This window comes from Temnothorax nylanderi, unplaced genomic scaffold, assembly GCF_030848795.1.
Source record: "Temnothorax nylanderi isolate EJ_2023f unplaced genomic scaffold, tnyl_v1.0 TNYL_tig0519_pilon, whole genome shotgun sequence".
NCBI classification, from domain to species: domain Eukaryota; kingdom Metazoa; phylum Arthropoda; class Insecta; order Hymenoptera; family Formicidae; genus Temnothorax; species Temnothorax nylanderi.
In genome coordinates, this window is record NW_027249581.1 from 1 (window position 1) to 123,815 (window position 123,815).

Genomic DNA, 123,815 nt, shown 5'->3' on the forward strand with positions numbered 1-123,815 from the left:
GCGATAAGCGTAACAAAATTGAAGCGAGAAATTGAAAAGAGACTGCAACCATGATTTACCGCTTCGAAAATAAAGGACTTGATCGAAAGATTATCCGGAGATCGATTCGACGCTCGAGTATACCTCTTATCCCTCTACCACCCTCCTACCCTCTCATTTCCGTAATAAGGAGTTTGCTGCGCCCTGTCAAGTGAATCTCGGTCCCGACGAGTCGCTGTCCCATCCGCTTCTCATCGCCCCTTCGCCAATAGTAGCGTGACAAAGAGAACTCTTTTACCGGATGATGAGTTTTCAGGGTTGAGAAGCGCCACGAGAAAAGCAGGTATCGATGATGATCCTGACATTTTCCGTGTCGCCGTCCGCCTTCACGGGAGATACACACGGGAGCAGGTACTCGTGTGTGCGACTCGAGACGCGAGAGAGATCCGATCTTCCCCTCGTGGGCCCTACCCAATACGCGTACGAAGCGAGTAAGGACTAATAACGGGGCCCCGGTAAGTCCCATTCTGATGCTTTGTGAAGGCGAGCTCTCTCTCCGCTCGGTAGCCGTCTCATGCCTCGTTTCCCTTCGACCCGCCACCTCGCCCCGACTGGTCCTTTCGCGTCTCTCCCTCGCTTCTTTTCTCTTCCTCCTTTCGACCAGCGCGGCGCGGCGACCTGCTCCTTCTACCTCGCCTCGCCTCCTCCCACCATATCATGGCTTCGGTACACGCCGCGGGCACCATCGTAGAGGGCTATTGAGGGCTTAAGCTGTCGGCGTGTGGCTCGCTACATCCTTTTCATCTCCGCCGCCACGACAAAGCCGCGCGAGCGCCTCGCGGCCCCGCGCGCAGCCTTTACCGGTTTTCGAGCACTTCGTCGTTTCAGAGAGTGTATATCGGTGCTCCGAATTCTATTACACCCAGAGATGAGGCCTAGTAATAGATGTAGCTTCTGCCGCTAACAGCGTTCTATTTCGGTAGCGGCGTTCGGCCTTTTAACAGTCGTCATTACGCGGAACGTACGGTAATTATAGCTCCCAGGAGTATGTTTACTGCCGCGTTACATGACGATATTTTACAATCTATGCATCTAGCCTCGCGTCCGCGCAATAATGATCACATCCAGCTAATAGCTCGAATCGTTAAGAGTTTACGAGAGTTCATTCCCGACTTAAATCCCGCGGTTCCTCATTCGCGATCGAAATACGTGATCTTTGAGAAACAAATGACGACCCGACCTTGAGAAACTTCGCGCGGGGTCTAATGAAATCAAGAAGAGCTTAATTATAATTAAGATCCCTTAATTAATCGTTTCCGCGCCATCGATCGTACGGGTTACAGCGCTGATCGGAATTGGCCTAATTGTTGAATCGGCCGTTGAGTCGCGGGTCAATTGCTTCGTTGACCGAATAGTTTTACGAGCAATAGCTCTCGATGTCACGACCATTTCCCGTTATTTCTCAGAATAATAGTTGGGACAACAAACTGCGAATTAGTTTGCTCAATGGCGGAAACGATGTTTTCGCAGAAGAAAATGCATCGCCGATAATGTAAGATAAAAATAGATTCCACCGTTTAATAAAAAAAATATATACATTTAATCGGCGTAATGCAATAAATAACATCATTACATAACTATTGTTGTATATATTAAAAATCTGCAATAATAATTATGTCATGATATTAATAACGTACTGATTTTACATAATAAAACTATCATATTATTAATAATATAACAATGGAACAACAAATTACTCAAATAAAACATAAAACAATTTTGTATATACATAACAACTTGTTTTCATAACACTTATAAATATTATTTCAATGTCAATGAATTACCTTTCAATAACATTTTGTCATTCGGCTAATTGATTTCTTAAAGAAAGCTAATACTCTTATATTCTTTCACCTTAACTCTTTTTTTTTGCCTACTATCTCCGTAAAGATTTCCTTTCCTGAGCGCGCAATCTCCAGGAATGGGGCAAGTCATTGATGGGATCTCAGTGATAGAGACGAGGGCGATAATAGCGGCGATGAAAGGAGGAAAAAATAAAGGAGAGCCGAGAAGCAAAAATATTGCAGGAAGAGTCGACAGCAGAAGAAGTCGTCTCGTGTGGTCATATCATAACCTGCGGCCCGAGCAGCGTGAGTGGTTTTAAGCAGCGATGAAAGAGAGGGGGGAATATATCTCGGAGTACGGTTCAAGGAGGGCAAGACGGGGAGAGGAGAAGTTCAGCGGGGGTCCGTATTACAGCTCATTTAGCAGCGGGGTCCTGTGCCCCTTTCTTCAGCGCCCCGAGAGATCCACTTGGTCCAGAACAGGTCCGCGGACCTACGGCAAAGATGAGCCCGTTTCGTTCCCATAGAATCGGACCTCCTGGCACTTATAACCTTCCGCCACTAAGTAGCACATCTCTTCGTATTTAGATACTTCATTCGTACGTGATATCTTACAACATCTAACTCGCTGAGACAAACATACAATTGTACGTTGAATTATGTAAATTTATCTAGAAGAAACCAGCCATATTCAGCTGTATGTGTGTGTGTATCAAAAAAGGGGTCAGTATAAAAAATAATTAACGGAAAGTATGCATCAATGTTGGTGGGACAACGAAACGTAACAATAAGTTCTTATTCGCGGATCCTAAGGTCTCCGCGTTCTCACACCTCACATCTGTCATTTACACGAAGGAGAAATTTTGAGTGACCAACCGCTGTACGAAGAAGTGTAGGAAGAGAAGAAAGGGAAGTTGGAACGTACCGGGGCGGGGAGGGTGGAACGGGTGTTACTGACTCGTGACCAACACAGACGCGAAATAGCCAGTAATTTATGGGTGAGACTAATTACCGGGGAATGCAGCTCCTTCGACTCTCCTCTGTTCCTAAGACCGCAACTGCACCAGACCAGTTTTCAGAGACGAGGAGAGCCACCTCTCTTATCCCGCCACCTTTTTCGTTCTCTTTCTCTATCATCCAAATTCGTCCGCCCCCCCCCCCTCTCGCACTCCCCCTGCGAGCGTTTATGCGCTTGAACTTGCATATTAATTCCGCGGTTTCCGATTAGAGTCCGTGCGTGCTAATTACATCAATAAGTTCTGCGAAACAATCCATCTGTTTCCATATATTTATGTACGTGGAAAAGAATGTAGCGTATACAATATGCATTATAAATTATATTAAAAATATGTGTGGTGTATCAGACTCATAAAATTTCAAACATCTGTTAATTAGTTAATCTAATAAAAATATCAATATTTTTAGGGTTTTTCATATACTATGATAATCCACTAATAATCCTAATAAAATAAAATTAATCAGCCCGTCTTTTTATCAGTTAAATTAATTAATTCAAGTTTAATAATTTTAATTACTGACCAATGCGAGAATCATTCGATAATTCGAATGATAACGTAAAGAATTAAAATGATAGAAGTAGGAACGATTCACGAAATTAGGGACCGATATCCAGCTAGGATAATGGAAGAAGGGTGGACGCGCGTTCTCACGGGGTAAAGTGCCTGGAAAGAAAGGTGTTAGAACAATACCCACGATCGTCATCGGGCGTCATTTGTACATTAGCCTGACCCGGCAATTTGAGCCGCGCTCGGTGCACCCGGTGCAACGATTCCTTCTCGTTAAATACCATTATCCGTTTCACCCGGACACCCGGTCGCCGCATGAGTCGTGAATTCCTGAGAACCTGCTCGAACATGCTGCCGTTGCTTGTCGAAACGGTAGAGGCGGAGCGGCGTTATAGAGGGAAGAACAGATTCTTTTATTATGACGAGAGTATAGAGGAAAGAAGAGAGGAAGAGAGAGGGAGAGGGAGAGGGAGAGGGAGAGAGAGAGAGAGAGAGAGAGAGAGAGAGAGAGAGAGAGAGAGAGAGAGAGAGAGAGAGAGAGAGAGAGAGAGAGAGAGAGAGAGAGAGAGAGAGAGAGAGAGAGAGAGAGAGAGAGAGAGACATGGAAAAAAGGGACGGGACACACTAATGTACACGCGCGATGAGCGTGCCTCGACAAAGTTGCAGAATGTTCTACGGCATGATTTTTTTCAGTCCCGGCTCTCGGTATCCTCGCTGTTCTGCATGCCATTCGGCCGATGGCACGCCTGGCATTCGTGGCAAGTAATAGGAACGGATCATTATAAGGATCGAAGTCACGGGTGTCTAGTAATCAATTCGGCTAATTGACTGCACGAGAATGGCAAGAGTTTTCGCCTAGCTATACTAATAACTTTACGGAATGGATTTCGTGGCAACCGATCTCGGACCTTAAATTCTCGAAAGACAGTATTGTATTTACTAGTGTTGATTCCAATGCATTAATTCTATATTGTTGGAATAAGTTTACAATGATTTGAATAATTCTAGTTTTAATATTTGCATTTAGAATTACAAATCCCATTTTTTAATTAAAAATGATGAAAATTAGATGACGAATAAAAAGGAGATGCTTTAATATGTAACAAATTTAAAGATAATAATTGAAACAGATTGTTGAAATATATTTTGGGTGTCTCTGAAGCGTTGCTGCAACAAAGATTTGCAAACTTTTCAAAAACTAATTTTAATAAATCTTAAAATGAAATTTAAATTGATAGCATTAATAGTATTAAAAAGTATTTATGTTGTCAAGAGAGGAAATAACTATATGTAAGTACTTTTTAACATATCTAATGTGTATGTGACTACTTTCTTCTTTCCTTATTAAGAAACTTCTGAAATGCATATTCTGCTAAAGAGATCACAGATCTTTTATATTAATTTCGCGTGTCACAACTCTGAGCAATCAAAGAGTCATCCGTGAAATCTTGGAAGCGCGGTCTTGATCCTAATCATGCGAATCTATGAGCGACGAGGCGAACGAGACGAAGCAGAACGAGGAGATGAGGAAGAGATGGTAAAGGGAGATCCGTAGACATTTTTTGCCAACGAATTTCGTAAGGCCACGTCGCGCAGACGGTCGAACTGGGGGCTCGTGACCGAGTATAGTGGACCCGGGAGCCGGGAGCTATACGGTTGGGACCGACGGCGTGTCATCGGTCCCACGACAAAGAGCGGGACGAAGTGAATCCGCCCGTTTTTCTGCATCGCGACGTCTCGCCGATTTATTGCGCTCCACTCTATCATCTACATTCCGGTATCCTTTCAAATCTTTGCACACTCGTCGATTCACGTTAAGACATACGATCTTGAGCTAACATTCTCCTCGGGAGGGAATCTTTTAAAATCTGGAAGGCAGCGAGCGCGATATTATGCTTGAAGTTACTTAACCCAGGTTGTCAACGCAATCAAGTATTACAGGTCTAATGCGGATGCATCTCGATGTTACCAGAGATAGATACTCTTTCCTCGCACGACGTCGTAGTTATTATCCGCCTCATCTAAGTTTTTTTCCTAATTACCGAAGGCCACCGGGGCGTGTAGTTGCGAAACAACGTTTATGTAGCGTTGTTAATACGCGGTAGATACCAATCGGCAGCCCATTTCTGCGGTTAATAAGCACGCTCTTACCAAGATGGAAACCGATTCGAGCGATCGCCAATGGGCGTTTATTACAGCTCGGCGCGTTTTGCGATCAAAGTGAGTAAACAGATGCCCGAGTAAACGCGCCGTAGCAATTATACGGCACTTACGCGTCTCTCAAGGCCCTGGTCTCTCTATACGCTACGAGGTAGGTTTCTCTTCCTCCGTTTCTTTCTACCTTCCCGTCGGAAGTCTCCTCCGCTACTTTCGTACCTCATCTCTCTATTTCTTATTTTCTCCAATGCGAGTTTCTACAATGGTAATTACGAGGCAGATTGTTCGTAAATTTCACTTAAACTGAACGCAATCGCGAACATCGTACGCCCGCTTTCTATTTCCCATAGAATCTACTGTCTAATGTGCACGAACAGATATATATTCGATCTGCGGTAAGAGTTCGAAGGCAACAGAGAAATGGAAGATAATCCGGCTAACCCGACCGAGTTAGATGACTTCGTGTGTGTAACATGTTCTCTACTTGTTCCGTGATCGATGACGCTTCGATCTTTGTCTCCTTTCTTCTTTTGCGCGATATTATTGTCGTGATCGAGTTCTCGATTCTTGTACATCTATAATATATGTTCCGACTGTCGTAAATAATTCACTGGCTTACGAGCGTGGAATTTTTATATTATTTATCTTTATATCAATGAAAACACACTCGCCTCTTTATATAAAATTAAATCAAAGTATAATTGTTTAATCATTTTATAAACATATTTTTTTAAACAATATCGTAAATTAAAAAGACAAATTGTATATTGATATAAAATGATACTTTTCCAAACTAGTGAGAACCGAACCATACAAAGGTTGATACATTAAAAAATGTTGATAAATTAAACTATAAGTAGAAAAAAAATGTTTATTCTTTAATTAAATTTTTTAATTTTAATTTTTGGTTCGTCAAATCAGAGAAGAACCTTCACGACACGTATAATGTTAGTAACAGCATCGCGTTTATAAGAGCGTGAGAATATTTTTAGATGTTGATACCCTTTTGTATCCTATACTGTATGCGCCACGCATACTAATCATCTTTATGCCAAGTATCTACGCGCCGCATCTACATCGAGACTATTTCGTCGAGACTATATGTTACGACTTCTCGAGCATAATAAATCCGAGGCGATCCACTCCGTCTGTATCCCCGTGTGATTTTTAATACCGAATGATGTCTTAGCGCGTTTAGTTTCTTTCATGGATGGTGATCTACGCGATACCGATCGCAATCGCAGCGTGTACCCACGCTCGCAACACGCGGCTCGTGCGAGTGACTCGCGCGCAACTGTTCTTACATAACTTGATGGATCGCCGATCGATATATGTATCGATGTTAACGACAAAGGGCGAACGTGTATCACAACGAGTCACGGAAAAGACGTAAAACGTACAACACTAAGACATATAAAGCTTTCGAGAGCTTCATATTTCATGAAATCAATAAGAATACCGCAATAATGTCATAATAATGAAAAAGAAATGTTGCGACTGCGCTTGAAAATACTACTCTTATGAAGTAGTTCAATATAGGTATTTGCGAAATATGAAAAAGATATAATTTTAAACAAATTTTTTAACAAGCATAAAAAAGAGCATGGACTAATTAGATGATAGAATTTGTGAGTTATCAACGGTCAAGAAAGTATGTATTGTTTTCATGCCATCAGTATCTCTATTATTTTGATTGATTGAGACAAAAGAATATAAATTGTAAAATCTAATATAAATAATTAATATAAGATCAAAGCATAAACTTTGAAAAATATTTTTCTGTTTTGTTTTCCTATCATGATTTTTCCAAACATCTAATTTAAAATAATCTGTATCATTTTTCCAGAGGTGACACGTATCATAACAATAGAATAAAGTATAATTCCTCCCATCCGGCCCAATGTTGAAAGAGCAAATATTCAATTACTGCCACATTTAATCGCCGCGCCCGTATCGCTTTAAAACATAATATTCTTTCTGAAAACAATTTCTTCGATGTAGCGTCTCCAACGTGTACGCTGCACTTGTCCGGGATTAGAGATATTTTCAAATCGGCTAATATTATAGAACGATTAACGCGGAACATGGAAATTCCTGTCATCCGCGTCCTGCGAAATCGAGGCTGAACCTGTTTGTGCCTCGCTAGAAGCTTAAAATGTGTCTCAAGCCCATCAAAAGCGGGCCTGGGCCCGAGCCGGCGTTATAATTTGAGGCGGTTTCAGGGAGGTCCTGGGCCCGAGGCCCAAGCGGGTCCAGTTCAATGAAGTCATCAGCTAGCTCGGCCTGTGTGCGGCGCTCTGTTATTATGCCGCGGTACCGCGGCACCATGCTCGCTCCTTCCTTCCTCCTTCGCAACAGCTTCGTCGATTTCTTTGAATATCCCACGTTTATGGATTTCGCGCGGATGCCGTTTTCAATCTTCGAGTTATCCGAAAATCGGAATTTATAATGGCAGAAGGCCTCAATCAATCAAACGTATATACTTTCGTAGAAGAACTTAAAACTATAAGGTAGCATATAAATTACGTAAAAAATTTATGGGTTATAAATCATATTAGAATAGAATATACGCAACTTTGTTAGAATTTATGTTGGCACTTATAGTATCTTTAATATATTCGTGGGTATCAATTTCGAATTTCGAAATTCGAAGCAGCAATAGAGCAAAAAGAAACAGGAATACCGTAAATTATGTAAATTACATTTGTTGAATCAAAAGATGTCAGAAATATCTTGAATGTTACTTTGCTTTACCAATTATATAGAATATACCATAAATACAAGACAGCGCAGATATCTAATCGTTAACAATACGTAAGAAATGCGCAAGCAATCGACCTAAGCGAGCTGGAAACGATTTCACGAGAGAGAAACGCGTATCTCCAAATGATCGGCTGCAGCGATAACCCACGTCGATATATTTGGCTTAAGTAACAGCGAGCTATTCTCTCGGGTGGTAAAGGAGACGTAGAGAGAAAAGAGAGACGCGATATATACGACAGCTAGGTAGTTCGTTATTAAAAATTCCTGCGGGGCAATAGTCACGGGTATTAGTCTCGATAACAGAGCCTCGATAACGACACGGCCAATAGCGAGCGACGAAGTATGCGGAAGCGACGATTAGGACCGTAAAGCGATTGGAAACCCGAGGGAAATGTGGGTAAATAGAGGCAGGTTCTCCAACAACAGGTTGGAGGCCGGCAATGGAAGAGAGATAAGCTCTCGAGAGAAGGGTAAATACATATAATACACGAACTATACGAATTTTAATCTCATAGCCGGCAGTAAGAGAGGCCCGACGAGGGTTTCTTTTACAATCGGGGGGTCGGGGTCCAATTAGATTCCAAGTTCTTAATCCGTTTATCAGCTGCGCCATGATGCACGACTCGCTTTCATCGGAACGGATAAAAGGGGCTCGGAACTCGGTGGCGAGAATAAGGTGGAACGGCGATTACCACCGGTTGTGCACTTGGCACTACCGAAGAAAATAAACTTTCAACTGTGAGCAATTTTACGTGGTACAGATAATGATTGATAATTTAAATAATTTGTGAGCAAAGTATTTTTATTTGTAAATTATACAGATGGGGCGTTAATATTTCATGATGCTTTTTTATGTATTTCTTCATTTTATTAACCACGTAAAGAAAAGAAATATAAAATTGAAACTAGCAAGCTCATCCTGTTTCTCAAATTACGCATATTATTTAGACGCGTGTTTAACTTTTATAAATCGATTACTAACCGTTCGCGATTAGTACATTTTCTGATAATTGTGAAAAATATATTTATAATGGTACAATATGTATGCAAATAGTCACTAAGGCCCAGTTTCACAAGTGTCGGTTAACTTTTAACTTTAGATTAACTCACTCTTCGTCTCTTTCTAAAGCCTTGTGTACACGATACTAGAAATCGGTCCGAGTTTCGGTTTAAGCCAATGAAACTGCTGCTTTTCTGTAAGAGCTGCAAGTTGATTGGCTTAAACCGAAACTTGGACCGATTTCTAGTATCGTGTACACAAGGCTTTAGGGAGACGTTAGAAGGAAACGAAGAGTGAGTTAATCTAAGGTTAAAAGTTAACCGACACTCGTGAAACTGAGGTTTAGTAGCCTACACAGACTTCTTTCACTGTCTAATCTAACAGCAAAAACAGTTACAAACTAATCCAGGGGTTACATCGCGTCGAACAAGAAAAAAAAGGTCCTCACGGGGGAGAGAAAAAAAACGCGGTCTGAAAGAAAAGGGCAAACAATTAAATGCTGGCGCAAACACCGTAACGATTGCGTTTATTCTCTCGCTGGGGGCTTTGTGGCGGGCGCGTTCGGTAAACCGAAACACGGGTCCCGTGGGCCCCATTACCCCTCTAAACGATTCCTTTTTTCTTTTCCCCCGGTCCGAGGACCGGCTAGCTGCCTAGCCACCTACTCGCTCGCTCGGAGAGCTCGCCTGCACGAACAAATCCACGAGGCGAATCGCTGAATGCCGACGTGAAGCGCGCGATGGTAGCGTTGAAGCTTCCACTAATGACGCGCCGCATCCCCGGACAATACGGACATAGTTGCGTCAGCAACAACGTGTTTTTACGCCGTAGGCCCGACGTAGGTCCCCCTCCCCCTCACGCAGGCGTCAAGAAAGGCTTCCACAGTACAACGTTATTAATGATCGGTAACGATAGGTATTAATCGCGAGCGATAACATATTGAACGGACACAAGGTTAACATGAAACATCGTGTCTTCGATATATTTATACGAATTTCAGCCACTGGCTTGTCATCGTAATTTCTTATGTAAGAATTTAATTAGCAAGTTGTTATCGTGTAAGACACACTGTCGTTTATAATTAAAAAGTAAATATATAGTCGCAATATGTGATCTATGAACATGAAATGATCTCTGAGACCATACCGCTAAATCTTACAATAAGAAAAAGATAAGTAAAAGAATCCTAAATATTATTACTTGTTGAAGAAAGGAACAAATTGCGTGATCCAAGTGATTGTTGAAAACACGCGAGTGTGGCTTACATTTCACCGCAAAGGATCGAAAACCCCCTCTCGGACCGGGGCTGGAAACATTTTCGTAAGCATTCACGATTTGTTTTGAAGTGGAAGCGCGTTAGTTTCCACAGAGAGACAGTCAAAACCCCAGCAACACTTGAAGACACGCGAAGTTAAAGGTAGAAAACGACGAAACAGAAAGAAAAGGGCGAGGGAAGAAGAAAGAACGGAAAGATCTCTTACTCATCGCGAGAGGACTCCGCTGCCTCCCTCATCGGCGGGCTCCGTTGCACCGTGGGGGCCTCCGGCACGGCATTCGTGTGGATATTAGGGCGATTGTCGTGCCTGATTCGGCACGGTCTTGAAATAAGGCCCCCGCGGGCTGACAGCGGCAAGGGGCCCCTCGTACAAAGCCGGGTAACGGGGCCCACCCTTCGACTCTTCTGCACGAGGAGAGCTCCTCACCCTCCCCTTCACTCTGACACCTCCGAGCAGCCTAATCTCTCTCTCTCTCTCTCTCTCTCTCTCTCTTTCGAGCTTCTTTTTCTTCGCTTTCGTTCAGATTCGCGACACGCACACGACCGCGATATTCTCGACAGATGTTAGAAACAGAGCGAGCGCATCGTTAAAGAACTATCATAATTTGTCTCGTTCTTGTCCGCGCGCCTTTAATTAGACAAATGTCCTTTTAACATCTTGAGTAGTGATCGCGTTATTATCGTTATGTACATATCATTATTAATCTTTGACAATAGGGCAAAAAATGTGTCTCATCGATGAAATTAACCAGCAAACGACTAAGAAACCAGAACACAGCCGACATCTTCCGGAAGACCGAACGATCAGAACGATCTGCAAGGAAGATCGGGGGAAGATCGGAGGTGATGGTAGCTTCTTCCGCGACTTCAGAACCTCTCTCGGAGGTCCACTCTCGTTTCATCTCTCTCCATCCCTCACGCGACTTCACCGGACTCTGTATCATCCTCCGGGCCGGTGTACCAGTCGGCATCGTGTGAAGTCCGGCCGAGCCATTATATCCCCCTTGACCGCCTTCGAAGTGTATATACTATCCAGGCATCTCCAGGCATCGCGAGAACGAAGAGAGCGAGGGAGAACCTCTTTCTCTCTTTCTTTCTCGCTCTCCTCTTCTCTCGCCGTTCATCTCTCGAGGCTCTTCTTCTTTCACACGTACCTGCTCGTACAGGCAAAAGAGAATAAGACAGAAGAGAGAGAGAGAGAGAGAGAGAGTGAGAGAGAGAGAGAGAGAGAGAGAGAGAGAGAGAGAGAGAGAGGAGAGAGAGAGATAGAGAGAGAGAGAGAGAGAGAGAGAGAGAGAGAGAGAGAGAGAGAGAGAGATGAGAGAAGAGAGAGAGAGAGAGAGAGAGGAGAGAAGAGAGAGAGAGAGAGAGAGAGAGAGAGAGAGAGAGAGAGGAGAGAGAGAGAGAGAGGGAAGTGCGTGCTGGATCGCAGAGCCGAGAGGTGTCGGGGCCCGCATTAAGGGGGCGGTACGCCTCGAAGGGGCCCCGAATTATGACGTCACGGACCGCACACGACGCGATCAGGTGAGCCGAATACAAAATGGATTGTTAATTACGGAATCCTCCTCCCCACCCCCCTCCCCACCGATCGCCACGGTGACCGTCACTTACTTCAGCCTATTTCAGCGAGTCTCTATATGCACCATATATAAACGTAATATCTGTTTTCCACTAAAGACCTAGAGGCATCTCAACGCGAGGATGTTACGAAGCGCAAATATCTATCTCGATATATTAAGTACTGGTCTACAACCTTGCTTTAAAGGATATTTAAGCTCTAAGCCGTAAGAAATTGACCAATCACAATAAAATGTGAAGAGAATACTCGACTGTGATTGGTTAATTTCTTACCAGCTTAGAGCTTAAATACCCTTTAAAGCAAGGTTGTAGACCAGCACTTAATCCCTCTCTCCAAACAAGTATTTATTATTAGAGAATTATCTTCAAGACTATTTTAATAATCATACAATTAACAGAAAAATATATCTTTAAATAATAACGTAAGATAATAATTTATATTTATCTATTATATTATACACATACAATCTTTTGAGTTAACGTAATATATGTATTGTTGACTTTATATTCACAATAACCTACGGTTTCCATAGAGAATATAAGCCGAATTTATTTGGTGCACAGGTGCTTATCGAAATGTAGTTGTTACCGGAAATGCAATTCTTTTGAACCTTTCGAGAAAACATTCATCTCGAGCAATTCGATTTATTGCCCGGGATCATAAAGATACCGTGCGTTACGTCGATACCGGAGAAACACGCTCCGGGCGAGGAGAAAGAGAAGAACGGGCGAAGAATGCTCGGTTGGGGAGGAGGCAAGATCAACGGAGAAAGGAGTCATCAAATTCATTAGATCCACTCTCACGGGCGAACATTAACGAACTCAAACGTGTGCTCAGCAGGCCATGCCATTCTGGTGGACGGCAGAATCATCCGGTCGATTATGAGATAATGCTGCTCCAAAAAATAAAGAGTGTCAGTCGAAGAGAGGAAAGAGAGACAAGAGTAGGAGGGGCACGAGAGGGTGGAGAAAGAAAGATCGCGAAGAGGGGAAGCTCGGAGGAGCACAGAAAGAGAAAATTAAGATACGACGTCTCCACCTCTCGGAACGATCACCAGGTATATATCGAAAGAGAACTGTAACGCGTGTGAAGGAAAAAAAGGGAGGATAGATATATATAGACGCGAGAAGAATCCCGAAAGTTAAAAGAGGGACTAAGAAAAATGGAAGGGCGGTTACGGCGGTAGGGATAGGGAGTTCACTTTCATTCATGAAATTCTTTATCTCGGCAGAATCTTACAAAAATCGGTTCCCACAAGATGGGAAATAATGCCGGACATCATTCATGAATGCTTACTTCGTAGGTGGTCGATATGTTATGGGCTTTAAAGACTGCATTACGTAGCGTATCACGTGATAAATTCACACGAAAGGAAATGTCACCATAAACATCGCGCTCGACCGTCGCATCGTGATAGAACATCTTAATTATACTATTTCATGAGAGAAATTTTAAATGTCGAACTAATTTATTCGGTAATATTGATTTTTTATTCCAACACTTATATTTTTATATTCGAAGGTGCAATGTTTTAATAACGTATTTTGAGAAAATGCTAATGCAAAAATGTCAGAGTTAATAATGCAATAATTTTCGAGTTATAAACAATCGGAATTAGCTAATGATACACGCATAAAATTTGTATAGACTCAATTTCGTAACTGCGTTTATACGCAAATGACGAGCTACCAATATTAGTTTTTATACTTTAAATGATACTGCTTTTTTATGACTTTATTATCTTTTATATAGATATCTATATAGATATTTTATAGCAATGAATTGATAATGGCATTACGAGTATAAACAGCAAATTTTTTTACTGTTGCATACAAACTATTTTATTTTATGTAAAACGTACACATCACAGATAAATTTTTTAAATCTTTTTTCATATCTTCTAAAATATACTCAAGAAATTTGAAATAAAAAAATAATTTCTATAAAAATTTTTTCTATTTCAACACAAAATAACTATATACGTTTATTGAATTTTACATTATTTTACTTTGTTTCTCAAATAATATTGCATCAAATGATTAATAAATATGGATCGACAGGCTAAAGGAAAATTAGGTTTGTAAATAAATGCAATTAATAAGCGCATTTTTTAAATAAATTAGTTGAAATATAGGTACTGTGATTATGAAATATTCCTTGTCTTTCTTTTATTTATATGATATATACATATCAAAAATATTTCATAAGTATTATTATTTTCTTGCATTATTTTACAAATAATATTTAACCCTAGAAGAATATAGGAGATAAGAATATAGAATACCCACGTAAACCTCTAATTCTATCTATATAGAAAAAAACAAGGGAAAATAAAGTAACACGTCTAACTATATATATATATATTTTTTTTTCTCAACTGTGTTTTATATAATTTTATTTTTATTTTCAATATAGAAGATATATAAACATCTTGTTTCAATTTTCACCATCTAAGAGATACAAATGTCATGAAAATAATAAAATTAAATAGTAATTTTATATCTCAAAAATATCAACTTTTTAAAAATTTAATTAATTATTATGCATGTTTGATATTAAAATATAGATATATAATATCCTCATGATAATATTTCCTGAAAATCTGTATATATGTAGAGTGTTGGGCAAAAAGTGTAAGAATTGATATGTTGGATTTATATCTTTACTTGATTTTAAGATAATTTCTCTTTCACAAAATTTATTTGTTCATATTGTTTATCGCTTTTTACCAAGCTGAAACACTTTCCTATCTTTTTTATTTTTAACGCAAGTTCAAATTTTGTATACTTTTAAATGACTCGTACACTTTGTAATTATTATTCTGTTGCATAACGAGATAATAAAATGTGTCAATAAATAACACAGGCACACAAAAAAAAAGTGTCTTGGCCGAGACACTACACTAGTGTATTCCCATGTACTTTTTCCCGCTGAATCCGAATCCGAAGTCAGAATTGTCAGATTGGCTAAAATTTATGAGATAACCACAAAAAAATGCTCAAAAACACGAATTAAAGGAAAAAAAAATTGTTTTTTTTGTGGTTATCTCATAAATTTTAGCCAATCTGACAATTCTGACTTCGGATTCGGATTCAGCGGGAAAAAGTACATGGGAATACACTAGTGTAGTGTCTCGGCCAAGACACTTTTTTTTTGTGTGCCTGTGTAATCTAACCGATCAATAATGTGTCGGTAATAATAATTCATTTCATGATATTATGTATCTGTATATGCATTCTTGCATGTATGTTCAATTGATCGACATATAGTTACGTGTATTCTAGGGTCAAATAATGTGCTAATCTATCTTCTCTCTAGTCTATTTTAAAACAATAGATCTGTGAGAGAGAGAGAGATATATATTATCTATAATATTCACAAATCCATTACTTTGAATTGCAATAAAAGATGATGTGACTCACCAATATGATGCGCAACAGCGGAGTTGTAAACTACATTGTAAATTACGTTAAACTGTAAAACATAAATAAGTTATTAAACGCTCAAAATAATTAATATTTTTTAAAATTACTCTGTTATAAATGTCGACTCGGTTTTTGGATACATGTTTAATAAAGTCTTTATAAGATTTAATTACATTATTTCCGAAAAATATGTTTTTCCTCTCGCTTTTTAGATACATACCTTCATAAAATTTTAGATAGAACAACGTTTTTGTCTCTAATTTTTATATAATTATATATTATTATAATTTATCTATAAATAAATATCTAAATAAACGAGAACAATAACTAATATTCTACAAAAGTATTAAATAATAAATAAGTAAATTACTTACCCCGGGGTTGTTCCGATGTGTGTGTTGTCGATGGCTGAACAGACCTCCTTTTCTTCTTAGGTTTTTGTTCCGTTTTTTTCATGGTACACTCACTCACTCGCGAAAACAATTAATTATTTCGCACGCACCAAAAATTAATCGCGCGATAATTTGCACAGCATTTCTAACGCTAATCTTATTCGTGAATTTAGCATATTTACTATTTTGCATTGTAGCATAAATACGAATAAATATATCAATTCAAATAAAAAATAAATATCCGCAGGATGTAATATCCTCAAAAATATAATCATCGCTTTGCTGACTGCCCGCGCGACCTATGTATCTTAATCAAATATTCGATCATAAGAACTCTCGAACGTAAAATCACTAATAGGGGAATGTTCACGTTTTCTAGCTTCTTTACCGCTGTACTTGTCGCGATCGCGTTTCGAGAGATAATAACGCTGCACACCAGCGGTTCATTCCACTACCTACTCGAGTCGCAATGTATGAATGATAGCACGTCACCTTGTATAAACATAACGCGCCAACACAACACAAACACCAAGGCCGCGTGCCAACCGACTTATTGAGAAATATGTAACGCTTTATAGAATAACATTTATTTTACATAATAATAAAATCACGCCAAATATCCTGTTCCTCACACATTTTCAAATTAGTTACTAATTGGTATTCTGAATTAATTTTAACAATCAGCTGTTATCAGTGTTATCGCACATCAAATTTTTTACATTTAAAGAATATGATTTTGGTAATACAAGTACCTACCTTTGTATAAATTATTTTATTACTTTCTACCAAACTTACTTTAATTTAGCAAAAATTTTGTGTAATTTTACTTTTTTTAGAACATAAAAATTTAGAGAAAGAATAACAGCAAATTACATAATTTCTATTTTCTAGCGAAATAACGAAATTAATCTTTATTCTTCAAACTTTGACTTCATTTGCATTCAATTTTATTCTTTTTCAGTGTTATAATAAATATAATTAATCAACCATTTTTATTTTTATTGAAAAAGATTAAATAACTTGCGTGTAAAATAATTAATATTTGCTATTTGTAATTCATTTATTCACACATTTACGTACGTTATAAATATAAATAGACCAATTTCTCTCTTACCTAAATAAATTTTATTTGCCTATGTAAACTTATTAAAACTATCATGAAACAAAAGAATAATTATTCATATCCGTTAAAATCACGTTAATCACGTGACAAATCGTCGATAACGTTAAATAATGATAGGATGAATGCACCGATTACTTCCTGATTGATCGTGAGTGAAGATGCGGTAGCGTGAGAAAGGGTCAAGCATTGTGTCTGAAACGAATCGCAGATTGGTCCGATCTACGTGTAACCTGCTACCGATGTATCTAGGAGCAGCGCAGTGTGAGGTACGTAACGATCCTTAATCGATTCGCGGATCAACGCGTTGGCTTCAAACACAGGTTTCTACTCCTCCTGACATTCTAACTTACACGCTGTAGAATCATCTTGGAATGTTATGCTGCCGTACGTGCTATTCTAGAATTTCTAACCCATCGGGATATTATTATCTCGATATAACGGCTTAGATTATGTATTGCTTCATCTATTTTGCTGTATCTTCTTCAGGATAACGCGAAGTCAATTACCAACGCGAAACGTATGATTATCTTTATTAGTATGTAAAGCGCGTAATCGACGATTTATTTCTATCTCGAAATTATAGAGAAAGAAATATTTCGTCATACATAAACTACATAAATCAATTACATAAAAAAATATAAATTGTTGAATTTATAGAAATAAAATAGATACAATTTATCGCGTAATTTATATTGAAAATAGCAATTGATTAAAATTGATACCACGTGGCAACAATACGCGATTGAGATGATTACAAGAAACGATTACCGAGCCATTATAGACGTAGAGCATCAACAAATTACCTTCGTCGCTACCGGTTGCACTTGTTGCTCCATTATCACGATTAAAGCATCATAGTGATTGCGCGCTATTTGAAGTATTACACATCTCGCCTTCTCGGCGATCGACGAAGTAAAGTGATATCACCTTAACTTAAAAGCTGCAATTGCTCCTTTATCATCGATAAAGGAGCAGCTTCCCCTATCATCGCTTTCACGACAATCTCGCGATGTTGCATCCATACTTGCGAAACGACCGTCGCAGCGCAATAAATATATAGCCGGCAGCTAATAGGCGACGGTTAATTATGTGCACAAATTCGCATATTCCATCCATATAAGCGTAACGAAGGCAACTTGGGCGGTGGAAATCCAGGGAGCGAAGTTGCCTCCGCACAAATGAGTATTTATGAGTCCGCCACGGCTCTATATTATGCCTCATTTCGCCGGAGGATCGATTAGCTCTAATCGCGACGTATAAACAAAACGTTAATAAACGCCGGTCTCGATCCACCGGGTTCTGCTCGCAAGCGAGAAAGAAAGAAAGGAGACAGAGGATCGTATGATAAATTTTCGCATGTACGTACGAATATAAACGCGTATAAAGAGCTTGGAATAATTTGTCTTCTCCTGTTCATATAGATATATAAATCGTCGTGTGTGACATGTGTTTCTCGCATATGAACACATATATACGCTCGTGCGCGCACATGCATATGTGAAATGTGAATTTTAATTAAATATCAATCAGTTCTCGTAATCATATTTTCTAAATTTAAATATTGTGTATATCTTTTATATACGCAGCAGCTAGGCTGCATAAAAAATTTAATCATAATATTTAAGAACACGTAAATGCAACTCTCGTAACACATTCCAAATCGTTTTAAGAACTGTTCATATCTTGCTCTAAAACAAATCAAAAAATTATAGCTAACAATATTGTTTGTTAATCTCCAATGGAATTTAACGAAATACGCAGTTATTACAAATCGTATACCCGGCGCATGTAAGATAATTTTCAGCAAACAATTGCTCGGTATCAACAATATTAGTTTATATTTCGTGACAGTAAAACAGCGTGACATAATTCAAGCCGATTGGAAGATAAATTGATCTGCGAGAAACACGAGAAGGAAAATTATTTCATGACTATTTATAGATAGGGCTATGCTAATAGGCGCATGCATCAAAGTATCGATTACTACCTCGATTTATGAGGGTTTAAATAAATAATTGAGAGACGCGAGAGTAATAACCTTCGCGACTGCATGGTCATCGTTTACTTTTCGTGATAGGACTGTGTAAGGTATACAAGTACTTTGTGATTGGAATGATTCAAGAGAGAAGTTATAGAGTATACAATTCAATACATTATTACTAACAAAAGTCTGTACATTAAATTATTCACTAACAGCAAAGACGCTAAAATCATTATTAAATGTTAAAATAAATTTAAATAGATTTTAAATTTTAATTAATTGAAAATTTTTCTAAAATTAATTTATGTCAAAATAATGATGTATATTAATCTATAAAAAATGATAATTAATAATTGATTATAATTTTAATAGACAGTTAAGTTACATTATATGTAAAATTCTATGTTAACAAACTTTCTCAACTGGGCATTTTTTGTCTATTTGCTATTCATAATTTGTAAACATTATGCACAGTTAAATTTTCCAACATTATTTTTTTTTATTATTGTATACATATTGCGTTTCAAAAATCTTGTCGGAAAAAATACTGAATTACTAGCCACATGACAGAAAAGGCAACTTATACAGAATCTATACATGAAAATGATTATACGTAAAATTTCGTTTACAATCTCAAAATGATGGATCTACCGAAATCGACGCATCAAAATGAGTCCCATGACTTCCTCAAGGCTTAAAGATCCGTCCACCGATGAAGGAATCGTAGATCGCGATCGACCTCCGGCGAGTTTCACGGAGAAACGCGTTATATCTCGAGAGAGAGAGGAGAGAGAGAGAGCGCGCACACGTGATTGCACGGGTGGTCTCTCCTCGATACAACGATCGAGATCTCCGTTTTAAATCGTTGTTGTAAGCCTAAGGTAGAACCTACGTAGAACCTTTTGACTTTGTAATGGGTTTTCTTGCCGCGTATCGCTCGCCATCAATTTTTGTCACCGCGCCGATACAACGGTAACGTTATGACAGACGAGATATTCGATTAACTTGTAAACGTCGCCACTGAATAAGATTGATCGATATTGTCGCCATAAATATGGAAGAGAAACAGTTCCGATTAAAAATGTATCATATACGATTAAAAATCTCTCCCTTTCATAATTTTAAATGTATAGATTTCATATAATGACATTTTATTATTACTTGCAACATTATGCATGCATTATTATACTATAAATTTATAATATTCCGGATATACGCCAAACTTTTCCAGAATTAATAATTATATAATATGTGATGCGCTCACACGCACTCAATAACAATTCACAAATCGTCTAATAGTAATAATATCCGCAAGACAAAAAAGACAAATTCTAAGAACGATTAGTGATTATTCGTACTTTCAAATTTTAATAGATTTAGGTATATAGATCTAGGTATTTATTCTAGGTATACGTCACCAGTTATAAAATCTAATTTGTGTCTGCATATGTGTGTGTGTGTGTGTGTGTGTGTGTGTGTGTGTGTGTGTGTGTGTGTGTGTGTGTCCTGCTGATAGTCATACGTTCTAAATAAAAATAGGAGGCAATTATCATATAAGTCGTTATTTATAGCGCTGTCGAAACAGAGATCATCGCGGATCACGTCGGGAGACCCACCGCGCAGCGGCGTAGGAAGTCTCGTCGATCTTTTCGTGGCACTCGATCGCGCGCGGGGGTGGGGAGGGGAAGGGGAGGAGATCGGAGATCGGCTCTCACCGATCGTTGCCATCGAGAGGATACTTGAATAATAGAGCCGCATCATCGTATTTAATAATCGTACAATGGACGACGTGACGCGATAAGATCGCGATCGTTTCGGTGGATGGACGAGCCCTCGATAAGCTAGCCGCTCATAATAACGCAATTAACACTTCTTTGTTCGATCAATTTTCGTCTCGCTCGCCTCGGTGAATCGTCGCGAATTACAGCAACGGTATACATAAAGAAAAATGGCCACAATACAACCTTGGAATATTCTCTTCTGAGGATGCTTGTAATTCAGACCCGACAAAACCATTTTTCTCGCTTTTTAGAAAATATGTTTTGTATTTATTGCTATCTTCTAAATCCCATCAGCTTTTATTGCCGTATATAACACACATCTGAAATATTTAACAATATAATTTTAATATATTTAGTCATAAGTGTGCGATATCTACATTATTCGTAAATCGACAAATATTTTTGTATTTTTAAATCAATTGGTTAATTTTTTGCTCTCCCAAAATGCAAAATTTCAAAAAATCGAATTACGTTGTGCGCGTATGAGACTTAATTTCCTACGTGCAAACCTTCGAATATCACTAAAACAACTTCATACGTACGAGTGTTCCGAAAGGAAGAGAGAAAGCGACACGGCGATGACAAATTCGTCCTGACAAACATACTAAGTTCTCGATAAGAATTGTACAAAGTGTGCTCAAAATATTGTCCTCGCGAAAAATGACGACGAAACACGCCGATAAAAAAGAGCCGGGCGATAAACGTGCTCGTATCGCAGGCTTATCATGCCGCAAACAGCTGCAAATCCTGTCGAACCGAGTGTCTCCTGTCAGGTGGAACGTAAAGGTACCCCTATATTATATTAGCTAATATATTTCTCCCCGTAATTCCCGAACACCCTAAAGTGCCTGATACACCGACGAGGCTCCGGCCCCGGTTGATTACGATCGTTTACGACCGCTAAATCATCCGGCGTCTCCCACCACCTTTTTCTCTTTATTTGCGAAACGTCATGATATTCCTAATCGCTGAAACCGGTAGTAAAACGATCGTTACTAGTCGCGACAAAGAAACCGCCACCTTCGAGAACAAACGAGCCAATAAAATCGCTTTACCGAGTCCCTTCCGTTTCGTCGTACACTCGGAAACGCGCGCATCGCTATACGCGTTGTTTTTTCACGGTGCACTTAAAATTCCAGAAAAGTATATGGGGAAGCGATTTCAGATACAGCGACGAGAATACAGCTGCCGACGGTCATACTAACGTGACGTTTAATATTTCGGGATTAACCGTCGCGCGAAATCTTCGAACGGGCAAATGTGAGGCCCCACCGCAGGTCACGTAAAGTTGCATCAATGCATTAACGCATATTCTGCTTTCCGATTGACATAACTGCTGCACGACCGAAATTTCCAATGTTTCATTCGTATTAAAAATTTGTTGAATATTTAAATAGGGAAAATACTCATGCGGTCTTTAATACTGTTACATTCAATATTATATATTGTTCTTATATATTTCTTGAGCATAAAACCTCTCGTTTTTAAAGGTTCTTAGAAAAATCTTAATAGATCTTTTTTTTTTTAAAGCTGTGGTTCTTTAAGAACTTTTCCCACGGGGTACAATAATCTCTTTTCTGCCTTTCTTCCATAAAAGAGAAAAGGTAGTCACAGCAAGAATTAAACTCCGCCTCTATTACTGAGAGGCGACAGAAACATTTGTCAAGTGTCAGTTTATTGTAATCATTTCGACCACCTAAAACCAATTGTCCTAACGGTTCATTACTCATCCCTGTTTTACCTCACTTAATACAGACACAATACTCTCCATTAGTAAAAAGCATTATTCAGTCTACTACCGGGTGCCTCAAGTATGCAACACACAGGCGACAAAACACATCTTCTTTCTTACTCTCGCTTCTATATCACGCTTCTCCCTCGAATAATTAGAGGCCACATCGTCTATTTGAACGTAAATTTAAAAGTTGACGTGACGTAGAGACAAACGCGTGTTCAAGAGCATCTTCTCAAGAGCGTGGGTGTTGAGATTCTAATCGGATCTCGCCGCGCAAGTTGAACAACGGCGATTAGGCTTCTCCGGGGCATACTTACTCGACCGGCTCTAATCTTCGCTCTCGTAGGTGGCTCCGAGGAAGATAGTCATCGCTAGTCGCAGCCGTAAGAGTCGCTCGGAAGGGACGCTTTATCAACTTCAACCCTTTACGCGATCTAGATCTCACGATGATCCTTCGTTCTCGCGTTTGCTATGCCGGACACGCGATAGAAATAAGAAAAAAGAAGAATTTAATGTCTTCCACGAATAAACAACTTTACATAATTCAAGATTAACGATACGAATTCTTATTGATATAACATAGCGTTTTAATAATTCTAAAGCTCACGATGTATTTCTGTTTGTCTCTTTATTTCGAATTGCCTGGATTGTTTATCTTCTCGTTTACAAATAAAATGTATTCTTAAATGTTTAATATATTACAGAGATTATTAAAATATTAAAATTAGATACGTAACATATGCAGATAAAATATAGAATATCAAATAATGTTAATATTTCTTATATAAAAAAGAGAAAAGGAAGTAAAATGTAAATTCCAATCGATGAAATCTAGGAATGTCTTAGAAATCGGATTGGAATACTATCCGGATGCTTCGACACGAAAACAAGCAAAAATTTGTTCGAGACACGAGATTACAAGGTACCAAAATGTCCGCCGATGATTCGAAAAATGTCTCGGAATAATCGCCGCGGAGGTAAAGAATCACAGTCGGGGATTCGAAGGTGTGGAAGCGGGGTATATACGGTCAAGCATGAATCCCCCGTACGCATACTAGTATAGCTATCGGCGAGTGCGAGATCCGACAGCTTCGGAGGTGGCAATGAGCCCGAGTCCCGCCTGCCGCCACACCCACACGCATATATCTTATTTTCCCTTTTTATTTATTCGGATTGCTGTTGGTCGAGGGCCACTCTTCGAATCCCCATGGCTCGGTTGCCATAATAGGCGAGCATGGTGGCCCGACGCAACGGCCCGCCAGCTTTCCTTCTCGCTCGCGGGCTACCATTCTTCACCTGCTGATGCATCTCACAGTGTACATCGCGTCTCTTTCTCGCGCGCCCGCGCACATCGTTGAAAATGTCTTCCAAAGATACAATATTTGACTTTTTTTTAAACAAACTATATGAATTGCCTATTTGTATATAAGCGAGCTAAAATGTTGATTGCAGTTGTGTCATTCATTGTTTTTCTTATCGATATATCCAACAAGATTGTGTCAGGAGAGTTATATTTGGAAACTTTATTACCTTATTCTGAAAACAGTTTTTTTTTATTAAAAATCCAAATTTATCTCTCTTTAAATGTTAAGTTGATAAAAATAGATTTCTCTTTTCCCTAAGCACTTTTTTGTCATAAGATCAACACTAATCCGTTCATGGACGACCCTAATTCGTACGATAACTTACTCGAGCTGTAAACCGATCATCCGATAATCGATGCGAGAAGAAAAGAACAAGAACATGATATCGATGTATATCCATTCTCCTTGCTTCGTTTTTCTCTCTGTCTCTTCCTCCCTCCTGTGAAAAAACATATGCACGTGTGCACGCACGTAGCACAATACCCTGCAATATATGAAGAGAAACTCGAAGCACACACACACGCGCGTAGGAAACATCATCTTTGTGAAACCTTTCAACCTCTTAAGTAGTTACAGCCAAGATCGACGAAAGAAAGGATTTCCCGCGTATCGAAGCGCCCATTGTGCGCGTGGCATTCCGAAAAAGAAAAAAAAAAGACATCGAGACCGGAGATCGTCATTGCTGCGAAGAGACTTTGTTCTTGTTTCCTTTCTGAAGTACTGTGTGTTTTCTCGGCTGTGATTTTTCTCGATTCTTCTATGGGCGCGCGTATACACGCGTGGATGCGTCCGAGGGGATGCGCGCCACGATGAAGCGGCGAGGTCCTTCCGTCCAGGAGCCGGGAGGGTGCTCCCTACGACGACGGGAGCTTGGTAAACGGGCGGAATCTCTATGATCTTCGAAAGCAGATTATTGGGGCTACTTTAACGAGCAGATCGATCACGCTCGGACGCACTCCAACAAGTGCCTTTTAACGAAAAAACGACGGCGATGATACGTTCGGTGTATCCGGCCTGTCGATCGTGCGATCGAGCGTTATACGTTGCAATGGATATCTTTCCCGACCGTTGCTGTTCATACCGCGCTCCGCTCAGCGAGACGCGAGACTTATAGTAATATGTACCTGAGCTACCGCACTTCCTCTCAAATAGAGAAAACCTTCGTCTCTTGAACGATTCGAAGTCGATATTCCATCAATGAAAACTTGACAGGCGATATTAGCATTAGGAAAAATTTCAATTGTAACGGAGTAGTACAATATATATTATTATAGAAAATTTCTCCGTTTAAATTCCATTGGTGGTAAAATAATGCGTGTACGTACACATGTTAATTAAATATAATGTAAAAATATAGTATATATAATAATTATAAATATAGTATAAAATATATAGGCTTTGTTATCAAGCGAGGGCACTCATGTGCGCGCAGCGATTTCACAGGATCAGCATTTCTATTCCTTTCCGGAACATTTATTATGTCGGGCGATTCTTTTAGCAGCGTGTTTTTGGTTGTAATCTCGCGTTGAAACGATCAAATGGGTACGTAACCGCGATACTGAAAGGATGGAGGCGTGACAACACATGTGCGTAGCTTTCTTCATTCATTCTTTCTTCCGGGATAGATATCGCACTTATTTAGGCCGCTTTATTTAGTCGATATAATAGTTAATGACAGAGCTCGCGATTTCATTGACTATCATAATAGAATTGTCAAAAAACTCCCTGTCAGCCTTCCGAGGTGAAACAAAAGCGAGACCTTGAAAGATCGAGTGCGGGAAATTCTGCGTTATAAAAGGAACGTTTCTCTTTTTTACACGATATAAATCAACGTTTTATTATAAATTTTATTCTCAGATTAAAAACTTTAGGTTTAAAATTAAATTAAAGAAAAAATGCGACATAATTATACTAACTCAAGTTAAACAGCCGAAAATACTAACGAACCGATTTAACTTGCCATATTTTTGTTGCCCATCTTGTTGCTATTCATATATATTTTTTTATAGGTTTTATCTGTATAATACCCAATAGAAAGTAAAACTGTTGCGTCTGGGAGAGAAAGATGAAAGCCAGGAAGAGTTCTTACAAAAACTCAATATTCGCACACGCGCAGAAACTTTCTTATTGATGTTATTTAAAAGGCTAGGCTCGTGATAAGAATCGATCTTCATCTCAAGAATATTTATTTTCCTGGTCCAGCTGTTCTTACACGAGAAAACATGGATCTTCAGAGATACAACACTGCTCTCCTTCTTCGGGTTGTCATTCCGACAACCACGATAAATGGATTTCCATAGAGTATAGCTGCCAGCTTCCTCGTTGTCATTAGAATTCTTGTGTGTTCTCTTACTCTGGCCTGAACTGCTTCGGGGTGCCAATGACGACGCCTGGAATCCTGATTTTAAATGTCGCGTCATTGTTTTCTTTCTCTCTTTCTCTCTCTCTCTCTCTCTGTCTTCCATTTCCCTTCTTCCGTACTTTCTCCCTGAAAATGACATTTCCGAATGTTCTTCTTCACAGCGATGACAAAGTCTTAAGTGATGTTTTTAGAGGGAAGGCGGGAACTCCTGTGGACCTAACGGGAAGACTCTCCAGGAGTCTTGCTCTGAATCCCAAGGAAAAACCACGAATGAAAGCGAGACATCTTTAGCGAGACACAATATAAACAATCTTGTCTTGTTCAAACTTGTCTGTCACCGTAGCAAATAGGCATCATCAATTATTATTAATAGCAAACTTAGTCTTTCTCACATCATTCAAACATTTCGTGTTTGTAAGCATTAGCTATGAAAGCATCACAGAAAACTCTAAAAAATTTTCTTAGTAGTGGACAAAACTCTTTCTTATAAAATATAAAAGAATATATTTTTCATTCTTCCTTAATTGATTCTGATGTTATAAATACGGAGAAGAATCAATCAATAATTATTGATCACACACAGAAAAAAACGAAGATTATATACACGTGCTACTTTCATATTTCTAGTAACGTTCCATACAATATCGTTCCATACAATATCGCTCAAAAAATTTTTAATATAACGTTATATGACAAATTATAAAAAAAAATATCCTAAATCTGAGTGTTGCGTTAATATAATGAATAGAACTATATTGGCTGCAAGCAAGTCACGAAGTGCTGAGTAATAAACGATGCTTTTCCCAATGCCTCCGTATATACAAATCGTATGTAATATAATTTAAACAAAATCATTTATTTCTTCATCCGATCGATACATTAAAATAGACTGAAAAATAGAAAAGTAAAATTTATCTGATGCGCCCTTAATTATCCGACTATTAATCGAATAATATCGTTAATAATTTGTTGTCTCTCTAACTTTAGATCTATTTAATAATTCATTTAGCGACGCGAACTTTTTTAGATCGCTAACGATGAAATTATGTAAAGTGCTTACTGGCAGACGCATTATTGGTCTATCTGCATATTGTCCCCTTGACAAGACACAAGTATCCCCCGAGCGTATACATAGTAACGATCGAGAAATTTATTACGCACAAGTCTGAGGCTTATATCCTGCCGCTCGCGCGGATTACTGTAAATTATCTTATCTATCTCACTTATCTCAAACACGTCGTCATTCCTGTCAGCCCGCACGCAATAGGTGAAAGTCTATAATTACGGGGAGCTGCTCACCCCGCGAGTAAACGAGTTTTAATATCGCCCGCGAAAAACCTGAGTAAACTTTACGCGCGCGCAGCTTCGAGGCCCATTATCATTATAGAGTGTACCGCGGATCGACGTATGTTCATCCCCTGTCGGCCCTTCTCCTATCCCCGGAACTTCAAAAGTTCGTCTCTGCTGGAATGCATATTATTAAAACATTCCAGAGTGCTCCCTATCGACCTCAACGTGCCTCGCAGGGACGCCGGTGGGTTCATAATTTCTAGCGTATGCACGGCGAGCGAATCTTTCAAATTGTTGGCTATCGTACGGAAATCTCAGCATCTTTCTCGATAAATGTTAAAAGAAAGGGCAAGTGACAAAGTTTTTTTTAACTTAACATTTTTTATATTTTTTCGATTTTTTTATTATGCATGATTGCAAATAAACGATGAAACTTGTGAGCTTACTTGTAGTTTTTGGATCATTGAGAAATAAGAGTAAATAACGCTTGCAAAATTAAATATATCCTAGATGCATTACTAAAATCATGTGTTTTAGATTTCTGATTAGAGTACCTATATTAATAGTCCTTAATAATCAGAATATCAAAAAGTATGTATTTCATCGTAATCTGCAAAAGAAAATTCTTTTTTGAACATTTACTCTTTTTTTTCAACGCGGTAAGTTTTTTCTGCAATGTAAAATAAATGAGAATGCATGTACAAAAGCTTTTGTAACGAGATATTCGTCCTTTGTGGAACAGGATATAAGCAGAATACATAAAAATTCAAATAAACCGCTTTTTGCTCCTGACTTTTGTTGTAGGTAGGATATTACGCGAAGAAACGATAGCGCGTCTATTATCGTTTCTTCACTACCTTCCTGTAGTTAACTTCTTGCTAACGGGCGGATGTCTCAATTAAGATCGAAGACGATCGACTGCAATTACTGACGATTTTCACACCGCCATTCTACCGCGTCCCCCGTTCTTGCGATCTTTTGCTTCCTCTTCCCTTTGAAGACACAATAATGGCTACCTTGCGAAAACAAAACTACGCTTTGCACGCGCATCAATCAATTATTGTGCTAGAAGGTACGCAGTTTCATTCAACGGAAGTTGCATGCATTGTTAAGTACATCGCAAATGGATAACTTGAGTAATTCCTGTACGTTTTAATTTAAAATAATATTTACTTAGAAAAATAATAAAAATCATAATTATAAATTAATCATTATATATTATGCATCACTCAAATTTTACGAGTAAATTAATTGCAGCTAAAAAATTGAATATACAGGTAAGGTAATAAAAAATTTCACGATGCTTTAACAAATAATCTCGTAAAATGATATGAACAAAAATTCTGTACAATGTTTCGATTTTTTGTCGTGCGATTTATAACCATAAATAGACATCCACGGGCGTAACAGAGAGGTCGCATACTCGTTAGAAACCATATGCCGCTGTTTAAGGCTATAATTCCAGATCACGAGAGACATTTGCTCTTTCCCAAGATAGCTCAAGTGAAAAACTTAAGCTACTCGCGTACGTACGAGTTTAAAATAGGAGAGTGGACGCGGCGGGATACCTCTTTCATTGCGCGCCATTCGAGAAAACGGTCATTAGCATTGAATCGTGCAATAAATTACGGCCATGATACGGCAATCGCGAACCCTAAAGTAATCTCCCTCCTTCGCCGTGGCGTAAATCAGTCCCTGGCTAATGCGGCGTCGCAATAACGTACGGATACGTGAGTACGCGAATATTTACGGGAACATTTAATTAAACAGCCATCCCTGCTTGGCCAAAATGCCGGATGTTCACAAGATCTCGAGAGGATCTTGTGAGAATCCTACATGCAAATATTGGTAACGCGCACGACATCATCTTCTCCCTCGTTCTCCCATATCTCTTCTCCCTCTCTTTTTCTTTTACATTTCGCCCTTCATGGAAGGATTTCGTATCTTTTTTTTTCCAAGCCGGCCAATTAGGTTGCCGAGCGACGGTGCATTGCGCGGCGATAGGATGATCGAGCGGCCCGATCGTATCAGCGCTCGCGTGCCAGGATCACGGTCAGGACACTCGATAGCTCGATAAGTAATGCACCTTGATAGGATGACAGAGGATACACGCTCTAAAAGAGCGAGACGGGGGGAAAGAGAGAGAAGGCGAGAAACGAGATCGAGTAGAAGAAGCGCGCTACCAGTTGGTTCCTCTGGAAGTATGGACGATGCTATCGGGACGAGGTATCGAGACCGGCAATGAGTGTTCCTCTACGAAACGAATGGAACGTGGCTCATCCGCGAGGCAAAAGGAACCACGTGTCCAGCGGCGTATGCGCCGCGGTAAATGGTCGATAAATCGCCGCTCGATCTGCCTATAATTCCGTGGCATGCGAGATAACGGTGAGCGCCATAAGGTACAGACACCGCTGCTCGTTAGTTTCGGAACATGCGATAACAAGGTTGCGCCGATTCGCATTTACGGTCGAACCCGCGACAAGCCATGGAGCTGCTTGCACCGGAGTGAGATTAAGACTAAGCCTAATTAGGCAAATTTGGTACCATCTCTTTTTACGTTTCTGCGATAACTATTAAGAGATTGAATAACTGATAACATGAAATTAATTCAATCAAGCTGTTTGTATTGGTATTCCAATTAAATAATTTTTTCATAAAGCATGGTATAAAGACACATTATTATTATTATTATTCAAGCCTTATTATTGTTATACAAATGATATTTAAACTAATTTGACTTTCTTAGTTATTTCTTGTCATCAAAAATTGGTCTTCGTCCTTCCATTTATTTGACCTGACGGTTTCCGCTAATTGTACACGATTGCCGAATTACACACCTGTTTTCGCCTGCATGTAGATCCTAATTAAGCGTAGGTCAAAGGTCGCGAGCGAGGGTGACCAAACGAACCACCACAGATTCACCGGCGTCCATGTGACCGGCGTCGCTACCGATTACCGAGAGAGAATCCAGCTGGCTGCGCTTTGTGCCAGGATGTCGTTTGATCTTCGACCACGTGGCACGGTGGGGTGACTACGAAGCGCGGTGTACGAGCCGGGGTCGTTGCGGCTAATTGCCAGCTCAGCGACCACGTCAATGAAATCTGCACTTCCACATCGCGTCGACGAGAAATCGAAGGCAGCCCGAAGGGAGCAAGGGGAAAAGTGGAGACAGGGAGCTCTGCTCCCTCGCTACACGGCTCTCATGATCGCAACACCGACCGAGATCTTCGTACGGCGGATATTATATTGGATGCACTGCTAATTGGCTTTAAAGAGAACGAGTCAGCGAGGAGACAACCTGATAATCAATGCCATAAATATTTCGATTCAAGAATCCGTCTATGTCCGTTTCATTTTTTGCCTATATTTGAATGGTGGAAAGGAGCTGCGTGTATATGTAGATGAGTAATAGATTTTAAAGATATGAATGCACATGAAAGCTATCTTGCTTGAAGGAACAAGCACATCGTACTATAATTGAAGAAATATTGAAAAAATGAAGATTGTCGAGCTCTCTTAGCATTTTAATATCGATATTCACATTTATTTTCGCGTGAAAAGGAATAATTTACAAAATTTTATCTTATAATTGATAACGTGCAAAAAGGTGATATTCATCTCTTCATCTTGCTAGCAACGGTTATCGTCAATGAAATAATATCAATGGCATCCTTTACACTACCTGTGCAAGTCAGAATCCGTGGAAAGATGTAAAGAAGAGAGGGGATGAGAGTAGGCGGACGGCAGTTTGTGTAAGGGTGGAAGATAAGCCTCAATTATGCCGATTGACTCCTCCAAGTGATGTTAGGTAGGGGAATTTCGCTCCTCCTACTTGTCCCGTCACGTGATCTCAGACAACCTTCCTTCCTTCCTGCCTGTTTTCCTTCCTTTCGATCTAGACCTAGAGGGTAAGATCCTTCGGGAGTAGGAAAATGCGCGCCGAGGTATCTTGAGACGCGAAAGTGATTCGTCTGTTCGTACGATAATGAAGCGAGATATGCACGTCAAGACATTCGAATGTACGGGAAATTGCATTCGTTTCGATTAATCATAAAGATGCTAAAGATGCGAGGAGAATATTTAAATGAATATCATATCTTCCATTCAACAATTGAACGAAATTCAATAGCAATAGGCTATGTACTAAATAATTCAAAATTTAATACTAATTAAAAGATGCCGACTATATAAAAATAATGTTTACTCAATTGGGCAACTCAAGTAAAAACAAACTTTTTTTTTATTCGCTGTCTTTCTATTTTTCTGTAATTGATTTTCTTATAATTTGAAGTAAAAGATTCTTCCATTTGCCAATGAAAAATGTTATAAAATGCAGCTAATGATAGAAAATAATAAATAATAGTCAACACAATACAGTCGTGTATTTATAACTATAAATCGGGATGTAGAACTATGTAAAAGACCAAATAGAGAAAATAAATATCTCGCGCTACACACGATAAACATCCTAAGCAAAAAAAATTTAAGCTGTGAATGCCAATATACCTGTTGGCTCAAGGGGAAGCATTTTCGAACTGTTCGGACTATCTGTTGAGAGAGTAAGACGAAGTCACACCGAAAGTGAGAAAAAGATGGAAGTGGAAGAAAAAGGGGAAAAGAGAAATGCAGGTGCGGTCTATGGTCAACGCATTTTTCCATCTTCCTCCTTCTCGCGCGCATTCTACCTCCATTATTTCCTCTCTTTCCATCGCGGCCTCTCATCGTCAGGTCGTCCTTGTCTAGGTGGTTCTGTTCGTCTCCTCGTCCCTCGCACCGAATCTCGGGGTGGTGGCCGATGGTGGTGGTGGTCGTGTCCGGATGGTGGTGGCTATGGTGGGGAGGGTAGTTGGTTCCTTCGTGCCTATACTACTCCCTATCTTTCCTTTCTCTCCCTATGGGAGGGCGAGGAGGGCCCCCGTAGCCGCGCACTGCGCACCGAGTTCATCATAGACAGAGCGATCTCCCTGACAGCTCCTCGTCGGTCTTGAACAGAGGCGGAATCATCCAGATTCTGTCTATCTCTCCGGCTCTACGGTAGCGCGGTGTCGGTGTCGGCGAACGTAGGAGAGAGAAAAGTACGGGGATAACGAAAAGTGCGTGACCTTCTCTGCGTTCCTCCGATCGGGCAACTCGTCACTCGATCGCCACACTCGTTTCTCAATTCATTGTGCACTCAGACGCTCGCGAAACTTCTTTACTATTTTCCCTCTGTCTCATCTGCGGCTTTTCGCACAAACGGCCCTCTCTTTGATCGTACCCTTCCCTCGTACGTGAATCTTTTCACCCCGCAAACGCGAGCCGATCAAACGCATTAACACCTCTACTCCTTGGAGTCTCTCACAAAACGGATTCTCCTCTTTTCCTCCCCTCCCATCCGACCCTCCACGTTTTCCTCTTCCGCAATCCTCAAAGCCTCGCCTCGGCTCTGTCGTCACCGTCGTCGCACTGTGCGTGACGATCGCGGGAAGTTTGCTATTTGACTGTTTGCACGAGCGAAGCGAGAGATAGGCGCGGTTACGAGGGAGAGAGGCAGAGGAAACCACGGTGGAAGAAGAAGAGGCGGTGATTGAAGAGAAAGAGGAAGAAGGACCTGTAGCCGGGAGACGGGGAAGGGGAGGGAGAGATGGTCCGCGTGTGGGAGGAGTAGGAGGATCCAGAGGGCAACTTTTCTTTTATTTGAGCTTGACACTTCGCCGCGAGCGCACATACACCGGAAGTACCGAGTAAGTCATCACAAGCCCTTCTCTCTCTCCTTCTGCCCAACACATCGAAAGATCGACTGATTTGCCTGGATCTCGTATTACCGACGGAAGAGAGCGAAAGAAGAGGAGGAATTAACATATTCGGAGGGTGAAAGAACGACACGATGTTACCGGATCTTCGGATAGATTTTGCCGAGAAGGGTATCGTGATCTACGACTTCGGGGTGCAAATCGGATGAAGCGATTGTCCAAAGGCGAGCTATGTTGACGTACTCATTCAGCGCCGAAGAGAATGCCAAAGACAAGAATAAAGCCGGTGCAACGACGACTGTAGTGATAGTGACCTCACCGTATACCTCGACGAAACTTGGAGAACGCTAAGTTACGCTAAGATTTTTCGTTCTCGGAGGTATTTTTCACCTCGATAGTATTTTTCCTCCAAAGATAAGTGTATCAAACAAAATTCAACGAAGTCGCCTCAAAGATTTCACGTCGTTCTCGACGACAAACGCAACGGAGACGCGTAAGTGGTTCATCAAAGGATAGCGAAGCGTGATTACACGTCGAGAAACGAACCTCGTCATTCAGCGAGCAAGCGAGCCGACGCAATAAGCTGCTACGAGAGCACAGAATCGAGACACGTATACGCTCGATGATTCGCCCGATCGCCGCGGAATATTATTGTCCCGGGGTAGTTTTCAAAACGCACCCTCGAAGCAGCAAAACTGGGAGCACTCGAATCGTACGGAACGTCAAAGGAGAAGCGCCGGTGCCCGGGGCGAGGAGGAGTTCTCGACGCGTGCCAGGCTGCTGATCACAGGCACCGCGGCGAAAAGAGTAGGAGAGGGACCGGAGAGTACAGGGAGAGAGAGAAAGAAAGAGAAAGGCGAACGCGGAGAGAGCGAGGGAGAAAGAGCGAGGAAAGAGGAGAAAGAGAAAGGGAGATAAAGAACGGGAGCAGCCTCAGCATCATCTCGAACGAAGGGGTCCTTCCGTTCGGGTGCTAGGGGTGTGCAACCCTGGACGAAGGGTCGCACTCAATTCTTTTAAAGTGGGCAAACCGCGCAAAGAAGAGAAGACGTCCTCGGGGCGATGACAGGATGCCTCCGTCTCGTACAGGACGTGCATACGAGGGACCGCCGTCCAGGATCGCCACCAGGATCGGCCCCACCGTCGCTCTGCTGCTGATTCTCCTCGAGCATCGCCGGTGAGCATCTCTATGATCTAATGATTGAGGAAACCTCCTCAATTTATTCTAATGTCTTCAAAATGTTTGTAAAAACATCAATGCTAGCGAAAACAAAATCATAGCATGTATAAGTATTTTTCGGTTTCATATTTTTTAGAAATTTACATTTCTATTTCAGTTCTTTTATTTGTTATATTTTATTTCATATAAGTTATATTTCTCACAAGTTGTCAGTTAATAGTATAGAAAAAATTTCGTGTTTTTTAATCATGTTCGTTCTAATTATAATTATAATTACCAGAGTAATGTATCACACATTTACTAAATCTATCGGCGTTATAAAAATCAATGTGATAAAAATCATCTTATCATGTCTAGTATAGAGATAGAAAAAATAGTTTTTAGCAGATGTCTTCCATTTTTAACTAAAAAATATCTTGCCGTAATATATTTGCGCCTTCAGATATAAAATTTGAAATATAATTTATCTGATTTTATCTGTGTGATTAAAATACAGCATCGCGCACAGGACGTCTCTTGCACATATCAAATTTGCAAAATAACTATCGAAGTATATGCCATTCTAAACGCCACTCTTAAATTATGCAACTACGTGTTCATTACATGTTCGTTGTTCGCTGTACCATAGCTAATCTGTTTTCGCCTAAGCATCTTATCCGCCTTTCGTGATTGACTAACAATTCACGTCTCTACAATCCTTGAAGTATCCTTCTCTCATTCTCCTCGTCTTCCTTCTCCCCCCTCACTTCGCACTTCAGCGTTGCTGTGAAAACACTCTTCCGGAGAGCTCGTTCTCTCCCCCCCCCCCCCGTATTTCGATCCACACGATACTCCGATGCGCTGCGATGCACCATAATGCAGACGTCAAAACGTCACTCTCGCACCGCTTTGTCCGTCCGCTGCGACGGAGCGCTACAAATCGCGAACTCGCTCACGAAATGCACGTTGTCCACCCCGCGATGGAAAGTACACGACAATGTCACAGGACAACCGAGGAGAAGCTGCAGCCGGGCAACGGGCTCGCCGTGTCTAATCTCGCCGAGAAAAATTTACGAGCGCGGTAGCACGACCGGCTTCTTCGCCCTCTTTTTTTCACGGTGCATCTCCTGCACTTCTGACGCATCTCTTCTCTTGACTCTCTCTCTCTCTCTCTCTCTCTCTCTCTCTCTCTCTCTCTTTCTGTCTCTGCGGAAAGAATCCGTCAGTAGGGTGTGCTTCTTCGACCCGGCGGTCGTATCGACGGTTCCATGGACGGTGCACAATGACGAAGTGCAAATAGACCGTTCCAACCGAGCTCCGCATCACGAAGAATGAATCCCGCTGCGATCTTTATTATATAGCTCTCCATAATACTAATCACGCCTTGTGCACCAGGATCGTCCTGAACGAATCTTTTTTTTCGCGAAAAGCATACCGGTGAGGCGACGATTCTCCAAACAATGCGAACTCGCAAATTGAAAAATATATTGCTTTAATACGGCTTCGAAAGAGATGTGCAAATGCACATACAAAATATTGAAGAAAATTGCTTAGTTTATTTATTAAGAAATTCTGCAACTCATCGTTGCAAGAATGGTAGGTAATCTCAAGTGTCAAACGGCAAGTGCACAAAGGTTTAGATAAAATTATCAGCTGAGAAACGCTGCTTGTTTTTAAGAACTCCTCGGTGCGCATATTTTATATTAATAACATTATCATAGTAATATTTTCTCTCATTAATTTATACAACACTCAAGATTCTCATCATGAAGTCGTTACGTTGATAAACAACAAGATTGCCGCTTGGTAAACCTTATAAAGCTTTCAATCACAAACGCTATAATCATAAAATCCAGTATCGCGCGTATAAAAGTGCCAAGTAATTAATTTTATAATCGCGGAGTTTCGTGATACTACGTTCCCCGCGTTTGTTCGACGTCCCGTGTAGTATCGTACCCGATAATCGCCGGTGATTCGCCGCAGGTTCTCGAAAATATATACACACGAACGATACTTCGTCAACGGTGACGGCTTCAATAGGCCTCTTCTCTGAGAGACCCACATGCGGCTTCTTGTAAATAATTACGCCTAGCATCCGGGAACAGAACGTGAGGCTCGCTCGTGTGAGTAGATCCACGTGTATATCTACGTGCACTTATGCGAGCCGGACTTGCAGGAAGGCATTGAATTACGGTTCTGATGATATAATAGTCAATAAACTGGTTCGCGCGCGTCATTAACGTCTTGACACTCGTGCAAGCGGCTTTCCCTGATATACGCCGCACATTTTTCACGTAACGCGAATAAATCGTGACGAGAAAATACGTGATAACAGAATTTGATATGCTATTTCAAATCTTATAGTACTGATAGAATTCATTGAAGATTCAGCTTTAAACTTTAAAATATTTTTCTATAATCTAATAAGATTTTTTTTTTCAATGACAGGGACTCGACAAACACAATTCACGTAGTTAATTAGATAATTAACATAACGTAAAACGTGAACATACGTATTGACAGCTTCCAAGATTGAAAGTTTTATTTCAGATGAGACTGGAGCTAATTGTTAGTTGTTACATTTAACATATTTCTAGAATAAAAAATAACTGTATGAGAAATATGATATTGTCTCGGAAATATTACATCAGTAATTCAGTAATTGTTTTTGGAATGCGTAACATATTTTTCAAAATAAATAATTTTTATCATTTTTTATATAACAAACAACAAATAAAATATATCATCTATGATACAATATTTCTAAATCTATTCGTTATACATTGCAGTTTGTAATATTTCTTTAAAATTTTTACTTCGTAACATAAAATTTTCATTTATAATCTCTCTTAAAAGATTTCTTCTTAATTATAATCTTAATTACAATATGTGACAGAGCGGAACCAATTATGACAGCTTCTCAGTTGTAAGGAAAAGTTTATTGCATTTATGTTTATTATATTTTATATTTCTAATAAAGATATATATAAAAAATAGAAATTATGTTTCTCCAGTCTTTGTTAATAAATCAATGTTTTTTAATATGTTTTATTTTTTTTTATTTTGTATAATTTTGTATAATTTTGTATAATTAATAAAAAATTAAAAAGTTGATCACATTTATGTTTATCATATATAATGTTTATGATATATGTAAGTATATATTTCCATTATTCGAGAGTTTAAAAAATGTTTATTTAAGCCATTAATAAAAGTAGGTATTACCTTTACATATCTTTTTTATTTATTTAAAAGAACTTACAACTGTTATAACTTATGTCATAGATAAAGTAGGTTATTACAAGTGTCGTGTCTTCTAATATTTTTATTAATATGAGATAAATAAATTATAACTTTACATTTAAGAAATATTTGTAATGTAGTATAAAATACAGCTTTTGATAAAAAATAAATCTCTTTGCAATATTTCCAATTCATAGGTTGACTACAAAAAATTACTTAAAAAGTGTAGCCCTGGTTTCCTCGACACTGATTTAAATTTAAATAATGTAATTTACAAGATCAATTATGACCAAATATTAGTTTTAGATGAGATATATGATTGAAAATTGAAGAAATCCTTCTAAGATAATATGCGACAGTTTGAATAATATTATAATTCGCGATTATACATGTGTGTGTACCACTCGTGGTTTCAAATGATATCATTTTCAAGGAATTCATATTATCGAAGAGAAGATAGCGGAATCCCAAATGTTTATTAACAAATGAACAAATCATAACGCGAGTGCCCTATGAGATCGCAAGTAATTGACGAACTAGATGAGAATACAGTTTTATCGTCAAGTTACAGACCCATTATTTACGCGCTAGATATACCATTTACAGAACGTAATTCGCGGCCTATCGCATTCCCGACAATGTACTCGCCGCGAAATCGATTTACTCTCATAAGATCGAGGGAAGAGCGAGGCACCACGATATCTACCGCAGGTGTTCTCGCGGGTCGGATCGTGAAAAAAAAAGCGACTTCTCTCTTCCCACTGGGTATATCCCATTAGACGCGAAATTCCGTGCCGTGTTCCTCTCTCATCTCCGCGAGCAGGACGATGGGGGGAGGGGGAGGAATTAAATAAAACACGTGCATCCCCGCGTTGTCGCCATCTTGGATTCTTCTGCGACCCCTTAGATTATTGCAAAAATGCGAGACACGCGCTCGCGTATCTCGTCTCCGATTTGCCCATCGGATTCCCGTGAGATCGGGCACCCGAAGCGAAGCGAAACTATAACGGTCGCTGGTAAAAGCGCAACGTCGATCATTTGTGCAATAAACCGATCTTACTGATGCGTTGTAATTATTACTTTAGCCTTTAAATACAACTTTGAATGCACGTAACTCTTAATCGAGAGCTTGGTATTTCTCATAAAATAAAGAATCTTTAATTTATTTAATCGATGCTGTGTGCGTAAATAAACGATTATCAATATTTGTTAACACTTCACAATTATGATCGACGATTTCGTATAAAAGTATTCAATCTTTTACTGCAAGTAGAATTTTTTGTGGTCTTATTCGCTTGAAAAATATTATCTAAAATTTGTTTCATATCTATAAACGCAGGTAGAAGGAATTATCACAAGAGCCTCACTAACGAGCGACATCACTCATTTTTATCACTTATTTTTATCACTCATTTTTATCACTTATTTTTATCACACACATTCGAGGGTCGATATGAAAGTAATTTGCCTCCTATTTTTTTTTCTTTCGAATCTAACGCAATAAAAAATTTTGTGTTTCACTGAATTGTTACTTGAAGTCTCTAGTTGCATTATGTTCTTCTTCTTCTTCTTAAGCTTGTTGGCTCACATTCCCTTCTGGGATAGAATCGGCCATTATTCCATTCGGTGATAATTTATACAAAATCGGCCCGATAAATAAAAAACGGTTGGTTCTTGGAAACATGCAAAGGCGGTTGATTGCATCAGCAATCAATCCTCAAAAATTTTTTTCAGGATAAACACGTTTACGGTCTCGACGAGACTCTTGTTGCATTATGTTGAGTGACGTTGTGATCAGTTACATGACTGTGTCACACGAGCAGTTCAAACTGGTGTGTGTTTTAGATATGCGTACCAAACAAGAGCAGTGATTAAATTTCTTATCTTTCCGTAAAAGAAATAAGTTCCAATGGCTACGTTCAGCGGAGAAACCAGCTCAATGAGCGTACAAGATTCTTTATTACGATTGGTTTCTACACATGGATCCAGGGAAGAACTAAAGGCAAGGAATTTTAAAAGTCATTTTAAAAAATCACTGATTGCACTGAGTTGTTTTTTTTTGCTGAACGCAGCCATTGAAATCCGTTCGCATCTCAGAAATGTTCATGATAACACCATTTCTGAAATGTAAATGGATTTCAATAGGACTCATTTCTTCCACAGCAAGAAATTCAATCACTGCTCTTGTCTGTTATGCATCGTACATTTGAAACACACACAGTTTGAACTGCTCGTGTGACACACTCACGTAACTGATCACAACTCAATATAGCGCAATCAGAGACTTCAAGTAACAACTCAGTGAAAAGCAAAATTTTCTATAACACCAGATTCGAAAGAAAAAAATTAGGAGGCATTACTTTCGTACCGACCCTCGTATACGTAAGAGACGTATTCGAAGAGATGATTTTCTCGATAGATAAAAAAATCTGTGCAATAACTATAAACTATATTGTAATAATTGCACCGATTAGTAAACAAAGTTTTGCAGTTTCAACGAAACGATCGCTTTGAGAAATTCAATGGAATAATTGCCTTACGTACTCGGCTCGTTTCTTATTCGCGAAGTGAGACGCATACTCGAGCGCCGGCGAAGCCGAGAGGTAGCGAAAGGAATCCCTTGATACAATCCAACTTCCTCCGCAGGTACGCAGTGTCTTCCGTAATTTGTTGGAGGAGTTAAGATCATTAATCTGCTTTCGGTAGATCATCAATAGCGCGAAAGATAGCAGCGGTGCAACGGTGTACCGGTAATGGGAGCTCTCAATAACCTCCACGACCCTAAAATCCCGCGCCCCCTCCCCCTTCTCTACGTCCTTCTTTCCCACACTACGTAGCGTCGCGCCTTTTTTACCTTTTCTTCTTATTACTGCCCATTCTCCCCTCGTCCTCTCCTTCCTCCATCCTCCGCCGAGTTTGCTGTCGCCGACTTCTTCGTCTTACTCCTCTTTCTTCGTTCACACGGGTGCTATACACAGCTTTTACTTTAGAAGAAGCTCGTCCGCTAATTTGTACCCGCAGATAACCGAGCGACCCACGAAGAGCCTTGCACCCGCCCATGACATCCTGCAGGACCCTACGACTCCACCGAGAACCCCCTCCGAGGAAAAAATAAACCGCTCCGAGACGCTGCGAGCAGATTAATGATCGTGAGGAAGGCTATGGCGATTTTTTTCGCGCTGTTGGGCCAATCTTGCGAGTCCCAATGATCGTTGATAGGAAACTTTGACCATATGTTCACGTTTTAATGACCTACGTTAATTGTTTCCAAGTTATTCTGCACTGATATCAGTTGTTCTATTATACGTGTTACGAAAAAATTTTAACACACATTTGCCGCATTTAATTTTTATCATTTTAAATAATTCTAACAACAGATTACTACATAAGGAAATGGACTAATTTTATAGTAAAGTAATAATCTTTGCTTCAGTATAACATGAAAGTTACAAAAATGAAGATGCACATTCTACTGTTATTCTTTTTATAAGAATGATAATTTATCAAAGATTTTAAAGTATATTTACGTTTCCGAAACTTAAAAATTTCGAAAAGTCAACGATAAAGTAGACCGGGGCACGTTGTCACACGGGGCACGTTGTCACATCGGCTTTATTTAAAAAACTAATAACCAGAGGGCAGCACCCGTCATTCCCAAAACGTGTTAGTGTATGCCCATCTTTGGTGTGTTTACAGTGTTGAGATTGCTCCAGCCGTGTTGACGTAAAATCAACTTGAAAGTTTTTTGCGACCGTAAGTAAAATTTTATTGTCTAATATTCAACGTACTGGACATGAAGCTTATGTTTTTTCAGAATAGACCTTTATATTATCTTAAAGTAGGGGAGACCGGGGCTAAAAGGTTAGTTTTTTTTCGGTGCCGATTTTTAACAACAAAATAAATAATTTTAGTTAATTGTGGTATACCACTGTAAAGAGTGAACCTTTAGCTACAAAATTTATATAGGAAATTTTTGTCTACGTCGCTTTGTTTAACCGGTATAGAGCAAAAACGACAACGGTGGAAAAATTGAAATCTCAAAAATGCCGGGGTTTAAACGTCACACTGCATTTTCAATACATATACGTACATCTAATCCTGAAAAATAATAGGATACATTTTAATAATTGTTTTTTAAGAGAAAAATATAAAAATTTATTTAAAATTTTTATGCGAAACATTATTAAAAAATAGTTACGAGGGTTCCTCTTTCCGCAGAAGTCACTCGCCCGACTTGTTTTACTCCTCGACGTCCGATGACTCTATTTGGTGTCTGAACGGTTGTAATTCCCGTCTCATCCATATTCCATATGCAATGAGCCTGGAAATGCCCGGAAATGCCTTGGAAAAGCATCTGGACTGCTTACTGACCGATTAGCCCCAAACACAAGTTTCAAGTTTGATCGCCCACGAAATATTAGACATCAACGATAATGAAAAAACTACACTGGATTCGTGTTCAGCATGCATTACTCTTTATAATCACGTACCTCGAGATTTGGAGAGCAAATATTATTGCAGATATTACAAAATTTCCATGCGCAGAAAATGTAACTTTCACCTTCCGAAAACACGTTTGCCCTCGTAAAAATCATAATACGGCAGGTAACCTGCCGAAACTCCGTTGGTCACATGGGTACCATAAGCAGCGTTTACAATGTTAATAGCGAGTTCACACAATATACAGGTTCCGAGATATTTGATTTGACGCTTCAACCCCGTTGACCTTTTAGCCACGGTCTCCCCTATGTACTTTTACCTACCGCGTGCAATACCTAACCTTATGAATATCTCAAACGTGTCGGCCATGAGGCTGTTTGGAGTAAAAAAATGCCCTCGGGGCACGTTGTCACGAATTTTAATGTCATAGGTGCAATTGGGATATGATGCGCTCCTACAAACGGAAAACTGCGAGAGCCGCAGTAGTCGATCTAGAAGTAATTCGTCTTGCTGTTAACGATCAATAAGTTGCGCATTCGAGTGGAATTCTTGTATTTAGATTAAGACGAAAACTTCGTGCTTTTTGTACTTTTTTGAAATAAAATAAATGTTTCTGTGAAGGATTTTACTTTTTTACATTGCAGCGCACTATAATATATTGATATTTACGTTGAATACAGTTTGGATAACATTTTGCATGCAATTACATTTGATGTGACAACGTGCCCCGGTCACGGGGCACGTTGTCACAAGCGACCTGTCGTTATTTATTGTTATGTAACAACTGTAGAGTAACAATCACACAAAATTCGATACTGTCCAATTGAAGCTGAGGGTTCACTCGAAATTTTGGCATATTACAGTACTCTCAAATATTGAATGTAAAAAATACAAAAAATATTGAAAAAAATGTGTGACAACGTGCCCCGGTCTACCCTAATCTAAAAAAAATGCAGCCCGAAATAATAGTAGGTTAATCCAATGGAATTTAATAAAACAAATTCATTTTATGACTTACTATTTACTAACTGTAAATACGTCTGACAGGCAATAAAAAAGCTGTAAAAAAAGTTTTAACGATTTGTCTAGCCTTTTGATAGAGCACGTGGTAACAGAAAACGACTCTCGCAGCGACAAACGGAGCAAACGAAACAACCCTCCTTTCTCTCTCTCTCTCTCTCTCTCTCTCTCTCTCTCTCTCTCTCTCTCTCTCTCTCTCTCTCTCTCTCTCTCTCTCTCTCTCTCTCTCTCTCTCTCTCTCTCTCTCTTTCTCTCTCTCTCTCTCAACGGATCGACGCACGCTTTCGAATACACGCGACCCAGACTGTGTATGGAACACGCACGCATGTGCACGTTTGGCTTCTGCCGTTCCTTTTTTTCACCTCGAAATTAATTAACACCCGGTACGCCGTAATACGCGGCCATTAGGCAGCAGCCGTCGCTTAAGATAGCGCTTTAAGAGCTCCTCTTCCAAGAGATGGATGCCGTTATCGCGACCGAACGGTGGATGAGAACAGGACAGGACGGAGGGTAAACCGGGGGGGGGGGGAGGGAGTGGAAGGGAACCGAACGCGCGGACCCTTTTCCTCTGCCGTCTCTCCTTCGTACGGGGCGCGCGATGGCAGAAACAGACGACAAGATAGAAACGGTTTTTATCGGCTCTTTGAGAACGTTCGCACCTCTTGACCTCGGCCTCGTAAAACCGAAGGAAAGCGGACGCTCGCGTGCGGTGCACGCGTGCGCAAAAGTGCCCGCTGTGCAGCCGCGCGCGACCGTAAAACCGGTGCTCCAGACCGCCGCGATTAGTGCTGGGACCGTACAGATTCGAAGATGCAAGCCGGCCTCTCGATATTCAATGCCCTCGCACAAGCATTTCCATTAACATTCCGTGTGTGAAATTTAGAAATCGCCGCTTAAAACAAACATCGGTACTGCTGTCCATTTAAACGTCAATTAAATGGATAGTTTTGCTAAAAGCTATCGCTATTAAGTAATACACAAATAGGATATTAAATAGAAATAAACAGTTAAAAAAGTACCGTGATAATTTTTAAAAATTCTTTGCAGGCGAAGATAAAATTCCGTAAGTAATCAAAAAGATCAAATATCGAATAGTTCGTTTCAGAAATGAGTCTACCTTCTATTCATGCTGATCATACAATAAAACATCGATTTATTTTCTAGTATCTCAATACCGATGATTATCCATAGTGCAATTGCTTGCACACCGTTATCAGCAAAGAACTCAACGATAATCAGTTTCGCGAGTTTAACCAGGTGGCGAGCTTGACCGGCTGCTTCCCTGCTTCCGCACGTCGTCACTAATTACACTCGACACATGCTAAACTAATATGTACGTTCGCAACTGAGAAGAGAAGTAACGGCGATGAAAAGACTGTGATGCGAGTTCTAATCTGGCAGTAAATACTTATATAGCTTATCAAGTATCACACACTTTCGTTTTTGTCAATTTCTACAAAGATATTATAATTTTCACCAAGATTTAACGATATTGAAACGCTACATTCAACTTCAACTTAATTAACGAATCATTAAAATTAAGATCGAAGATTTCGCAAAAATCTGTGACAAATTGGATCATAATTTATGATCCAACGTACAAAGCACTTTCTTCCGCGATATATTCCAGGAAAGACACGAAGTCCGTGTTCTTAATTGATAGTCGGAAGAACGAAGTTGCCAGAGATTAAAAAAATATGATAACGTTTCTTTAATTGATAACTGATCCATGAACGGTCCATGTTCACGATCGGGAATTCGATAATTGAGAACAGGGGAAGATAAATAGGGTGAGAGTACCAAGAGAACGATGAAAGAAAATCATGATACCATGAGCACGAAGAATGCCTTTTAGTTTTAATTGTATTTTTTCTTTATTTCAAGATTATTCAAATTAATCAAACTCATAATGAAAAAATTATATGCCTCACTATATATATATATATATATATATATATATATATATATATAATTGAATTGAATTTGATAGAAACTGCTAAGATTTTAGATGTTATTTGCATACTTTCCTATTTTTTAAAGTGGTTTGAGCGATATTTTGGTCATACTGCCCCACCCTTGAATGTAAATGAAAATCGCCATACGGCATCCAAAAATTGAGTTTTCGACGGAAATTTTGAGATCTCGCAAAGCATTTTATCTTCAAAAATAAAATGTGCAGAGGGGTGGCTATTTTGAGAAAGAATGCCCCATATATATATAATATATTATATACATATATAAAAACATGGCATAATTAATTTCGGATTACGCGCGAAATCCGTAATCCGAAATTAATTATGCCATGTTTTTAAATAGATAACTTTAAAATAACGTAGACACATTATGCACAATGTGCGATTTTTGCATTAAGCATAAAGACGGAAAAAGATCGTATTTATTTCGTCATATGTTTTCCAGCTCATCTAATCTCGATTAAAAAGAAGAAACCTGCTCTAATTTTACGTATTTAATCATCGCATGATCTAGTATCTTAACGATAATTGCTTATGGCAATCGAAGAAATTAATCACGCGTCAATTATCATTTTGCTACCTTTTTCCAGCGCAACTTGCTTAATGAGCAATTCCGTGGACAATTGGGTAAGTGGCAGCACTGTCATCTGCAACGGCATTCCAGGATTGACGAAAGAGCAACGCGAGCTTTGCCACAGAAATCCCGATGTTACTGTAGCCGCGATGAAGGGACTGCAACTGGCCATATCCGAGTGTCAACATCAGTTCACGTGGCACAGGTGGAACTGCTCGTCTCTCACACCCAGCAGCAGAACTCAACAGAGCAGCGTTCTTCTTCAACGAGGTACTAATTGTAAGAATACTTAACGAGCGAGATTATCTGATCAGATCTGAATCTCGTGATTAATAATCTACCTGCTCGCTAATGGCGTATTAATGTTTCCTGGATCATTAAATTCGTCTCGGTTCGCGCTATAAATACAAATGAACGAAATATAAGACTCCATTAAGAAACTAAAATGGCTGTTAAAATTATGTGAAAAATAGTGCGCAGCTGAAAGTTTTTATGCCGCGAATACTGTAGTTTCCTCGAAACAATGTAATTTCACAGACAAATTTCTTAGATAATTTTTAGAGTATATAAAAGAAGTTAAACCATTCTGTACCTATAATAAATAATTATTACAAACAAATGTAAATTCGTTTTGCTTATTAATGGAGAGACAAAGAATAAACTATTACAAATTCAACCATCAACGACACTTGTTATAATAAAACATTTTGTTATTTTTAAAATATGAAATATAGATATTATTATCATCTGTTGCAAACATAACAGCTATAAAAAGTATAACCTTTACACGCGTATATTCGAGACGTACAGTACGTAAATTGTACAGAACATTGCACGCTAAATAACCGAATATAAACCGGAAAATTCCACGGTGGTATTTCGCATCTACCAACAAAAGTTTTGGGCGATTTCTCATCGTGTAATCGCTGCATACGGGTTTCTCGGACAAAGTGGAATCTTTTACGACGTCGTTGACGGGACGGCGTAAGCGAGGCGAGGCAAGACGACGACGTTTCCTTAAATCAAAGCGCACGGCGCGTAACCTACCCGCGGCAGAAGACCCCGAAAACCTGTCCCAATTCCATAAGAAGAACCCTGCCCCCACGGTCGGCCTATTCCGGTGTGACATATAAATTCGTCGTGGCGCGTACGTGCGCCGCAAGAGGAAACATATATCGTGTCGGACGAATGCGCGAGAGCGCGACATCGGGCGCACCTGACCTGAAAGCTTAAGCTCGTCCGCGGACCCGGGGGCCCCCGCTTCTCCCATCTCCGGCCCCTCGTTATCTGCCTCCGTGGATCGGTATACGCCTTTTCTTGCTCGCGAGACAGAAGAAGGTGTCGATTCCACGACTTTTTCGGGAGTTATGTAAAGCGGGGCCCGTCCGACCGATCGTAGAATTCTAACAAGATCTTCGAAGCTTACTCTTTTACGAATGTAATTCCCTTTTTCGCGGTTCGCGCAATAGCTCAGCAAATCGTCTTTGTTCCCATCACGTTAATTCTGTACGGTTTTGTCGCAACGTGTTTAATACGTAACACGTTTTACGTCGTGGAAGACACACGTTGTTTTTCATTAAATTCTACAAAGCTGCGTCACTCGCACAAGTCGCACAAATGTGTTCACACACAACAAGAACTTCCTCGTCTTACTGTGAGGCCAAGCGTGGGTAAGAGATTCGCGATTCGCCGGATTATCCGTAACATTGGCAACAACCGTTCTACCATTATTAGATTTTGGTTTTCCAGTCAGAAGGCAATAGCTTCCGAGAAGACTTGGTACCTTACCCAGGCGCGACTAACAACCACTGTCCCTTTTTAAGATATCGATGGCCAGGTGGAGAGATGGTCTGCGATCATTTGAGAAATCCACCGTGTCAAATTTGGGCCTCGGGTCCGGGCATCTCGAGAAGAGCCGTTCATAGCTCAAGTCACTCAGACACGGTTCTTTTGCCCTCTCTCGTTGCTCTCAACGCTACCCTGGCTTCCCCCCTATCCCGGCTTCTCTCACCTATCGTCACGATTTCGTCGGACTTCAGCAAAACGACTTAATGTATTATGAAAAGTACACGGAACCGATCTTCGACCGCTCCGGCCCACACAAGAAGACCGGACCGGCTGTCGCGTTGCCCATACCGACACGATGCTCCACAACGACTGGATTTATAGATATAAATATGAAAACGTCAAAATGAAGGCTCTTTTTTTCTATATTTTTAAGACCATTGATTTAGATTACTCTTTTTGAACAATAAATTCTAATGTCGAGGAATTTCATAAAAATAAGTACGTGATCAATGTGGAACTCATTAAATTTTCGTTATAAAAAACAAAGATAAAGATCAGTCTAGATATTACCTATAAAACAACCGACTGATTCTCCTTCTATATTAATTAAAAAGTCACTGAGCATCCGCAGAAGTAATAAATACTTCTTACCCGAAACGAAGAAAAATGATCTCATTAATTACACAAACTCGTTGCATTTTGATTTATATTTTAGAGGCATAAAGGACACTAGTATTCTTACACGAATCTGTCGAGCGTACTTCTATTAATGTTTATTTCTACCAACGTAGATTAGCTTTAATCTTGACTTAACTTACTTTTTATCTTTTCTTAGTTCTGAAAATTAAAAGAAGATAAAAAGTATGTTAAACCGAGTTTAAAGTTAATTTACGTTGGTAGAAACATGAATCATCTAAATAGCGATTCAATTACATAAAGGCTTCGACAACGCAGTGGAATTGTTAATAGTTTACAATTAATAATTATGCAATAATTTACAAAATAACAATTTTTGTATTAATCGTCTTGTCTTGGTGAAATATTAACGAATTACAGTAGCAAAGTAATAACGGCTTTCAATTAATTAATTATCTTATATTTTGTCAAGTGCACAACAATAACAAGCTTAATAAATAGAGACTTTAATGTTTCATATCAATATTTGTAAAATATTTATTATATTTGTGGATATTTTACTTATATTTAAAATCTAGATCGTAATATTTACATTGGCAATAGCCAAGTTAAAATTAGAGTGAAGATAAAACGGAAAAATAAAAGAGAAGTTTTTCGTTAATTGAACGAACTCGTTGAACTCTATTTAATTTGATATGTCTTCGAATGAGCTGTTCGCAAAGGACACGTGTGTCCTCGCGGGGACCTCCCCCAAGCACTATCTATTGAGTTATCTAAGTAGCGATTTGAACCTGACACGCGGGAGTAAGCGGGCAAGGTCTGCGTACCATTCGTCACTACGTGCCGCACCAAGGCTGCCGCGACGAGAAGGGAGCAGAAATCGCTGCGCGCGTTCCTCGAGATTCTTCCCTATCTTCCACTCCGGGTTCTCCACTGTCCGGTGAGAGGAGAGACGTACAACTACCCGCGGAGGATTTATTACGCGCTCCCTCCGTCCCTCTCGCTGTCGAGAAACAACGACGGTCTTGCGGCACGGTAGCTATCTGCATTATAAAACAGTTGCTGCCAATAGCCGTATATAGCGAAAGAGCTTCTAACTATCTCTCCCACTGTAAGACCACATAAAGGGCCCTCTCGTTCCGTCTCATTCCACCGCGACGAGCGACGTGCGCTTCTCGGCGTCGAAACTAGCATTCTGGGCGTCGCGGCGCGTCGGGTCGTGATCTATATGCGCGCCGAAAACTAGTTGATCCATTCTGGTTCTCATCCCCAACGTTTCTATCGACTTGGAAAATCTCAAAGAAACGCTTTGATCCGTGACGACCTTCAGGATTCACGGTGAAGTCTCTTTAACATCGTGGGATGCGGTCAACGAATAGCGACGTAATCAGCTGCCAGCTGTCCGATTGCCTTCTACGACGAGCAACGATCAAATGGATCCATTTTGTCAAGTGATCTAGTAACAGTTGTCATTGATATTCATAGCTTATAGGTTATTATAATGGAACAATTTAATTCATTACTATTTCTCACTTTTCTAATTTTCTAATTTTCTAATTTTTCATGACTATTGTAAAATTGTTCAGATAAGTCCCGAATAGATTTTTCAACGCGATGAAGAAAGATAATGTAAGCATGAGAAAAAGAAAGAGAATCATTCTATCTTGTATTTCAAGCTCAAAGACAGGTATGCGTCGTATCATTTATAAGTTGACAACAGTTTCGAACGGCTGTCCGTCAATCGAGTCTGAACGATGTCTTGGAGATTCTGGGAGACCTTGAAGGCCCACAGAAAAACTGCATTTGACATTAATTATCACAGTGAACCAATAACTAACTCTTTGAAATACTGTCATCTAACTTTCATTTTGTATTCGTTCGTATTTTCTATTTCTCTAAATACTATGAGAATACGCGCAATATAATTTTTGTAGTATAATGTTTTATTTCGATCTCTCGAATTTACACCTGCTTATAACATAATATATATTTCAAAATATTTCACTAAAAGGTCGAAAAGTTAAAAATTATAAAAATTATGTTATAATTAAAAATATGTTATTGAAAATTAAACCATTATTAAATTATTACTGAAAATTGAATTATTATTAAAAGTTAGACATCTCCAAGCTATCATGTTGTTGCTATTAAAGTTAAAAGATATCTCTCGCGGCGTTTCGCGATTTCCGCGTGGAATCGGGCGAGAAATCGCGATTTGTCCGCAGATCTCTCTCGCGAGAACGGAGTTTGGCATCGCATTGCTTCAGGCACCCCGTCGCGAGATCGTTTATACATGCGGACAGTGGATGCCCGCCGGCCGCCGCTGCTGATGGCCGCACTTTGTTTTGACGGACGGCTGAATAATCTACCTCTGAACTGCGCCTGATGGCTGTCTGTCTGTCGGCCCATCGTTTCGTTCTGTCCCGAACTCGCTACCGAAGTTCCTTCTACGGAAACTCGGCTTCCCCGGTGTCCCGCTGTTTCATGATCTCTGCCTTTTATCCCTCGAGAGGAGAGGAGAGGCCAAACGCGATATCGCAGCTCTGTGTGTATATTGTCCACGTCGTGTTCGTCGGTGTCATTGACGACGATCAGCAATTTGCTAACGGAGACAACTGAGATACGGGTATCTTCCCGATGCCTCGATGCATCCTATCTCAACTACTTACCTAATAATCTCGATTTCTATTGTATCACCACGTTAGTTCTACCATTTATATCGAAAGATCAACGCAACATATAATGTACGATAAACTAAATAAACCTATTGTACATTTGCGGTCGTAAAATTTAATCACAATGAAAACATAAACCTCCACATTTTTATCTAGAAAACATACCAAAAGAGACAAGAACCTTAAAAGATAGAACACCTTGTATATTAATTCAACGGATAAATCACAGAAGGATTGATTAGCTTTTTGACATCTTCGACAAAACAGGAAATGGAATAAAAAGCAATGGCCGCCTATCGATCACATCCTGTTACAGGCTATAGAGAGACGGCGTTCGCCTACGCGATTTCGGCAGCTGGCGTGGCTCATAACGTGGCTCGTGCCTGCAGCATGGGCCGCTTGCTTCCCTGCAGCTGCGATCCTTCGAGCTACAGGGATAAAACGTCGACGAATACCGGGGACGTCCAATGGAAGTGGGGTGGTTGCTCTCACAACCTCGAATACGGCATGGAGTTCTCGAGACAGTTCCTAGACACGCGGGAGAAAGCTGGCGACATACAGTCTACGGTGAATCTACACAACAATCAAGCCGGTCGTCTGGTAAGCACTGCTTTCGCAACTTGGACATTAAACTCTGGATATGAGCATATTCATATCAACGAGGAAATAGAGAGAAAGAAGAAATATTACGCGTCTCACAGTTTCTTTTTATAATCTAAATATTTTTATCTTATACATTTCGATATTGCACATGTTAAAATGTATTAGAGAGAAAAGCATGGCGTGAATAAAATATATTTTAATTTGAGGAACGTATGACGAATTGGTGTTCTTACATAATCTTTAGCTTTGAAAAAATACGAAATTTTAAAATTTGAAATGTATGTACATACAACTCATATGTACTTGTGAATTTAAGATACACTTATGTATATGCATCTTCTGTGATTAATGCAGCTTACATAATTAAATTAGAGGAAATTGCTAATTATTCAACTATTCAGTTCTTTGGTTGCTTTAACTTTTCATTCATGTCTTTCGCTCTTGTAAAATTTCTTCTGGCGATATTTTACTTAATATACCACTCGTTTTATAGATAAGCTACATGTGCGCAAACATTAAACGATCCTACTGACAGAGAAAGCTTGAGCTACATTTTAACATAAGTTATTACAACGAGATTATCGTCTTCTTATAGCAGTCTCTCCGTGTATCCCACGATAAACGATGCGCCATCTTAAAGCAGGCGCGCGCAAGAAATGTACCGTTAAATCGGTCGGTGGGGAATCCCAGAGAGGAAGCGAATTCGCAATCGCGTGCCTCGTCCGTCCGCGAATAATGTAGCGCGCACGCCGTCGTGGTCGTGCGTGGGTCCGTGAGAGAGCTTCAAATTATCCTGCGCGTGATTCGCCTCTCTTCGTCCTTTCTTCATTGTTCTGTCTTTCCTCCGACTTTTACTTTTTACCGATGCGCGGTCGTCTTCCTTCTCTCCCATCGCTGCGATAAAAGAGCGAAAAAGAAGCCAGAGAGAAAGATGAACGGAGAGAGGCGGATTGTAAAAGAGAAAGCGAGAGAGAGAGAGAGAGAGAGAGAGAGGGAGGGGGGAAAAGGAGGTGAGAGGCCGATTCTTCTCCTCTCCTTCATGAACCTCTCCACGCTCGCTCTCTCGCCTCGACGTTATTAAGACGAAGCCCCGGGCTGGACCACCCAGCCGTAGACTCATTAACTGTTTTGTATGCGACACCTCTTTGTTTAAAAGAAACTGGGCCCTCCTCTCGCCCCCCTCTCCGCCTCTCTTACCCTCTTGACCGCTCTGCGCACCCCGCTTGTCCGAACAACTCGTACCTGTTTGTACAGCGTGTTAGAACCGGCGTTTTTCAGCCGACGTCACAACGGCGGCATCGCGGATATCGCAATCGCGAGGGAAGGATTCGATTCCACCCGCCTTGTCCGCTGGACCGAAGGTCCCCGCACGAAAAAGAGATCCCGACCGTGGCAGGCGCAAATGAAAAAGTCGATCGACCGTTTTGTACAAAGTCAACCGACGTGAAAGCGAACTTTTTAGCGCAACTTTTGTCGCTCAGAACAATCGATATACAAAGTGTTCTTCAAGTTGAGTGCGGTTGACCGCGGTTTCTTTTCGTAGATTCTTAAACCAATTTGGAATTGATTTAGATTTTATTCAACAAACATGTGGAGTTTCTGAATAATAAGCGATGTATATAAAAAATGTAGAAGTTTTCAGGGAAGTTCATTTGATGAGATATTAAAACCATTATTTTTCTTTCGTAAATTTAATAACGACAGTAAATAATAATCTTTTTGGAAAAAATTTGAACTTATATATCTAAAAAGAAGTATTTTACATAATTAATATTTTATGTAATTAATGTTATTTTATTTGTGACGCGAAATAAAGCGAAAGACCGACTATCATATTCTTAATCCTGATTTTATTTTGTATGACTAATCATTCCGACATAATTACAGGCGTTGGCGAACAACATGCAGATACGCTGCAAGTGCCACGGCATGTCCGGGTCGTGTGAAGTGAAAACCTGCTGGAAAATCGTCCCGGATTTCCGGGTGATCGGCAAAACCCTGAAGGACCGTTTCAGGAACGCCGTATTGGTGACGCAGAGCAATCTGGGCGAAGTGATACCGTCGAACAGGATTCGCGGATCGCGTCGGAAGCAAAAGCAAAAGAAGCATCGCGGGGGCGGCGGCCGCAAGCGAAAACTCCGGGATCTTCCCAAACAGCTCTACTACTACCAGAAATCGCCGAATTTCTGCGAGCGGGACCCAACGATCGATATCGCTGGCACCGCGGGTCGTAGATGCAACAAGACCAGCACCGGCGGCGACGGATGCGCTAGTCTGTGTTGCGGCAGAGGCTACAACGTGGTGCGACAGCGGCGAACGGAGCGGTGCAGATGCAAGTTTCACTGGTGCTGCTACGTACAATGTCAGAATTGCACGGTGGAGGAGTGGATCACGGTTTGCAAATGAGGTGGAATGTGGAATGAGGAAACGAAAAACAAAATATGAAAGTCCAAGACTGACGGAAAGCGAATTTCTTTTCTTCCCTTCCGCGATCGAGTCGACGAGAAAGATAAAGTGACACATCGTTGGTTCGATAAGAGAAGAAATTCGCTCCGGACATGCGTCGAAGATGCGCGCGCGACGAGGCTATTTGGTCACAAAAATCAATCAAGAGACACATAAGGAAGATTAATAATACGATTCTTATTGGAACCAGGATTATCAGGCACAAATTTCTCCTGGACTATTACGATATCGGAGTACTTATCTGCTAACCTTGAATCTCTGCGAATCTCTGCGAATGTACTAGGAAGGTAATAATCTTTGTTAGCAAAATTAAATCGATTTCTACGAAGACCAAAGAGTCTTTAAACGCGATGATAATTATTGTAATTATAATTGAACAATGCAATTTTTTACTCGTCAACATATTCGTCCTGTTTAAAAATAGTCTTTATGATAGAGCAGTGTATTGATTGCACTTTTTCGAAAATTTATCTTAATTCTCATTGAGAAAGTAAATTTTTATGCGGGATTTCTATGTTATCGAAAAGTCCAATCTTGGATTATGCGTAAGTAATTCTTGATGTAGCAAAAAGTCACGCGAAACTGACTGACATAAATCGTGTTCTACTAAACGTCGATTACGGAAATTATACTTCGACTTACCAATCAGCTACGAACGATTGGATTGAGTAACGAAGAAACATGAATCAATCGCAAAGGTCCAATCGCATTAGAAGAGATCTTGCGCAAGCAAAAACTATTCCGTAATGGCGTGAGTAATATAAAATGATCCATAGGCTAAGTAAACTTATAATTTATTTATAACAACGCTCTATTTAATTCATATTTAATTTTATAACTTCTATGTGAACTGTAAAACCTCCAGCACAGTATTATTAGACGAAAGACGTGTCCTGTTTGACGGACACAATTGTACACAATTTAATAATGCGCGTACAATAAAGAGAGTTCCTTCAAACAATACCCCCTATTGTATCCATTTTCAGGTGTCTCGTCGAATTATTATGGCAGTTCATCCGAATAACATTTTTATCTTTAGAAACATCTTTAGTTACTTCTTTCTGATTGCCTCCGAATCAGCGAAATGTCTTTTGTTTTAAGACTATTAGGTATAACTAAATGCGCATTAGAATCTTGAAAAGATCTATGCCAATTCCATCTTTAAACGGAAAAAAGCGCACTTAACTTAAGCCGCGGAATTAACAATCAAGGCTAATCGTCTTACCACGTCATTTCTAATCATACTTCTGTCTGACAACACGCTCGCACTACTACTGCCATCAACACTGCACTTACTGCACGATGTCATCTAATTACTAGATGTAAATATCATACATATAAAGACATGCTATTAAAGTGATGGAAAAAAACAAAGGAGTGTTAACGTTAAAAAACATGCCATTTTATTGACTGACTCTACCAATGAATCTTAATCAATGAATCTTTTTGTATTAGTAAAGAAATATTGAAACAATTACCTTGATAATGTGTACATCTCATATCTAATTATGTCAATGCTTTTAATAGTTAATTATTTTGCATAAGAATATAATTACTACACCATTTTTTCGTTGCACAGAAAATCCTTATAATTGCCCCAATCATATTCTGACTAGATTCAAATTTCTAACCATTCAATTTCGTGACTATATAGTCACTATAAGTCAAATCACAATATAGATACGTCGATGTCGTACGGATATTGTTTTTTTATCCTGATCGCTAATAAATCAAAATGTGAACAGTACAAGTTTTTTCATGAACCGGCAATCGGTCTTTCGCAATAACTGATAGAACCGCGCAAAAAAAATGCTAACGTAAAAGAGCGGCAAACCGATGTAAGTATCCAAACTAAAGGATATCTAATGGTTAAAAAGGTAAAAAGAAAGAACATATTGATTTTATATAAGACACAATAAACAGCGTGAGCGAAATAGAGCGAAAAAGTTCCATGATTCACGTAACTCGTACGTGATCGGTATAGAGATGACTCACAAGAATCAAGCTAATTGCTCCAAGATAAATTGCTCCAAGATGAATACTCACGATAATTAATTTCCGCAATATAGATACAACTTCATCTTCATTTTATTACTATATAATAATAATAATATATATTCAATTACCTATTTTAGTTTATTATTATTTTATTACTCAATTTCTTGCATTATCATATATTTCTACAATTTAATTTATTCCTTGAAAGATTCACAATAAATCTTTGGATTAATTCAATCATCCTCTGATATTCAAACATCATGAATTGACACAAACTACACAGATTATCGAGTTATTTTTGTCCTCAGCAAAAGAAAAGGTTAATTACTTTTTTATAAGCTCCCGCGAATAACAAACTGCTAACTTAACGAGTATTAAGCAAAGTGACAGTTATACGCATCCGCGATAAAACGTCGAAATCCAAGGAAACAATCGCGAAGCAAGAAGGAGTGGTAAGGCGCGCATCCGCATTAACCACTCAGTCCCGCGAACGGCGAGCGGCTCCCTTTGACGGCGACAGCGACCAGGACGATCCTGAAGAAGCCGCGATAAAGCGCATTAATCGCGCGCGCGCCGCCCTGAGAGATCTTTTTCCAGAGTACATCGAGATCCGAAGAATGAGACTAGAAGCAAACGTGCGCACGTACGACGCAATCGTTTCTCTTACTTATTTGTCTTATTTATTTCCTTTTTCACTTACCTACTTCATTATCGACTTGTAGTAATTATGCGCTTCCGCTACGCATCCCTTACGAAAAAGTAGTACTAGCAATCAGTACTCAGTACTGAGTGATCAGTACTCGTAGTATTGAGAGTATTAGTATGTTAATACTCATGAATACTGCAGAATGGTCAGTACTGTGTCTGTCAGTGCTTACAGTACTGGCAGTACTACAAGCAATAATTCTCATTAGTACTTCAAAGTATTGAAGTGGTCAGTACTTTATCAGATTAATATTCGGAGTACTATCATGATAGTACTGCCAGTACTGTAAGAACTAATAGGCACAGTACTGACCATTATGCAATATTCATGAGTATTAACATACTAATACTGTCAATACTACGAGTACTGATCACTCAGTACTGAGCACTGATTGCTAGTACCACTTTTTCGTAACGTATCTTGGAAATACTAAATTAATAAAATACTAAATTAACACACCAAACTATCAATATGACGTTATTTTGATATCATCTTGACTTTTTGTTCTACTTGGATAGTACTGCGCAAGTACTGCGCCTGTACCACACGTTAGTATCCCACGAGTATTCGATAAGTACTAAAAGAGTACTGGAGGGAGTACTGGAGGGAGTACTGGTGGGAGTACTGGAGGGAGTACTGGAGGGAGTACTGGGGGGAGTACTGGGGGGGAGTACTGGGAGGAGTACTGGGGGGAGTACTGGAGAAAGTACTGGAGGGAGTACTGGAAGGCGTACTAGAGGAAGTACTGAAGGGAGTACTGAATGAGTATTGGATGAGTACTGGGAAGGAGTACTGACGAAGTCAGTATGGTCGAATTTAGTAGTACTTTGAGTACTTATGTCTCTAGTACTTTCACCAATACTTTTTCTAGTATTAAAACCAGTACTACTTTTTCATAAGGGATAATAGACGCGTTTCATGCGCGACGAAAAGTACAACACTGTTGAAAAATTTTTATAGTTTTTTGTTAAAAAAGGTCCTTGTTAAAATTTTTGTGTAAAGTAATCAACACATACATGTGTAGATTTAACATATGCCTGCTATGTTAATTGAACTTAACAAATTTAAAATGTTAATGTGTTCAAATTTACAGAAAAAGAGTGTTGATTTTACTTTATAACAGAAGTGGTAATAAAAATTTACAGAAAAAGAGTGTTGATTTTATCTTGCAATCTTAACTTCAACATAAAAGTTATGTTCATGCGCATTGTACACATAATTAACCTCAAATTACGATCAGAATTACATTTTCTTTCTGTTGAAATATTTTAACATAGTATCGGTGTTATCATTTATTAACACATCCATATTATGTTAAATTAACACAAAAATTTGAGTGGACCGTTTGGGATATGTAATTTATGATATATTTAACACAAATTTTCCAACTGTGTATAATTCTTCAAAATACAAAGTATTTTAGGCATTTCTCTGGTAAGAATTATTAAATTTCTATTTTTACAAAATTACACTACTTGTATTTATTTTATTATCAATGTAATAGAAAAATAATCTAATAAATATTAACTTTTTTTATATTAAAAAAAAAATAATGAAAAATGATTTTACGGCGCATATATAATGACAAAAATGTATGATATTTATTGTTCTCTTATTTTCTTACTGTCAATAAGTGCTATATAAATAAATAAAAAAATTATGATTTCAGAGAGTATTATTCTAATTTTTCGCGTGACGATAAATGTAATATTACCTAAGTATTAAACAATTATTTCTTCTCACGTGAATATTCTATGAATATAAAGATTAAGATGTCTGCGAAAGATTAAGCGAAAGCGCTGGAAAGCACGCGGCGAATTTATTAAGTATCTCGACCCAATGAGCAATTTGAAAAGCCTGTGAGAAAGATGAGGGCGAGAGAAGGGGAGAGGACCAAAGATCATCCATGCAGCCCAGACGCTTCTCGATAGAACTTAGAACGATCCTTATAACGATGAATGAAAGATAATATGGATTTCCAAGGGTGGTGTAGATGAGATAGTGAAATGGTTGGACGGCAGTCTCGCAGTCTAGCGAGTGAAATCAATGAGCTAACAGGCTTGCTCGGAGTTAGACAGTTAGCTAATTAAGTCGGTATTATTGGATCATGGAAGCCAAGCATCGCGCTCGCATCCCTCGCGCACTGCCACCCCATAACGAATACGTCGTAGTACACTTAGTCGCGGCTGGCACTGCAAGGGTGAACGCCGCGGGGGCCTGTACGACCTGCTAGACGCGTTTTAATTAGAGGTGAATTCTGTCGCACGGGACGACTTGAGAGAGCGGCGTCTCTTACGTAAGTAAGTACAATTTTCGCGCACCCTCTTCTCGTCGTCACCACGCCTACCGTATCGCGGACGCGAGGGCCGTGAAGAAAAGTCACGCATACACGAAAAATGATGAAGTCGAGGAGTGGCGGGTGTGACGGCGAAGAGTAACGTGCGGCTAGTGTAATCGGTACTTGGAATACTAAATAAAATGTGTCGCGATTGATCTTATTTAAGTTATTTACGACACATGCAGGTAAACATTTTTATTCTTTCTACTAGAAAGAAGAAATTATGTAAAAGATCTCCTCTCTTTAATATTATGTAAGATGAATGAAGTAAATATATTAACCATATTCCAACATGTATAACAACGTATTGTAGTTTCTATTCTCTAATTTTTTAAGTATATAGAAAACGTATAAAGAAAGTATTTTAATAACTATAACGAGTAAAACAACAAGTATAACATCATTCGTAAAATGCATTCAATAGCAAGTGCTATTGAAGCAAAGTTGTCATATTTTGCTACGAAAATGGTAGGTTATATATTAAGAGAAAAAAATTATTCATACAACTTTCGTGTGGCAATACACGAAAGTATTCATCTCTCATTTATAGGTTTCATAACAGGTTGTTTCCAAGCGAAGCAACACCAAATCGCACGTCGTATTGGCATTTCTGACATCGACATTGTTGAAACGAAAGAATGAAGCAAAGGAGAAAAAACCGAAGATTGGCCGAGATGGAGCCTCTCGCGACTCGCGCGAACCCAAAAAATACACCGGGAGGTTAAATGTTACATGAGCTTCGGCGAAGAGAAGACCAAGTGACCAGGTTCATGGTACCAATTAGCCCGCTGACGGAAATAGCGTACAATCGCCACAATTTTTCGAGACGAGAACGCGAGAATTGCAACATCTCAGGCTTGGACTCTACGAACAGGCTCTGACACTTTATCTGCCGAAAGCATCGATCGCTGGGAGTCTATAAAAGGAACAAGACGCGAAGCAAGAAAGGACTGCGTAAGACGTCCCGCCTTCGAGATGTACGCGTTTCTACGCCGCGAGTAGTTCGAACCGCAGCATGCGAAAAGACTTGACTCGTGTGCGCGGCGATTGCCTCATTGCGGATGCCTGCACCAAAAACGAAAGATAAGTACAATCTAAACTACAGGGAGAATTTTAGAAAGACGGAGAAAAAGCGACTTGGAAAATAAAACAAAGGACCAACTCACGCTAACTTCGCGATACCTTAAAGAATTGCTACGTCACTCGAGACCTGTGTGAAATTAGCACACCATTTTTGAAATTTTGAAATTCTTAAAGTTGTTCCGGATTGTTCTAGACTTGTTCTAAATTGTTCCAGAAAATCAAATTTTTAAAATAAAAATATTCGAGGAAAATTAATAAAAACTATTTTCTGACCTGGCACCCCATTTTTCGAAAATCGAACTTTTCAAGGTTGTTCTAGGTTGTTCTAGTTGTTCTAAACATTGTTCCAAAATATTAGTTTGATTGGTCAAAAACTTTAAGAGATATTAAAAAAAGAAAAATGTTGGAAATAACAGTTTTTGACCATTTATTCGTAAACAAAATGACTTACAAAACTGTCGATTAGAACTTATTTATAACTGCGTAGAACAACTCAGAACAAAAAATTTTCAAGACCAGAACAAGAACTTAAAAGGCACTTTACTCTTCATCGGAAAAATTTGTTTTTCGAACTTCTTGGTTAAAAATCTTGTTCCAGGCTTCCCGCGTTAAAACTATCGTGTTCTCCACTGGAACAACTCAGAACAAAATTTTTAACCAAGAAATTCGAAAAATAAATTTTTCCGATAAAGAGTAAAGTGCCCTTTAGATTTTTGTTCTGGTCTTAAAAATTTTGCGGGAAGCTTATGGCCAGTCTACAATGAGTCGTTAGTCAGATGTCGGAAGAAATAGTTATAAGCGTATCGTAAGGCAATCGGAAGTCTGTAATCGGTGATCGTAAGAGATGGCATTTGACCAATCGCTTACGATTGCCGATTACAGACTTCCGATCGCCTTATAACACGTTATGACTTTTTCCGACTCTCTTCCGACATCTGACTAACGACTAACGACTCATTGTAGACTGGCCATTAGAACAAGATTTTTAACCAAGAAATTCGAAAAATAAATTTTTCCGATGAAGAGTAAAGTGCGGTTTAGGCTCTTGTTCTGGTCTAAAAAATTTTGTTCTGACTTGTTCCAGTGGAGAACACGATAGTTTTAACGCGGAAAGCCTGGAACAAGATTTTTAACCGAGAAATTCAAAAAACAAATTTTTCCGATGAAGAGTAAAGTGCCCTTTAGATTCTTGTTCTGGTCTTAAAAATTTTGTTCTGAGTTGTTCGCGATTATAAATATGTTCTAAATCAACAGTTTTGTAAGTCATTTTATTTACGAATAAATGGCCAAAAATTGTTATTTCCAAAAATTTTTTTTTCAATATCTCTTAAAATTTTTGACCAATCAAACTAATATTTTGGAACAATGTTTAGAACAACTAGAACAACCTGGAACAACCTTGAAAAGTTCGATTTTCGAAAAATAGGGTGCCAGGTCAGAAAATTGTTTTTATTTTTCCACAAACATTTTTATTTTAAAAATTTGATTTTCTGGAACAATTTAAAACAAGTCTAGAACAACCCGGAACAACTTTTAGAATCTCAAAAATAGGGTGCTAACTTCACACAGGTTCACTCGAGCAGTGGATTTACCATATCCAAGATCCATTACGAAAATAAGCGAAAACTCTCTGGGTATTTCAATCGCGATGATAATAATTGGTCACGAGAAAAAGGAAGAGGAATAAACGATTATACCGACGCTACGCAGCAAGTGCGCGGTTCTTGCACGAGCACGGGAGAGAAGCGAGCGGGCTACTTGTCACAGCGGTTCACCAGCGGTGCTTTCCAGCGGGAGGAGTGCCGAACCCTTTTCAACTGGTCCCCGAGTCTGGTCGGACCCGAGTGACGACGCTCGTTTTCGATCCCCTGTCCCCCTCCCTCCTCTTTTTTCTTCTGCCACTCTACTACCGTTGCCGTTTCTTCCCAGGGATTCGCGGTGCTAACATTCCGCTGTGGCAGGCGACCGTCCTCGAGGCCCAGCAGATATCAACTTTCCCACACAGCTGCTTTTTGGAGAAGCGAATGTACGAATTTCGCAGAAACGCAGAAACGAATGTCGGGAAGCCTATTGATCTCTATACGTTGCATGAGTCAATCAGTCAATTGATCACGTGGGAAATGCAAATGGAGGTTGCAACAGATCAGCGGTTGCCTTGCGGCAATTACACCTTGCGCGTACCGATATATACTAATCAATAGTTACTCAACACGATTGTGCGATTAGATTCAATTTCTGGAATGCTATGGATTGGGTTTGGCTTTACCAATTGCCATCATCTTTAAAAAAAATACATAATCAGCACTATGGTAATACCTTCTTAGCAATAGCGACGCTGGAAACTTGCGGAGAATCGAGAACAGCATTTATCTAATGATAGCAATAATAACACTTCTCAAGAAGCAGCGATTATTCAAATCGGTTTTCCATGGAAGCAACGTAAACGGAGAACAAGTATCAATTTCTCAGAAAGGAGCCAAGTCAGAAAAGATCAGAGAGATTGTGAACTCATCCCTATTAACACATACCTCGCAATGGTTCCTCATACATATCGCGCGAAACTTTCTCACAATGTGCGTTTCGTTGTCCCACAGTTCTTCCTTCCTTTTAAAGAGCACGGGCTCTCGAGTTCACCTCGCTTGTTTAATACGCAGAAGAGGACGAGCCGAAGGCAGCGAGAAGCGAGCGGCGGGAAGACCGGTGACGGGCCGAGTGACGCGGAAAACTTTTTTCTGAAATCACAGGATACGTCCACGGTCCACCTCCTCCTTTCCTTCTTCGTTGTCTCGCGGCGTGCAGTCGGGCATCAATAATTTAGCGCCCCACCGTATCAATAAACTTGCACCGGCATCGGTGCAAAGCGGAAAGAAAGGCGACGCAGGATCAGCTCAGGACGAAGAGGAAAGGTGGCAAAGACAGAGAGACAGAGGCAGGAAGATCCTGCAGGGCGCCGGGAGTTAACAGAAGAAGGAGGAGGAGGAGGAGGAGGAGATGGAGGATGGAACTGTGAACGTTCTCCGGATCGAGTGGCTTTTCTTACGGCCGTTCACATATAGTCAGTGACGCGCCGTCCTCTCGCTCGAGTCGCTCTCCTTTCCTCCGACTCGATTACAAGCAGCAAGAAGCGGCATTACACGGGACACGCCGTGCCGACAAATCGACGGATTATGCCGGACGGGCGCCGACCTACCGGGAATAAATGAATTGGCTAACGACGTGACTCCTCTCTTTTCTCGCCCTGCATACTCGGTGGTTTTCTCGCCGACCTGTGCATAGCTAGGGATTTACACGAGTTCGCGAAGATCCGAGGATACGTGTCGAGGAATAGCAGATTAATTTTTTATAGGAACTCGAAGGTGTGACGCTTAATTCGCGATAATGAACGAAGCAGAATTAAATTAACTGAAATGATCGCATCCTCGAAGATGCACAATTACTAAAAGACAAAAATTATAAAGAAATATCCTATAAAAAACGCGTTCTTCTATATTAAAAAGTTAAAATTAAACTTTTAAGGAAGAGAAAATAAGAAAGAAAAAATAAGAAAATATCTTTTTATTTATTTATAAAATCTTTTTTTTATTTATAAAATCTTGATTATACGTTTTGTTGTAATAGTATTTGAAATTGAATGATAATCCGATTAGAAACGGCACGCTTTCATGAAGCTTATCAACTGCGTCCTTAGAGAGAAGAGAAATGAAAACAATCGGAGTAACTCGTAAATGGATTATACATGCTAAAGCGTAATCTAAGCATGCACGCTAAAGCGTAATCTAAGAAAATAACATCTTAACATTAATTATAAAGAAAAATAACTCTTGGCTATCTACTATCCCAGATTCTTTGCTATTTTAATATATAGATATACGAAAAATATTTATTGCGTGATTTTGCTGTCACACGTTTAACACATACACCATTATGACTGGTGAATGGTTACTGGTGACTGACACTGAGTTTTTTGTTAATCATCAGTGATTGTCATGGAGTGATTGTCAAATAAATTTCATATATCATATTTTTGTGCAACTTAAATTCTACTATAACTTCAACACTATAAATTAAGTATTTTATTGTTCTTCTACAAAATCATTTAATCCGGCGTAAATGGAAAATAAACTAAAATACGCTTGGCGGTGAATGTTAAAATATTTTTATGTAAACCGTAATATATGTGTGCGATAAATAGACTAGATATCCATCCTGTAAATTTTTTTGTACAGGAAACAGTCACAAAATAGCCATACAAGCTTTACAATTAGTATTGATGACTAAATGGTAAGTTTATGAATTAATTTGTCGAAATTGTTTTTAGAAGAAGCGCCTCTATTTATACAAGGATATTTGCAAAATATTATATTTTGTTTTATTCCATCTTATCGGTAAATTGCAAACATTTATTGACACAAAAGTGATAAATTTACCGTGGAAGTTTTATAATTATTCCATATCTCGCGAATTAAGAAAAATAATCTTCTGAGAGAAATTTTGATGGACGCGTCTTAATTTGTTTATGTAAGAAGAATTCGATTAAATCTCAACGAGCAAGCTTTGTATAATTCGATTAAAACATACGATCGATAAACAGACAGAGATGCGAGTCAGGTTCGCGGCCAACGACGCCTTTCCGATCCTTTCTTCGCCCCATCCTTCTTCGGCAACGCCCGCCGAAGCTTTCAGGAAGCAAGGTACTAATTAGCGATTACCACTCGTTCACGGGGCACTCGAGAGAGAATATAATTAGCACTCACCTTTGTGGTCCGAGAAAGGGGGGGGGGGAAGGCTGTTAAAACACTCGACCGACCCAATCTTGACGTCTCTTAAAATATTCCAAGAGCGTTCGAAGAGTCATCCTCGATCCTGCGACTTGATCACAAGAAGAAGATATCGATCCTGATTTCTTTGAGGATGTAAAGGAGCATTTCATTATTATCGACGTACACATCCATAAGTATCAGTTTTCTGAAAAAAGAAACAATACGTAAATCCATATGACACAATCTGTATTATTTACTACAATATGTATTACTATAATATGTACTACAAAAGCTACACGTTGGTTGATAAAGTAATTCATCGAAGCTTTAATATAATATGTTGTCGTTCTTATTAAATGATATTGTTTATTGCGAACTAAAATTAATGCATTTAATTATTTAATTATCCCACGAAATAAATATTTTATTTACTTTAAAGGAATTTATATATTCATATTGTCTCAAATTTTTGAATCGCTAATTGCATAAAAATAACTATTACTCGCAGAATAATAGTTATTTTTCAAAGTACTTTTTTCCGCATATGCATATGTTTTAATCATTGTTAATTTTTTAGAATGATTTATAGATATTTCGGTTTCTATTCCAGCACATTTCAAGTGATAGACACTATCTACCTGCAAAATGATCGATTACGGTTACGGAAAACAACGAGAAAGTAACGATTGGCACGATAATGTCCGAAATGAGCAGGGGAAAATGGAAAATCGGGGTAAGAACCGGGACACAGGATCTATGACTCTTAAACGATTGAATAGTATTCAGGATCCAGGAAAGAGATATGAACTGAAGGATCGTATTGGTACTGGCATATGCGGCGATGTTTACGAAGGGATTGATCAGCAAGCTGGTACGTAACGAAAGGATATACATTCATGTAGACGAAATTCATGTAAAACCATGAAAATATAAATCGCAAGATACAGAAGCATAGGAAAACTGCATACTTGCTGCAGCAGAATAATCACACGCAAAGATAAATATACATATCGATTGTTTCAGGAAATAAAAAAGTTGCCATTAAGATTCAAAAGCTCACGCCGGAAACGCAGTTCATAATTGTGGAAGAGTATCATATTCTTCGTGATTTCGCCGGTCATTCAAATCTACCGGATTTCTACGGAATATATCGCAGACGATCAACGAAGAAAGCCGAATACGACGAAATATGGTTCGTCATGGAGGTAAGCTTTAGATAATAAAATTATAAAGATAATTATGTAAAAAAATCTAAAAATTTATGATTATATAAAGCACGAAATATGAAAGTATAACTTACATGCTATAAAAGTGATTAATATTGCAAATTTAATATTAGACTAGAGTCAAGCTCAACAGGGTCTTCTTTCCCCGCTAATTTTTCCAAGCCCGTTCCCTTGGCAGTGGTTTAAAGGCACCAACTAACATTTTCACAATTCCCCTTTCTTAAACTCATTATTTTTATCTCATTGTTTATTAAAGTACATAACATAAAAATAGAGGTAGGGTCAACGATATTTATTTCGTTTTCTTTAATTTCCTCAAAAAATGATTATATTACATTAATGTCCCCAATATATTTTGCAATACGCATATTTTTAAAATACGATATTATAAAGACGTATAGAGACGTAAATGGGCATTTATGGACTCGATCGGTTCGAAGACGGTTATTATTGTTGTAATCAGTTTTATTACTGTACCAAAGATCGAAATTGCAATGAAGTCCCTATCGATGCCGCGCAAAATACCCGTAATGCGTTTCCTTTAACATTGTAATTCTTCAACGAGAAGACAGAGGAAAAAAAAGGAGAATACGGGACAAAGATGCAGAACGAAAGATGAAGGCGGTTTGAGGAAGACAATGGAAGAGAGGGAGAGAAAGAGGGGGTTGCCGTCTGTATACCCGTGCTCAGAACCCGGAGGCAATTTCAAGCATTTGAGACCGTCGAATATACGGATAATTTACGACACACGCGCCCCCATTAAACAATCATTAAACTCGTTCGTGTACGCAGGTGAGGCTCGGCACGTCGCGGCTTTAATTTACGGACGGACCTCCGCGGTATGTGCCCGAAACATTATTACTTATCTCGGATAAAGCGACGATAGAGTTGACGTAATACGTGCACTCGAAAATCCGCCGAGTTGTTTCGGGAATCGGGACCTTTTCGGCCACGCCTTTGTCGTTCAGAACACGTTAATAAACAGAAATATTTTTAAAGGAAATCGTTTCATTAACTTTCTAAAGTTACATGATATACTTTTTTTTTACGTAAACTCTGAAAGTTATGCTGTCACGAAAAAATGTGAAATATATTTTTAATAACGTAAAATTTAAAAATAATTATAAATATGGAAGAAAATATTATTCTTTATCAGTTCAAGTTTTTTTTATTAATCAGAGTTAATTTGATAAAAGAAAGAGAGGAAGAAAGAAAGAAGAGAGAGATATACACAATACTTTTCTTTTAAAATAATTTTGAATAGTTTAATTTACGTAAACTATAATTATATGAACACTGATTTAAGCATGAAAGCATATTCCAAAACCTAGAAAGTGCTTAATTACGTAAATATTTAATCATGCATACACGTAATTTCGATTAAGCTACCATTATAATATTATGATATCTATATTGAGAATATCTCTTTATCGAGATATTTGACATCTTTATTTGCTCACGAAGCAGCTTCTTATACATTTTTAACTTCGACCACCCACATTCTCGATCAATCCTCTCTCTCTCCTTCACGTCTCGCACAGATTCAAAGGCGACGCGTGAACACGCCAAAAACGACGAGATTCGCCTGAATCTCACGATTCACTTCGGCAAGCGAATTCGCGTGCGAGCCTCGGAGACGGGCTAAGTATGCGCAACGAAGAAACGTAATGAGTCGCCGGTCGCTACGTTAAGCTCGCTGATTGCTCGTTGCCGGAGATTACAAGCAATAAAGGCGCAACGGGCCGCGGAGGCCTGTTGTAGCGGTAGAAAGGAGACGCATCTCGTCGACGGTGCAGCGCGGACCGAATAGCAGTTTTGTAAGTCAATCGGCTTTAAGTCGGCTCAGGCAGAAACGAGCGCCGAGATCTCGAAGAGGAAAAGAGAGAGAAAGAGAAAGAGACATGCAACGACAATGTGGCAAGGATTTATCGCCGGTGGTATTTCATATCGAGCGAGTTTTATTGGCGCGAATGTAAGGCCCCGATAAAGCCTTGCGCGACTCTACTTCTGCTGGCAAAATTCGAGAAAGAAGTTTTTCATCGTCACATATATACGAATAAGATGTTATTTAATTGCGATTTAACTTTAGCAAAACTGAACGCAGAACCGTTCAGTTTTGCTAAAGTTAAATCGCAATTAAATAACATCTGGGTTGAATATAATGTTCGAGCGAACATTTTATAAAAATACAATCCTACGAAAACAATCAAACTTTTAATTTAACGAAGGAAGCATGAGGCTTGGAAAAATCTGTATTAAATCTGTGTGAAAGAGAAGGGTTGAATCTGTTACGATCCGTGATTCACATGAGAGTCTAGGATAATGTATATGAAGCGTTAAATCACGTTTACTCATAATTACCGCACGCTTCGTGTAATTGTAGACATATGCGCGAAGTTTATTACACTTTTTGATTATAAGTTCTTCAGATGCTTAATTTCATAGAGAAATGGATTACGAAAGTCTTTTTCTGCCTGAATTAACTTTCGTAAAATCTATAATTAAATAAAAAATCATTCAGAAATTACCAGAGTGGAAGTTTTCGTACAGATATTTTACCCCAAGGCTTGTGGAAGACAAACACACACACATGAAACTTAATTCTAACCCCCCGTCCACCGACTCAAATTACTTCCGCAATTAGAATGGCATTTCGATTAACGTATATCAATCTCATGTTACACAATTACATCATAAGTAAAAAAAAAGTTAACAATTGTTACACAACAGTTATCGTATAAGCGGTGAATCGCTCATAACATTTATGACGAGTTTAAGCTCGAATTCAATAAATGAGCACAATTTTGCTGCTAACTCTTTTCATCTAACTTAGGTTTTTTTAGCTCAAATGTATGATTATAATTATAACTAACAACATGGCATTATATGTTATAGCTCTGCGAAGGTGGGACAGTCATGGATCTCGTTCGTGGGATGATCGCAAGTGACAAAAGAATACGAGAGGAACATATTGCCTTCATCTTAAGGGAAGTGATCAGGGTAAGTTTCCTGTTACGTAATATATATATATATATATATATATATATATTATGATATATACTTTTTTACATGACATATACATCATATTGTTGAATGGTATATTCCGCAATATTTTCTTATAATGCAATTTTTCTCAATTTGTATCATTTACATTATTATTTTGCCATGTCTTTTACGTAAAAGACTCACTCGTAGGCAGTATAGCTAAAACGACATTATATAAATTAAAGTATAACACTGTAGATAGTCACCGAAATATCCTTTAGGAAAACATAATACAACAGGAACCAAATTAATTAACGAAGATAAATGATCGAAAGATCCTAGGCACGTTTTGCATAAGACATAAGATTAATAATAAATCATTGATGTTATAACGCGAATATATCTGACTAACCGAAAAGGGGTAAGCCCGAGCAAGGTAATTAGTTTTTGCTCGGGTACGAGAAGGTATATGAGTCGGTAGCTGACAAAGGTGGCCGTCGCGGAATGTCCAGCAAAATTGTGCCGCAATCTACCCCTCACCGTACCCCTCGCTATCCCTCGTCATTCTGTTTCCTTCCTCCCTTTCTTGATACAGAGAGCGTAATAAATATTACTTGCATGACAGAGCGCGCACCGGTGAACCGACAGAACTGATAATAATAGTAGATGTATAGCCACGGCAATAGTCGCGTTATTACGATATAATTATGTTCGATGGTATGTCCCGACGATGCTTTTATCTTGCGGCAGGTTATCCCTCTGATTACAGAAAACGCATTGGCGCCGAAGTATGTTCGTGCTGTGCAATTACAAGACACAGAAAAAGCGGGGTATTTCGCGACTTTACAAAAATACGACTCATAATTAGGATAACTATGCGATAAATGACTGAACTTCCAAAGGGGGGATGTTGCAGAACTATTTACAGAAATAAAAATTTACACAACGATTATACGCGAATAATTATATAGAATAATTACACGCGATTATATACACACATATAAAAATATTGTAAACTATGTGAATTTGACAAAATATTTTAATTCTATTGTTGTATTACAAATTTTCTTGATATAGACAGTACAAAGATATATTTAATTTTTCTTTCAGAATTAATTTATATATATTTTACTATAAAAATGAAATAATTAATTCAATATTTTTATCAAAATGTTATAACACATATAGGTATATATGCATTTTGTTAAAAATATCGGACTAATTATTTCAGTCTTATAACAATGAATTCTGAAGGAAAAAGAAAGAAATATATCTTTGTACTGTCTATGTAACTAAATTAGTAATTAACTTAATAAAAAATAAATTAACTATCTCATTTACAATAACAAGGCAATAACCTAATGAATTCGCGTAATTCATAACCAGCGTACAAATATTTATTTTTGTTTTGATCATTATTAATATTAATGAGTAATACAGTTAACATCGCAATAAATTTAAACCGCCGCATTAATTGAAAATTACCCTTGTTTACGACAATCATAAAACGTAAGCCGTACGTGCTGTTAATTTTTCCATAAGTTTCGAGAAAGAAACAAGCAAAAACTGATGTGGTGGACGACGAAACGAGTCGGAATGACGCAGATAAAGCACAAACTGAAATTCGAATAACACCCGAATAAAGAAAAACAAAAGCAGAGGAGACAAAGAGAAAGAAAACGGGAAAAAAGATGAAGGAGAAATGGGATACGAAGAGCTGAACACCCTTCGGTTTCATAAATTGCTATGATTTTGCTTAATATAGTTAATGGTCACGGAAAACGGATTCGCTTATTTACAATGATACTACCTTCCATGATTCCGGTTTCTCCTAGGAGGTCGGATAATTGGTGAGGATATCGTGCTCATTTCTCAACGAACTTAAGAAGCCATATGTATATATAGACGGAAAAATAAAGACGAGAATCGAAAAAAGCGAATGGCCGATGCACGCCACAGGATGGAACTTAAGTGACCATTTCCGTTTTGTTCGTGTGTCACTGATTTTTCCTTGCTCATTACGTCTCTGCATTTGATTATTTATTTGTTTATTTACCATTTATGCGCGCGCAGAATAAAATTAGCTGTAATAAAGACGTCAGGTGTTTCAAATGCTTGGAAGAACGAAATAATTAAACTAATCAGCAAACGATATTATTTATTACTATATTATCGATAATATTTTATTTGATTAACAGAATAATACAGTTATTTAATATTTCTTTTATTTTATTATTTCGATATTGTAAAAAATCACCAGAAGAAAAATTTTATTTAAAAATAAAGCATTAGGTAATAACGAAGAAGTAATTAGAAACGAAGATTTTTATATAGTTAAATATAAAAAACTGATTTGTTTTTGTTTGTTAATATAATATGATAATTTCTATCTATCCACACAGATTTGTCTATTGACTGTACCTCTGTTCCATAATATATTATGATTATTCAACTACAACATCGTAACTATAGACCAATACAGCATAGTGTCATGACTAATACAGCATAAGTGTCACGAGCCGTTAAACAGTAAACGCTTAAAACATATCATTACTGTCGTTTATTCCGTAGTCCGTACACCGGTACAAGATAAACGGGTAGTAGTACAGGAATAACAAGACTATACATACAGCACCGTTTGCACTCTCTTCAACGTATAGAAAACATATACATATATTCCCGTTTACATTAAAAAATTTTCATACATTAATGGCAAACGTATTAAATTCAAATTGATTATTCCCTTGTATGCAGGTAAGCTAAAATAAATCGACAAGCGTTGATTTTCAGTTAATTGACGCTTTTGTAACACGTTCTAGAAATAGATAATAATAGTTTTATATATTTAACAGGAAGAAGTGCAGTGTAGTTAATTATTAAATCTTGAAAGGATATCATGGAATAAAAAAGGAAAAAAATATTATTTTTGATATTAACAAAATAAAATTGTAAAGAAAAGGTAACGGGTTTATATTTGATAACTAATAAAATAAATGATAACACAGAAGGCATATGTAATTGTAGGTATACGTAAATATGTGTAAAAATTTTTCTGATTCTAAAGTTTATAATAATATAATTATAACGATCGAAAATGTCATGCAGTATCATTGATTGACGAAGGTTTTCTCATCAAATGAGAAAAAGATATTTCTCTCGAAAGCCACTTCTTCCCCCATAAGTTCACCGAGGAAGCGCGGCGAAAGGGCACAACGTGTAATGGGCCCAGTATTCTTTCTCTCGCGAGTGGCTCATGGCTCACGGCGGTAATATTTACGATCCAAGCAGTTTGTCACTAAATCATTATGTGGGTCTACCTTTCGGGTATGCCCCGTGCACGCACAATCCGATGCCCTTCGCCACTGGGTGCTCCCCGCCCTTTCTCCTCACCTCCCCGATTGCCCCGACGTCGTTCCTTCTCCACCTTGGAAACTGCACGCAACCCTCCCGTCTCCCTCTTTCTTTTTCCTCCTCCCGTTCTCTCCTCTATGCTCTTTCCTCGCAGATACGTGTTCCATGGGCCCGGTAGCGATTCGTCCACGGTCACTCGTGCGGTAAATCAGACCACGCTGACGTTTAATGCCGGCAAATTACACGCGAAATAAATGCCCGCGAAGAGAAGTGCGCAGCAAGCGCGCACAGTGCTCGAAACAGAAACACAAAGAGAGCACGGGAAATGGATAAAGAACGAGAGACGAATGGAGACTACCAGTATGCTTCTTCTGCACGATCGTTATATCCCGTTTAATTTTTATCCGCCAATTAACAATTCGTTCGTCCTTTGAAAGTTCCCTCCTTACCCTTGTAACTATTTCTTATGTACTGCCCGGTCAACGAACATTCATTAGCGGTATTTCCTATTTTTCTGTCTTATTCGTCGAAACATGGTCGAATCCAGTGAAATATAAATTTCATACAAGTAATAATTTGTTACATAAATTCACTTAAAAAAAATTAATATAAATAATTCAAATTTATTATTATTATTGTCTGATATTGACATCAATAAGCCTGATATACGAAGAACTCAAATAGAAATTTACAGAGACAAAAATAATTGTATTCTTTGATTAATTAAAACTAATTAATAAAAGATTTATCAAATATATACGTAAAAATAAATTAAAAATAAATTGTAGATCCGCGGGAAATAAATGAAAAATTTCGCGTTTATAATGAGCAACTTCGCAAGGTAGCTTAGCTTTAGCTTCGGAGTGTGGCTTTGAAGTGACTTGCTGATGAACCAGGTATTAATGATTTCATGCCCATGCCACGTCGGAACTGCTCACTGACCCGCGCTTGTTACGCGCTGCGAGCACGGCCGGCCACAAATTATAGATTGTTCAATTTGCAGTAAATCTATAAAGATGATTCTCGCAAGACGCTGAAGGTGCCGAGTTGCCAACTTCTCTTCCGCATCGCCGTATCTCGAAGATATTACGTTCGTGTTGTTCTTAAATTCGAGTCTGCGATCTCAGAACATTGCACGAAGTGCTATATAATATTTATGGCACTTTGCAGTTTTCAATTTAAAAAAAAGCCAATTAGCACCACCAAATATTCTCTCTATTGCTAAATTAATAACACGTATAACAAATTTTCCCTCTGAGAATATAATTCAACTGTTCTAACAATCTATCTATGTGCTTCTAAATCTTATTAATAATAATTTCTCAACTTCATAAAATAGATCTTGTACGCATCGACAATACTAAAACCAGATATTACACATTGTGTTTTCTTTCTCAGGCTTTGATCCACTTGCACGAGCACAACGTGATCCACAGAGACGTCCGTGGCAGCAATATCGTTCTGACGAAGGAAGGCGAAGTGAAATTAGTGGATTTTGGACTTTCGAGAACGATGAAAAGCGAACTCGAAAAAAGGCGCACCTACATAGGCTCACCGTCCTGGATGGCGCCGGAAATGATTGGCAGGAAAGACAGCGGAGCCGACAGTGGATACGGCAGCCGAGTCGACGTATGGGCGATCGGCATCACGGCGATAGAACTGGCCGACGGCAAAGCACCGTTCGAGGACATGCATCCGACCCGCGCGCTCTTCCAGATCGTCCGGAATCCACCGCCGACTCTCTACCGACCCGCCAACTGGTCGAAGAATTTCAATGACTTCATTTCGGAGTACGTGACCCCCGGATAGATATGAAAATCTCTTTATTACAAACGAACATCGCGAACTCGCGAACGAAATAACGTGAGAGCTACACGTCCGTTTCAGATGCCTCGAAAAGAATCCCGAGAACAGGCCGTACATTATGGAGATCATCGAGCATCCCTTTCTGTCGGAGCTACCCGAAAACGATTATCCTGTAATATATGATTTTAATACAATATAGACTATGAATTGGAAAAGGCAGATTATAGGTACAGCGCATGATTATAAAGTTGTCAATAAGCCATCAAAATTCCTAAATGCATAAATTCGGTTTTTTATGTTTTAAAACTCGATTGATTAATTATTAAAGATAATAGAAATTGCAATAATAAAATTGATTTTTCATTAAGAGTAATTAACATCTTTTATAAAATATTTTTTTATTTTAAACTTTCCATAACTTTTCATAACATCTTATAAATAAGGCACATCGTTCCGATCTGTCTTTTCTTTTTTAGAGTCTGCAAATATCCGATGTAATAATCAACTGATGTAAATTGCTATGAAAATCAAAAGATTAAATATACACGACATGATTTTTCAGCTGACGCAAGAGATCAAAGCGCTGTCAATGGATCTCTCGGAGAAGGGCAGACAACAAAGAAAAGCGGAATCGATAGTTCGTAAAGGTTTCTTGAAGGTAACGACTCGCGCAAAAAAACACAAGCTAAACTGCGAATGATGGACTTATATGTGTTAAAAGAAAATCTTAATTGGCTGGATAGATTCATCAGGATGAGCCACCGGAACAAATGCTCATGGAGGACTTAGCGTCACTGGATATCCTGACTGAAGACGTCATCTTGGACGAACTTCGCGAGAAATTGCGGCGAGGTGAATATCACACGTTTATCGGCGACATTTTATTGATACTCAACCCGAACGAGGAGCACGATATTTACGGTGTTCACGTAAGTCTGATGTTAGAACATCGATTTTCTGACAAATAATTTTCACAAGTTTAACCGTTAACAAAAATGACATCGTTGCGCTTATCTCTTTCTCGAAATCAATATTAAAACTTTCATCATTAAAGAATAACAGATAGAAAAAATATTAATGTAATAAAAAAATGTTGAAAAAACAAGAATAATTATTACATAAAAATTTACAAGCAATATTTTTGTGTCTATAATCAATTAGCAAGAAATAACAAATGCAGCTGTATTTTTTAATTTATATATATCTTCAGATTTTATTTATAATTTCACGTGCATATCAAATATTGCTATTTCATGATAAAAAAGCGGAAACTTATCAATCATGTGTGTTCAATAATAAGATTGCAAACTACATATATCATTATAAATTGTATAACATAAACATGAATAATTTTATTTGCAGCATCACAAATTATTATCAATGCAATATTTTTGTGTCTATAATCAGTTTGCAGAAATTACACCTATATACTTTTTGATTTATCTTCAGATTTTATTTGTAATTTCACGTGCACATTAAATAGTGCTATTTTATAATAAAAGAGCGGAAACTTGTCAATCATGTGTGTTCAATAATAAGATTGCAAACTATATATATCATTATAAATTGTATAACAAAAACATGAGTAATTTTATTTGCAGCATCACGCAAAATATCAATGCAAATCACGATCGGATAATGCTCCCCATATCTATTCCGTGGCGGATAGCGCGTTTCAAGATGTCATGCTTAACGAAGAAGCTCAGCACATTTTGCTAGCCGGTGAAAGTAACTCCGGGAAAACGACGAATATGCTACATCTATTGGAGCACCTTATGTTCCTCGGAAAAGTGAGCTCGATGCGACCGTATTAACGATATATAAACGAAATTACAAGGAAAGTTATTTACATCTTTTTACTTTCAGGGTCTGCACGATACCGGAGCGAGAGTGCTGCGAGCTATAAAAATTATTCATGCTTTTGCAAACGCGGCGACACCGCTGAATGCTAATTCAACCAGATGCATATTGCAAATACAGACGACTTTCGGGTCAACCGGCAAAGCATCAGGGGCAATATTCTGGCTGTATCAGTTGGAAAAGTGGCGCGTTTCGACTCGCGACAGGTATAATTTACTTCGTTCGAAAGAAATTATTTTTTTTTTTTTTCAACATAATATGCTACGCGGACTTTTTAGCTGAAGATCTCTAATCTTTTAGAGATTTTCAGTTTTACAAAGTATAACACAAATTGAAGTATGAAGCACCAAAGAATATATTGCATTCTATATTCCTATGTATAACGGGTTACCATTATACAGGCATATACGGCCGAAATAAGCAATACTTCTTATAATTTTTTTACACAATTCGAGATAATACAGAAATAATGTAATAAAATAATAAAATTATATATTATAAAAATAAATAATAAAAATAATAAAATAAATTAGAATATAATCGAATTAAAACAAAATTCACATAGAAATATTATTATTAGACTAGCAAGATCCAGTCCGACCGAAAATGACATCTTCTCTAATTAACTGTAATAATCTAATTAATATTAAAAATGATAAAACAAGAAATAGAAAATAATACTTCGCAAAAGTATGTGCTAACATTTCATAACAAAAAGGTATTTTTTCAGAAATCAATCAAACTTTCATATTTTTTACTACTTTTACGACGGTCTCGAGGCATCAGAAAATTTGAAAACGTATTTCTTACCAAGTGGTAGAAAACTTCGATACCTCAGAATAACCGATAAAACCACCGAAAAGAAACGAGCGTTCAAAGTGAGAAATGATCCGCAAAACAACGCGGTTAAACTCGAGGAACTTAGGGATTGTTTTAAGTTTATGGACATGGAGGAGCATTGCGAGACTATTTGGAAAATTCTCGCAGCCATTCTGATGCTCGGAGAGATTCGATTCGTTGAAGGCAATAACGGAGAGGCTGAGTTGGACAACAGCGAAATTGCTAACAGAGGTAAAAACTTGAATTCGTAAACTTCAATTCGTCAATGCGAGAGATTTATTTTGGTACATTAAATCCCGTTAAAATATTTACTTGTTCATGAGATGTAAAAACTAATCAGCTGTTTCGAATCGCAGTGGCAGAACTTCTTGGCTTGGACTCGAAGAAATTTATTTGGGCTCTCGTTAATTACTGCTTGATCGTGAAAGGATCAGCGATACGTAGGAAGCACACTTGCGAAGAAGCGAAAGAGGCACGAGATGTCTTAGCGAACACTCTTTATCAGCGTTTAGTAGATTGGATAATCAACATCATTAACTATAAACTTTCAATGACTCGTAGCCTTTAGTAAGTTACGCGAAGATTTCATGGAAATGCAGACCACAAGAATAAAAATATCGATAAGGATTTTGTATCGATTTTTTAATTTCTATTTTGATTCTTCAGTGGCGATAAATATTCCATCAGCATCCTTGATCACTTTGGACTCGAATGTTTCTCAGTAAATCGGCTGGAACAGCTATTGGTGAATACGTTAAACGAACAAATGCAATATTATTATAATCAAAGAGTATTCGCTTGGGAAATGGTAAATTTCTAATAAATAATCTGTTAAAACATATAAGCTCATAACAAATTTATAAGATTTTGTTTTAGTCTCTGTCTGTTGAATCCCATATAGGATTTTATGACCGGCCCAGTACTAAGCCATTACTGTTTCCCAGAGTTGGTGTACTGGCACAGTACTGGTAACCCTACCGAAACAATACTGGTGCAACCATGGATGATAACTCCGGTCCAATACTGGCAGACAGTACTGGCCAGCCGTTGTCTACTTGTGCTGCCCCAGTATAGGATTTACTATCGGCTCAGTACTGCGCCAGTACTGGTTGCCAGATTTCAGACTGGTTGATAATTAATTAAGAAACGAGTTTTGTTATAAAATACATATATATATGTTTTGTTTATTTAATTATTATCAATCTTCAAAAATAAGGTTACATTAACGTTAACATCAATCCAAAAGTGTGTCACATTTTATTATAAAAGTGGACTCCACGATACAACTGATATAAGTTGTGCAGTTCCGTCATTTATACATCGTTCTTATAACATCGTTGGTCGTATTTTAAATAAGAGAAACGGATCCTATCAAATGCCATCTATCGGATGATTCGACATTTGCATAGTCATTTGGTAGTGATGGTTCAGTACTGTCTGACAGAATATTGGCCGATGTGCGGGTGCCAACCATTGGCCAACCGTAGGGCTTCGTCACAACGCCTGGCTATTCTATAGGTAGGCAGTCAGTTATTTACCACTGTTGGTCGAGTACTGGCTGACAGAACTCTGGCCGACAGTTGACTGCTTTACGTTGGCCAAGCATAGGGCTTTGTCACAACGCCTGGCTATTCTATATAAGTAGGCAGTCAGTTATTTGCCACTATTGGTCGAGTACTGGCTGACAGAACTCTGGCCGACAGTTGACTGCCCTACGTCGGCCTTCGTTGTAACGCCTGACTATTCAACAACCAGTAAATTGCCAACGATGGCCCAGTATTGGCTGATAGATTCTTGGCCAATGATTGAGCGCCATAGCTTCGGCCAAGCCTTGGCTTCCTTGCCACTACGGGCAATTCCTATATGGGATATATGCTATTACATTAAAATCCATTCGCGTCTTTTAGGATTAATTAAGTTATGATCATAAAAACTTTCTGCATAGCTGTAAATCATATCAGCAATAAGCTAACAAAATTTATTAACAATTACATACTAAATGAAAAAATGTAAAAGTATCGAGTACTCTCTTTTACGATTTCAGCAAGAACAAGAAGAGGAGGATATACCCATGCAACGATTACGCTTTTACGATAATAAGGAAGCGGTTGATCAACTAATGAGCAAAGAAGATGGCCTCTTTCACATTATCGATGACGCTTCACGGCAAATGCAAGACGCTCAGTATATTCTCGAGAGGATTAAAGAACATAAACGTGGCGTCCACGTGAAACCGGTGAGTTCGCACGAGTTCACGGTCGCACATTACACCGGTAAGCTGATATACGACGCCAGCGAAATTGCCACGAAAAATCGAAACTTTATACCGCCGGAGATGATCGGCATGATGAGATTCTCTTCGCACGATGCAGTCAAGCAGATGTTCACCAACAAGCTAACCAAGTCGGGAAACCTGACGATCGTTCACGAACATTGTCTCGCGGCGAATAAGACGTCGAAAAAGAAATGGAGTGCTCTTATGCAGGAGTCTTCTATGTTACGAGTAGGTGAAATGATTGCAAATAGACATATCTCTTGTTATATCTCAAGATATATATTTAATATCCCTATCTTTTAATTTCAATGACAGATATTATTTGATCTATTCGATTTCCAACTAATTCGAAGCAGTCTTTATTTTAAAACGTTAATTTTAACGTTAAAAGCACTTGAAGACGAAACACTTTCCACGAAAATTAATCCTTTAGTTTACAGCATAACAAAACCTTTTTTTTTTTAATTCAACAGAAATATAACACTGCGTCCAGAGGACAGTACTCACAGTCGCGCAAGATGCGAACATGCTCGTCAACGTTCAGAGCGACGAGTCTCGAAATTTTGAAAAATCTCGCGATAGGCGTGGGCGGTACACATTTTGTCAGATGCATATGCTCCGATCTCGAGGATGCTCCTCGCAGCTTTTACCGCGAAATCGTCAGACAACAAATCAGGGCGTTAGCAGTTCTTGATACCGCGAAAGCCAGACGACGCGGGTATCCATACAGAGTACCATTCCAAGAATTTCTTCGAAGGTAATTCAATTATCTTATAAAAATAATATTTTCGATTAAATACAGTAAGCTGCAGAGAAATAATGTGTTTATTGACTTGAATATAATAAGCTAAATGAATAAGAACTCGTTGAAATAATATGATACTCAACCAGCAACAATCAATACTTTTCTATTACATGTATGTACGTTTTCGTTTTATGAAATGCAAAGACCGCTGTTTTTAATTACAGATACAAGTTTCTAGCCTTCGACTTTGACGAAACGGTAGAGATGACGAAAGATAACTGCAGATTACTTTTGATCAGATTAAAAATGGAAGGCTGGATTATCGGCAAGACCAAGGTTTTCTTAAAGTACTACAATGAGGAATATTTATCGCGCTTATATGAAACTCAAGTGAAAAAAATCATAAAGGTGCAATGCATGATGCGTGCCTTTCTAGCGCGTAAAAATATTGCCTCGAAAATGTGTAATATCAAGAAAGAAATTGGTAAGTAAGTTTCCGATCGAATAAATCGCGATTTGTCAACTATTTACTCTCTAAATTTACTCTCTAAATCCAAGAAATTTAGAGAGTATAGTTTAATAAATGTATATTACACATATATGTATAAAAAAAATATATATATATATATTAGAGGAAAGTACCCTATTATGAGATAGGATCCTAATATGAGATGGCGGGGTTTTTTCATGATGGGATCAACAGATGGGGCCTATATAGGGTCTTTTAGCTTAACATATCTCATATTAGGATCCTGTCTCATAATAGGGGACTTTCCTCTACATATATATTTGTTTTTCAAATATTTTTATAAATTTTTTAATGTTTCAATCGATAACGTGCATTGTTTTAGTGAAGAAAGCGTCAATCAAGAGAAATAACTCACTCACTGAAGAAAAAGCGGCATTGATGATACAGAAAAGTAGGTATTGAAAAATATAGAAAGTAACATTGATCCTTGATTATGTAAAATGTGATTCACGTACTTTACATATTTTTCACGACAATATGTTCCCAAATGAACAAATCCTGGCGCTCATATTTTAATAATATATTTTTACAATTTCGAAATTATCTTCTTTTAGAATCTTATATGTGATAATTAAAAAAATGTTTTTATTTTTTTGTAAATTCAAAATGTGCAAGATATAGCAAGATTTATGATGCAATCAGAAGAAATTTTATAAGAGCTTAAATGTGTGTTATTTAAACGGCCAATGCACATAAATTGTAATTTGTATATAAAACGTTTAACAACCCGTCGCAAAAAGTTTATAAATATTTATGTAATATATTTATTTTATAATCATTTGTATAAATCAGTTGCTTATACTTCATTATTATACTTGTTCAGCATACAGAGGACATATTGTAAGAAGAGAAATGGGGCCCTTACTCAAGGAAGAAATGAGTCAAGAGACGAAGGATTTCATCAAATTCTATTGCAGCAAATGGAGATCGAAAAGCGTGTTCCAAGTCCTCCTACGGTACCGTGCAGCCCGATATCAAGATTTTGTGCAATTATCGCAACAGGTATTATCTCTTTTTCAAATAAAATTCATAGATTAATTTCTTTCAGTCTGTTATTTCTTCTAATACAAAACAAATATGTTATCAAGAATTTCAAGCAATATTTTCGAAAAATTATTTAAAAACAAATTAAAATATAAATTAATGATTAATAATATTTACCGATTTACATTTTATTATACCAAATTTCTTAATTTTTTTGTTCAATAAAATAAAGCAATATACGATTTTTATAAAACCTCACACCCAAGAGTATAAATAAATTATCAAGTGTTTGTGTAACAGGTTCATCTGTACAATCAATCGATAGTGGCAGTTTTGGAAAAAATGAATGAACATGTTGTATCCCTTGAAAAGATCGATCCGAGTGCCAAAATAGATGCCTACGTAAATGAGGTAAAACCACCTCAAGTCTACAAACTGCCTTTCAATATGCAACAAGAGCTTCCGTATTTCGACACGAATTACATGAACGATCCTTCGAACGTAAACATTAAACGTGCAGGGTAAGTTACTTAAAACATCTTTTAAACAGCCCGTAACAAGAGCCTAAATGAGAAAAATGTACCAGAGATACGCATAAAATGTTGATAACTATAACATAAGTTTACCATATACATGAATAGATATTTGAAAGAGAGATAATAATAATCAATTAAGATATAACCATACAAGAATCTTCATATTAAGATAACGATAATTTGCAATAATTTTTTAACACAATAATCTTATCGAATGCTTAAAAATTTTAACACTTAAGATTACATGTAAAGTAATTTATAAACGAGATATTGTTTAATGTATCCGGAGGAAATTTTTATTTTATAGTAAAATCATTTCGAACCCGAAAAAATTGCGCTTTAAAAGTCATAAAGTCTTTAATGAACATACGCAATAAAAATTTGTAAAATCGGTTAGACATACAAGCAAAGTGACGAAATTTACTTACCAACTGTTATCCCGCCGTTACCCCGTCTCGATGCTGCAACGCCAAAGAAAAGTCAAATGTCGTAAAAAGCAGGAAAGACGCTGCCTACGCTCGAATCGGAACGCTACGACGATTTCCCAATGCTCGTTCGATATGTCCATCTTTCTTTACAGACGAGAATCACTTTTAATACGCACGAAAAACGGTATTCGACGGAGTTCGACTCCATACAACGCGACGCGACGCGAACTTGCCGCAAATATGGCGGATCCGCGTTCGACCTGTGCGCATATGCCCAGGTAGCAATTAATGTCTAAAAGACATCATAAAGACATCTTTAAGATTTCTGGCATCTTAAAGACATCTTTATGATGTCTTTTAGACATTAATGCTACCTGGGTGCCGGCCACAAAACGCCGTAACCTTCGCAACTCCAGAGCGAAATCGAATATCGCGAACCACAGAAACAGCAGTGCGTTCACGTGAATTAGTATAATTATCCAATACTTGCCCGATATCTCCTGCAGTTCTTCGCGAGCAACTGACACTGTTAACGAGTAACAGACATGAAAAACGCGGGTGAGACGGTACCGGAGTTCGACCTCTTACAACGCGACGCGGCGCGAACTTGTTGCTAATATGGCGGATGCGCGTTTGACCTGTACGCATACACTGATTACAAGACGCGCGTAAAATTTAAACTATTTTAACTTTTTGCTATCTTGAGAAAAAATTTTTCATATAGATATTTATATATAATATAGTATGAAATATATATACATATATATATATATATAGGTTTTCTTTCTTTTGTACAATTTCTGTTCATCTATGCAAGAAAAATAATAAGAAAAAGAATTAAAAAATAATTAAAGATAACTTTTGGATTATTTTTTTTGCAAAAAATAAAGATGAGAAAATGAGAAAAAATTGCTTATGTATAGTCATATATAAATATAATAATCGTATAAAAAATATGATTATATAGAATATTGTATAATTTAATCGCAATTTACTTTCTGTAAAAAACAAGATAAATGTTTTTTTTCATTATTTTTAAATTATTGTTCTTATTATTCTTCTTATATATACGAACAGACATTATACAAGAGAAAGAAAAATATATATATAATATATATATATATATATATATATACGGACATATTTTATATGTAATTATAAATAAAAAAATTTTCCTGTGGATATATGCTTTAATTTAACTTGCAAATGTGCAGACGCAAATACCATAATATATTTAATAAAGGTAAAACAATAGAAATAAAATTAATGAAAATTATAAGAAATAGAATTAAATCAATTCTGCGTAAGACATAATATAGTCGATTTTTAAGAATACGAAATCGACGAAAAGAAAATATTACACGAGAGTCATTTGACGAAACTTGGAAAAATATGCAGAAAATGACTTAATTCACTCTTACAGAAATTGTTATTAAATTAATTTCATAATTAAGATTGTTGGTGCTTTATGTACATTTCTGGATATTCTGTTCAGTACTATTTGTCTTCTTTTTTCATATGCTGGTCTTCGGCCTTGTGCATACATACATTCTTCATATCGCGTGGTTTCTATTAAAAAAGTCAGAATTTTAAAAGCAATTCGACAATTTAACTGAGATAAACTGAAAAAGACATTTTTGCAGGTCTATATCATCCACATTAAGCGACGACGAGCACGAGTCCTGGGATGCACCGTTACGTAGACAAACCGTACCCTGGGCCAACAAAAATGTTCACACCAGAGGTACCTAAATTCGCTACAAAGAAATTCTGAAGAGTTCTAAAAACCCAAATTAATAAATTTTATAAATTTGTTTTGTCATATATTAGCTTATCATATATTATTTGTGAGATTATATCATCTTCTCTTTTCTAACATGATACATTCTTTTAGATATCGAGGTACAAACAACAAACTCGCCACATCGCGTGCCCCTTCATCGTTCGTCGATCAGCGATGAACAAAGTTTAATCAACACTCTATTCACCAGGGATCCGAATGTTCCGATTCAGTGTCCACCGGAGGAGCCACCCCGCCGTAACATTTCTGGCTTTCAATCTGCGAATAAACGTAACTCCACACACTCTTCCGAATCTTATACTCCTTACTGCGCAAAATTGCAACAAAATGTGAGTTATTACACGACTATATAATATATATGTATATACCTTGGACGACTAAAAATTACGATACTTCCATTAATAGTATATTGTGCAACAAGTGCTGGAAGATGAAAATTCACGGGTGCGGAGTTGACGCACGAGCCGAAGGCGAGTGCGGTCACCGCACACGGGAATTTTCAACTTCACGCACGTGTTGCACACCCTATTTTATGTTGCAAGTGCGTGGAAAGTGGTAAATCCCGCACGCGTCGCGTGCGGAATGTGTCACTTTCCATGCACGTGTGACATAAAAATATTTCCTTAGAGATATCGATTTCTCTTCCTTGAAAATTCTTTTATTATTTCAAGTTTCGTTTTATGTCGAAAATTTTCAACGTTAAATAAATAAAAAATTTTTCTGTAAAGCAAATTCCACGTAAAATTAATTGAAAGATGAAAATTTTATTTGTTTAGATATTTAATGTGCAATTTAAGATAATTTTTCAATTTGCAATTACAGCTTGTTTATAAATCAAAGCTTATAGTACGATATTCTTCTTCAAGATAATAAGCGATGCTTTAGAAAATACTGAGATGTTATGTTACAGTACATAATTACAATAATTTTCCAATTTTAATTACACATATATAAAGACTTATAATTTATATATAGAGCAACATCAACGCCGGATACACTAGGAAGAAAGTATCATCGCCACCAGTACCAGTCAATCGAACGCAACCCTCAGCAATGCGCAATTTCAACAATTATGAATCAAATATTCAAAACAAAAATAGTACAGAATGGGAGTTTGAGAACAGAAATAATCGCAATATTAACAGTGATATTCGGTACATTCATCGTTAATATGAAAATTTCTAGCAATATTAATAAATTCTCTCTTCGTAACATAATTTTTTTCCATTACAGTGTAAATGCTATCAAAGAATTGGAAATGATCGGACGCAGGAACAACAATGATGAAAATGACGATGCACCACCATTCAACTTTCAAGTAATATCTCAGTTTACTTGTTTTATTCTTTTAATCACGGTTTTTTATATACGTGTATATATATTTTTTTCTAAACATGTTTTAAAAATGAGAATATTACATCACAAACTTCAGAGAAATCTACATATTGTAAAAGCAGTCTTCAAAACAGGTTGTTATTCTAGGCGATGCTGCGGAAAACGTCTCATCAGCGTGCTTCGATGAAACGTAACCCCGTATACGAGAGCGTCACGTCATCAGAATCAGTACCAAAATCTTATCACCGCAATAACGATTTAGACGAATCGAATACTGTCTACAAGAGTAGCGATAGTCGTAAAGATTCGCCAGAGTGGAGTCCGAACGAAATGATCCTCATGTCAGAGGAATACGCGAAAGAGAATACGGAAGCATTGAATAAAGAAGACGCAAAAAACAGTGTTACTACAGAGATAGCACCGGGCATTGTTGTCAAAGGCTACGTGGCTGACCTCTAAAAAATCACAAGCAGAGATTAGTTGCATCAAAATCAATTAATTGCATTTATGTTTAAGCAAATTATTTCTCTTTGTGTATTAATCATATCTAGGACTATAATTTGTAAAAGAAGAAAGAGAGAGAGAGAGAGAGAGAGAGAGAGATCGCTAATTAAAATTTAGTAGAGATAAAAAATTAATGCAACCAATTTCTCATATTTAGATTGCGTCTAATAAAAACATAAATCTATAACAAATAACGCAATGAAATCACTGATGTCGTGACAAATTGTTGATTAAACAAATCAATAATTACAACTAAAAGAATTAAGGACATATGTATTTGCGATTTATTTATTGTAGAAAGTTAAATATTATTTCTCTATTAATATAAATTATAAACAATAACCATTTCTATAAATCAATATCAATATAACTTAGAATAAATAATTTAAATTATAAATAGCGTATTATGCATTTATAATAGTACTGATTAATGCGCATGTGTTCATAAAAAATATATACGTGGGTAGTCTGAAAAGTTTTGAGCCTCAAACATTATTTTTTCGGTCAAATTTTTCAACATAGTCTCCTTTTAAGTCGATGTTAGGCTCAAAACTTTTCAGACTACCCTCGTATATAAGTACTTAACAAATTATAAAAAGTAATGACAACATCATTCTTCTATATTAATACAAAAAAAAAACAAATATTCTAAAAATGTTCTACTTTGTCCATTATTGTTAAATATAATACAAGTAAAAGTCCAATAGAGTTAATTATAAAATAGTCTGATTGCTAAGAAATTACAGTAATAAGTGTGTACAAGTTAATTCATAAAAATCTGCTTCAATCAATATAAATATCATAGATTCTCTTTGTAAAATTTCTGAAATTATTATAATTGTTATCATAAATTATAATTTTCAATAAATAACAAAGTACACACAATACGAGAAACCATATTTTATTCATAAGTCATTATATTGTAAAATTTAAATTTAATATATGTAGATATGCATACTGGCCATACATAACATTTCTTAAATATATAACGTCTAAAATACAAAAAAGGCAGACATTATGTTACTAAACATTTTCAAACAATCTTTAAAAATGTTTGGTAACGTGTGTATTTATCCATCACAGTAGTTCATATTATATTAGGGCCATGGCACACAAAAAACTTAAGCAATAAACAAATCAGTCAAGAATTTAAGGCAATAAAACAATCACAGTCAAGAACTTAAGGCAATAACGTAGCAAATCCAAACTGTTGATTTTCTTACTGCTAACGTTTTACTGCTTAAGTTTTTCTATGTGCCAAGGCTCTTATTTCGCCTTATTTTTATACATTCAATCTTATAAACAATATTCAAATTATTATTTTTGATGAAGTTGCTGAAGACAAGTTGCTGAGACAGCCCGATACAAAACATAATAAATAATATAATTTACATCTTATTCATAATCATAGATAAAATATATTAACATCTCAAATTAACATATATATTTTTTTATGTTATAATATGTATAATATTCATATATTTAAAATTTATTTCATATATTTATTTAACCATTTACAATTTTTAAATATAAAAAAATAATTTGCATTTGTTTTGAACACAACGGTGTCATCAAGAGTGTCATCAACAATATAAATTTTATTAAAAGATTAGGTGTGTAGATAACGCCTTGATATATAAAACTGTAACTAATAACTATTACCTAATCTTTATCTGGTTGAGTGCCATCATGACCACAGTTTTGCTGCGAACTTTGCTTAATTATGTTAACCAATGTATCCAATCTGGTAGGACGCGCTATTTGTAGGACCATATGCGCTTCTTCCAAAATTAAAAGACCATTGTGTGCATCACTGGCTGATAGATTATGAGCTGATATCACATGCCGTCTCCAAGCTGCGTGTGTAGGGAGAACCTACGTGTATAGAATGATTGTAAAAATAAAATAATTACCCGTTATATAAATAACAAACATATAATTTAATTAATTTGCTTTTTATCTCGAAACAGATCAAAGAACTTCACGCACTCACTTGTAAACACCATTTGCAATTAAGAGACGATGAAATAGTATGAACAGCTTTTATGTGCCTTCTGCGGAAGCCCCAACTCGTATATGCCCTGTCGCAAAAAGGGCAAGGAAACGGTGGATATGCTGCTGGGCCACCTTTTATAGTCTCGTCCGATAAATCTGTACTGTAAGACTCGACGAACGCGGGAAAACTAGGTTGCGAAACTCCAGGATTGTACCTCAGGAAATTCGAGGACTCCGGTTGCTCTAACATTTGTTCGGCACGAGAATAATTTGGTAAGTCAGGTGATGAGTCCTCCAATATTTTCGAGATATTCCACAAGGAGCTCCGTTCAACTGCGAGGGAATCTCTCCTGTGCGTTTGGGGATCTGGAGAAGTATGGCGAGCTTCGGCTATTACTGTCACAATCGGGTTTGACGATCCTGTAAAAAATTCCAGTCTACCATTGAATTGCTTCTTCATAAGTGGAATTTGATGCGTAAATTAAAAGTTGGACACAATAATCAATGATATAATAGTATAATCCCCCCCCCTTCCTTCAATAATTTCTTGACTTCATGCTTTTCTACTTACAATACAAAAATAGAAAAATAGTATTTATATAACGCATGATCTATTTTTTCCACTTTGAATAATATCATTTATTTGCATTAATTATATTATGTTATTCTACTTTATTTATAGTAAAATAATATTTATAATGTAAAATATATGGGAAATATTTAAGTTTATTTGCAAAAAGATCCAAAAAGTTACTTTATAAGTAGGTACCTACTGTATGTAAAAAACAACGTTCGTAGATTTTCGTACATATAGATATGCAATGAGCAAAGAAATACGATAAATAATATATCAGAAATAAAGAGACAATTAAAAATGTAAAATATGTTTATTTGCGACCAGTCGTTTGTCTTGTCTACAATAATATTGATTTAAATAATATCGCTTCGAAGCTGTCGGTATGCTCCAATGATCAACGCTCGTACCGCGCAAACGAGAGAAAAAAAAAATCGACACGACTTTACAAGTAAACGGAGATCAAAGAACACTTTCGCGCGGGTCTCGAGAATGGGACGCGCGATAGAAATCGCACGTTGATTCGCAACGTATACCCTAATAGTTCATGGCGCATGCTGAGCGACCCTCTGCTGTGATTTAAATACTCTACAAGCAAGTGTCTTAAATCACTATTCCTGTCGTAAGAACTACGGATTTCCTTTTCTTCTTTAAGTGTACATAGAGCTGCCGTGGTCGTGCAGCACGTTCACGCACGCATGTGATCAACACGACCGAAACGTATCCTCGTACACATATGTACATACATATATCATACGTATACCTCTAACTGGATACGCGTACCGCATACGCACGCCCGTGTATATACCGCACATTTCCGCATAACGAACGCATATATATATATATATATATATATATATATACATATACACGCGCATCTTGTCCGTGTGTTAATAATGTGTGTGAGCGAGTACGTGATGTGTATATTCGAGTGCGAAAGAGAAAGAGAGGCTCGCGTGTCTCTCTGATATACGCCAACTTTTTAATAATATCGTACCGCGTTTTACCGTAAAAGCGAATTCTTGCATGAGCCGTAACTAAAGAGTAAGAAGGAATGTTATTTCAAGGTGCTATACGTGAAACAAAGGTACATAGGCGAATGAATGATCGACCTTACACGTGAACGCGTCGTGAAAGAGAAGCGGGGGAGATTCTGTAAACACGCGGGGTGCGAGTGTGAAGAGAGGATGGGAAGAGAGATCAAACGAATTACCTCGGAATTTTCCTTAATAAAGGTGAAAATTAGAAAGAAACTACGAGGAAGGCTTAGAATTATTCGATCGTTCGCCACTCATCACGCCGAGCGGCGAACCTGAAGCGTATAAATAATTCGATCGCGTCTACAATGCTCTTCCTAATCACCCTGTCACCCCGAAATCTACAGCCTAGAAACGTCACCGCGGATCGGAAAGCGCACGTTCCAAACCTATTGCACGTTAACTCCACGATTTTAATCACGCCGACTGATCATCTCTTCTTCCCCTGGCTACATGCTACGCGCGTGAATCTTACTGTCTACTTACATCAATTGTTTTTTTTTTACAATGTCCTAAATATAAAGCGCGAAAGCTCATACCAAAGAGGAACAAGCGAGGAACGAGTCGTCCTACGACGCTTGTGTGGGAACCGGGGTGACGGGCTTAAAAGAACGATCCTATTCCAGCCAGTGGAAACGTTTCCGTTTGACCCCTGACCTAAAACGCCCTAGTCATTGGGTGTAGACCGAGCGTCTCTGAAACAAATACCTTTTCAAGCCCCTATTACTAGTGTCAATTTTGGTTACGCAATTCTTCCAAGCCTCCTCCCACTCGATGCTGTTAGGCGCTATGCCGCTAAAGTGCAACAGGACCTCCCGAATTAAGTGTATCTTGTTGCTATCGAACTGCTGCTTGCCCATCTTGCCATTGACGTTGCAGAGAATCCTCTCTTCCGGCGTAAAGAGGATCTTCATGAGGTCGCAGGCCAAGTGATCCATCGGCCGGGACGACGCCCAGGTCGAGATTATGTCCGGGCTTGGCAGGAGATCGGCGTAAGGTAGATGCTGATACGAGTAAAGCAGCGGTTTGACGTCCGAGAATCCACTTAGCCCGGACAAGCCAGATAAACCGGAAATGTCTTCAGCAGGGCTGTTCCCAGACCCTGCCACACATATCAGCACAGCGCGCTTTAGACACGGGCTGCCCCACACACGTGAATTACGCGCACAATAAAGAAAATGCGAGCGAGGGTACATTAAAGGCTATAATGAAGGACCGATCACGCATCTTCCATCTCACGTATGCACTGCTCACGCATGCACGCACATACGCTTGTGCACCGCCGATCGAAGCGTGACGCCAAACCGGCTTCATTCTCATAAAATCTTTCCGAATTGCAGAAATTAAAGTCGCGATGATTTTACTGTCAGTTTTTTTTGCACGAATTACAGTTATTACAAATCAATCGCGCTTCGGGATGAAGATAACGATATACTTCCGTATGAAATATTCCGCGAAATACTTTTGCTATAACGCAACAAACCACGGGGACATTTACCATTTTGCACCAATTACGTCGCTCTCATTGTCTTTTCGATAGAGTTCTCTTTACTCGTGCACGCAATCTTTGTCTCTACCTCTCACACACAGAGCCCTTGCAGCACAGCAAATAAAGAAAACGTGGCGCGCCAAAACGAGCAGAACAGAATATATGCGGTGAAAGCGAACAGAATATTCGAAAAAGCTATGATCTGCGGTACCAAAGAAAAAGCTTTGATACTACAGACTACAGTAGCCGCCGGCATACGCAAAGACAGCGAATTTGTGTACACAATTGTATACAGCATTTGTGCAATATTGTGGTAATATTAATTATATACGATAATGAAAACAACATTTTAAAGAACAATATATGCTAGTGTTATCTGATATCCGGTTCCCGTAAAAGCAAATTGTATCCACATTAAAATAAAATTTATTACTTTAACAAAACTATTTTGCAAATAGATTAATAATCATAATAGCTCGTATATTTGTCAAACTTAATACGTTCAATTACTAATGAAAATGACAATCTACGTATTAAATGTGCTAATAATTTGCAAATTCAAGAAATTATTAAGAACAAGTTACTTTCTTTCAATAATGGAATATTCAAATTTGATATTTTTAGTGTTAATATTATAAGAAGATACTGGAGTGTAATTTACAAAATTAATGTTGGAAATTCAAATGTTGCAACGAATAATAATCTATGATTATTGATTAAATTATAAGTAAAAGAAGTCATTTTCAAATACAATTAAGAATCTGTAAAAATACTTAAAAAACTACAAGGTATGGTGTCTAGTAAATACATATATGTTTTTATGTGTTTAAGTCATATCTCTAAATAGCTAATTAAATGGATTTGTACTTAATATAAAACCAAGACATTAGCAACAATATAGCAGTGAAAATGCAAAAAGAGAAGACTCGGTGTGTCATTTAGTGTAATACATGATTTTCTAACATAGAAAAACATAAAATATAATGTACAAGAGCTGGCTATTTATACATCTGCCATGTAATGTGTACTAAATTGCATAAAATAAGAAAGATTTGATCGGTATGTATGATACTAACCTTGGTTCCCATCCGCTTGTCCTGTGTCTAGCCTCTCTGCTGGATCCTTATCTATAGGAGATCGTTTCTGGAGATCGTCTACCGTCATTTCCAATGGTTCTATCTGAAATGCATTTGGATTGAATGCTGTATTTCATATACCTCATTGTATGTGACACGCAATTATTTTATCATTCCTATTACAATTTTCTATCTTCTGAACTAACTTTCATCTCCAAACGATGATATACTGGATTAGGTAATGTTTCAGGCAACATGTACTCTCCATCTTTCCCGCTTTGATCGCTGGCAGCGGATTCGTTTGTATTTTCCGACTGCGATATTCTAGGTGTTAGCGCTTTCTCCAAAATCGAGTTGTTCTGTTGTTTGCTAACTTTCTGTTTCTTTTTAGGTGTCTCCTCCTTGCTCAGCGGCGCATCTTCGGCCACAGCCTGTTCTAATTCAGCCAGTCGTTTGTAGGACTCCTTTGCAAAGATGTCTCCGCCAGACAAGCCTCGAATTTGTAATGTCTCTGCTGCTTTTAAGAGCGCTGGTAAATTCTTTTGCTCAATATTTACCTCCCCTTTGTAAATAAATATTAATAGTGCCTCCAACTCGCTGAAGTGTACATCTTGAAGTATTATAACCGGATGCTGACACGGGTTTGTCTAGAAAATGAAAGAGAATAAAACTGTCAGGCTATATTATTCAAATCATTAATCTATATCAGTAATTAATTGATCGTATTCGCGCATATCAAATTTGTCACTTATTCTTTAAACATTTTAACCAATGAGCCATCTGCTTCTCTTCTTACTTTCAATTTCATTAACTATTTTAATTTTATTATAAGCAATTTTCCGAGATAAATGTGTTGTTTTAGAAATGTATAGTATTATTTATAGTGACAGCAAATAATAATAAAGGAGGAATACTAATCAAATTTCTAATATAAGTAAAGTATAAAAACTCATAATTTTATATTGAATAAATTACAGTTAGTAAATACTCAAGAATCATTCGTTTTTATCGTACATACAATAATTGATTAGTTCTTTATTTAGAGCTACTTTTATCATTAATTATCATCATTTCCAAGGAAAAACGAAATATAAATAAAACTCATGCTTAAATGCTAAAATTAGCATTTTGTGTTGCAGCGAGTTTAAATCAACTATCGACAGCCTGTCAGAGAACGATCTATCATCTGAGAAATGGAAAAGGAAGAGACATATTACCGACAAAAATCGAGATAAGCGAGAAAATCATCCCAATTAAAGACCTGAAGAGCCAAACAACTAGTAGCCCCGTGCAGTCAACAATCGTTAGGATTTTCTCGATAATCGTCGCGATGATCCTCTAACCTCGATGCGAGAGCGCTCCGGAGGCTACGCGACAGCTGTCAAACGCAATCGTTTCGCCCGCCTGCCGTCGAGGTGCATGACAAGACGCGTGCGACGCGAGAACGGGCCTCGGACGAGCGACGTGGACGCGTCCGACTAGTGACCGAGGATCTCGTCGTACGCGGGATTCGTGGGGTCGATCACGCGGACGACCTTGACTGAGAAGCTTACCTGGAAGACCTTCTTGAAGAAGGGACTGCTGGCCGAGAGTATCACCTTGTGCGCCGTGAGGCACTGGCCGTCACTCGCGAGTGTCACGTCCACCAGGCCCTCTTCCTCCCACAGGCTCTCGAAGCTGGTCGCGATATTGCTGAGAAAACTGTTCCACTTTAGACATATTTGACTTGACATGTCGCGCGGCACGATCGGACGGGGCACGCTCTCTCTCGTATTGTCGGGACGCTTTCGCACCGTGCGGTGGTGTCCGCGGGCCTTCTCACGCGACAACGGAGACGGCAAGCGCGACAGTGGGACCGCCGCAATCGTGCCAGGCACGCACAAACATCGCCGGAGTCGGGAGAGCAACCACGAGCAGCATGGCCGTCCGTGGAGTATAAGCGCGCCAAATTCAAACGCTTCAGCGTTCCATAATCCAGCAACGTCACGTCTTGTCGTAACGGAATAAATATAATAGTAGCAGTAGTAGATTTTTTTATCCTCTTGAGGTTACAATTTTTTCTATTTACATTTTTTACAAAACTTAAAACCTAACCTTACTCTACTTAACTTAACTTAAATCTATTTTTATGCGTGGATGTGGGCCTCATGTCTCCACACACTCGCCCCACATCCACAGTCGCTCTATTTACATCGTAACGGAATAAATAATTATATGCATCTCGACCAGTAGAACATTCGTATGCAATACGAATCTTACTACCTTGAATATTATCGTCGCAATACGTATATCTAACTCGATAAAATCGCAGGGTATTTTGATATAAGTACATGCCATGCACAATAATCTTCGAGTATTTATTAATTATGATTTATCTAATATAAAATTATATGAGTTTTAGTATTTTAAATATATTACAAATTTTATGAGTATTTCTTGTGATTTACTTTATCGTATATTATTTTGATATATATTTTATATATGCGTGTTTCCTCGAATGCTTTTTTTCACGTTACATGGCATGTATTACATGAAGATATAAATAAAATTCGATTATAAATTCTGACACGAATCCTAGATTCTAGTCTAAAATAGCTTTGGAATAGATCCGTAAGAGTTCAACTGTATTTCCTGCATTGAAAATAAAATAGACGTTTCAGCAGAATGGTTGAAACTACTTTTTGTTTCTATTTTATTCACACGTAAATTATAATAATTATCAAAATGTTCAATGAACTCATCCTCTCATCACAACACAGGAATATTATAATTATTAATTCTAATATTATCTTCGACGATTAATTTATACAACGATATATACTATATGATATTTACGCTTTAACGTTCGCGAAAGCGAAAGGGATATTACTGCGTAACTAAGACGGATAATAACGTCTCCAAAATGTAATTTACGCCATTCTTATAATTAAAGAATTTTTCTCGCGATAAAGGCAAATAATCATGAAAATTTCTTCAAAAAGGAGCAAAATCTGGAAAGTTTTAAATACTCCGGATTCGTAATGAGAGCTCCATCGTTATCATCGTTATACGTTTATTTTCACAATCTAGTCTACGAGACGTTATTTCTTGTGTAAGAAAGCAGCGCGGGTAGCGTTGGATCGAAAGGCAAAGTCGTTCCGCGGCACGGTAGGCTCGCATTAAAGCGAAGCTGAATGTGCATGCGTGCATGTGCTTACGTGCGTGCTCGCGTGCATATATTCAACTGCTGTACGGGCCGACGCGACCCGACAATTCCCGCGTGCGTGGTCGCGTGCGTGCCGTGCGTGCGTGCATGCGTGCGTGCGTGCGTGCCCGCTCGCGTGCATGCATGCTTGCGTGCGTTCGTGCCTATAACAAAGTTTCATGATCGTTAAAGTTCCACCGGGTTCTACCCTGCCTGCTTCACGACCGAGCCCAGCGCACGAAAATACGGAACGAAAATCTAGCAGCATTTCGACGCGTTTGTTTTCTCAAGAAAAAATAACTAATTGTGTGACTGAGTCATCTTTTTTATGATTTTTTTTTCTAACAAATGCGACAGGACATTGCCTGAATCTTATTACATAGTTGTAAAATCGACGCGACATTATAGCTTTATAAGAACGAATGTACGAGAAAGCAAACAAGAAAATAATTTATATTTGCTCTGTCGGTATACACTGAGAAAAAGAATTTGTTAATCCGAAAAAATATTTAGTCCGATATGTGCAACTAAACATTAGTTAATTGTTTCAACAATTATTAAGTTGCACTAAAAAAAGGTATAGTGCATTCTTGTCAACCGTCAAAATTTTTTAATCAAGAATTAATTAATTCAACTAATGTTTAGTTAAACTAACTAAATAAATGTTTAGTTGCACGTATCGGACTAAATATTTTTTCGGATTAACAAATTTCTTTTCTCAGTGTAGGGCTTCAAGTGTTTTGTCGCAATTCTCTTGACTAATTCTTAGCAAACATATTATATGAAAAGTAGACGCCGCAGTAGGTAATAAACAAAGTATAATTTTATTTTATATCACTTTCCGCAGACGAATTATAATTTCAAATAAATTCCCGTCCATTGTCCCATTCAAATGTAGCCTTTATCGCGTGTTTATGATTTCTAATTAGGAAATATCGTTGAAGCACAATTTCATTCCGTACACGTTCTACATATGTGATATATCTTCATGCAGAAATGATTACAGCTAGACGGAACATGATACTTCAAAGATTACCTCGCTTGGAATATTATTCCGATTTTTACGGAATAATGTTGCATGAGAAGAAAATCTTCCGAATAAAAGTCACGCGATAACCTCCAATTTTCGAGTACCGCATTTAGAATCGTCGCTACTTCCTGTCACGGTAGAATTTCCGCGATGCTTCTTATCGCATAATGTACTGTTTAAAAAACTATGTACCTATCAAATCAACAAATGGTTCGATTTATACATGATTTGACATAAATATCCATTCATTTCAGGATTTACAAATTTAACAAAAACTTTAAAATAGTTTTATAATCATATGTGAAATATATTTTTATATTTGGAATAAGAATGTTTATATAATATATATTCCCAATCAATGTTTCTTCGCATAAATAAATGAGTTTTTTTTTAGCATTTATACTCATTCGCTTTTACGATATGCCAGTTGGATGTTCTTTAGCATAAATGGAAAGTTGATATCTTCAAACAATTCAAGCAGATTATTTGTTAGCCCTTTGAATTAATAAAAAAAATAAAGAATAAAATTCAAAAATTGGAGGAGGCAAATATCAATTTACAAAAAACCATTGGCGAATATAAAGATTTTGTCAACATTTTCGAGGAAAAAATTTATAACCTATTAAAAGGAAAGGAACAAGTAAGTATCGACATTGTGTTGCAAGATATTTTCATTTTTAAAAATATTTAATTATCTGCTGTAATTCCATTTGTTTAGAATAAGGCAGCGATTGCGGATCAAGCAAGATTTCGCATGCGAGTTGTTAGAGCAATTTACAGTTTAGATGTTTAGAAGTTTATCCTTAGCGACATCCTCGGGATCTTTTACTACTCTCACACTATCACTTCCTCATAAAAAGCTACCTCATTCGCAAATGATTTGCGAGGAACCTTAATTCGCAATCGTATTATTTCTTCGATTTTATCAGTCGATTTAGAAATAGTCTGCTTGATATGTTCCATCCTATAATGCTTTAGAATTTAGACTTCCACGATTACGATCGACCGATCCTTTACAGCATGCGAGTCAAAAATAGACTACGCATTGGAGATTAAGATTAAAGATTGAAGATTGAAGATTAAAGATTGTTCAATCACACTAGCAAGGCAACGCATTGGAGATGAGATTAAAGATTGTTCTATCACACTAGATTCTGACGTGCGATTGACAATATGGTTATAGGAATTAATAAACATGTCTCATAAAGCTGAACGTATAAATATTATTAGGAGAAGAAATTTAGCCATTTCTCTTCTCTTAGCAATTGCTATAGAGGAAGAAGAAGAAAATAAGCGTTCAATATGGACAAATCTTTATTTATTAAAAAGAAAAAGAAGAGGTATGCGTCATAATCTTTTTACGGAATTGGCTTTCGAAGATCCAGAAAGATTTAGAAGGTAAAAAATGCTAACCATATAGATTTCCACCTGTATCCTAGGTCGGATTTGTATGGTTTTCAACATGGTTATCCACATGTATAACCAGCTGCATTTTTTGGATGGCACTTTATATGGTTTTTCACATGGTTTCCATATAATTTCTCATATAATTTTCCACATTGTTTTCTATATCGTTTTTTGACAAAACAATTCACTATTATCAACGTTTTTTAAAAATAAAATCCAGGTTATTACATAAATATTGTCAAAATCCACATGGATTGTTACAAAAAGTAAATAATTATCTACAATTCTTTTACAAAATCCAGATAGACTTCCTTGTAGATTTTGACAAAATTGTGATTGATATCCTGGTGGATTTTATAAAAGTTTTATATAAAACTTCAGGTGAATTTTGATAAAAGCTAGCTATATGAACTTTTTAATCTATTTATATAATATTTATTTAATATTACCTATATAAATATTTATATAATATAAAATTATCAGAGAAGACGTACATTCTTAAAGTTTTATGCTGGATTTATAGAGGCCGTAAAGTGTTAACTTGTGCCGAAAATGTAAAGTTTCGACCAAACACGTCATTCGATTCCGTTGTGCGTAACCACGCATTGGTCGAAATTGTACGCTTTCGGCATAAATTAATGGTTTACGGCCTCTATAAATCCGGCTTCATAGAACATACGTTTTTCTTTCTGATTTGTGTTTTATTGGATAATAAAGTGAAATAATAAAAACTTGTAAAATATTGATAAGTACGTTTGTTTATTTGAAACAAGAGCTTAAAAAACATAAATAAAATAAATATAAATTTTTGTCAATAAATTTTTTAATAAAAAAAGTATATTAAATTATAGTATCACGCAAGGTACTTGTGTTTAATATATATATATATATATATATGTATTAAATATACTAATTTTTCTTATTCTGGATTTGCTAACGCTTTCCTTTTTTTTTTAATTTCTTTTCTTGCGATACCTTTTACTTGATTTATAACCTCCGTTAAGGCAGGATTTTTTTCTCTCTTAACCCATTCATCCAGTTCAATTTTGCGGATGTTCTTATTCCTCTTTTTTTTAATGTAATACCGCATGCATACTAAAATAAACATAATATTTTATTACATTTTTATAAGTACATTTTTATAAGTACAGCATTAAGGGGATGCTGGAGACAGCTCTGTTTTACCGCGAAATTTTCAGACACACTAATCTTTTGATTGATTTCACCGAATTAAAAATTTTTTGTCCAGAATTAAAGTATGGACGATAACGAATACCGCAGACACCATTTGCGTATGAAAAACGAAAAAAAATTAGAAAATTACAGTTTTATTTTCGATTCTGCGGTCGACTCATGACAACATTTGCTGCACATAAAAGTTTTAGACTGTGTACGTATACAAAAACCTGGCAGCGGTCTCGGAAATACAATAAAGAAGAATCCTGCGCTTGCAGAAATGAGCTGCGAGCTTTAGTATAAGAGAAAAGTGTGTTTGAAAATTTCATATGCACATGTTACGCGTCTCCCCGAATTCAGCCAAAAACATACGGATCAGTATAACGGGTAGCCCTAGAGCAGGCGCTCTGTAGGTATGTGTAAGAATCGGTGAGCACTTCTTTATCGACGCTGATCGAGTTCGCCTGCGTTCTGTATGTATGTGTAAGAATCGGTGAGCACTTCTTTATCGACGCTGATCGAGTTCGTCTGCGGCTCCAGCATCCCCTTAAGGTGGCTTCAGAGACTTTTAAATACAAGATTTTTAAATGAATTAAAGAACGTTTGTATTATTGATAGAAATAAGTACTCAAAATTTCAAGGAAGGTCAACGACCAAAATTCTGCGAAAATAAATTATAAATTTCGATTATTTTCTATAGGTTGTTATAAGACACTCGATTATTTTACAATAATTAAATTAGATTTTAATGTATACAAAAAATAAAACTGAAAAAAGTTGGAAGTGTAAATTATAAGTTACGAGAAATGTAATAGAACATTGAAAATAAAGTTAAGGAGCAAGTGAAAAAATTATATGCGTGATATAATATGCGGGAATATCCAGTACATGCATAATAATTATTATTATACATATAAAAAGATTTTTATTTAAATTTAACATTAACTATTGTTACTACTAGAAGCACCAGACGTTGGAGCCACCTTAAGAATTACTATTATTATACAAAATTTTACATTCTTACCATCTATAACTTTATCTTTTGCAGGGCTAATCGATGTACAGGGTGTTTCATGACGATACAGAGCGGTACGGCGGGTTGCCCATTCGAGCAGGCGCGCATGGTCGTTCACAATTGCGTTGACTTCGGTGCATCACCTATAACCACTCGCATATTTTTTTTACAATAAAATGGACTTTGTAGCGCCCGAAGTTGCAATACAATTGTGACGGATTTCCGTAGCAGTAACGTTAAAACAGAAGTCGAGATGACAATACAGGTTATGAAATAAATTTTATTAAGAAAACGAAAGACATATTCTCTCTTACGAAAAAAGCTCGTACCATAGTCCATCATAATCATTATATATTATAATTTTATTACTTAAATTATTTTTTGCACACAATGTTTATGCACAGGACAAAAGTCAGCAATTAGTATATGTGTGCAAATTTAAATTATAAGTCGGCTAATAAATTTCATTCAATGTAAGTTTAAATAATGGCAGAAATCACCATTAACAAATCTTACAATATTCATTTTGTTTAATTAATAAATAATTTATCATTAAATTGATAATCAATTTAATATATCAATACTAATGAGCATTATATAATTCTTTATATAAATGATGCTGCTGCATCTTAAAAATCTTAATCTTAATCTCATAAACAAGAGGTTTATTAGTATAAAATATACATTTTAAATATGATGCTAATAAATAGTTTATATAAGGCAAATTATCATAATATTTAATGAATACTTTTCAGTAATAAATTCCTTGTAGATTTAAATGAGATTCAGTAGCATTATTTACATAAAGATGCTTATTAGCATCAGTATATTGAATTAATTATTAATGTTAATGATGAAATATTAATAATCTGAAATAAATGTTGTTAGACATAAGATCCGCTGATAATCGTTTTTATCGTTATAAATAACGATGGAAACGGTTATCAACGGATCTCGTGCCTAATAACATTTATTTCAGATTATTAATATATATATATATATATATATATATATATATATATATATATTGTCACGTCTTTTTCACTCCCGGAGCGGTCCGGGCCGTGTGACGGATCAAAAGGGGAAGGAGAGAAGGATGATAGGCCTCTCCGGCAGTTCTCTCGCACCTCCGACACTCCACTAACCGAATTTTATTGTTGGGCGCCAGACGCGTGAATTCGCGTCCGCGAAATCGCGAGAAACTAAAGAGAGAGACGCAAGGCGAAATAAGTCGGTGTGCGAGGAATCGGCTAGCTCGACTTAATAGCAGGGCGCGCCCTCAGAAAAGATTTCTAATAACGAGACAAAAAATATTCTTGACATGTTTAATCTCATCACAACCTGAAATAGTATAAAAATAAAACAATATTGAGATTAAATCAATAATTCCTATTCTCTTCTCTCGAATAAAATAACATTGACTTAATATCTTGAGACAAGAATATATAAATTTAAGCTTATATATTCTTGCGTTTAGACTAATCTTCACGCGACGTTATAACTCTTCTCTCGAATAAAATAAGATTGACTTAATATCTTGAGACAAGAATATATAAATTGTCTCAAGATATTAAGTCAATCTTATTTTATTCGAGAGAAGAGAATAGGAATTATCGATTTAATCTCAATATTGTTTCATAACGCGCGATGTTAGAGCCATAATATTAGGCGCGATCCGCGAGACGGCCGCGCGCCGCGAAACGCCTGAGATGCATCTAAATATCCATTATCCAGATATTATTCCTGAAATAGGTCCTCTTGAGCTATTATCATGTATTAGAATGGAAGCTAAACATAGAGAAGGAAAACAAATAGCCTATTCGTCTGCCAACAGAATCAATTGATCTTATTCTATAGCTATAAAAGACACCAACTTAAATTTTGCTGTCGGTTACTGGCTGGGAGAGGTTTATCCTTGAAAATATCATTTTCATCCGTTCAGACTGTCCATATAGGACTGAGGTAAAAGAATTTTCTAGTTTTCGTTATATATTACCTGAAGTTATATGTTTCGCAAAATGGAATATTGTTAAATGGATTAAAATTAATGACTCTCATTATGAGAATGGCATATTGGTTGTTGTAGATTGGGAAAGAAGTAAAAATCCTCAATTTGGTTATATTTATACAATATCTGTATCCAGAGATAATATTGTATATTTTTTACTTAAGAAACTTACCACAGTAAATTTTAATACTCATTTCCATGCTTATAAAATTGATTTCACTGATCAATGGCATTACTTAAAATTTCAAGATTTGGCTATCCATACAGCAACCAACATCAGAATTATTGCTAATGATCAACGATTGGTTCCGTTCCGTTTTATTCTCCATTGATTTCTCTATGAAAGATAAATCAATGGAGAATAAAACGGCTTTCTATCAAATACGTTTTGTATGATCATAAGTGTAAAATCATAAATCATAAAAATAATCGAAAATCATACGTTTTGTATAAAAACGTAATAATAAAACGTTACAAAATAATAGCTGTTTTTGTTCATAAATACCTTTATTTCATTCTATCACAAAAAGGATCTTGAAAAAATAATATAATAGATTCCTAACAATCTACAAATTTTCTTTTTGCAAGAATAGAATAAGATTTTTTTTCAGATTCGTCTATTATTGAATCAAGAATATTATAGGATTGTCACAAAGTTCTATCTGCATCTTTCTAAGAAAGTTAGAGGGATAGTATCAAGAATATTTTATTCTAAACTTAAGAAATTTTCTATTTAAGATTAAAATATTGTTGTTTCAATAATAAATATGATTGGCCCTATTTCGATCCTATTTTATGATTAGATTTAAGAGTAATAGCATTGTATCTAGAAATCTTTTCTGAGGGTGGCGGGGTTGATTAAGGGCAGCGCGATGTTCGGCGGGGTGACACGCAAATCATTAACTCAGTCAGCTAACAAATGAAAAGGAACATTTATTGTAGAATAACTTTCGGAAAACAATGCGGCCATTTCGGCTTTCATTAATCAGAAAAAGCAAATAGATAGCTGATTACACGGGCGTCAAGTTTTGAACAATAAGAATGGCAGTAACGCGGACGCCAGAAATAAGCGGAGAATTACGTTAATTTAGTAAACGCGCGGAAGGCGTCGTTGATGAGCAAGATAATACTGGTAGAAAACTAAACTCACAAATACTTCGAAATCATAGCAGTCACGCAGATAATAATAGTAGAGTATTAAACTAACAAATAATATAGAATATCTACAGAAGTTACGACCGAATGCGACATAACTGGAGTAAACGCGAAATAATCGTGCGTCACGCTCGGAGCGCGTGAACTCAAGGTCCCAAGCGGCGCAAGGATTCTTTCGCCAAATTGCCTTAATCTAACGCAGATAGGGAACGTAACACAAGTGACATCCCAACGTAATAATGGTCGAACGCAACGCGTAATATCGCCAAGGGTATCCTGACGCGAAGAATAAGGCGCTGAGGCGCTTGGCATAACACGAAATACTAAAACTAACGCGGGGAAAGGTACGGAATTACCGCGAGTAATAACGGGACGCAATATTAGGTCAACGCAAGTAATATCTTAATGCAAATAATATCCTAACGCAAATAATATCCTAACGAGAATAATCAGTCGGTGTGAATAACGCGAATGACACCCCGACTCGAGAAATCAATCGGCACGATCAATATTCTAACGCGAATAATATGTCGGCACGAACGACATTCCGACGCAAATATGATTCTAACGCAAAGGCTTGCACGCAGTTAACATCGGAGCACAATCACACCAACGCGAATAATATCTCGGCGCAACCAATATCGCGTGGATAATCTAGGTGTCCTAACGCGAATCACACCTCCCTGGCGAAAATGAGAAGTTTTATAAACGTTTGTTTGATGTTTACGTGAGCGTTTGCGGAAGTTCGTTGAGAGTTTAGAAACGGTCAGTAGAGAGTTCGTAGAGCGGAAATTGCAACGCTGCAGCGTTTGAAAGGCGTTTGTATATAGCGTTTTTGAGAGTTTGCACAGCGTTTACATGACGTATGACGTTTGCTGAGAGTTCTTTAAAACATTTAGAGATCCTCTGTTAAGCGTTTAGGCTGCGTTCGGAAACGTCACCTGGGTACACGCGGGTATACTCCCTTCTCCTAACTCGCTGAGATAGAAAGAGAAGGGAGTATACTCGTGTGCACTCGGGTGACGTTTTCGAACGCAGCCCTGATAAGTCGAAAGCGTTTGCTTTCATCATTGAAAACTGCGTGCAGCCTCTATTGAGCTTAACGGGCGTTTACTCTTGTCGTTAGAAGAAACGGCGTAAAGAGCGTTAAATGTTAAAATCTGCTTTTCGCCTCGCAGGGGGTCTGCTTATATACGCGGCTGGATGTATTTTAAATGCGAGAAAGATACGCCGCCTAGCGTCATTGTTAGAAGAACGTTTGCTGAACGGAGGGAAAACGCTTGTGTTACGGAGTCGGGAAAAGCGTTTCTTGGGCGTCTCCAAGCCGTTTGCGTTAACGCCTTACAAATCGTTCACTGCGCCTCTACAATTCGCCATCGGAAGAGCGTTTGCTGAACGGATTGAAAACGCTTGTCTTACGGCTTTGGAAAAAGCGTTTGCTCCATCGTTCACCATTTGACGTTTTTAAAACAGACGAGTGCATTTTCCGTAAACGGACAAAAAACTATCTGGTCCGACGTTCTTTTCCTTGCGTGCAACGCGAGGATTGAAAACGCGGTAAACGATGGAACGTCCTCGTTATACTAACGAAGAGTTGGCCAATATGTTATTAATTTACGGCGAATGTCGTAAAAATGGAAGGCAGGCCGCAATTTTGTACGCTGAGCGCTTTCCTGAAAAGCGGCACCCGGCACACGGGTATTTCCATACCTTATTAACTCGCCTTATCCAGCATGGCACGTTACACACGTCAACACGCGCACGAAATCATCATCGCCCGGAAGAAATTATCAATCAAGTGAGAGAAGCAGTTACAGAAAATCCGCACACCAGCACGAGAAGTATCGGATATGATCTTGGTATGGACCATAACAAGGCGCATAGAATTATTAAGAAAGATTTAAGAATGCATCCTTACAAGAGACACACAACTCAAATGTTGCTCCCCCAAGAATTGCTCCGTCGAGAAAGATTTTGTGATTGGGTCTCAGAACAGGTAAATTATATATTGCTTCCTCATAGAGGAAGCTTTGTTTTCGTAAATTCGTATATGAACTTTTGATTGTGTATAAAGTTGGTTCTAATCAACCAAATTTAAAAGAATTATATATAAAATTGGGGTAGAAGAAACCAAAGAAAAGATTGTTTTTTGAGTTTTTTTTTCAATTTTTTCTACCACTATTCCATATATAATTCTTTAAGTTTTGGTTGATTAGTTTTTTAGTTATATAAAAACACAGTGTAGTGTTAAATGTTAATCCCCTTTTAAGAAGGTATGAAATCGATGTTTGAACTTTGCGAAGCTGACCGAGTGTCGAGCGTTTATTTTATAAATGACTGTATAAGTTACTGATTTCATTTAACAGTAGTACCTCATGGGTGACGAAGAAATCTATTATGATTTTACAAACGTCGGTTAACTTTAAAAAAAAAACCTTAGTTTACTCACTATTCATCTCTTTCTAAGGGGGACAGTTAGAACATCTCAAGTCTCAATAATTGAGACTTCAAAAAATAATGTTTTAAAATAATAAAAAGTGTGCAAGTAGAAACTTGCACATTGTTTCCTCATAGTTTTTATTCTATATTATTTGTTAGTTTAATACTCTACTATTATTATCTGCGTGACTGCTATGATTTCGAAGTATTTGTGAGTTTAGTTTCCTATTTCAGGAATAATATCTAAATAATGGATATTTAGATGCATCTCAGGCGTTTCGCGGCGCGCGGCCGTCGCGCGGATCGCGCCTAATATTATGGCTCTAACATCGCGCGTTATGAAACAATATTGAGATTAAATCAATAATTACTATTCTCTTCTCTCGAATAAAATAAGATTGACTTAATATCTTGAGACAAGAATATATAAATTTAAGCTTATATATTCTTGCGTTTAGACTAATCTTCACGCGATGTTATAAGTTATAACGTCGCGTGAAGATTAGTCTAAACGCAAGAATATATAAGCTTAAATTTATATATTCTTGTCTCAAGATATTAAGTCAATGTTATTTTATTCGAGAGAAGAGAATAGGAATTATTGATTTAATCTCAATATTGTTTTATTTTTATACTACTTCAGGTTGTGATGAGATTAAACATGTCAAGAATATTTTTTGTCTCGTTATTAGAAATCTTTTCTGAGGGCGCGCCCTGCTATTAAGTCGAGCTAGCCGATTCCTCGCACACCGACTTATTTCGCCTTGCGTCTCTCTCTTTAGTTTCTCGCGATTTCGCGGACGCGAATTCACGCGTCTGGCGCCCAACAATAAAATTCGGTTAGTGGAGTGTCGGAGGTGCGAGAGAACTGCCGGAGAGGCCTATCATCCTTCTCTCCTTCCCCTTTTGATCCGTCACACGGCCCGGACCGCTCCGGGAGTGAAAAAGACGTGACAATATATATATATATATATATATATATATATATATATATATTAATAATCTGAAATAAATGTTATTAGGCACGAGATCCGTTGATAACCGTTTCCATCGTTATTTATAACGATAAAAACGATTATCAGCGGATCTTATGTCTAACAACATTTATTTCAGATTATTAATATTTCATCATTAACATTAATAATTAATTCAATATACTGATGCTAATAAGCATCTTTATGTAAATAATGCTACTGAATCTCATTTAAATCTACAAGGAATTTATTACTGAAAAGTATTCATTAAATATTATGATAATTTGCCTTATATAAACTATTTACTAGCATCATATTTAAAATGTATATTTTATACTAATAAACCTCTTGTTTATGAGATTAAGATTAAGATTTTTAAGATGCAGCAGCATCATTTATATAAAGAATTGTATAATGCTCATTAGTATTGATATATTAAATTGATTATCAATTTAATGATAAATTATTTATTAATTAAACAAAATGAATATTGTAAGATTTGTTAATGATGATTTCTGCCATTATTTAAACTTACATTGAATGAAATTTATTAGCCGACTTATAATTTAAATTTGCACACATATACTAATTGCTGACTTATGTCCTGTGCATAAACATTGTGTGCAAAAAATAATTTAAGTAATAAAATTATAATATATAATGATTATGATGGACTATGGTACGAGCTTTTTTCGTAAGAGAGAATATGTCTTTCGTTTTCTTAATAAAATTTATTTCATAACCTGTATTGTCATCTCGACTTCTGTTTTAACGTTACTGCTACGAAAATCCGTCACAATTGTATTGCAACTTCGGGCGCTACAAAGTCCATTTTATTGTAAAAAAGATATGCGAGTGGTTATAGGTGATGCACCGAAGTCAACGCAATTGTGAACGACCATGCGCGCCTGCTCGAATGGGCAACCCGCCGTACCGCTCTGTATACACTGAGAGAAATGTTTTGTTGAAACAACCAAAATTTTGTTACTAATACAAAAACTATTTGTTGATATGTGATCAAACAAACCGTTGGTTACCACGCATAATATTATTTTGTTGACTGTTTGGTATGATGTACAATAATCCTTTGTGGTAAAAAATTGAATATTTTGTTACCGGAACAAAACATTACATGAGAATATATTCAAACAAAATCTTTTATTAAAATAGAGTAGGGTAGATATATATGCGTGTGCGTGTGCGTGTGCGTGTGTGTGTGTGTGTGTGTGTGTGTGCAATAATGTGCAATAATTATTATGTATGTACAAATATTGTAATAGTGTTTATATATATGTAAAAACTATTACGATATTTGTACATGCATATTAGTATTAATTATTGTATGTTACATGAATATAACTTAGCTAATTTTCATTATACTAGATATGTATGTATTATATATAAAACAAGTCTATTAAAATAAAGAAGTAGCAGGTTTTATATAACATGCAATAATTAATATATACAAACATTGCAACGTACGTACTGAATACATGCATACAATAATGTTTTATTTTTAAATATAATTTTGTGACAAATAAAATGTGACATAACGTTTTATTCTTTATTATGTGATTTATTCTTTCAAAATTACATATGAAATGTCGGGAGTTATTAATGACTTAATATGTGACGGTAAAATGTTACATAAATTGTTGTATGCTAAACATTTCCACTTGTTTAAATACTTTACTTCATAACATTGTACATGACTGCAAAATCGAATAGTATCCATGCACTGCACAATAAAAAATATATTTTCATCTTTGTCAGCAAATATTAATTCAATTTGTCCAAAAAATGGAAATATTTCTCCGCGAAAAATATTTAAAATAAAACTTGGCTTGTAATAAATACTCTTTATATTTATCCATGTTACTGCATGAAATGTTGTGCGTGGTAAAAAAACTTGAATGTTACAATAATTAGGAAGCTTTGATATTTGCTGCATTGAAAGCTCCTGTCTAAAAGATATATGTCTTTTTAAATCAATGTTTTGAAAAAATCTATAACACAGTTTTAACTGATGTTTTATCGCTACGGTTAATGATAAATTTCGTCTTGAAGAAGAAATATGAGCAGCAATCTTTGATTGTCTGTGTTTTGCTTCGTATCGCATGCACCAAATATTTATTAACGGACCTACTGACCTCATAACGCGCGCATAATGAAGGAGGAAATGATGTTTTGGTTTCAATGTATCTTTAAATAAGTCTAAATAAAGTTCATGATGCTCAGTAACTAGCGCATCTAAATATTCTATGCATTGTGAAGTAAAAAACGGTGTAAGTAATATAGTTACAATCTTGTGTAAGCAAATGTATAAATCCCAAAATTATTGTTCTCAGGGACTTTATGTCCAATGATAAGACCGAAATGAATAACAAATGTTATTGTTTCTGAAGCAGAAAGACCTAAACTAAACCTCTTCAATTTTTCTATTTTTAAGAATGGTGGACGATTCCTTCTTCAGGACTAAAATCGGTTGGCATCAATAAGATCCCCGAAGAAATCACCCGAACAAAAAAATCCCATTAAAAAGATCCCACCAAAAAGATCCCCGAATCAACAACATCCCATGCATATATATCCCAGATGCATACAATCCCCAAATCGACAACATCCCACGTGGTGAAATATCCCGGATGCCAAAGAATGCTAGAAAACATTCCTTGAAGAAATAATAAGGCACACATATATCATTGTATTGTGCTATTTAATAAATATAATACATATAATACATTATTCCAAACAAATATAAATAATCGGGTGCGTTGCACCGGCAGAAAATTTTTGTGATCCATAATTATTTAATCAATATAATACATTATTCCAAACAAATATAAATTATAATCAGGTGCGTTGCACCGAACAATTAACGATCCTTATTCCTAATAGGCTAAGTTATGGGCAACACCACGCAGGTAATCAACAACGTCACCTTGACCATAGGTGCCCACAACATTGAGGAGCCGCCTGTTACGATCTCGATATTTTTTGTTTTTCGTTTGTTGAGCGTCACCTCGAAGTATCTGTTCGACCTTTAAATCGGTCAGAGCCTGCTCATCACGCATTAAATCGATGAATTTCCACGGAGTAACGTGAGCCGCTTGAGCACGATTGTTAAAGGCGTTATGCCAACCTTCGACGATGTTGTTGGTACGATCTCCACCTTCAAGGGTGGTATCGTAATGATTCCACAAAGCAACGGGAAATAAAGCAGCACTTCGTACTTTACGTCGGTTGATAGTACCGATCCAAGTTGCTTCGATGTAAGAAAGCAACATTTCCCATTCGCCAGCATGATCGGAGTAAAATGGTGACGCAATTAATGCCTCGTATGCAGCTTCCACGTCAGCCGGGGGTACGAATGCGAGTGCACCTAGCATCCTGAGATTCAACGCGTAGTCGCCACTACGCGCGTATGCCGATTGCAATCCATATTGTTGAATGTGCTTCCAAATGCACTGTGACATATGGAAAAAGCACCCTTTTACAGTGACGCCATTAAACACCTTGGTGATTGCTTTGATGAATGCGCGTTCGAAGTCAACCATCACTGTCACCGGTTGTAAACGTGGCTCCATTGACTGCAACTCTTGCAGCATTTTCGTGTAGACCTTCTCGCTTTTCCCGGTTGTCAGCACAAACACAAGCGGCACCGCCTCACCTCCAACAGTCCCATGTATGGTGTACATTTGATAAAATATGTTGGGAACGACGCGAAATGTACCATCAGCATACCACACATCACACGAGCGTAATAAATTTAGATTCCGTTCTGTTGTGAAAATCAATATTCTTTCATTTTTTTTGCCTTAATGCTACAGTCACTTTTCAAAAATGGCTCGTTTTTCCACGTGTTGCGATAACCATCGGGCACTACAAAATCAGCAATAGTGGTGGGATTTGGTGGTACATTTTGCTCAGCCTGACGAATGCGGCGAACCGTACAGCTGAGATCTCTTCTGCTTGGAAGCTGCCCACTACCTGCCACAGACACTCCAGCAGTGGCTGCAGCAACAATGACTCCTGTCGGCTCTCGGGTTTGTTTAGCTTTCTGCCTTAGTTTAGCCATTACCTTCATCACTTCTACCTTGGCGGGGTCCGGCGCGTGAGAGTGATCAGATTCCTCTGTTACTCTACCTATAAACGCATTTATATCAACAATAATAACATCGAGCACTCACTGTCGCACATAGCAATTGTAACATACCTCTTTATTTTTAGTAGATGTATAGCAGCGTCCACGGCATTTGCCGGTTTTATGTAACATACATCGCCAGATGAATTTTCCGGCACCCTCGCGATGAAATACGTATATATATCCGCGGTGAATTAGATTTTCGCCGCCTTTCTGGTTTGTCACAAAGTGCAGCGTCATTCTCAGCAGACTCGCAAATTCAAGGCACTCGATGAAATGTGCGACAAACCGTCACCGGGAGAGTTTAAACGTTCACCGCGACAAACGATAGCGTACACAAGACACACAATATTATTGTAGCACTAGCAACGCTGACTGAAAAGCCACCTGACGAATTTCGAACACCTGTGCTACAACCAGCGGGAATTTCGAGCTGCCGGGCCGATGCACAGGATATTGATGGGGGAACATTTTATTCGGGATCTTATGAGTGGGATTTTTTTGTTGTTGGGATTATTTCGATCGAGGATCATATTTTTCGGGATCTTATGAGTGGGATTTTTTTGTTGGAATCTTTTTCGCCGGGGGAAATTTACGTTCACCACCAAAATCATACGTACCTATTAGACTATTAAGATCGTCTAATGTAAACAGTTTTGATTGTATAAAATGTAATATTAATTTACTCATATCATATTGACAGACGCCTTCAAATACATCATGCATTATATCACAACTCATATTTTGTATAACGTGAAAAGAATCTAATTGATTCCAAATGCATATTTCAGTTAAACCAGTTACAGAGACGTCATTTTTTCCCAAGTCATTAGCATATTCATTAACTGTACGTAATAATCGTTTATCTTCAGCTGTTTGATATCTTATTTGATTAAGAGAGGCTTTACAAAATCTACAAGGATGGTTCGCAACAAAACTTTTTACAAACCCACAAATTTCATGCACACCTAAATTATCTCCGATTACAAGAACACATTTATATAAATATGTATACCTTCTTCAGTGACTAATCCTGACTTCTCTAACATTTGTAATTCATGAATTAAAGGTCGAAATGTAGCTTCATTCCCGTAAAATTCTCTATCTTTATTCAGAAACAATAACGTTAAAAAAATATTATCAAGTTTTGAGCGTGCTTCTGGAGGCATGCATGGTAATGAAAAATATACAGCTCCCACTTTATGAACACCTGCATGACCACCTAACGGATTATTTGTCTCAAACTCATCAAAGTAAATTATTAATGGTAAAACGAGTTTGTCATGAAAATTATTACTTAAATGTTTCCACAACTCTGATTGAATTATATTACTTACACAATGTGAATCATTCTTCACTTGTTCCATGTAATCTAATATATCTTTTAAAACATTAGGTATTTCAAATAATGCCTTTAGGACATTTATTACAGAAATAAATTGGCCTGTGACATTATATGGAACCAGGGTGAAAATATTGTTAATCCTTCTATTTTCCATAGTTTGTCCAATTACATAAGTAACAGGTTCTATATAATAGCCTTTTTGTTTAAAAATTTAATTCTCTTATATTCTGTGTCTAGGTCGCAAAAAGGCTTCTTACATCTATTTAAAAAAAAACGCTAATTCTTGTTTCATGACTTCTGGAGCCTCTAAAGTATTCAAACTTTGGTTCACTTTACTTTCTACCATGCTAACAATATTTTCCACTAAATTTGAAGTGATCTCTATAACTGTCTGTACATGTTTTCGCGTCATAGAATTATCATTATATAAATGTGATAACGAAGAAGCAGCAGCTTCCTGTATTCCTTTAAACTGAATTTCATCTTCATTGGCGCACGCGCTATCGTCTCTATTTTCTAAATCCATATTTGGTCACGTCCTACGAAAATAATAAATGGTTACAGAGTCAAATTTAACGCAGCTGCTTTATTCCTTTGATGTTCAATATTATTGTATGTTCAAGATCAGTGGAACTCTGGAATAACAAGAAATAAACATTACTTTCAGCTCAACTGCAGCAATTTTGCACATGTATAAAATTATTTTGCGTATAATATAGAGAAATATAAAAATAATACTTACATTTACTGATAAAATGAAAGAATTTAATGATTTAGTTAATAACGCTGCGTAATAATTTTTGGAGTCTAATACTTTTTTCTTCTCGTGAAAACTGTAGCTATTTATATAATATATATAGCACACGCTTTCGAATGGTGCAGTATAATCACATTCGATCTGTAAAAATTGTTACAAATGATTATTTACATGGCTTTTACAAACTCTTTGAAATAACAATAACTGCTAAAATATTCATTAATGGCCTGCGGATGTTTTAAAATTGGCCAGTTCGTAAAAGTAGATGAAAATTTCCATCTCATGTAGTCTTGTATTTTTCATGTTTACAGGACCAACCGATATGGATGTTATATTAATTATGTCAAGTGGTAATAAATTATATTTATTGGAATAAATTTTCTATTAATAAATTTATCCCCCCCCCCAAGTGTAGTACAATAAGAGGAACAATAGTCCATTACATTTATATGAAATTACTGTTATTATAATAATATCTCTGTTTTACATATAGATTTTTGAAACGTTACCAAGCTAGCTTCAAATTTAATTTTTTGCCTATTTTATAAAAATTTCTACGTTTTCCTTTTCCTCTATATGTATATTTGAAATATTTAATTATTTTATTATAATGCAAAAAACACAACAAGTATTCTAAATAATATGCTAAACATAAATACGTACCAGATGACGAATAGCATTGACAAGCTGAAAATCATCAATTTCGCACACTTCAAATTCTATATGTTTGTTTTCTTTCTGCTCGATATGTTTCTCTTCATCTGACTGAACAAGTCCCTTTTCCTTATCAACAATTATTTTAATATTGCCAACCTGTACAGTGTACAGTATCAATTATCTCAGCATCACTTGCACGTTCCACGATTATATTAGGAGTAGCTGTTTCAGATGTGATATTATTTGTATCATTTACTGTTACAGGATTACTTGTTTCACATGTTATATCAATTATCTCGGGTGGCGCATTAATTGATATCTTACTTTCCTATAACATATATATATGACACAATATTAAAACATATTTTACAAATTTTATTTCATTAATTTTTTTGTGCACTATTGCTAAACAATATATTCTACGTTATTTATATATAATTAATTTACCTTGTTATCGAAATTGTCTCCGTCTCAACTATAGAGTTTTGCAACTTTTCTAAGTTTTTTTCAAACTTCAGTCTTTTGCCTATTTTAGGTATAAGAACCTCTAAGTTTTTTTAGCCAGGTTTTAACCGTAGAAGTGATTCGAAATCAATTTCTTCATCTACACATTAAAATTTTCTTTTACAATGAATGCTTTACAAGTGATTTACAATAATTATAAAGTTATTAATTAATTAATTAAATAATAGACAATGGTCATAAACTCTCGACAGAAAGATAGATTTTATCACATTTTTTTATTTGTTTAGCTTATATGTCTTTGGTCTATACGGTTGAAGACACGTAAACTTCTTTTTTACTAGCCTATTTTCAATTTAACATATTGCGGTTTGTCCGTATTCTCGCATTGTTTTTTAGATAAAAATGTACCACAAAATGCGTTCAGCAGTTCAGCATGGCATTCAGTTTACGTTACATATATTACATTTTCGGAAATAAATAAATATACTTAGGCCCAGTTTCACCAACGTCGATTAACTGTAACCTTCGATTAAACTCACTCTTCGTCTCTTTCTAACTGTCCCCTTTAGAAAGAGACGAAGAGTGAGTTTAATCGAAGGTTAGAGTTAATCGACGTTGGTGAAACTGGCCCTTATATTGATACAATTAAAATGAGAATACTGGCCATTGTGTTTATAAAATATAGATAAAGATAAATAAAATTCTTTACTTACTTGTAAACATCAGTTTTATGCCGAGATCAGTAAAACTGTTTTAATAAATTTTCGACTGCTGCATCCATAATGTGTGAAGATTACGTGAGGAGAGAAAGACACACAAAAACCTCAACGGTCACTTTAGATGTTAGGTATTTCTTATGTATCAATAAGTATGTACTATTATTAGTTTACAATCACTTTCTATGTTTGCCCTTGCTATATAGACCCTGCAGTGTCTAGAAAAGTACTGACGAGGACGAACAGGCTGAAACCGGCAAACGTATCCGCGTCCAATATGGCTCCTTCTCCTTCACACAGAATGCGGAAACGTTTGCCGCGCGGCAAGAAACCACGCGGTAGCCAATCACGTGCCGCTTTTTTCGTAGGAACCAGAAGTTTATTGGCTACCACGTAGCTTCTTAGGCTGCGTAGCTTAGGATGCGCTCACAACGCTCGCGAGCATTATTTCGTCCTTGTTTAACATTTGACAAACAACAAGGATGAAATGATTCCACGCGTTGCGAGCGTTGCGAGCGATAAGGGATAAGGGGAACGCACCCGTAGTTCTTCGCAGGGCAAGCGTTAAGGTGCGATTTCACGATGACGCTCGACGCTGGATTCGAGCGTCAAATCTGGTCACGTGATAGATTTCAGCCAATCCAGTGGTTAGCGTGGAATCCAGCGTCGAGCGTCATCGTGAAATCGCACCTTTAGGCTGGGTTCGCGGAGCGCGCTTTTAGCGCTATGAGCGTGCTCTGTCCTTGTTCAACTTTCAGTAAGTAACAGAGATAGAATGACGTTGTCAGCGCTAATAGCGTCTCCCCGAACGCACCTTTAGGCGGACTGTCGGTTATTGCCTGTCGATCTGCCTGTTCGTCCTTGTCAGTATTTATTTATTCTAGACACTGCATAATAACAAAGCAAGGGCAAAGAAAGACCTGACATCTAAAGTGACCGTTTTAGGTTTTGTGCGTTCTTTCTCTCCTCACATAACCTCATTATGGATACAGCAGTCAAAGATTTATTAAAACAATGGGGGTTTCCTGATCTCATACAACTATTTGAGGGTAAGTAAAGACTTTTATTTCATCTATATTTATTTCTTTATCTATATTTTACATACACAATGGCTAGTATTCTCATCTCAATTGTATCAATAAATCAATATAAAGTATTTATTTATTTCTGAAAAATACTTATACCGGGTGAATCTTAATGGATGCACCAACCATTTACCATAGGAGATGAGTTACCGACCGCAACTGTAATGAACCGAACGATCCATAGGTGACACCAGCTTGAATCGACCGCTTCGATCGACGAGTCCGAGGTGATGTACAGGCAAGTTAAAAACTGTGAATCAAATAACGTATATCGTATGTACATACTTTTCTAATATATCCAACTGTCTTACGCATTTTTCTTTTTACATATAATTGTATTTAATTTGATTTCTTATTATTCTCCATCTATGCGCAACGTATTAACCGCATGTACTACGTTTACGCGAGCGTTACTTTTGTAGTAACTTACGATAATTCACTCGTTTACGCAGAGTAAATTATCGTAAGTTACTACAAAATTTCCTTTACGCGAAGGAATTATCGTAAGTTACTACTGAAGTAACGCTCGCGTAAACGTAGTAAGAGTATCTTTTTTATACGATTTTTTTTAAATATTTATATTTTAGTACAGTTTTACTTGGTGGCGATTTCTTTTCACGCTTACGCGGAACATTTTAGCGCGTAAAAAAAGAGTTGGATATAAGCGGAAAAAAAATAAAAATATTCTACCATTCTTATACAAAATTGAGCAATTCTACTTTTCTACAAGAAATATTCTACTGTATACTTTATGGATATAAAAGTAATAATGTGAAAAATTAGAAGTAATAACAGTGGGCTTCCGCACCACCCTTGAGGTACCACCAATAGCGCTTTAGGTTTTTTCGCCTGGACCCGTAATGTACCACATTTTTAGACCTTTTTCAGTATAAAGGTTTAAACAGATGTACTAAAGTCTTACTGCGTGTAAAAACGCACACAGATGAAAAATTACATCAACGTGACCGTGCGCAACACATTACCAATTTATCATGTTTTTATCTCAGTATGCGTGCTCGAAATGGTTTCCCTCCAGCCTCTCACAAAATGTAGCTTTTTTTAAAATTACACGATGCACCCGGCGCAAGACCCGTGGACTTATTGCACGACAAGCTCGTACAATTAAATCCTTCAGATCTTGAGCACTAGCAAGTCGCGTTGTGCAAACTTAATTACTGCACTAAGAGCCGAAAAACAGTAATAATTCCTGTATTTTTGCTCACTCTCAACTTTTAATCTTTCTTACAGTAACCATTACGCGCTACTACAGTAAACATTCTTTCAGTAACCAGTACGGATCTCACAGTAACCATTACGATAAAAATCAGTAATGATTCCGGTGCAATAATTAAAAAAAAAATTTCTTTTTATATTTTCAAATAGGTCTAATTTTTTTGAATATTTTTAAAGTTTAATTTGTATTCGTGGTTTCGCATATTCTATTTTATTAATTAAAATTACGCACTGTTTTACAATTTTTGAAAACACATTGACGGGAGACGGGATTCAAACCTAAGATTCCGGAATGACAGTTTAATACGCTAACGCTGAGCTAACAATCTATTCTACAATAACTGTTATGAATCTTTCTGAACTGCTCTGAACTCGCGCGATAAAACGAATATAAAGAGCCAACAGTACTTAATGGTTACAGAATCGCACATGATTGAATAATGGAACTTCTCAGCAATTATTTCTTTTCTATTATTTCTTTCAGACAGTATCGCTTACGATCTTAATCTTTAGATATTACTGTGTTTTTCAGTAGACATTACTTTTTTTTTAAGTAAGCATCTATGTATTGAGAATAAAAATTGAGAATGAACGAAAATTCAGAGACTATTACTGTTTTCCGGCTTTCAGTGTGCTTAAGATAATCCCACAAGAATAAAAATAAACTGATATCAGAGTTTTACATATAATTTTCTGGTTGATTCCTTGATTCCTACCGCGTGATGGCTTATGCGTTAATTATTAGGTCGTCGATATTATAATCATTTCTTCTATTTGCGCCATTTTTATGCGCGGTGTTCGTGTTGTACGAAAAAAAGCAATGGAAATAATGATAAAAGAACAAAATGTTTAAAATTATATTACCATAAAATCTTAGAAATAAATATGTATTTAAACATTTCAGAGAAATTGACCATTTTTTCACAGCTACAACTAGTCTGTAGCCTCATCGAAAATATGTGGCTTGGTTACTTCTGCTCTGGGTATTTTAAAGCATAAACTTTCAGTCGGAAATAGAAGATAGTTTTCTGTCAGAATTCTGTCGATCTTCATTTATTTCTTTCACTGTTTCTGCGTTGTTTTTTATGCTGTTTTATCCTAGCAAATTGTTCATTCCGTGTCTCGCTTCGATCCCGTGTGTTTCGTAAACGTGATAGAACGTGCGGTCAACATGGCTCACAATTTTACGAATAATGAGATGTGCGACATGGTTTTTTTGTACGTTATATGCGGCCGACGATTGCGGGAAACTGCGAGAGCTTATGCTCGTAGATACCCAGAGCGAAGACAGCCACATCATACATTTTTTCTGAGGCTGGAATCGCGGCTGCGAAAAAATGGTCAATTTAGACCTGTTAAGCCTGCAGGTACATATTTATTTATAAGATCTTCTGATAAAATAATTTTAAATTGTATCCTCTTACTTTTATTGCCTCGTACAGGACGACCACCGCGCATAAATACCGCACGGATATTAGAAGAGGTCACTAATGACCCAGAAATTAGTACACGAGACGTCGCGCGGTATCAAGGAGTCAGCCAGGCAACAGTATGTAGGGCTTTGAAATCGGCTCACTTCCATCCCTACAAGGTAACCCTGACTCAAGAGTTGTACGCAAATGATAAACCTCGCAGATTGAGGTATTGTCAATGGCTCCTTAATGTGAGTGAGGAAAATTATTATTTTTCGAAATACATTCTGTTTTCGGACGAATGTATTTTCCATAATGATGGCAAAGTCAACCGCCATAACTCGCATTATTGGGCCACTGAGAATCCTCACTGGATGCAGCAAGCGCATACACAAGTCAGGTGGTCGGTGAACGTTTGGGCGGGTATTCTCGGAGACCACATCATTGGGCCACATTTTATTGATGATAGGATCGATGGTGACCGATACCGAAGATTTCTCAACAATGAACTTGTTGACTTGTTGGATGAGGTGCCGTTGGAATTACGTGCTAACATGTGGTTCCAACAGGATGGCCATCCAGCACACACTGCCAGGGCAACAAGGGCGTTATTAAATGAGAAATTCGGTAACCGTTGGATCGGACTTTATGGTCCCCACGAATGGCCACCGCGTTCACCAGACCTCACACCGCTAGATTTTTTTCTGTGGGGTCATCTTAAGCAGCAAGTTTACGCAACGCGACCTGCTAATGCTCAAGATCTGAGGGATCGAATTGTACGAGCTTGCCGTGCAATAACTCCACAGGTCTTGCGCCGGGTGCGTCGTGCAATTTTGACAAGGGCTACATTTTGTGAGAGAATGGAGGGGGGCCATTTCGAGCACATACTAAAGTAAAAATATGATAAATTGGTGATGTGTTGCGCACGGTCACACGTTGATATAATTTTTCATCTGCGTGCGCTCTTACGCAATATGACTTCAATGTATCTATTTGAACTTTTATACTGAAAAGGTCTAAAGATGTGGTACAATATGGCTCCAGGCGAAGGTCCACTTTAAAAAAACCTAACGCGCCATTGGTGGTACCTCAAGGGTGGTGCGGAAGTCCACTGTTATTACTTCTAATTTTTCACATTATTACTTTTATATCCATAAAGTATACAGTAGAATATTTCTTGTAGAAAAGTAGAATTGCTCAATTTTGTATAAGAATGGTAGAATATTTTTATTTTTTTCCCGCTTATATCCAACTCTTTTTTTACGCGCTAAAATGTTCCGCGTAAGCGTGAAAAGAAATCGCCACCAAGTAAAACTGTATTAAAATATAAATATTTAAAAAAAATCGTATAAAAAAAGATACTCTTACTACGTTTACGCGAGCGTTACTTCTGTAGTAACTTACGATAATTCTTACGCGTAAACAGAATTTTGTGGTAACTTATGATAATTTACTTCGCGTAAACGAGTGAATTATCGTAAGTTATCGCACAGAAGTAATCGCTCGCATAAACGTAGAAACAGATACAAAAGATATTTCTTTCTATTAGTCTAGGATCCGGCCGCGTGATTTATACGTTTATCTGTTATTTTATCAAAATGCGATTTTAATGGAAGATTACATATCAGGTCATACATCGCGGCCGGTGTGCCTAGCAAAATCTTGCCGCAAGTACCCTCAATTAGAGCTGTTTTAATTAAATTTTTTTAGACAACTTCGTTCATTTGTTTGCGAAGGAAATGAAGCGTTATCTAAAAGAGAGTGATCTAAAAAACTTGAAAAAAATAGGTCGCCATCTCTCAGTCTGCCGCAACCTCCTGGCAGCCGGGTGCAAAAAGGTCCTTTTTCGTTAATTATCAACGTTCATCGTGTATCGAGACAATTTTTACACAAATTGAAGCTAAATTTTTCCTCTACACGATGGAATATGGTTGCCTGCGTAAAAGCTGCCGCAACTGGTGGTTGCCAGCGTTTGAATGACTCGCTCTCGCCTGCGCGAGCTCTTCAATCTTACAATGTGTTACAATGGAATAATCACAGCAATTTCCTTGAATTTATTTAATATTACAATAGTTTCTAAACAAGTTTTCAAAAATTCCTTTTATAAATAAATTCCGCCCCTCATTCGTCTTCCGACTCGTCTGAACTCGCAACATCATACTCCAAATCATCAGAATTATCATTCGCGTTTTCAGAACTTTCATTCATCGACATGCGCAATACATCTTCGACTTTCAACGGCGTTGGGTACCCAACGAACCACGTTGGTTTCAAAAAACCATCTAATAACCAACCGCAATCTTCAGCGCGTAATTTAATACAACACGGATCTGTAGCATTTTGCCACATCGAATTTACAAAAATTGCGCGTGTCGATGAATGAAAGATCTGAAAACGCGCATGATAATTCTGATGATTTGGAGTATGATGTTGCGAGTTCAGACGAGTCGGAAGACGAATGAGCGGCGGAATTTATTTATAAAAGGAATTTTTGAAAACTTGTTTAGGAACTATTGTAATATTAAAGAAATGCAAAGAAATTGCTGTGATTATTCCATTGTAACACATTGTAAGATTGAAGAGCTCGCGCAGGCGAGAGCGAGTCATTCAAATGCTGGCAACCACTAGTTGCGGCAGCTTTTACGCAGGCAAGCATATTCCATCGTGTAGAGGAAAAATTTAGCTTCAATTTGTGTAAAAATTGTTTCGATACACGATGAACGTTGATAATTAACAAAAAAGAACCTTTTTGCATCTGGCTGCCAGGAGGTTGCGGCAGACTGAGAGGTGGAAACCTATTTTTTTCAAGTTTTTTAGATCACTCTCTTTCAGATGACGCTTCATTTACTTCGCAAACAAATGAACAAAGTTGTCTTAAAAAATTTAATTAAAACAGCTCTAATTGAGGGTACTTGCGGCAAGATTTTGCTAGGCACACCGGCCGCGATGTATGACCTGATATGTAATCTTCCATTAAAATCGCATTTCGATAAAATAACAGATAAAGATAAACGTATAAATCACGCGGCCGGATCCCGTACTATATTACTACGTTTACGCGAGCGTTACTTCTGTAGTAACTTTCGATAATTCCTTCGCGTAAAGGAAATTTTGTAGTAACTTACGATAATTTACTCTGCGTAAACGAGTGAATTATTGTAAGTTACTACAAAAGTAACGCTCGCGTAAACGTAGTACATGCGGTTAATACGTTGCGCATAGATGGAGAATAATAAGAAATCAAATTAAATACAATTATATGTAAAAAGAAAAATGCGTAAGACAGTTGGATATATTAGAAAAGTATGTACATACGATATACGTTATTTGATTCACAGTTTTTAACTTGCCTGTACATCACCTCGGACTCGTCGATCGAAGCGGTCGATTCAAGCTGGTGTCACCTATGGATCGTTCGGTTCATTACAGTTGCGGTCGGTAACTCATCTCCTATGGTAAATGGTTGGTGCATCCATTAAGATTCACCCTGTATATATTGAACTAAATGCTGAACGCATTTTTTTGGCACATTTATGTAAAAAGCGATGCGAGAATACGGACGAACCGTAGTATATTAAATTGAAAGTAGGCTAGTAAAAAAGAAAGTTAACCGTACAGACTGAAGACGCAATAAACTAAACAAAATAAAAAAAATTGATAAAATATATCTTTCTGTCGAGAGTTTATGACCATTGTCTATTATTTTAATTAATTAATTAATAACTTTATAATTATTGTAAATCACTTGTAAAGCATTCATTGTAAAAGAAAATTTTAATGTGTAGATAAAGAAATTGATTCGAATCACTTCCCTGGTAAAAATTACCGTTAGAAACGGATAGAACGTGCATTCTATCCGTTTCTGACTGCTTTACTATGCGTTTCTTTCCCTGCAATTACGGATAGAAACAGATGAAAAGTGTTGCAGATTCTATAAGACTGTGTACGCAAAGACGGTGGGGAAAGGCTAACTGCATCTAACTGATTCCTAACGGAACGGAACTTATCCGAATCTATGCGCAAACGTAATTACGAATCCTATCCGTTTCTATACGCAACCAGTTTTGAATGTCTATCCGGATCTGATTGCTGAACCTGACAGAATATCTATCTGCATTTGCATGCAATTATGATTTGCCCGCTCTATCCGTTTCTAACTGCAAATGCATTTTATTCATTTCTTATTACTGCAAATACATGTACATTGTGGGAGGTTTGTAGTTATCAGGTAGATTCTACCTTTAAACGCCAGGAGAAGGGATTCCTTTAGTTACGACACTGTAATTTTTCTGGTTGTCGCCTGACAGAACGCCTGCTTATATATTATGGCTGGTTGTATTTTAAATGTGAGAAACGCTTTCCATCATGCGCCGCCTAGCGGCGTCGTCGCGAAGATGCAGATGGATGCGGTATCCGCAATTACGGATAGATACCGTCAGCATTTGATGCGTACAGAATGCGGACAGAAACATACAGGATTCGTATCTGTAGTTGCAGACAAATTCCTATAGGTCGACATTGCGTACAGATGCAGATGAATGCGGTATCCGCAATTACGGATAGATACCGTCAGCATCTGATGCGTACAGACTGCGGATAGAAACATACAGGATTCGTATCCGTAGTTGCAGACAAATTCCTATAGGTCGAAATTGCGTACAGATGCAGATGGATGCGGTATCCGCAATCACGGATAGATACCGTCAGCATCTGATGCGTACAGAATGCGGACAGAAACATACAGGATTCGTATCCGTAGTTGCAGACAAATTCCTATAGGTCGACATTGCGTACAGATGCAGATGGATGCGGTATCCGCAATTACGGATAGATACCGTCAGCATCTGATGCGTACAGAATGCGGACAAAAACAGACAGGATTCGCATCCGTAGTTGCAGACAAATTCCTATAAGTCGACATTGCGTACAGATGCAGATGGATGCGGTATCCGCAATTACGGATAGATACCGTCAGCATCTGATGCGTACAGAATGCGGACAGAAACAGACAGGATTCGTATTCGTAGCTGCAGACAAATTCTTGTAGGTCGACATTGCGTACAGATGCAGATGGATGCGGTTATCCGCAATTACGGATAGATACCGTCAGCATCTGATGCGTACAGAATGCGGACAGAAACAGACAAGTTTTTCTATTGCAAAAGCTTATAGATGCTGTATGCCGATATATTTCCATTAGATACAGTTATACGTCGTTACATTTTCTGTCTGTATTTGCAGATACAATAGTGCTGCTTACAGAAACGGATAGAGCTAGACAAGCTTGCAGTTACAGCGGATAGGATTCCGTTACATACCATCAGAAATTCTATCTGTTTCTAACTGTTTCTAACGGTAATTTTTACCAGGGTTCTACAATTAAAACCTGGCTCAACAAACTTAGAGGTTCTTATACCTAAAATAAGCAAAAGACTAAAGTTTGAAAAAAACTTAGAAAAGTTGCAA

General features: G+C 37.5%; 4 protein-coding genes and 1 long non-coding RNA gene across 6 annotated transcripts; 3 read left to right on the forward strand and 2 right to left on the reverse strand.

Annotated features, from left to right (window-relative positions):
• The first annotated feature begins 32,599 nt into the window (after nt 1–32,599).
• Wnt10 (Wnt oncogene analog 10) lies at nt 32,600–54,849 on the forward strand. Its single transcript, XM_071722756.1, has 4 exons — nt 32,600–34,486; nt 45,735–45,988; nt 51,134–51,417; nt 53,308–54,849. Exons 1-4 carry the CDS (start codon nt 34,380–34,382, stop codon nt 53,824–53,826), a joined length of 1,164 nt encoding a protein of 387 aa, XP_071578857.1. The 5' UTR covers nt 32,600–34,379; the 3' UTR covers nt 53,827–54,849.
• Nucleotides 54,850–58,816: 3,967 nt separating this feature from the next.
• On the forward strand, nt 58,817–86,318 carry Ninac (STKc_myosinIII_N_like and MYSc_Myo21 domain-containing protein ninaC). Its single transcript, XM_071722751.1, has 24 exons — nt 58,817–58,890; nt 65,382–65,642; nt 65,795–65,976; nt 68,893–68,997; nt 73,732–74,123; nt 74,221–74,311; nt 74,702–74,797; nt 74,883–75,068; nt 75,741–75,929; nt 76,006–76,205; nt 76,730–77,070; nt 77,196–77,406; nt 77,506–77,647; nt 78,884–79,342; nt 79,588–79,871; nt 80,084–80,343; nt 80,711–80,779; nt 81,212–81,390; nt 81,673–81,893; nt 83,980–84,080; nt 84,231–84,466; nt 85,113–85,291; nt 85,371–85,455; nt 85,620–86,318. The coding sequence occupies exons 2-24, from the start codon at nt 65,417–65,419 to the stop codon at nt 85,929–85,931; spliced, it is 4,746 nt and encodes a 1,581-aa protein (XP_071578852.1). The 5' UTR covers nt 58,817–58,890; nt 65,382–65,416; the 3' UTR covers nt 85,932–86,318.
• A 543-nt stretch (nt 86,319–86,861) lies between these two features.
• LOC139783593 (uncharacterized) lies at nt 86,862–95,890 on the reverse strand. Of its 2 annotated transcripts, XM_071722752.1 has the most exons (5): nt 93,701–95,827; nt 92,354–92,794; nt 92,148–92,250; nt 87,970–88,391; nt 86,862–87,851 (listed from the first exon to the last, which is right to left on the reverse strand). In XM_071722752.1, exons 1-5 carry the CDS (start codon nt 93,878–93,880, stop codon nt 87,639–87,641), a joined length of 1,359 nt encoding a protein of 452 aa, XP_071578853.1. In that variant the 5' UTR covers nt 93,881–95,827; the 3' UTR covers nt 86,862–87,638. The 2 variants fall into 2 exon arrangements, with proteins under 2 accessions (XP_071578853.1, XP_071578854.1); XM_071722753.1 differs by lacking the exons at nt 86,862–87,851; nt 87,970–88,391 and adding an exon at nt 88,840–90,684 and having other exon boundaries at nt 93,701–95,890.
• A 16,415-nt stretch (nt 95,891–112,305) lies between these two features.
• On the reverse strand, nt 112,306–113,762 carry LOC139783596 (uncharacterized). Its single transcript, XR_011721322.1, has 3 exons — nt 113,445–113,762; nt 112,767–112,922; nt 112,306–112,659 (listed from the first exon to the last, which is right to left on the reverse strand). It is a non-coding gene; the product is annotated as an uncharacterized lncRNA (long non-coding RNA).
• A 4,346-nt stretch (nt 113,763–118,108) lies between these two features.
• On the forward strand, nt 118,109–119,125 carry LOC139783594 (histone-lysine N-methyltransferase SETMAR-like; the record flags this gene model as incomplete). Its single annotated transcript, XM_071722754.1, has 2 exons — nt 118,109–118,304; nt 118,380–119,125. Coding segments are annotated over exons 1-2 (942 nt in total), but the record flags the coding sequence as incomplete, so codon positions are not given.
• Nucleotides 119,126–123,815: the final 4,690 nt, after the last annotated feature.

Bases quoted from the DNA above. Each gene is read 5' to 3' on its own strand.
- Wnt10 (XM_071722756.1), top strand. From the start codon at position 34,380: ATGCCTCCGTCTCGTACAGGACGTGCATACGAGGGACCGCCGTCCAGG. The intron at 34,487-45,734 runs GTGAGCATCTCT...ACCTTTTTCCAG, and splicing joins ATTCTCCTCGAGCATCGCCG to CGCAACTTGCTTAATGAGCA. The intron at 45,989-51,133 runs GTACTAATTGTA...ATCCTGTTACAG, and splicing joins CAGCGTTCTTCTTCAACGAG to GCTATAGAGAGACGGCGTTC.
- Ninac (XM_071722751.1), top strand. From the start codon at position 65,417: ATGATCGATTACGGTTACGGAAAACAACGAGAAAGTAACGATTGGCAC. The intron at 75,930-76,005 runs GTGAGCTCGATG...TTTTACTTTCAG, and splicing joins ACCTTATGTTCCTCGGAAAA to GGTCTGCACGATACCGGAGC. The intron at 79,872-80,083 runs GTAATTCAATTA...TTTTAATTACAG, and splicing joins TTCCAAGAATTTCTTCGAAG to ATACAAGTTTCTAGCCTTCG.
- LOC139783593 (XM_071722752.1), bottom strand. From the start codon at position 93,880: ATGTCAAGTCAAATATGTCTAAAGTGGAACAGTTTTCTCAGCAATATC. The intron at 92,795-93,700 runs GTAAGCTTCTCA...TTCATTTTCTAG, and splicing joins TCTTCAAGAAGGTCTTCCAG to ACAAACCCGTGTCAGCATCC. The intron at 92,251-92,353 runs GTTAGTTCAGAA...AATGCATTTCAG, and splicing joins ATCATCGTTTGGAGATGAAA to ATAGAACCATTGGAAATGAC.